The sequence below is a fragment of the Jatropha curcas genome, chromosome 2, assembly GCF_041381405.1.
Source record: "Jatropha curcas cultivar XTBG-Jc1 chromosome 2, XTBG_Jcur_1.0, whole genome shotgun sequence".
NCBI lineage: Eukaryota > Viridiplantae > Streptophyta > Magnoliopsida > Malpighiales > Euphorbiaceae > Jatropha > Jatropha curcas.
The window spans coordinates 22,605,553-22,737,097 of NC_143152.1; the positions used below are offsets into that span (position 1 = coordinate 22,605,553).

Consider the following 131,545-nt stretch of genomic DNA (forward strand, 5'->3'; position numbering starts at 1 on the left):
GAAAGGAGAATGCATTGTAATTTCTCAATAAAATGCTAAGTGATGTTGAATTAAACTATTCGCCAATTGAGAAAATGTATTTAGCACTAATTTTTGCTATAAAGAAACTGAGGCATTACTTACAGGCTCATTCAATTCAATTGATTTCACGTGCTGATCCCATCAAATATTTGATGGCCAAACTAGTCTTGTCCGGAAGACTAGCGAAGTTGGCTCTATTACTCCAAGATTTTACGATCACATACATCCTATAAAGAGCAACAAAAGGGCAAGCTCTTACTAATTTTCTTGCAAACCATCCTATTCCGAATGATTGGAAGTTCTTTAAAGATTTACCTGATGAAGAAGTTTTCCTTGTTGAAGTTCCACAACCTTAGAGAATGTTCTTTAATGGTGCATCAAGTCAAATGAGTGTAGGAGCTGGAGTTGTTTTCATCATTCGAGAAGGGGAAATCTTACCTTTCATATTCAACTTAGTCGGGAGGTGCTCAAATAATATTGCAGTATATGAAACTTTGATGCTTGGTTTAGAACTGGCGATTGAAGATTCAAAGTTGGTTATCAATCAAGTACTCTCCTGATATGAAGTAAGAAACCCAGAATTGTTGCCTTACTTCAACTATGGTGTGAAGCTTCTTTTTCAGTTGGACAGTACTTCCGTCGAGCACATATTGTGAAAAGAAAATTGCCAAGTTGATTCTTTAGCAAATTTGACGTCAACTCTACTGCTAGATGTTAAAGCAAAGTGCCAGTATGTAAGAGATGGGTAGTACCACCTATTTTGGATGTCGAACTTGAAGAGGTGGATGTTATCTCCATTTATGAAGTTGAAAAAGAAGATTGGCGACAATCACTTGTCAATTATCTGGAGCATGGAAAATTGCCAGATGATTCAAAGAATAAAGCTGAAATAAGATGATGAGCTTCTCGCTTTATAAACTTCAAAGGTACACTTTATCGTCGCTCTTTTAATGGAGTCCTCCTAGGCTGCCTTGGAGAGGAAGAAGCTATGAAAGCTTTAGAAGTGCATATTTAAGTGTTTGTGGTGAACATCAATCTGCACTAAAGTTTCATTTTTAGATTAAAGGATGGGGTACAATTGGCCTACAATGGTGACAAATTGCATGCATTACGCTGAAAGATATCAAGAGTGTCAATTACATGCAAAGTTAATTCATTAACCCCCTGAACCACTTCACCCAACAGTAGCATCATGACCTTTTGAAGCTAAGGGATTGGATGTTGTAGGACCACTTCCAAAAAGTTCAAGTGGCCACCTAAACATTCTTACTATTAATGATTACTTCTCAAAATGGGCTGAAGCCGCCTCATTTATCAAAAAGAAATCAAAAAGGAGACTGGAGTGAGCTTTATTAGAACAAAAATCATTTATCATTTTTTGATACATCATAACTGATAATAGAAAGGAGTTCTACAATAAAGTCATGGACAAATTATGTGAGCAATTCAAGTTTAAGCACTATAATTCGTCCATGTATAATGCACCAACAAAAGGTCTCGCAGAAGCATTCAACAAGACTTTGGGCATAATTCTCAAGAAGATAGTCAATCGATCAGAGAGGGATTGGCATGAAAGATTAGGTGAGGCCTTATAGGCATATCGAACTACATATAGAACACCAACTCAAGCAGCTCCATATTCACTTGATTATGGTGTAGAAGCTATTCTTCCTCTCGAACAAAAAATTCCACTATTGTGAATTGCCATCCAAGAAGGTCTTTCAAACGAAGACAATGCTCAGCTTCCCCTGTAAGAGTTAGAAGCATTGGATGAAAAACGACTTGAAGCACAATAATGTTTGGAGTGTTATCAAGCTTGAATGTGTGAAGCTTTCAATGAGAAGGTGTGAATCCACTTTTTTCAAGTTGGCGATCTGGTTCTAGTAGTAAGAAGACCAATAATCGTGCACAGCATATGGGCAATAAGTTCCTCTTAAACTGGGACGAACCATATGTAGTTCAAGAAGTCTACTCGAATGGAGCATACAAGATAATTAATCAAGATGGAGTGCGAATCGGGCCAATCAACGATAAGTTTTTGAAGAGATACTATGCTCGAAAGCTCAATAGCACTCTTGGACTGCATGACCTAAAACTGTTAATGACTAATCAAAAAAAAAAAAAAAATCTTATAGTTGAACTATATTATGACTTGATCCATCCAAAAGAAGGTACGTAGGTAGCTTAATATTATACTTCAGTCAATTGAAAAAAGAAATCTAAAAAAAAGGTTTATTTGAACTATGTTATAAATTGATCCTTTCAAAAGAAGATATATAAGCAGCTTAGCATTTTGCTAAGTACAATCGTGCAAAAAAAAAAAAAAAAAAAAATTCAAGATTAAGCAAAAAGGATAAGCGTCATAAATAATTAATGAAATCAAATTTTATTAATAATTGAAGAATTTGATTACATTAAAAAAAAGAATGATTAAGCAAAGTCTAAAAAAAAAAAAAGAGAAAGAAAAGAAGACGCTTCTATGGATTCTATTCAAGCTGCTCTAACTCATTGCGCTTATTAAAAAGCAGCTTTTGCAACATAGAAAGAGGTTGCTCATGTTCTGCACTACGAATAGGCGTAACTTCGACTTTGGATATTTCTTCACGGATTTTTGAAACCATGCTTTATTTCTCCAAGACATCACATTTCATCCTTTCTAAGGAGGATTCAAGTAATTTCTTCCTTGAAGTCAGCCTTGCGAGTTATTCCTCAATTTTGATAAGTTCATCTTGCATAAATGAAGAATTGGTAATAGCTTCTTTCTTAAGACTCAAAGAATCGCTAGTTATCCTCTTAACCTTTCTAATTTTTTAAGCTAAAATTTTGATGAAACTCTTGAAGAAAAAGATAATTCCAATTGTAAGAAATCGTTTGTGAGTTGGTGTATCAAATCCTTCAACTTTTTTACACTATAAAAATTATATGAGCTTTCTTAGCAAGAGAAGGAACTTTTTATGTGGAAGTTCGACCTATTTTAGCTCTTAGTCCCTTCCTTTTGATTACTGAAACTGTACGACGAAAGTTGATCATAAAATCATTACCGCAAAATGCAAACATTTCGGAAGTAGCATGACAACTTGCTTCCTTTATTTGTTGATCATCTTATGGCTTTTCTCATAATGACCAGCGCTAGACTATTTCAGTGGAGAATTCCCATCAAGATCCTTTGAAGTAATTAAAGAAAGGTTGTAAGAAACTAACCTAAGTATAGAACCCATGTTGTCTAAAAGCAATGGATAAGGTCCATCATCACAAACCACATCATTGAAGTCCAACTACAATGAGAAATTTGCAAAGTAAAGTTCAAAAGCATAAAGTAAGAAAAAGGGAAGAAGAAGAAAGAAGTTTAAAAAAAAAAAAAAAAGAGAAAGCAAGAGTTTACCAAGTCATCAGGATCATAAAGTTGTTGTGTTGATGATGGTATCAGAGCCATATGAAACTGTATGATGGTAGCTATTTTGTCATGTTTCAATCGTGTATCTATAATCTGTTTTGATTGTTTGATTGGTACATGGTTACAAGAGCTTCAAGATTTTTTGAAGGACAGCAGCACAAAAGTGTAGTACCTGATACAACCTTTGTTTTTGAAATTGTGGTTTTTAATGGGCATTAATATATATATATATATATATATATATATATATATATATATATATATATATATATATATATATATATATATATATATATATATATATATATATATATATATATATATATATATATATTTGGGTTTTGTTTCGATGAATAGGAGAGGGGCAAGAAAAGACGAAAAAAAAAATAAAATTTTTGTTTTTTTTTTTTTTGGTTTTTGTTTTGAAGATCAGTAGAGGGGCAAGAAAAGATAAAATTTTGTGTTTCTGTTTTGATTTTTGTTTTTCGAAACTCAAGCTCGAGCATAGGCGTTAATGGAGGTTGAAGGAAAAAGGGGCAGCGGCGGCTAGGGCTTCTTCGTGAAGAAGAAGCTGCTGCTTGCCAAAATTCCCGTCTGGTCCCTCAATTTTTTTAAAATTTTATATTTTTGACCCATGATCTTTAAGTTTTTATTTTTTTGACCCTGAATCTTTCTATTTATTACATTTTAACCCCTGGACTTTATTTTTTTAAATTTTGACCCAGAAAGTATCAGTTGTTCCGTTTTCGCCCCCTGGAGTTATTTAAATTATAAAGTGACCCTGATTGTTTCTGGTTTTATTAAATTGCCTAGACTATTTCTGGTTTTTGCAATTTTAGCCCAATAGTTTCTGTTTTATGCAAAATAGTCCAAACAAGTTCTGAAATTTGCGAAATGGCCCAGAATTTTTCTGTTTTTGCAAGATAAACCCAGAATGTTTTAATTTTTTTTTGCATAAATAGACGAGAACACTAAATTTTTAACATTTTCAACCAAAAATGTTAATTTTATTTGCAAAATTGTCTTAAAAATATATTATTTTGCAATTTTGATTATAATTAATTTATTTTAATTATATGAATTAATTTGTGAGTGGTTTTTTATTACTTTCTAGTTATAATTATTTGCATTTCTTCCCCATCGGAAGATGTCATGTTTTAATATAATTACTGAACTAGTCTAATTTGTCTGTATTGATTTAACTCTCCATCTGAGTAAATTAATTAGTGACATGAATCAGATGTAATATTTTCTCACACATTAATGTTAATTTAAGAGGCATGTTATCTCCCATCGAGTAGTATGTGCGGGTCTTATCTAATTATAATATGCAAAACATGTGATTGGTTGAATTCTCCCATCGAGGTTGCTATTCATGAATGTTGTGAATGTGTATTTTTTTTTTTTTTTGAATTGTGATATCAATGTTGTATATTTGCAATTTTGATTTATTCCATGTTTATTATTGATATGCTATTTTTGTTTAATGCATGATATAGAAATGGCATCATTCAGTCCCCTTGCAAACATCTTAACCCAAAACAAACTTGAGGGTCCAAACTATGTTGACTGGAAGAGGAATTTGGACATTTTGCTTACTGCTGAGGAGTATAAGTTTGTGTTTACTGAAGTTTGTCCTGAAAAACCCGGTGAGGGTGCCTCTGAGCAGGTCACCAGAGCTTACCAGAAATGGGTTAAAGCTGATGAGATGGCGCGATGTTACATTTTGGCTTCTGTGTCAAATGTTTTGCAACATCAGCATCAGAAGATGGACACAGCTTTTGACATGCTCGAAAATCTCAAGGAGATGTTTGGAGATCAAACTAGTGCAGCAAGGCAAAATGCACTAAGGGAGATTCTTACTTCCAAAATGGAGGAGGGAACTCCAGTTAGAACTCATGTCTTGAAGATGATGAGTCTTCTGAATGACATGGAGGTTCTTGGTGCTGAGGTTGACAATGCTACACAGATAGAAATGATCTTGAACACTTTGCCAGCCAGTTTTCAGTAGTTTCGTTTGAACTATAACATGAATAAGATGGATTTCACTCTGTCTAAGTTGCTGAATGAGCTGGTGGCTGCTGAGACTATCATTAAGCAAGGAGCTGCACCTGTTGTGCTTAATGTTGAGCGAGGTTCTTCTTCTGCCCAGAACAAGGGTAAGAAGAAGAAAAATGCTCACAAGGCTAAGCCTAAAACAAGTGGTGCATCTACTAGTGCAAGTGTTGCTGTGAAAAAGCCTAAGGGTAAGTGTTTTCACTGCAAGCAACCTGGGCACTGGAAGTCACAATGTCCAACATGGTTAGCCAAGAAGAAGCAAGGTATGTCTCTATTTTATATGCTGATAGTTGAAACTTGTTTAGCGGTGTTGACTACACTCCAATGGTGTGTAGATTCTGGAGCCACTAATCATGTCTGCAATTCATTGCAGGGGTTTCAGGTAACTCGTCAGCTAAATAAAGGAGATGTAAGCATTTTTCTGGGAGATGGCACAGAAGTTGCAGTTCTAGCTATAGGAAATGTTTCTTTGAATTTTGAGAATAATAGAACATTGTTTTTGAAGGATGTTTTATATGTACCTTCAATTAGAAGGAATTTAATTTCAGTTTCTAGTTTGAGCAAGAATGGATATTCGGTTTGTTTTAATGAATTTTATGATGATTCTGTCGTTATTAAATTTAGAAAACAAATGATATGTTCTGGCTCAATGATTGATGATCTTTTTATTCTCAAAGTTTCACCTGAACTGCAAATTCCTAATTCTGAAGTTAATAACTTTGATGTCATTGTTCCATTGAAAAGAAAACGTCCTATTGAATTTAGTCATACCTATTTGTGGCATTTAAGGCTTGGTCATATTAATTTAGATAGGATTTCTAGGTTGGTCAAGGATGGACCATTGAGTTCATTGAAAGTGGAGGCACTACCAACCTGTGAATCTTGTTTAGAAGGTAAAATGACTAAGAGGCCTTTTCCTATAAAGGGTAATAAAACTAATGATGTACTTGAATTAATTCATTCTGATTTGTGTGGTCCAATGAGTGTCCAAGCTAGGGGTGGTTTTGAGTATTTTGTGACTTTCACAGATGATTACTCAAGATATGGATACATTTACCTGTTGCGCCGTAAGTCTGAATGCTTTGAGAAATTCAAAGAGTTCAAGGCAGAAACGGAGAAACGACATGGAAAATATATCAAGTCGTTACGGTCTGACCGTGGTGGCGAATACCTCTCTAGGGAATTCATTACTTATTTATCAGAACAAGGAATTACTTCACAGTTGTCTGCACCTGGTATGCCACAACAGAATGGTGTAGCAGAAAGAAGAAATAGGACGCTTATGGAAATGGTTAGATCAATGATGAGTTATTCAGATTTGCCCATTTCGTTTTGGGGGTATGCCATAGAAACAACAGCATATATTCTGAATTTGGTTCCATCAAAGTCAGTACCTAAAACTCCTACAGAACTGTGGACTGGGCGAAAGCCAAGTCTAAGACATGTTCGGATGTGGGGTTGTCCAGCCCATGTGCTGAAAAGGAAAGCAGATAAGTTGGAATCAAAAACAGACTTATGCTTCTTTATTGGATATCCTAGAGGAACGAAAGGTGGTTTATTTTATGGTTCTCAAGATAAAACGGTCATTGTTAGCACCAATGCACATTATCTTGAGGAAGACTATATTAAAAACCATATTCCCAAAAGTCAATTAGCCTTGTATGAATTGAGAGGAGAAAATATACCAACTAGAACCTTTCCATTAGAACAACAACCTAAACCATCAATGGTTGGAGCTGACATTCCATTGCCTAGTCGTAGTGGAAGAAATGTTAGTCGACCAGTAAATCAACATCAGCCTGAATATTCAGTACCTAACATTTCACTACCACCTGAAAGTAGTGGGAGTTATGTAGAAACTGAAGTGGCAGCTGTTGATCTAAATATACAGGAGCACAATGTTGGGGCTTCTAACATTTCATTGCCTCCTGGTGATGACAGACATGTTGAAGTTCCAGAACATGATCAAGATGTAGTCCCACCAGTCATGGACTTGCCGGCTTTACAGCCACAGCAAGATGAAGGTGTGATTGCAGAACCTGTAGTACTTCGTCATAGTGGGAGAATTAGACGACCACCGGTTCGATATGCACTTTTGGGAGAAGCTTTTGATAGAATCCCTGAAGAAGTGAATATTGAACCTGTCTGTTACGATGAAGCACTACAAGATAAAGATGCTGATAAGTGGCTTGTAGCTATGAAATCTGAGATGGAGTCCATGTACTCTAATCAAGTCTGGGAACTTGTAGAACCACCTGAAGGGGTTAAACCCATCGGATGCAAGTGGATCTATAAGAAAAAGAGGGGTATAGACGGTAAAGTGCAAACTTATAAGGCAAGGCTTGTTGCGAAAGGGTTTACTCAGAAAGAAGGGATCGATTATGAGGAAACTTTTTCGCTGGTAGCCATGCTAAAGTCTATTAGAACTCTTCTATCCATTGCAGCTCATTATGATTATGAGATTTGGCAAATGGATGTCAAGACAGCTTTCCTAAATGGAAGTCTTGATGATTACATCTATATGAAGCAACCAGAAGGTTTCATAAACAATGGACAAGAAAATTTGCTTTGCAAATTGAATAGGTCCATTTATGGGCTTAAACAAGCATCTAGGTCATGGAATACTTGTTTTGACCAAGCGATTAAAAGTTTTGGCTTTGATCAGTGTCATGATGAGTCTTGTGTGTATTAGAAATGGAATGGTAGTAAGGTTGTTTTTTGGTACTATATGTGGATGATATTCTGCTTATAGGGAATTGTGTAGGTATGTTGAATTCTGTCAAAGATTGGCTGTCCCAACGTTTTGATATGAAGGATTTGGGAGAGGCTGCTCATATTCTTAGGATTAAGCTTATGCGAGATCGCAAGAAAAGGATGATTGGCTTATCTCAAGCACTTTTTATTGATACCATTCTTGCTCGTTTCAGCATGCAGGATTCCAAGAAGGGTTTTCTTCCCTTCAGACATGGAATCACTCTATCTAAGGACCAATGTCCTAAGACACCTGAGGAGATAGAGAACATGAAGGCAGTTCCATATGCTTCTGCAGTTGGAAGCCTTATGTATGCAATGTTGTGTACCAGACCTGATATCTGTTTTGCTGTTGGCATGGTTAGCATATTTCAATCTAATCCTGGGCGAGAACACTGGACTGCAGTCAAGCATATAATCAAGTACTTGAAAAGGACTAGGGATTATATGTTAGTTTATCAATCTGACGATCTTGTACCCATTGGGTATACAGATTCGGATTTTCAGACTGATAAGGACTCTCGGAAGTCAACCTCTGGTAATGTTTTTGTCTTGGGAGGTGGAGCCATAAGTTGGAGGAGTATTAAGCAAACTTGTGTTGCTGACTCCACCATGGAAGCTGAATATGTGGTAGCTTCTGAAGCTGCAAAGGAAGCTGTATGGCTTAGGAACTTCCTTATGGGTCTAGGCGTAGTTTCTTCAGTGCAATTGCCTATTACACTTTATTGTGATAATAGTGGGGCAGTTGCAAACTCGAAGGAGCCACGGAGCCATAAAAGGGCAAAACACATTGAGAGGAAGTATCATTTGATACGAGACATAGTTCAAAGGGGAGATGTGGTAGTGACAAAGATTGCATCGGAAAACAACCTGGCAGATCCTTTTACAAAAAGCTTACCAGCAAAGACTTTTGACAGTCATGTAGAAGGAATGGGAGTTAAAGTCATAGATGCATGGTTATGAGTCTAAGTGGGAGATTGATAGAGATATACTATTAACCATGCATATGTAATAGTATAGCTATGAATGATTTTCTATTGACAATTATTTCTTTGTATTTAATTGGAAATTTGCATTAAATAAATGTTATTAGCATATGAACAATAATTGTGATTAGTACATTTTGTATGTATTTAATTGGACCAAGTAGAGAATGGATGTTTAGTACTGACTGTTAAACATATTCTCTAGGACATTAGAAATAATGTTTATTGTTCTTAATCTTGATTTATTTTAATATGAGCAAACATTGATTGTCTTGTGCTTTGATTCATTAAAGGGTAAGTTTCATTATTGGAATAATATTCTCGGTGAATTGGGCAAAGATATTTTGTGTTTGTGAAATATTAATTAATGATAGAATCCATGTCTCGGTTTAGAGATTGATGATGCACTTTAAGTAAGCTTATAAGGTTTCATAGTGTAAACCCTGTAGGTGGATATTGAATCCGACATATGAAATAAGTTGAGCGACAATCTTAAAGTTATATTGTGATTTAAATAAATTGTCAGTAAGTTATTTAAATGACAGCATCTGTAATCTTAACGTGGGGAACATTATTTTATTATGTTGTGGAATTGTAAGATAAATAAGGAGTTCAGTCATGAGTTTTTAGTGGAATAATTCATGATTAATTATAATAAGAATATGTTGGTCTACATAGGTTCTTATTATAATTAGTAGCCTGATTTATTTTATTCCTGCGGTCCCTGTAGTGCCCTAATTATTTGGAAAGTTAAGGGTGTATTAAATAATAGATAAATTATTTAGTTTTAAAATAATTGATAATTATTTTAATTAAATAATTTTTATTTAATTTATTTTATATTAAAAAATATCTTCCTATCGAAGAGAGGTTTTTTAATATAAGATTGGAAAACCCTAAGAATAGGCGATACGCACGTTATTCTATTCTCTGCCACTCAGAGAGTTCCAAAAGAGAGATATTTAGGGATTACTGCAGAAGATCGTGGGTGACTCCAAGATCTCTGGAAAGAAGACCGGTGAGCGATTCTGCGCTTCAAGAGGTCAGTTTATTGATTTGTTCGATAATGTTTTTAGTTTGCCTCATATGGTTTCGGTAAGAGTTGTTTCCGCTTTATACCCGCTCCCATCAGATGAAGCCTGATTATTTCACTTTATTTTCTTCCAACAACAATCAGAATTATTCTTCTCTTCATTTGAAGATGATGAATTAAGTGCATCTCTTCTAGAATGCTTTTGACTAGAGTGAGAACTCAATGCATCTTCAACTACCTTTATTGGATTAGGAGGTATTGTAGCTTGAATTGGGATACCATTATTTGAAGGATTTGAATCATCACTAGCTTCTATAAAGGAGTCTTTCTTTATGGAAGTGATAGTTGCCTTTTCTTTGGAGGGATTAGCAGCTACTTGTGATTTTATCTTCAGTATAATTAGTGCTTCTCTCTTATCCTTCTCAACAACAGATTCTTGGGGAGGATTTAAAGGAACACATCCACCCTTTTCAACACTTGAAATCTTCAAACGAGAAGGCTTTGAAGATTTCAATAATTTTGGCATTGGTTTTAATTTGGCATCTCATCTTGAGAAAAAGCTTTAGACCATTTCATTTTTCACCAATCCTTGTACGCTTCAGTATATGAAAAGCGACCATCAAGTTTCATTGAAGTAACAGTTAGTTTAGCACCACTAGCTAGATGAACACAAGATTCCCAAGCTGTATGACTGTCTCCAAATATCCTTTTGAAAAGGATATGTCCATATTACCAGGAAGATCTTGGCAATAACCCAGCTGTCTACTAAATCTATGAGGGCTGTATGACTCAATGATATATTGGTTCTTATAGTGCAAAGTCAAGAAGCTTGAATGAAGATTGATGAAGTGTTCCACTTGATGTAAAGACAACTTACCATTATCCTCCAAAAAGAAACCTTTCTTCATAATACAAGATGGACCTAAATAAGCGTTACTTTCCATAAAAAGTTTGGTGACTTCGGTTTCATTATAATACTTGGCCATTTATTGTCCACTATAGGAAGTCATTTTAGCATCTCCATCAACATCATGCATAGAGTGCGTGTCAAAACGATTAGCTAACCAAGCATAAACATAATGGAAAGGTAATGGAACTTCAAACCTCAACAAGGTTGTAGTAGTAGAGATTGCTCAAAGGCCTCTATAAATGCTTGCTAAAATAGGAATAGCCAAAGAAAAGATTTCACCAGAAGCGATCATACTTGCAACTTTGAAGGTGCTTGGAAGAATGAGATTCACAGGATCATATGGAAGTACAAACTTACACAGTCAACAAGAAATCAAAGCAGCCATGTAAACTTCTTCCTGTATATCATCTTCTATGTTCATAATTTTAAAAGGTTGTTCCTAGTTCACATCTCGCGGTAATTTTTTGCCGATAACACTTGAAGGATTGAAATTCTTCTCAGGAGGCTTAGGATATCTAATAGTATCACGAAACCAAAAGTTCACGAAGTTGTGAACATTCATCTCGAAGTTGTTTTCAACCTGTTATGCATTTTTGTAGTATGCATAAAATAAGTATTTGCAACTTCGTGGTAAGAAAGGAGATCCACCTCCATTGACTTCACTAAGATTTGCAGCTAAGGGAATCTTCTCATCATAAAATGAGCCATTGATTAAAAGTCCTCCTAGGAACTTCAAATCCTAAAGAGAAATCGACTCTGCTCCAGCTGGGAGGAAAAGAGTATTTGTTGATACACTCCAATATTCATAGAAACGATGAATGGCATTGCGAAAGTGATCATAAGTGAAGAGTGATGTGAACAAAGCATGATACACCTCAACTTTCAAAAGCAATTGCTTATTACTTGCCAACACAACGTCAAGCCACTCCCAATAGCATTCGACAAAGGAAAATTCACCAACAAATTTGAAAAAAGGATCCCCAAGAAACTTTATTGTTGTGGATGTGACTTCTCAAAAGCGGAAGCTTATTTGATGGAGTTTGAAACGAATGAAGTGAAGATTGCAACAAATGGCATTGGACGCGCTTAGCCACTTCATGTGAAAGTTGAAATTCACATGTACGTTCGATACTCCAATCCATAACGTGAGGAGTGTCTACTTTGCTTGTTGCTTTGGCTTTGAAATTTTCATTAGCAAATTTTTGAAAAGTGAAGATTATTTCAGGATTTGAATCTTTTTTGTCGTCGCTCGTAATTTTCATGCTTGGAGTTTTGCGCGAAATCCAAAGGTCAAAAATGTCAACCATTTTGATAAAGTCTCGAAAGTAGTTGACTAGCTAAAAAAAAATCAAAACAAGACTTATCTAAAAAAAATCAATTACGATAGATCCAAGGCGAAAAATAATTCATATGAATTCAGAAAAGATCAAACCATTTATGTAACCAATCATGTTCAAGCCAAATTAAATTCGCAAATGACTAGTCAATAATTAAATATAATCATGTAGGCATCTCAGGTTATTATCCATGGTCCTCAATTAAGAATTAAAAAAAAAAAAAGAAGAGAATTCAAATAAGCTTAACGAAGATATTGTCATGCACAAGTAATTCACGTAGGCTGTATGGTTTGATGGAGTCATCAAGTTAGATAAAAAGAAAAGGAAAAAAAAAAAAAAAAGGAAAAGAGAGGGAAACATGGCGCAGTGAAAACATGCAACAATTAAAGTTAATTAGGTGTTATTGCATTAATCAATACGAAGTCAAAGCTTGGATGTGCAATCAAAGTGCCATGTGAAGAAAATAATAACAAGAAAAGGAGAAAGAAAAGAAAGTTGCTATTTGAAGTTTAATTGGTGCAGTTAAATTTTGCTTTGCCAAAATTGATTGTGTCGTCAGAGGTACCACGTAATTAATGAAAAGATACACTACATCACCTAAATAAAAAAAAAAAAATAATAATAATAAAGGAGGCATACCTGGACACTGCGACGAGAGGAGTTATGTTGATTGCGTCAATTTCTTACGTAAAAAAGATTTTTTGAAGGGATGGTTACTTTTATATAGATTTGTAAACCCTAAATTTAATAAGGATTTAAATTTTCAAACTCTAAATTGACAAAGATTTAAGTCTTCAACTCTAAATTTGATAAAGATTTCAATTCTCAACTTTAAATTTGATAAGGATTTAATCTTCAATTCCAGATTCGATAATGATTTAAAATCTCAATTCCAAAATTATCAAAGATTTAATTTTTTGAAGGACAAGAAATTAAAAAAGGGAACTTCTAATTAAAAAATTTAATTAGAGTTTACTAGTTGGGCTAAAAAAAATTAATTAGCCTATTAAATTGAAGTTGAAAAATTTTTTTTTTTGAAATTCATGCAAAAAGAAAAAAAAAGGCATGGGTTAAATTTAAATAAAAGAATTTGTCTTCTTTTAATTTTTGAGACCCTTTCAAACATATTCTTGAACAAGTCTTGAGGGGGTATCTGTAGACACCTAAAATTTATTTAAGTTAATTTAATTATTAACTTAATTATATAATTAGCCAATTAAATTATTGGTTAGTTAAATTAAATAATTTATTTTGATAACCAATCAAAATATTGAATGGTTATTATAATAAAATTATTGGACAAATATTGTTTATCGCATGAATAAATAATGTAGTAAAGTACAATAAAAATTCACTAAGTGGACCAATTAAATTAAATACTTGGCGAATACGTCAAGCGTCTATATAAGCTAAATGATGCAGCAGCAGCCGATGAGAGCTTGCTACGTGGACCAATCATGTTACATAGTTGGCAAGGAAATTTCCTCAAATCTCTATAAATAGGGGTCTCTCTTCACATATTGGGATACATAGACACATACAGAGAGAAAGACAGAAAAGAAGCCTCAAAGCTCTGTCAAACTCAAGACTACAAAAATCAAAGTTCTTTCAATTTTAACTCAAGATCAAGTCTATTCGACCCTTGAATTGTGCCCAAAGTTCATTCTACATCAAATTCAATATCAAGTCTTTTCAATCGTTGAACCATATTCAAGTTCAATTCTCATCGACCCTTGAATTTTCAAAGTTCATTCTACATCAATTTGGTAGGTGTTATTTTTATGGTATTTTTAATATAGTTTTTAATAGAAATTTTAGTATTTTTTAATTTAATTAGTTTTTATTTAGTTTTATTTTTATTTTTGTTTAAATCTTCCTTGAATTACATTTTGCTTGATTTTGAGGAATTTTGTAGCATTTTTATGGAAAACCAGCTAAAAATGCAGAAAAAAGTGTACCTAAGCAAAAAGGCTGGCACGCCCTGGATGTGTTATCCAGCACGCCCTGGGTGTGTTATCCAGCACACCCAAGCTATGTTCAAGATAAATTCAACTGTGGTTCAGAGGCTAGCACACCCCAACCGTGTCGAGAGCACTCCTGTGCTAAAAGAAGCTGTCGATCGCTAAACAAGATCATCTAAGCACGGCCCATGCTGCAACCACCTTAAGGACTTAGAGGCTAGCATGCCCCAACCGTGCTAGATAGCACGCCTGTGCTGAAGACCAGATTTTGTATTGGGCCGAGAATGTCAGTTCTAGCTCGTGCCGCTTGCATAGACCTGCACGAAACGCTTTCTGACGTGCCAATCAAGCTTAAAATCTATCAAGCCACTGGGAGAATCCTAATTTGGAAGAAATAAAAAGCCTAATCAGTCTCCTATCCCCAAATGATTTCTTCCTCATTAAAGATTATGTTTCTTAAATGAAGTTGGAGGTTCCCCAAGAAGTTTATATAAAGAGAGACGTTAGTTATGTTAAAAGGTGGTCTTTCGATCTCTGATTCTCTTGTTCTCTATTTAGTTTTCTTTTCTTAAGACTTCAAGTGCTCAAGATGTGGGTCCCGTATATGTATGGCACAACCCAAGAGGGGGGGGTAAATTGGGTTTTCTAAACACAGATATAAATTTTAGAAATTCTAAACAAAATATAGAATTCTAAGTGCAGCGGAAAAACAAAGAACTTTGTGAGAATAGAATATGGATTAGAATCACCATAGAAAGTCTGTGCAAAGTGCAGCTATTGATTAGAATAGCTTCACACTGACTTATTCAATATCAGAGCTTCTTTATGAAGAAAAGCTATCGAAATTAGAACTTCCTCATAAAGTTTAGAAAAACATATAAAGCTATGTGAAAGACAGTTATTGAATTCAGAACTTCTTCACAGAGCCTTAATCAAGTATTAGAACAACTTTATGATGGAAAGCTATTGTGATTAGAACTTCCTCATAAAGTTTAGAAAATTAATTAGAAACCCACGCAGTGAAATATACTGTGAATAGAACAACAGTTAGAACATGGTATATTCACTTATTAGAATTCCAGAGTTCTAATGTTCAGAAAAGATAAGACTTATTACAGTTTTAGAACATCTGAATCATTAACAATTTTAGCATTTCTAAAAATTAAACAGAGGTGTAATAAAAGTAATATTAAGCAAACTTCAGAAATTAAAAGATGAACATAGTGATTTATAGTGGTTCGGCACTAACTCGCCTACATCCACTTCCCAAGACGCATCTTGAGATCCTCAACTATGTTATCTCTTTTAAAGGGTAAGAGACAAACCAACAGTACAAGGCAATAGATCAACACCTAGATCTACCCTTTTGTCCCACTATATTTTCTAAAGGTTCTACTTAACCTCAACCCTTTCTATTTTTGGCAGAGTACAGAAACTCAATTCAAGACATTAAAATCTCACACAAGGAGAAGGTTGCTTGATAACCTCTATCATAATAGCTTCTAACCTAAGCTATTACACACAAAAGTTTAACAAATAAAGAGCCTGTCTACTATAGATTACAGAATCTAAATAGACAGAAAGAAACGCACATATAAGCACAGGAAAAATAGTTTATCAGATTAGAAGATCGATTAGAACACAGAATCGTTTTTCAAAAGTAATTGTAAAAAATTCTTTTCACTTTAAAGATTAAAAACGTTAAGTGTAGAGATGAAAAGAAAAATGGGGGTAGAGAGTAAGTTTTGAGAGATAGAGATTTGATTAATGAGAAAATGCTCTTAAAACGAAAACTCTTACTTCACTGTAGCTCAAGACGTGAAAGCTCCTATTTATAGAGAGCATCGTGTCCCTTGCTTTTGGAAAGTGGATATTTCATTTGAAATCAGAATATCTTCTTTCCTTATTTAGAAGATATGAAAATCTTTGTTACCAAAAATTTATTTTATCCTTTTTTGGTAAGAGAATAAAACACGATTTTGCTTTCCTTTAAATAAAAGATTTTCGGTAGCATTATTTGGAAAATATTTTTACGGAAGGATGCTCTTACTAAAAACGAAAAAGATTCTCCTTCGTTTTTAAGGTAAGAAAATAAATTTAAATGCTTTAGATCTTTCAAAATATATTTCCGAAAAGTGTATGATTTTATTACCAAAAACTTTAGAGAAGTAATCTCTTTAATTTTAGGAAATTAAATCATTTCGATTTAAAGAATATTTTTCGAAAACGAATAAAAGAATTTATTTTGAAAAAAATCTAATTTCCGAAAAATATTTTTGAGAGAAAAATTAATTTATGTGCTCATATATGGATTTTCTCTCTATCTTACAAAGTATCCTAAATACTTAGCTCCTAGGGTCTTCGGATTATCTTCACACTCAATGTAGGACTTGCCTTGTACGATTTCTTTCCATATAAATTCTGCATAAAATATTAGCACAAATAATATAATTTTAAATTTATTTGTTTTGTATTAATCATCAAAATCCGAGATTAGAAATTGACCCTTGAGCCAACACAAGATTGGTGTTAAGATTCAAAGAAGCCGTTCAAACTCATCGTTGACTTGTTTTTATTTCTAAACTCTCTTTTTATTTATTATTCTTTATGAGATTATTTACAAGTTTAATTGAGTTTTATTTAATTACTATCGATGTTTGTCGATTCCACCAAAAATTAATTACTGAATTTAACAGCAGAAGTGATGAATTCAGGTTGAAGCCTAGAGACTGAAATATTGAATTTTATGTTATTTTGTAAGAGAAAAAGGGGGGTTGGTTTGTGGAAATTCAATCAAGGTAATCAAAAGAAAAGTAACTAATAAACTTAAATTGGAATTCAATCTAACAAACATTTAATTTAAGGCGATTTGTAATCCAATGCATAAATGCTCACAGATAAATTATGAGTTAATAATTCTTTGAAATACTTAACTGAAACTTACCAACAAGCATGATAAATTCCCTGACTTCCCTATTATCGTTAATTTGAGCCCAACACCCTCATTAACTCTAATTATTAAATGAACCGGAATTAAGCAATCCTTTTCAATCTAATAAAAGTATTAAGAATAGGAAGTATTTAAACTTAACAATTTAAAAAGCATAAAATGTTTAATTCAACCCTATTGTTTCTTTAGATTATTACCGAAAACTTGGAACATAATCCGTAAAAACCTAATTGCTAATAACTGAAGATGAAATAACACTTAATCATACCAAATAATTGACTAATAGACCTTTTTAGCAAATCATTCAATAGAACTAACACCTTAAATGCAAGAAACAACAGATATTCAAAGAGAATCAATTTAAAGTAAGAACATGTCTCACAAATATACAAATGGATGTTGAATCCCTTGAATTGAACTAAGAAATTAGTCGCTCATGCCCATGGCTTACAATCACTAAAACTAAAGAATAAAGAAAGATACTCAAAATAGATGATGAACTAAGTAAAAACTTTAATATTTTACTGCTCCCAAAATCACTCCTTTTATAGCCTCAAAGACAACAGAAAATCCCCAATTAATTAGGGATTTTGAAAGCAATCAATTGAAAATCTTCTCGTTCTGATTTCTTTCCCCTTTTTTTAGCCCTTCTCTTTTCGAATCTCTCTCTAATTCTTTAACAAACTTGAAGTTCTCCTTCTCAGCTTTCCGAGCTATCATTCACCCAAAATGGATACTCAATTCAAGATATGGTAAAATATCGAAATAGGTCTTCAACATATGTTACAGAAGAACACTCAACTTGTCTGTCATTTTTAACACTCAAAACGGCGTCATTTCACTTAGTGGTCTTCATGACAATTGTGGAGCTAGCTGTTAAGGTTCAAATGGGCCTAGGCTGAGTTTATTTGGACATGTAAAACTCTAGATATGAATTAAACACTAAAACTTGTTGTGCATGCTCATTCTAAACATTTCTCCTGGATTCAGAGCTACTTTTGATCAACATTGAGACTGAACTGGATTTTGATCCTTTTAGACATTTGTAGAGTTTTGTTTCATCTTTCCAATGAATAAACGAATTCCAGTTTGGAGACCTACAACTTCAGATATTCCTGAAAAATCGAACACAGGTCAAGACGATAAAAATGCTGGAAGTTTCTTCATTTAATGATATTATTCCAAAAGTAACTAAGATCATATCTAATTGATAAAAATTGTCTAACCAACTAAGTTAAACTTAAAAAATAATTCAGAAATACCAAAAATATTGAGAATAAAAGTTATAAATTATGCACATATCAACTATGTCGAACTAAACTCTCACTCTAGGAATTTGATGTAGCTTAAATTCTATTTCAATTTATAATATTAGATTTGCTTTTATTTGTCAAAGTATAATTTATTATTGAACTTGATACTTCTGGGTAGAGTTCTTCCTTGGATTGATTTATTTTCCTAATCACTAGCGGAAAAAGAGTTTTTGATATGAAAAAGATAATAAATTACATGGGAATAATAACTTGAAGTGGAAGCTATATTGTAACACCCACCGCCCAGTCCCGAGAGACCCGACAGCAGATGCCACATTCGGTGCTGGAGACACCGTCCTAACTTAACATAAAGATCATAAAATTAGATTATGAATTAGAAGTAATTGAGTATTCATAAGTTTAGCGAGTAATATTTTTTTTATAATATCATTTCATTTCGTTTTCATCTTTTTTTTTTTTCTATATAGATTGGGAAAAATTCTACAGAAATTTTGTAAGAATTTCCCTTTAAAAACTGAGCTTGTCAAACATGTAAATACAAAACACTCTCAATTAAAGTCCAAACTCTCAACGTCTCCAAATAATCATCATAACACAACAACACTTCTATATTTTCATAACTATATAAATCCTCAATAGCATTTTAATATTCATCAATTAATTGCATTCATTATAAATATCAAGTCTTAATAAACTAATCATACCAACTATCTTAAATATTTTATATTAAATCATTTAATAAATCTTATGCTTATCTCCAAATATATACACCAACATAGTTGATAATTATATGCTTCAGTTATAATTCAAATAACATAATCTCCGTAAATGTAATAATTATACATGTCATAATTCTTAATTGCATAAATCTTAATCTACTACTACCACAATAGTCTCTTTTGCTCTGATGCTACTCTACTAGTCTTCAAGCAGCAACCACGGTCTTTGACCTGCGCGTTGATTTGGTATGAAACTCAGTGGTGCTCATAATTCACATACTTACCAAAGTTGCGATGACAACTTATTTAAAATACAAATTTCATAAAATCGTTTACAATCATAGAATTATTAAATTTCAACATACATTTACATTTATAGCAAAAGAAATATCAAATAAACTTATAATTAATAACATAAATAATTTAATTCTTCCAAATCATAAATTCATTACTTGAACATTTATTATACTAATGCACATACTAAATTCATTTGATAACATAATCATTAATTTCCAAAGTAAGGTTTACTAAAATATTGTAATCTCATTCGTTTAATTGTCATAAAAATATTTTCCAAGGGCTCACATACACTTAGGAGAAAGAGAAGCAGATAGGTTTTCATAGCTTATTCATATTGGCCTTAGGTTGCCAACTTATTCATAATGGTCTTAGGTCACCATCTTATTCATTATGGCCTTAGGTCGCCATCATCTTACATAATAAAATCAAATCATGCATCAAATTCACACCAAGTATATTGGAGCCTAAAACCCTTGTTTTAATTCTTAATTCCTAACACTTCTCATAAAACTTGTCTTATTCCTTAGTCTTCTTGAAATCATAATGGAAACTTACTTTAGAACTTAAGTAACTCATGAAAATTTCATACTTAAATATAATTATTTAACATAGGAAATTTCTCATAAATTAATTTTCTTTTAAAGCTTTCTTCAAGTCATAATGAAATTTATCATAAAGTAAATTTCTTACCATATAAAATCATACTTTCCTTATTTAAAATCAAAGCACATACACTTTAAGTACCCATTTTTCATAAACTCTAAATATATGAAGGTTATCAAAATAATCATACTTATATAATATATATAGCATATCATATAAAGAAATTAAGTAAGCCTTACCACCCTAGGGTGGTTCGGCCTCTTAATGAAAACCAAGGGGAGGAATTTCCTCCTTCAATCAAGCATGTTAACTTAACTCTTGTGCATCCAAGTATTCATTTAAACTATCATCATGCATTATCTAAACCAATTGCACACTTTTCCCCAAAATTTCCAACAATTTATTCATGGGAAGAATTAGTAAACATAACATATGTACAATATAACTTTGGTATCCATTTAAACATATCCATAACAACACTTTTCAAACTTATGTCTTATTTTAGTCAAATAAATCCTAAAACATACAAATAATCAAGAGAACTTCATCACATATCATTCATACATACATTTATCCAAATAAACCTATGATTCAAGGCATAGAAAATTTTCAGTATTAAAATAACCTTGACTTTTTCTGTGTTTCTAAGGCATAACTTGAGTTATAGGTCTCTAATGTTTATCAAATTCCTACTCATCCAAACACTCAAATTAAACAAATCTAAAACCAGAGAAGTCTTAAGATACATGGAAAAAACTTTCATGAAGAACTCAGAACATAATCTTGCCATTATAGTGGTCAAAATGGGCAATCAATTCAGAGATGCATGTGGCCTGGCATAACATAGTCAGTTTGGGTATTTCAGCCATACGTTGAGCTATATGTATCCAAATTGGACACAAGAGTATGGGTTGGAAAGTTAAGAAGTAGACCTACAACTTTCATGAAGGGCTCCGATATAGATGGAAAATCAAAAGGATAAAATAATAGTCCTTGATCACACCCAATAACACGTTTTTCCAACTTCAGCTTACTTTAATCATGAAAAAGAACATGAAAGTCAAAGATACAAGGTAGAGATTTCTACCACATACTAAATACTCATCAAACATCACCCTAGAGCATGTTTATACAACCAAAGTTCAACAATTCAATCATTTCATACAAAATCCCCAAATATACACATAATAGCATAAATGCACAAATCAAAAATTGAAGTAAGGTAAGAGTGTTTATGAATACTAACCTTAAACACAAGCTCTAACAAGCTTAAATAAACCTCTTTAAGCATTAGCTTTGCCCTTCTCTTTGGTAGAAGGTTCTCCATCCTTTGACGCCAGTAGGAAAATTTCCAAATTTCTTGAAATTAGTCACCAAAAATCACTTCTCTAGCTTCACTCTCTAAGATTAATTACTTCAATCAAGTTGGATGGGGTGAATTTGGTGGATTTAGCAAGTAGAAGTTGAAGAAAAACAAAGAGAAGAAGGAGAGGAAGTTGGCGTTGAAGAGAAGAAGAAGAGAAAGTGGTTGCTCAAATAATGGAGTTGACTTATATAAAGTAACTAAAGGGTAGTTTGGTCTTTTTCCATAATTGGATGGCTAGGATTGAGTCAATAGTAATCTAATCTAATGGCTACAAATATTCTCTAATTAAATTCCTTCAAAATATTATTTATCTCCACAAAATTCTCAAATTTACTCCATAAAAATAATTCCTCAAATTTCGTTAATTAATATAACACCATAACACCATAACTCACTATTCACTAATTATTTAAATTCTCCAAAAATATTCATTATTTACTTTCTACCCATAAAAATCATGCATACATGCTCCAAAAATATTAAAGAAAATATAAAATATATATAATAATTTTTCAGGACTAAAACAATACCGACTCCTGGACCGGTGGTACTATTCACAGATCGGTAAAACTACTATTTCAGACATAGAAAAATTAGGGCGTTACATATATGGTTTGACTCATGGGGAATTTTCATAAGTTAACGACCTTAGGTTATGAATTCATAAACAAACCATAAAACTTAATGGTTTAATTCATGTTTGATTGTGCTATTGGAAGATAGGTAATTAGACCAGGTTAAAATAACTAACAATACATCGGGAGAACTTGTTAGTGATTTTAGGGTTATTTCCCCTACTTGAACAATTAAAATTGATTATCAAACTAATAAAATAAATTGGATAAAATTAAGTGAAATCAAAATCCCTAGTAGCTTTTAATCATTGATTTCTTTTAATCAAATTGTCTTGCTTGATTTCTTTTTATTTTCTTTTATTTATTTTTTTAAAAATTTTAACTTCTTATAATAATCCTCCTTATTGTCGTTTAAATAATAGTAGGTTAACACAATTTTGGTACTTGGTATACAATTCTCGTGTGAACGATACTCTAGTCACTCTTTATTAATTACTTGTTTGTGATTTCGTGCACTTGCAAAAAAGTCTCTCACAATTCAACTTTAAGTCTTTTCGACTATTGAATAGTACAAGATCAAATTGTTCCGACCCTTGAATTGTGTTCGTAACAATAAAGAGAAGAATCAGTGGATAATTTTGTTTGTATTAGAGGATTTCACACTAGAGATTGTATCCACTTATTTATCGTAAATACGATTTCTATTTTTGTATTTTATTTTTTAATTTTCAGGAATAAATTTTACGCATACACACATATATAGCTTTCTGTGTTCATATGTTTCATATATTCATCTCTATATATATGTGTTGTTTTATAAATCATATATTTTTCTCTTTTCTTATCATGTTCTTAATGGATAGTATGGTGCTAAAACCTGATTTTCAAATTTCTCCATAGTATAAGTTTGTCATTCCATTTATTTTTCTTTTGGGTATGCTTAAAATTTTATTGTTCATTAGTTGTATTTTTTTGCTAATATTTGCTTTTTCTACACCTTTGATTTTTGGATTGTGTGTTTATCGCTGACACAAAAGGCTTAGGTTCATAATTTGGCTTTTTGAGATGGACATAAAGACCGAAAGGCAAATAATAGTAATTGTTGTTTCTAAATTTTGTTGGCTTATTTCAATTGTCCCTTTGTGTTTATTTTAAATGTAATAGGTATTTCATCTAAGATGGTTGGATTAGTTTTTCTATTAATTTTTCCTTTATGTAATTTTTTTTGCAGCTTCTGTATTTCAATTACTTTATGTTTGTTGGATCCTCCAAAAAAATTTTAAATATAGGACTATAATAATATGAATTGCATTTTAAAATAAATTACTTAGAAATATTTCAAATATATTTTATTTAAAAGCGTGAATTTTATATTTCATGTCATTTAAATCTAAACCCATATATATTTGAAAAGTTAAAAAATTAACAAACTTAATATCATCAACACAAATCACAATAATTTACCGTCACCCAAAAAAAACATAAACATCAATTATATCATAAAATATTTCTCTATCATGCATAATGATATTAGAAAATGAATTTTAATCTAATAGTTATAGAATAATTTATAAATAACAAAATCATACGTTCGTTGATTATCAAAAACTGAATACATTTCGTAATTCCTTCCAAATCATATTGATCAAGCTTACATCAATAAAATGTTACACTATTTGCAAAGAATCTATTTCTTTTTGTTGAAAGTATGATTTTTTTTATTTATAGTTATATTTATATTGAAATAGGCATCTACACAAATTCTGTAACAGCAGAGAAAAGAAAATGAAGAAAATAAATATTAATGATATTGTTAATTATTTAAAAAAAAGAAAGTGAAAAGTTTTTAAAATATTAATGATATTATTAATTTTTTTAAAACTGAAGATATTATTAATGATATTAATTAAGTTGTCTATTAATTATAATAAACTAATTGTTTAAATTATGAAAATTATTTGTAACTCAATAAATTAACATTTTGCCACATAAACATTTTAACACTCTAAAATTATGCCACATAAGTTTTTAGGCTTCTATTTTTATGTACTATCCAAACTCACTCATGAAACAGCTTAGGCTTGAGCCTGATCCATTTTGTTGATTAAGTCCAATAATCAAAGTGAAAAAAAAAAGGTAATATTATAGCTTGGTTCCATCTTGTTTAATAAATATCCTGATTATCTTTTAAAGTTTAGTTATGTTAAACCATTTAGTCCTCCTTCTAAAGGGTGTTATTTTGGTCGTAAAATAAAAAACCAAATAATAGTACCACAATATTGAATGTGAAAAAATAAATAGTTAAATATTATGATATTTATCCTCTAAAAAGATATTTATTTAGACAATATGACTAAATAGTTTAATGGGATTAAATCTTAGATATTAATTTGTAAATCTTATCTATATTTAGGGAACTATGTCATTAATAATGGAAATATCACATTTTCCACTTGATTTATATTTCCCCGTTATCACACTAAAATTTGCCTATTTTAACCTGTAAATTAAAAGCCCAATTCAAAATCCAATACAATAGAATCATTCTTGTTATTTGGGCACACATGGAACTTTTTTCCTCTTATGGAGTTCATACAAGGGAAACTAAGTACTTATTTGATATGAAATTGTGAAAGTTGATCATCATGTGAATAGAGATGTAGATAAACATGCTGGATTGAATAATCTCTCATTTTGTTTTATTAAAAAATGTAAATAAACAAAAATTCAAAATTAAATGGAGGGGAATTTCACATGCATTAATATTTTTATTTTTTATTAGAGACCTAATGAGCCAAAATATCATTAGAGATTAACATTAGAGGGTAGGCTACCCCTGTATACGATATACTTCAAAATTGAGACTTCTTACTCTCCATATCTTATATAAAACCTGAAAAGACCAATTAAGCCGTACCTAATCGACTTATTTACATTTATATTGGAATTAATCATGCTTAAAAGTATGTAAGCATGACTTTAAAAAAATTTGTAGCTAACAAATTAGGTACTTGTTGGCCCTTCCAAACGTATGTAATCATACATTACACCATGAAAAATTGCGGCAACTCTTGTCTGAGTCAAATAAATTGTATTTTTTCCATTAACAAGTACATCATTAGGCACATCAATGGTATAAAACCAGTAGATACCATGAATTCCATGTCTTGCAATTGCATTGTCCTTGCCTATTAGCCCTGTTGTGAAAAGAGGTCGCTTGGCATTTGGATCGTTGAACCTCACCTTAATTATGAATAGAGTTTGAGTTAAGTTCCCATTTAGCAAAAGTTTACAAGTAATAATAAGAGAGGATTTATAGTACCTGTATTTCAGCTTCAGTAGCAGATGCTAAGGCTAATTGCAATGTATAATTTCCAGTTTGAATCACAGTTTCGAGCTCGAAAGTTATTTGCCATGTGGTTGGCTTGTACACATCTTTCCCAGTATTTCTGAAATGCAACAACGAGTTTTCGTTCAAGTTATCTTAAGGATTGTATTGTCTTTAGTATAAAAATTTTCAATCAATGATGAGAGAAAATACCTTGGTACATGAATAAAAAACCAATCTCGACTGCAGTTACTAGTGCCAACATTGTATACAAGATCTTCTGTAGGATATAAGTTAGTGTATCGTTCCCATAATCCGTATTGCCTAAACCTACATATTAAAAAGAAGTTATATGTTAAGGAATAAAATATTGTTTACGTGCCAAGATTTGGAATTGATAATTGTTGATGAGAGCTAACTTTTCAGTTGGTTGGTTGATGAATAATTTGTTTGTAAGTGTTGACTCTGGATCCGGCACAAAGAACTCAGCAGCGGATCGGTCAGGATACCCTATTTCCCATATGGTTGGCCCATTTCTAGGAGATTCATAGTTAAGGACACCCAATTTAATATTGCTTCCTACATTTACAAATTAATTACTAATTAATTTTTAAAATTAAATTGAAGAACTAAAGAAAAAAAAAAAAAGAAGGAAAGCACAGGGTACCTGGTGTAATGGTGATGTTCTCACCATACTTGTAGTTTCCAACAAATCCAGGAACCCATGCATACAAATTATAAGTTCCAACTCGAATATTTTCAATTGTGAAACACCCCTCATTATCAGCTTGAGTCCAGAATTGATAACCCTAAAAGAAAATAAGAAAAGCGAAAATATATGAAATAGTTAATTAGTAATCAGAAGTAAGATTTTCCAATTTTTGCTTCATAGATAATTAGAAGATATAAAGGTTATGGAGGGTTAACCTTGGTTTCAAATTGCCATGAATCTACATCTCCTGGAGCTGCCAAGCCAACATAAGCACCATTTGCCAATTTGGAATTCCCTCTAATTAATATTAAAAAAGTAGAAAATGTATTATTAATTGCAATATTCAAAAATTTTTAGTATTTAATCAAAAAATAATAATAAATAAAAATCTTATGACATACTCATTTATTATTGTTATTTGGCCTGAGGCAGTTCCTCGTTTATCAGAATAAGAGAAATCTTTTGATTGAGTAAAATTGTATGGCCAACTTTCAACTTCCGTTGACATCTAGTTATTGACATGAAATGTGTATATTTGAGAAAAAAACATATAATGAGAGTTAATGAAATTAAAAAAATATATATTAAATATCGTTACATTCTGTTGGTAATAAATATTTTTATTTAGGTCAAAAAAAAAAAAAAAAACATCATGTGTTAAGAATCTACCTGTCTTTTAGCATCATTCCAAAGTGCTTGTTTATCAGCAGTTGAGTTGGAATTAAGATAAATGTAAACAGGCCCAAAAACCATTTTCCATGGCTCTTCATATTTTGTATTTTTATACTTCCCCAAATAATGAGAACTAGTAAACATCTGCATATGTGTAAATGATATTTGAAATATTAGTTATAACTTAATGGTATGTTTAGTCAACATATAAACCTGATTTTAGGTTTTATTATTTTCAATAATTTCAAAATTATGTTTTATGAATTAATGGTGAAATTGTAAAATAATGTTATTCTAATTTGTGCTTTTACTTAAAAAAAATCTTTTTTTATTAATAAGCTTATGGTATAAACTTACAGATAAAAGACATGGACCAGCATGAGATGTTAGTTCCTGTCTAAAGGGTCCACCTGTACAGAACTCATCACTAGGTCGGATCACCCAAATTCCCATTGCCGAATTTTGTGATATCCAGCCATGCACTTTGCTATCTTTTCGATCCATAGAATATTGATACTTGTCATCGACCTAATACATTCCATTATATCATAACCTTAAGGAAATTTCAACTCATAATATATGAATTCATATATGTTTAATTTTAAAAAGTAAAAGTTGAAGACCAAGGCGAAACTATATGTCTATTTACAATATATAGTTTCGTTATTTAGTTAAAAATAGCAAAATTCAAAATTAAGCATGAACATAATGATCGGTTTTGATTTTAGAATTGTAGATTTCATTTTTATTCTAATTTAAAATCAAATTAGATAATAATTTTCCAGCTTTATAAAGCTATTTTGAGAATTATAACTAGAATAAATAATAATAATAATATAATAATAAATAGTACTAATGAAAATTCTAAACCAATTTAACAAAAAGCCTTCAAATTTATTTTAGAGAATTATAATAAAATAAAAGAGCAAATTGGTAGTTTTTTTTTTTTTGAAATATTGTTTTCACTTGCAAATCCAAACTGCAGATTTTAAATCAAATTCACCAATTTTGGTTTAAAAAAATGAAAAATGGAAATCGAATTTTAAATACACAATTTCTATTGCGATTTGAAATTAAAAACCGTTTACCATTGTTTGGTACTGATTTTGACTAATTCAAATTAAGTTTAAGATCGAATCATGATCATACTATCCAAAACCTTTACCTCTCCACGCAATTTTGGATTGCTTGTTTTGGTCAAGAGAACAGCTTCAGGATATGCTAGAGCTTGACTGTTTTGACGATCTTGAAATGTAGGCATGATCCTTTGTATGTTGTCTGATACTGCCATATAGTTGAACCTAATCATTGAAGATTATAGACCTTATATATGTATCATAAACCACTTCGATAGTAAAAGTAAATTAGAATAATAACTTTTGTTACATTTTATTTTGTAGTTTGAAAACAATCCTAATTTGATCCATGTTGACAGTAGGCCACCCTTCTAAACGTTCCATTATAGTATAAGTGAAAAATCCTGAACTCCCACGCCGCAGTATATACCTACAAAAATTCAATCAGAACTAAGGCTGAATTTGATCTTCTAAACTATTCTTAGGATTATCAATTTTGGTTTCAATTAGAACCAGGAGACCCAATTCAGTCTTCTGTGATTTATTTATTTACTTTTTTTTCACAACTATTATTTCCATCAATAGTTTCAAACTGATTCGTGTTAAAACAATGGAAAATAGGGTCAGGAATTGAACTCAGGCTTTCAATTTCAGTTTGGTTAAAAATTAAAACTTTCAGACCAGTTTTTATCCAATTCTCCTCATTAGATTTTCAATTTAGTTATAATTTGAACTAAACTGGTGCTACCAATAAATCTTTTTTCTTGGAAAAAAAATTATCATGAGAAAATCATACCTTTTGTCGATGTTTAGAGGAACTATGTTATCTTTCATGGAAATATTCCATTTTTTATTAAAAGAAACTTCCACTTGGTCTTCATTTTTCGTTATAACACTAAAATTTGCTCCGTGTAACCTGTAAATTATTCATATACAATTCAAGTTTAAAAGCAACATGTATATAAGTCAATTTATATATAGTTACTTGTTCAAGAGGCAATTTACTTGTCAAAAATGCCCTCAGCCCCTGGTTTGTACCAAACAATGTCCCAATAACTGCGTAGTGAATTAAAATTTTGTTAGGACGTAATTAATATATGTATAAAATTAAAAAAAAAATGGAATCTTGTAAAATATAACTAATCTAATAAATGGAAAGTTCATTTTATTAATATTGTCAGATACTATTGAGATTTTTTTTCCTTGATATTAAAAAGACAGATTTCCATCCCACTAAGTTAGTACTAAATTTGGATCACGTCCGACTGTCAACTAATGGATAAAGCATTTTCAGCCAGTATTTTCTCTATCCATAAAATTCAAACTCTCGACCTTATTAACATATAGTAATAAAAGTTTAAAAATGCTTTAACCAAAATGAGAAGGATAAATGCTTATATATGCATACCCACGATCCTCATCATCATTTTTAGTTTCTAGTATATTCTCAACTCCATTATATTTTATTCCAGTGACAAAACCACCAGGCTTGGATAAAGTAACTCGAACAATTCCATTATCAATCACCACCTAAAAAGAGATATCCAATTGTTATTCATAGCCTTATATGAAAAATAATATATTTTTAAGAAAAGAAAAGAAAAGAAATTAAGAATTCATAATTACAAATTTAGGCTCTTCACGCAATACAACTCCAGAGGACAACCTGCTGGTCAAAATTTTCCTACAAATAAAGAAAATGTTAACTCTTAAGAAAAATGTAATTAAGATATGTAAAATAATTTTTTAATTAAAATAAGTAAATTCCTACCTGTGAGAAAAATTGAGTGGAGAACAAAGACTCACTTGCATCACATTTAGTAACCATATGCAAGCAAATATTTCCAAGTGCATGCAAATAGAATAAGATTTCTTCATAGTCATGTGTTAACTCTTTGTTTGGAAAGGAGGATTCTTTTAAGGGAAAAGGATTTTCCCTTGAAAAAAAGTGAAGAAAATATCAAAGAAAGAAAAATCTTTACTTCCTTCAATATTTTCTTTCCTCTCCTTTCCAAACTAAGTCTATGAATTTCGAAGGGAACTACAACAAAATGAGATAATCTTTACAGTATTTATAATCAACAAGTAATCAATTATACGGTAAAAGCAACGAAAATTGAGAAAATTATGGTAATAAATAATATGTGCCACAAATCTAAAATTATAAAGTTATTAATTTAGGTATTTGCTTTCACAACCAAGAGAGGATTAGCAAATGCATTATGTAGCTTTCTAATTATGGTTGGATTTATAACAAATATTTCAATAAAAAATGGCTTAGATTAGGCATGTAACTTTTAACCATAGGTACAAAAACTTGATCACTGAAATCTATTAAAAAGATTCGGCAACAATTAGCTTTTGTTAAAGTTAAATTAATTTTATGTGATAAAATTTGCTGAAAAATTATGTAATAAAATCAGGTGAAATGAATCCCATAAAGTTTTATGTAATTTCTTAATTAGAAATCATTATTCTAAAACCTGATTGGTCCGGCAAGTTCAACTAGAGACCGGACTATGGTATGATCCGGGTTGGATAATAAAATCGGTAGCTTTAAAAGCCAGTATAAACCAGATGAAAATTGGTGAAGCAAATCAGTAATTAGTGTGGTTCGATTCAAATTCTGGATTTTTCTCAAAATATAGGCCTCTTAAAAATTCAGCCTACTGATTTTTTTAGTTTTTGAGCCTTTTTATTTCTAAATCCAAAATCTTAATTTTTTAATCAAAACAACTAAATTGCCCAACTTTCAACCCCAATTTAAAAAATAATATGAATTTTATGGTTGAGAAAATCTCTTTTGAAACCATAGAATGCTAATAATATTTTAAGATTTGATTAATGCTTTTAGTTCATGAGATTAGGTTTTCCTTTGTAATCTGCTACTGTGCTTATGGTACATTAGTGTTATAAGTACTTGGTCAAAGATGTATTTTAGGAATTTTTTTTTTCCTTTTTTCCTTTTTGTATATCAGAATTAGAGTTTAGTGTTTGATGTTATATTATGATATTATCAATTGAAACTGTACGTGCCAAAAGAGTTAGTAATATATCAACAAGATGTCGAATTTTACGCTCAGCGGTGCCATTTTGCTCATGAATATATGGACAAGCTATTTGATGTTGAATACCTTGAGTTTTAAAATTTGAATGTAACTTTTGATACTCCCCACCCCAATCTGAATGAAAGGCCTGAATTTTTGCATGGAACTGTTCAATTAGTTTTTCAAAGAGCAAAAATGTAGCATAGACCGCACTTTTATTTTTCTAGAAAATATATCCATGTAAATATGATGAAATCATGAACAAAGATTACAAAGTACATATGACCTAAACTTGATTGAACTGGTGTAGACCCCAAACATTTGAAAAAAATAATATCAAAAGGTTTTTTACTAGTGTGCTCAATAGAAGCCAAAGACAAACGAGATTATTTCTCTAGACGACAACTAGTACAAAGACTAAGAGTGGAATTGAGAACTAAAATATTTTTATTCTTAACTAAAGAAGATAATTTTTGAATATTGGGATGATCCAATCGACAATGCCAGTCATCAATAGTTGGAGCAACAATGGTGTTGTAGGCACGCTTTGAAATTGGACAAAGGTGTAGACTCTATCCTCACTTTGGGCCGTGCCTCAAAATTTTCTGAGTTTGTTGGTCTTTAATTAAGAAATATTTAGGACAAAATTCAAAAAAAATAATTATTATCTGTTGTGAATTTTTGAACAGTTAAAAGATGCTTCTGAATATTTGGAACGGTTCCAAAAATATCTTTCAAGCAAAAGTTACCATTAGAAGAAACAAGAGTAATATCACCAATGTGAGAAATAGGAAAACCTTGACCATTGTCAACAAAGAGCTCATCAGCCCCTGTGTATTCATTGGCAGCACTCAAAGCATGAGAAGACGTATTGCCAATAGCATGAGAAGACGTATTTTTATATGAGGTTCAATTGCTAAAATTCTGATTATTGCCATCTCGTGAGTAACGTCTCGTACAAGTCATGGCTGTATGATTTCTATATTCACATATCTTACAAGGACCAAGTCTGCCACGATTTGAGTTATTAGAGAAATAAGTTGTTGGAATTAATGGACGGGTATGGGTGCGCCCATGACTAGCCTTTTTAATCCAGCTCCATTAATAAAATGTGATAATAATTAAATATTTCTAGTTATTATCTTGAGTATTTGAATAAGTTTAAATATCCTAATTGAATATATATTTTAGAGAATTTGTGTTTTAGTTGGATTCCTTCAATCTTCCGTGATCCAACTAAATTTTAAAAAAAAAAAGTAGAACACGTTTTTCTTAAAAAAAAAAAAAATACAAAAGCAGCCAAAAAAAAACCTCTCTAGAAAACCTGACTTCTCCCTACTATCAGCAAACTAGTAACGCAAGACTAGAGGTTGTTAGTCCGCTGTGCTACAAGAGATAAGTATTCAACCCACCGACTTTACATATCATGTATCGGTATATGATCTCTTGTTTTATTAACATTGTTATTAGAGCATTGATGCCATTGTGTTCTAGTTTGTACATATATTTGAAAGTTTGAGTTGATCTTGGGCATATTTAAGCTTAAATATGTTTAGATTAATTGTAAAGATTATTATTTTTTGAAGTGCATATTCTGTCAAAAAAAAAAAAAATCTAGATCTGTATTTTATTTATTTTGTTTCTGATTAATTCAAATGTGTTTAAATTAATTTATGAATTAAAAAAAGGAGACATGAACAAACACTGTTGAGGTGCTTTTTTGGTGACTCATGAGATTTACCTTGTATTGGATCTGTTTCACTCTCTCTCTTTTTTTTTAACCATGCCTTACTTCTTGAGTATATGAATTATTTTCAAAAAAAGGCATTTTTTTGGTTTGCTGGTACACGACCAATAACCATAAAGTCACTGTTTTTGGTGTTAGTAACCTGACAAGGCAGATTGTTACTTCTTTTTTTTTTTTTTTTTAATTAATAAAAAAAGGAAAAGGAATTAAGTAGAACTGTGTTGCTGTGTGCAATGGCTTAGTACTGGTTACCTTACTTGTTTTTTTTTTTTTTTCAAATTTTTACATCATTTATTAATCAAATTTAATAAAATAATTTATTTTTGGGTTAAGATTTACTGCAGTAGGGTATGGAAAAGGGATTTAGGTTTTGTATCTCTTATTCATATTTACGAATCTACCATTGAGGCGGCAGATTCTCTCTTTTTTTTCAGATATGTCATTAATCAATATTCATTATTTATTTCCTATTCTGCTATTGGGCAGAATTCTGAATAACTGCAATAATGCCACTTAACTCATTAATTATATAATATGTTTATATATATTGTTAAAATTATTTTTAATGGTAGTATTTAAATTTTTCTTATTATTATTTAAATATGTATGGCCATGAAAATATGTGACAGTTTTTCTTATTATTTTTTTGTTTGTTATTTCTTATATGTTTAGAAATTGAATTAATTTGTTTAATTCAAAAAAACTTGCTAACTAATCAAATTAGGACCCCAAAAACCCCAATCGAATAGTTTGGTTAAAGGAATCAAACTCTGAGGTACATCTTTATTTTTTTAGGCTTAGCAAAAGGGTTCTGCCTCATGGGAGAAACTGCTATGAGGCTGCTCTTGATTGGCTATGGCTAATAAATTTTTTTTGAAGATCTTCGAAATATTTTTTCTTTTATTTTGATCCTTATTTGGGAATTATAAAAAATAGTTAACAATTTTTTTTTGGTTAATACATAAACTTTTTTTTCTCCATTTGTTTAAGAAGATTGAGAAAAATATTTTAGACCATACATAAAAAAAAAAATTCATAGGATTTTTTTTTTTTTGGGATACGTCCAATGCCTATATCAGGAGTGTTATATATTTTTGTTAAATCAATAATTATGCATATGTGTATAATATACTTGATTTATTTGATAATTTTCTATAATGTGTTATAGAAATTTATGGTGAGAATGTATAAGACTTCAAAGGTGGCAAGGACTTCTGAGCAAAAATAGCTTCTAGCCGAAATGGAAAGGGAAGCATATGAAATTCGATTAAGCCCAGTTTCTAATCCTCATGACCTAAAAATTCTGATACCCCATATGGTACGGGTCCACAAAGTCTGTCAAGATATTATATGGAGAATCAACTTAAAGACAGAAAGAAGTCTTTATTTAATTATGCTAAGTTTCATATATGATCATCGCATTTTAGCTGGAGCGTTATCGAATCTATGGGAGCGCAGAAATGGCAAATGGTCATGTTCTGTATTTATTTGGAGCTTCATGACTAGAATCTACAAGATGGGCATACCTTGGCCTGGAGCTTAGTAGCAAGGCTGCTATAAGGTCGAGGCCATGGGCCCAACAATTAAAGAAACTGCTAAGCAACATTTCGAGGATTTTAGATGAGTCTATTCCTATTAGGAATATTTCTCTAATAATTGATTCTTTGTGAATGACTTTATCATATTTCTTTGGAAATATGAAATTAGAATTAGTCTATTTGTGATTTGCAATGGAACTTGGTTAGGATGATTGCTATTTACTCATTAATTATTATTTTTACTACATTTGCAATATTGATATTATCTCATGTTATATGATGATTGGAAACATAGACCTTTTGACTCTAAGTATGAAGTGAGTTATTATCAGTATGTGCAATTGAGTGTGAAAATAATATTCTTTCATGTATGTATCAAACATTAATAAGAGCGTGTATATATAGTCAAAACATATAGATTTTGTGTCTATTCAAATGACATCTACTACGAAGAGTATAGTTGCTGAACTTAACAAAGGAACCAAGTTGAATGGTGATAACTATGAGAGATGAGGTGTCAAAATTCAATATGTGCTGGAAGAGGAAGAGGCTCTTGAACATTTGAATGAAAATATGGAACAACCTGAAGAAGGCAACACGACCCAGGATAGGCGGAGCCATGATGCTTATGTAGCTTATTAAAACAAAGAATTCCTTAGCACATATCACAATGCTAAGTGCAATGGATGATGACATTATAATGGAATTCAAAAGTTTCCAACTCACTAGGGACCTATGAGAAGCTTTAATGAACAAGTTTGACAGTTTGTCCATCACAAAACTTCTGTCACTCACTATCAAGCTCGACACTTATAAGAACCGTCCTGAACATACAAAGAAGTGGCATTTAAGAGAAATGTCTAACATGATAAATGAGTTACATGATGCTAGTCATATACTGATTGAGAAACAAAAAATCCAAGCTGTTATCCATTCCTTGCCTGAAAGTTGGGAGCATACTAGGATGCACCTAACACATAATGAGACTATAAGCACCTGTAATGATGCTTCACGACATTTAGAACTTGAAGCTGATCGGCTTAACGCTATACAATGAAGTGCAGTGGCGCATGTGGTTGGATCTAGTCCGCATGGGACCATAGGTCAGAAGCAGCATCCTATGAAGGAAAATATTGCGAGTGTCAAATGTTTCAATTATGGCAATAAAGGTCACTATGCTAAGGATTGCACTGCGCCTAAGAAGGTGCAACCTATTTACTCATGTGTGAACGAAATTTCTATTGCTAGTTCTATTTTTCTAATAGAGTACCATCCTTTGTGGATTGTAGAATTGGGAGGAATAGACCATATGGCGAGGGATCAAGAAGCCTTCGTGAATTTTCGTCGTGTACCCGCTGGGACAAGATGGATCTATGTAGGAAACAATGCACACATTGAAGTGAAGGGAATTGGCACATGCAAATTACTCCTGCATGATGTCTTGTATGCTCTGAAAATTCGACAAAATCTTGTTTCAATTATTGTTTTGCTTAGACTAGGGTTCAGTTGACATTTCCATGATAATTCAGTATATTTGTGTTTGGCATGCTAGACTTAGCCATATTGGTCAACAAAGAATGGATCGTCTAGCCAAAGTAGGTCTTTTAGCTAATATAAATAAGGTAGATTTGTCTATCTGTGAATATTGTCTAATAGGAAAAACAATAAGAAAATCATTTGGTAAAGGAACTAAAGCCAACATACCATTGCAATTAGTTCCTTCTAACATTATGGTCCAATGAATGTGACGACACGACATGGAGCCTATTATTTCATCACTTTTATAGATGACTATAAACCTTTTGGTTATGTCTACCTGATTTCACATAAATCTAAAGCTTTACAATGCTTTAAGAATTATATCAACTTGGTTGAGAATCAATTAGATAAAAAAACCAAAACATTGAGAACTGCATGTGGTTGGGAATAGTTGTCTAATCAGTTCAGACAATTATGTGATGAAAAAGGAGTAGAACATCAATTGGCTATTCCAAGAACACCGCAACAAAATGGTGTAGCGGAAAGAAAAAATCAAACGCTTCTTGAAATGGTTAGGTCAATGATGGCTCAAGCAAATTTGCCTATCACCTTTTAGGGTGATGCTTTGCTAACAACCACCTATGTGCTCAATCGTGTACCCACAAAATCAGTCACTTCCACACCATATGAGTTATGGACAGGTAGAGTACTTGACTTAAGCATCCTAAAACATTGGGGATGCACCGCCTATGTTCATGATACTTCTCATAAGTATGGGAAATTAGGCCTGAGAGGTGGAAAGAGTATCTTCATGAAATATTCTGAACAATCAAAATGATATGTTTTCATAGTAAGCATGAAAATGGAGGTATAACTGAATTTGAATCACAAGATGCCACATTCATAGAGGACGATTTCCTAAGCAAAATGAATTATGTCATACTCTTTCTCTTTTTGAGACCTTAGATCAAGACTCTGTTGGATCACTTCCTTCAAGTGGTAGGATATTGGTGGATATCCACCAACAGATTCGAATGAGAGTGATCCTGGTCCAAGTGGGAGTACATATCTAAGTCCTACCGAAACATTAGTGGATCCTAGTTTGAGTGGGAGTCCTGTGGATCTTGATGAAAATGTTCCTCAAGAATCTCAATTAAGACGAAGTAATCGTGGAAACATTCCTTACCGACATTTTGAGGTCGAAGGCATTAATTAAGTTTTCATGATTACCCCACAAGACGATGAGGAACCAAAGAGTGTTAAGGAGGCATTCTCATGTCCAGCTAAGGACAAATGGATAAAAGCAATAGAAGAGGAAATGGAGTCTATGATCTTGAACCAGGTTTGGCAATTGGTAGATCTTCCCCAAGAGCGTAAAGCTATTGGGAATAAGTGGGTTCTCAAAATCAAGCGTAAAGCTGATGGTAGCATCGAGAGGTATAAGGCCCGTCTCGTTGCAAAGGGGTATACCAAATAGGAAGGAATTGACTATGAAGAAACTTTTGTAGGTCCCGTATATGTATGGCACAACCCAAGAGGGGAGTGAATTGGGTTTTCTAAAAACAGATATAAATTTTAGAATTTTAAAACAAAAATATAGAATTCTAAGTGCAGCGGAAGAACAAAGAACTTGTGAGAATAAAATATGGATTAGAACTACCTCACAATGTTCTATTTATAAAGAATAGAAAGACTATGCAAAGTGCAGCTATTAATTAGAACTGCTTCACAATGTCTTATTCAATATTAGAACTTCTTTATGACGGAAAGCTATTGTATTTAGAACTTCCTCATAAAGTTTAGAAAATCATATAAGACTGTGTAAGAGACAGTTATTGAAATTAGAACTACTTCACAGAGCCTTAACCAGGTTTAGAACACAAATTAGAAACCCAAGTAGTGAAATATACTGTAAATAGAATAACTGTTTAGAACTTGGTATATTCACTTATCAGAATTCCAGAGTTCTAATATTCAAAGAAGATAAGACTTATTCCAGTTTTAGAACATCAAAACATTTACAACTTTAGCATTTCTAAAATATAAACAGAAGTGTAAGTAAAGCAGTATCAAGCAAAACTTCAGAAATTAGAAAAGATCAACACAGTGATTTATAGTGGTTCGGCACTAACTCGCCTACATCCACTCCCCAAGACTCATCTTGAGATCCTCAACTATGTTATCTCTTTTCAAGGGTAAGAGACAAACCAACAGTCAAGGCAATAGATCAACACCTAGATCTACCCTTTATCTCACTAGATTTTCCAAAGGTTCTAGTTAACCTCAACCCTTTCTGTTTTTGCCAGAGTACAGAAACTCAATTCAAGACATTAGAATCTCACACGAGGAGAAGGTCGCTTGATAACCTCTTTCACAATAGCTTCTAACCTAAGCTATTACAAAATGTTTATCAAATAAAAACCTGTCTACTATAGATTACAGAATCTAAATAGACAGAAAGAAATGCACATATAAGCACAGGAAAAACAGTTTATCAGATTAGAAAATCGTTTAGAACACAGAATTGTTTTTCAAAAGTAGTTGTAAAAATTCTTTTCTCTTTAAAGATAAAAACGTGAAGTGCAAAGATGAAAAGAAAAAGTGGGGGTAGAGGGTAAGTTTTGAGAGATAAAGATGTGATCAATGAGAGAATGCTCTTAAAACGAAAACTCTTACTTCACCAACGTTCCAAGAGTGAAACACTCCTTTATATAGAGAGCTTGAGTCTCTTGCTTTTGGAAAGTGAATATTTCATTTTGAAATCAGAATATTTGCTTTCCTTATTTAGAAGATACGAAAATCTTAGTTACCAAAAATTTATCTTATCCTTTTGGTAAGAGAATAAAAAAACGATTTTACTTTCCTTTAAACAAAAGATTTTCGGCAGCATTTTATTTTAGAAAATATTTTTACGAAAAGATGCTCTTACTAAAAACGAAAAGAGTCTTCCTTCGTTTTTAAGGTAAGAGAATAAATTGAAGTACTTTTAGGTTTTCAAAGAAATTTCCGAAAAAGATAATGTATGATTTATTACCAAAATCATTTAGAGATAAAATCTCTTTAGTTTTAGGTAATTAAATCATTTCGATTTTAAAGAATATTTTTTGAAAACAAATAAAAGAATTTATTTTGAAAAATCTAATTTCCGAAAAATATTTTTGTTGAGAGAAAAATTAATTTATGTGCTCATATATGAATTTTCTCTCTATCCTACAAAGTATCCTAAATACCTAACCACTAGGGTCTTCGAATTATCTTCACACACTATGGATTTTGTAGGACTTGCCTTGTACGATTTCTTTCCATAATAATTCTGCATAAAATAATATTAGCACAAGTAACATAATTTAAATTTATTTGTTTTGTTTTAATCATCAAAATACGAGTTTAGAAATTGACCCTTGAGCCAACAACTTTTTCTCCTGTTGTGCGGTTCACTTCCTTAAGGTTAATTTTGGCAATTGACCGTGATCTAGAATTACATCAAATGGATGTAATGACTACTTTTCTCAATGGAGAATTGGATGAGGTGGTACAACCAATAATTTTCGTCAAAGAAGGCCAAGAACACAAGGTCTGTAGATTGATGAGGTCAATCTATGGTCTAAAGCAGTCTTTTAGACAATGGTATATTCATTTTTATAGAACAATCATTTCGGATGGTTTTTCCATGATTGAAGAAGATCATTGTGTTTACACAAAAAGATCAAATGGAAAATTTATCATTATGTCCTTATATATTGATGACATATTAATACCTAGAAATGACCTAAAGTATCTGACTCATGTCAAAGCTTGGTTATCATCCAACTTTGAAATGAAGGACATGGGTGAAGCTACATATATCCTTGGATTTAAGATTGTCGAAACTAACTTGAGAAACCCAGCATATAGGTATATTCACAAATTTTTGGCTAACACGATTTTTAGACATAGTGAGAGTGATGGGGTGTTAAGTCTGAATGAATTATACTTTATTTGGGCAATGGACCAGGGAATAATTCTTAATGTTGGCTTTTGGTTATGCCAACGATGAGCTAGAATTGCAAGGACAAAAATGGGAGCTATTATGATGGGCTTTGTGACTCGTATTGCTTTTCATTTGAAAGCGTGGAACCCCGTTCGATCAGTCTATGACATTGTGGGAGGTGGAAAGGGTACTAGACTTGACATAGATGTCATGGTGCATATGAGTTAGTAGAGAAGGTAGGGAATGCGTTCCATATTGTGGCATCCCAAGAAGCAAGACTTGATGTTGATGAAACTGAAGAGGCTGGTGATACTAATATGGAGGAGGATATTCCACATACCTTCCCCGGTTTTGGTACTTTTTCTGATGTAGGTACATTTGGAGCTGGTCCTTCCTTTTAGGGAACGTCCGATTTGTCCAACGAAGAGGTTCTCACACGTATGATGTCTAGAATGGACATGTTTGATGCTCGTTTTCAAGGAATGAAGACCATGATTTTTGACCGGTTCCAATCCATAGAAATTATGCATGGGAGCCTCGACTCTAGAATAGATACCATGTAAAGCCAATATCAGGGAATTGCCAGTCAACTCCAAACTGTGATACAGTTGCTGCAGCCGCATCTACCTCCACCACCTGAGGAATGATTGTTTTTCATTTTGTTTTTTATTTTATTGGTTTGCACTTCTTTTAGTTCTTAATTTATTTTCAGACCGTGTTCCTCTTCATATTAAGTATTTTGCATATAATGTGCTTTGTTTTTAATGATTCTTTTTCATAGCTTTGAGAATTCCCGACACCCGACTCTTATCGTATCTTTTTCTTCATTTTTATTGTATTTTTTTAATAAAATGGTGGTAATGGTTTCTCAACTCTCATATTCTTTTGGCACATTCTTGATAATATGATAAGTTTGGGGAATTGATTTTATGCACATTGGGGACAACGTACTAGATAAAATTGGGGGAAGGAAAATTTTATTTAATGTTTTAGTTTTATTTGTTTCATTAGCTTAATATGGTTGAAATAATTGTAAGCAAGCTTGAAAATTATCATAATTTAGTAACTTGTGATAAATTTAGTTGTTTTTCTAGTCTAGTATGTTTAAGCTTTAACTTAAATTTTTAACTTAACATGATTCTTTGATTTAACCATTTGTTTTTAAGATCATGAATACTGATTTTTTTAAAATTTTATGGTATATAGGTGTGTTTTAATCAAAATTTATTTAACATTGGCTTTCCTAGAAAAAATTAGAATTTCCTTTGAGGCAAAATTTTAAATGCGTACATTTAGAAAGAGATGATTTAGGCATTTTTTTTTTTTTTTTGTTGAACTTCATATTTAACATAGGCCACCTAAGTTAAATTATAACCTTTGTAACCAATTTGAAGCCTATATCCAAATTTTATTATTTATATTTGTTTAACCTAGCCATTAAACCAAGTTTAAATCCTTACCCTCAGTACAAGATTGTATAATTATGAGGTTTAGCTACATTAATATATATATATATAAAGAATAAAGCAATCAAAGAGACAAAAAAAAAAAAAAAAAAAAAAAAAAAAAGATCACCCCATGAAATAAAAAGTAATCAAAATTCAAGTTTAAGAAATTATAACAAGGAAATTGTTATCAAAATATTAATATTAAAAAAAATAATCCTTACAAAATGGTCTCTAATATTGTGCTAGTAAACTATTCCATAGTAATCTCTCTTTTAAAAAAATATATATTTATATATATTTGGATGTAATGAAAATCTTAAGAGATGCATTCTTTGTGCTTTTATCTATCCTTTTATCATTTCCCTTGTTTAGCTAAAGTATATCCCTAAAACCCATTACAATCTAAATAAAGACCTTTTGATCTTTCTAATTGTATGCATTTCATTTGTGAATAAGAGATTACTAATTTTGCTCTTATGGGAATGTTGGATTTACATTGTTAAACGGGTTAAATAATTTTTGTGAAAATTCATATTCTATTTGTCATAACTTGAATAATTATTGGTGTTGAAAATCTTATAAACTTATGTTTAAATTAAGGAATGTGTTTTATTGAAAATTGAGTTTATTCTCATGTTAATAATTTTTGATATTTTTGAAATTGGGACTAATTATCCCCAACCATATTAAGCAAGCTTTGTTAGTTTGTTTAGCTTGTGTCTTTTTTTTGTTTTTAGTTTTGTTGCTTGAGACAAGCAATAGTTTAAGTTTGGAGAGCTTTGATAGATGTTATTTTTATAGTATGTTTAATATAGTTTTTATTATGATTTTAATATTTTTAATTTCTTTAATTAGTTTTTATTTAGTTTTATCTATGTTTTTGTTTAAAGCTTCCTTCAATTACATTTCACTTGATCTTGGAAAATTTTGCAGCATTTCTATAGAAAACCCGCCAAAAATACAGAAAAGAATGTTCCTAACCAAAGAGGCTAGCACGCCCTAGGCGTGTTATCTAGCACCCCCATGCTGTGTTCAATTCAATAGAGGTTCAGAAGCTAGCACGCCCGCGCTACAAAAGGCTGTCGATCTTTGAGCGTGCTGACTACAGCACGGCCCGTGCTGCAACTACTTTGAAGTCCCCAGAGCCTAGCACGCGCAAGCCGTGCCAGAGAGCACCCCCTTGCCAAAAGTAACTGTTGATCTCTGAACATGTTCATCTAAGCACGGCCCATGCTGCAACCACCTTGGGGACTCATGCCCAAGCCGTGCCGGATAGCATGCCCGTGCTGAAGACTAGATTTTGCATTGGGCTGAGAACGTCAGTTCTAGCCCATGCCGTTGCATGGACCCACATGAGATACTTTTCTGACGTGCCAATCAAGTCTAAATGCTATTTAAACGCTGGAAGAGTCCTAATTTGAAAGAAATATAAAGCCTAAACAGTTTTTTATCTCAAAAAGATTTCTTACTCAATAGAGATCCACTTTCCTAAACAAACACGAAGATATTCCAGAAAGTCTATATCAAAAGAGAGACTAGCCATGATCGTTGGATGCCATTCATTGTATATTCCATCTCTTATTCTATTATTTTCTACACAGTTTTCTCTCTTCAAGACTTCAAGTCCTCAAGATTGGTGTCAAAATTCAAGGAAATCGTTCAAGCCTATCATTGACTAGTTTTTATTTCTAAACTCTCTTTTCGTTTATTATTCTTTATGGGTATTTACAAGTTTAAGTGAGTTTTATTTAATTGCTATGTCGAACTAAACTCTCATACTAGGGATTTGATGTAGCTTAATTTCGATTTCAATTTATAATATTAGATTTGCTTTTCTTTGCTCAAAGTATAATTTATTATTAAACTTAATACTTCAAAGCAAAGTTTATCTCCTTGATTGATTTATTTCATTAATCATTATTGGAAGAAGGGTTTTTTATATGAAACAGGTAATAAATTACATGAGAATAATGACTTGATGCAGAAGTTATATGGTTTGACTCATGGGGGTTTTCATAAGTTAACAACCTTATGTTACGAATTATAAACAAACCATAAAACTTAATAACTTAATTCATGTTTGATTGCGCTATTCGAAGATATGCAATTAGACTGGGTTAAATAGCTAACAATACATCGGGAGAGCTTGTTAGTGATTTTAGGGTTGTTTTCGCTACTTGAACAATTAAATTGATTATCAAACTAATAAAATAAATTGAATAGAATTAAGTGAAATCAAAATCCCTCGTAACTTTTAATCCTTGATTTCTTTTCATCAAATTGTCTTGCTTGATTTCTTTTTATTCTCTTTTATTTTAATTTAATTTCTTAAAATAATTCTCCTTATTGTCGTTTAAATAATAGTAGGTTGATACAATTTTAGTACTTGGTATACAATCTTCATGGAATGATACTCTATTCATTCTTTATTACTTGTTGCGATATCGTGCACATGTGAAAAATCCTGTCAAATAGTAATATGGTTCGTAGTCCAAATTCAAAAATTATTTAGTTTGGTGGTCCTTTTCTTGGTAAGCAATCTTTTCAAACGAGTGAGGAAAATTATGCAAACTCTATGGATTTGCAGTTAATTGATGTGGGATTATTGACTGATCTTGTGGGCCAAAAAGAAAAAGAGGTTCTTCTTAAGTTAGATGATGGGAAGAAATGACTAGGAAAACAACTTCTTCAACTAATGCATATGTTGTTTCTACTCAAGTTGATTCGACAACCTAGCAACAATCTCCAACTTCAACGGCTAACCCTGCTTTGCATGATAGCCGGGTATTATGAAAATCATGAGTTAGAACTGTCGATGGCTTGGCAACCCTCAAACAGTTCATTTACTCAAGGATTTATCCTTGTCATATAGGTTGGATGTTGTTTTCTAATGGAAATGAAGTGTGCTCAATCTAAAATTAAAAAGGCGAAGAATTTTATAGGTTTTGACAATTGCTTTACAGTAGATTGTTTAGGCGCAATGGAGGCCTTGCATTAATTTGGAATAACTCTCCAATTTCAAATTATGCGTTGTTCCAGTAACTTTATAAACTGTTATATTCGTGTGGGTGGTTCGGATATCCGAATTACAGGATTATATGGATATCCGGAGGGTTCTCGGCATTGAAGTTCAGGGGATTTGATGCAGGCTCTTGCTAATTGAGATAATAAGCCATCGTTGCTATTTGGCGATTTAAACAATATCTCGTCTCATGATGAAAAACAAGGTAACATGATAGGCCATACTTTCTTATTCATGGTTTTCAAGCAGTAGAGGATTATGGTCTTTGGATATTCCTTCTATCGGGAATGTTTTACATGGTTCCAATGGCGCGACAATGTCATTACTTGTTGAGAGCATCTGGATAAAGATCTAGTATCAGATGATTTTCTTGCTTTGTTTCCTAATTGTTTCATTAAGACTCTGGCTTCACTAGTAAGTGATTCATATGCCTGTCATTTTAGACACTTTTTAGTCACATCCTATTATTCGAAGGTCTGTTTTCATATTTGATAATGAGTGGTTAAACTGATTATGATATTTCTTATGTGGTAAGGCATGGCTGGTCTGATTCGGGGTAGTCCGACTTAATTGGTAAAAAGACAGCTGCGACTTGATTTTCTTCGTGAGTGGGTCGTCATCGTAACAAGGAATTTCAGTCTCGCAAAGTTTACTTGCAACACTGCCTTGAGAATGACCATTCGAATTACAATGACAAAGATATTCTTATTCCAAACTAAATGGAATCATATCTTAAAGTAGGAGGATTTAAGGTTTTGACAACGGTCTAAGGCTTTTTGGCTCAGGTATGGTGACCAAAATTTTAAATATTTTCATGCCTCCATCCAATATAGTCGTAGAAATAATAGAATTATTGGTTTGCGTAATGATGATGCTTGGATTACATGTAAAGATGGTATTAAGTCCATTGTTTTGAACTATTGCCAATTTATGTTTACTGGAACTGTTACAAATCCAAGACAAATTGCTAGTTTGATTAATCAGAAATTTACAAATGCTAATAATGATTGCTTACTTGCTCCTTTTAAATTTGATGAGTTTAAAGATGCTCTTTTTTTAATTGCGTCCAAACAAATCTCCTAGTATGGATGGTTTGAATGCTGCTTTTGTCAGACGTTTTGGCATTTGATTGGTCTAGATATAGTAGCTGGTTGTGTTTAATGGTTGGAGAATGGTAGTTTCCCTCATTCTTTGACTGATACTCTGATAGTTCTAGTTCCTAAAATCATTAATCCAAAAAGAATGATTGATTTTCAAATTATTTCTTTTGTTAATGTTTTCTACAAAATTGTCTTGAAGGCGCTAGCTAATAGGCTAAAAAAGATTTTGCCATATATTGTATCTGATAACCAGTCAGCATTTGTTCTAGGTAGATTGATTTCTGACAATGTACTTATTGCTTTTGAGATGATTCATGCTTTGAAGAGAAGGACTTGGGGTGGTGAGGAGATAATTACTTTAAAAATTGATATAAGTAAAACCAATCATAGAGTAGAATGGGATTTTTTGAGGGCTATTGGGTTTAAATGATCGATGGGTAAACTAATTTATGATATGTGTTACTGATGTCTATTATTTTTTATCTGTAATGGGAAAATTATTGGTCTTATTACTCAAGAACATGGGATTAGACAAAGAGACCCTTTATCCATTTATTTAATTTTTTTTTTTCTTTGAGGTCGAAAAGCGGAAAAAAGGATTGGGTTCATGGTAATAGGGCAGGTGTGAGATGTCCAAGGTTATCACATCTCTTGTTTGTTGATGATAGCCTTTTCTTTTCTAAAGCTATAGAAATGAGATTGCCCGGGTTAAAGACATTTTGAGAGAATATGAGGAAGCTAGGAGTCGAACTATTAATTTCCCTAAGTTGGAAATTATATTTAGTCCTAATGTTAACCAAAGCCTTTAGGTCCACCACTTGCGGGAATTATAGGTTCATACCTTTTTAAGTGGTGGAAGATATTTAGGATTGTCTTCTTTAATTGGTCGAAGTAAAAAGCATGTATTTTCTTTTCTTAAGGATCGACTATGGGCTCAGATTAATAGTTAGAATAATAAATTGGTCTCTAGAAAAGGTCGAAAAATTCTTTTAAAATCTATTCCTCAAGCTCTTCCAACTTATGCTATGAGTGTATTCTTTTAAGAGAGAATGACAATTACTTTTTCAACCTTGAACTACTTCAACTTAATTTTGAAATCTAATTGTAATTGTATTCATTTGGTTAAAACTGAAATGAACAATAGCCCATTAACTCATCTTTGAATTTAATTCTATCAACATGGATATACTTATGACCAAATGAATATAATTACAACTAATTTTTAAATTAGACAAATTAATCTGAGCATGATTACAATTTCAAAATTGTACGAAATAAAATTTTCAGCACATTACAATTTTACGAAAAGGTTTAGTTTCGGACATTAATATTTTATAAGGATTAAAAAGTCATTCAACTTTAAAAAATTTAAACTTCTTATGCTTATAAATAAGAATTGAAGAATAAAATTTAACATCTCTAATGAACGATCAACAATTATTTAAATACATTTGAAGATGCACACCATGATATAGCATTTAGTAAATGCATATATGACTGGACAATAGATCCATATTCGAATCTCTTCTCCCCAATACTCGAAAGATACCTTGAAAGATAAAACATATTTTTAGATATTTATAAATGCATATCACAGTCAGAATGATTGCTATTCATACCTTACACCAATATAAAATTTCAAGCTTGCTAATGAAAGCTCAAATAGCTATTCCACCTCTTAACAATTTAGATAAAAAAGGCATGTTAAAAGCACAAATCTACAGATTTAACAACAAAATACAAGCTTGATTTATTGTTTAACATGGCAGTCTTAAAGTTGCACTATTTTCTTCATCTTACAGTGACAAAGCCATCATCTTATACATAACTTTTAGTGGATCATACACAGAGCAAGGAACTCGTCAGTTACTAGATGAAGCCTACCATCTTACACAATCCTTGCCCTTGTTTGCCCCATACAAACGAAAGAGGCTGAAAGCAGAGAGACAAGACAGAACGACCGTGCTAAGACCAACGAAAAAAGCACTTGCTATTCCCTCCCCAACTTGGTTGCAGAATTTTCCATACATATCGCATATCTTCATCCATTGTAGTTCAGGTTGTCCCAACTTTGCAAATGCTGCAGATTGTGCAGCAGCTGCAACAGCTGCCACTGTCAAGTACGCCATCACCTGCACAAATGGCCTAGTGTGTAAGAATGAGATGGCCATACCAAGTTATCACTAGATAATCTGCGTTTTTTTGGCTTGGAGATTTTCATTTATGATATTTGGATGGCATCCATTACTAAGAAAGAAAAGATTTAAGGAAAATAGAAGCATATGGAGTTGTGCATACTCTTATGGCTGTACAAAATGACTCAATATTCCAAGCCTAAGATAGTAAATGCAATTTCGTAAGATTCCTTAATGTTCTGAAGTTGAAATCTAAGATGAAAAGCAAAAATAACACAGAGCAGAGGAGCACACAATCTTGGACAAGTTGTTCATCAAGTGATGCAACTAAACCAAATGCTCAAGCAAGTGTAGTTGTGTCAAGGAAGCATCTAGCCTCGCTAATTCAAAAATTTTTGGCAATTTCTTCTGCAGATGCAAAAATCTGGATTAAGCGCAATAGATTATGAAAATTTGAAATCCTTTGTCATTAACATGAGTAAGATGTAGAGGATAATGGACCTATAATTAATGTAAATCATCAATTAACAGATTGAAGAAAGTATTTAGTTCAAACTTGTTTTGATCATATCTTGATGTAACAACAACAGTACCATTTTTACTTTGTTTTCGGCTTTTATTAATCAGCATGACAAAAAATCTACGTTTCTAGATGGGGCTGGCCTTTAAGATGGCCATGCCCTACCCTAATTGACCATGGCCCCTTCCCACCTTTCTCATTGGTTGGCCCCCCTGCTCCCCCTACCAAGAGAGCTAGACTAAGAGCATATTCTTGCATTAGTTTTGTATTAGACCACGCAACCCCAGAGGGACTCATCAATATCATATTCAGATCCATGGAACAGTCATGAGATACACATGATCATTAAATGTGTTGACAAAACATATGAATTTCTATTATACAAATCCGCTCAGTATTTATGCCACATGGCACATATCTAAGTCTAGGCTGTCCATTTATGACAAAAACTCAATCCTATTAATTTCTTCTGCCTGAGTGCAAAAGTAGCTGGCATGCATGGAGAACTCAAGAACACATATTATCCATCCAGGATGAATGAAAGATGGCTAATGTATAAAGAAATGGAAAGGAGTTCTAAAAAGCAATTGTAGCAATTGAAATTAATTATTGTTTCTAACAATATGCATGAGATACCGTTATCAAATCTCTACAGTAGTGGGCCTTCATAATAAATGTTTACTATCTTATTTTGACTTCATTTAGTGACAAGTTGGCAGAGGCGTACTGACAAACTGGTGACACTGGAACATTAAATATGTAACACCTAATAAGGAAGCAATAAGAGCCAGAGCCCTCACATATGGGAATGTGTTACAGCACCAGGTTATCAGTACGCAAATATTTAAAAAAAAAAAAAAAAAAAAGACATTTTGTCAGGCTAAACTGGAATCTAATCAGAAATACAGTCCAGTTTAAAGCCTTTTGTTGACCAGCCTTTCACCTAGTCAATACCAAGAAGAACCAGCAAACCATATGAACTAGAAAAACCAATAATGCCGAGTTTAATCAAAGTTATGCAGTAATGACTTAACAGCTCAAAAAGTACAATAAGAAATTGAAAGAGCTCTACTTTCTCGCTTTACCTTTTTTTTGCTTATGATGGATGTGTTACAAATTTTCTTTTACTATTTATACAGCTTTATCCTAATCCTTTTTCTTAAATTTTAAAGATAGAATTATAATTATGACATATCATATTGTTTAAACCTCTAGTTGAACTAGGTACTAGTCATGGAACCAAGTCAAGCTCTGATCAAGGTTTTGAAAACATTGTGATATTCCTTTATCTTACAAAACACATGATTACCACTTATCACTAAATACCCTGTTTAGAAGGTGGTATTCTATTCACTGATCTTAGATCTAACTCATCAAAGTTGAGTAATTTTCTGCATCTCTTAAGGAATGCAACTTAAGGCAGTAATAATAATTCTTGAATCTACTTCAAGTTTGGCAAGAAGTAACATTTCCTTATTTGCCACTCCAACAGTAAACATTAGGAATAATACCTTAATTAGCAAATAGAAATATAGCATTTTATTATAGCATTAACTTATCAAATAGACAAAATTAATACTGATAATTTATAACCATAATAGTTAGCAGCTGGCTAGTCACTGACATAACTTGACAAAGGACTAGAACACTCAAAGGAATTGCACAGGTTTGGGACATTAATGATATTGGACAGGTCAGCACCTACCCCATCCAGAAATAACTCCAAAGTAGGGCAGGATCAAAACAAAAGAAGAGTACAATTAATTCTAACTATTTACAATAGAACTCCAGCTGCACAAATTACATGCATATCTTGAGCAAAGAAGTGCTGGAGTTAGCTGAAAATGGTAGAGTCATCTCCAATATTGCCAGATTGGAAGATCAAACCCCAGTTTGAGCCAAATTAATCAATAAAAATAATAATAATAAATAATAAATAGTTTTTTTTTCTGATTTTCAAACGTAAAGAGACAACCATAGACCAAAAAACAAACACATAGAGAGCGTGAAGTAATCAATACCTGATCTCCGGAGAAGATGGCCCATGCTAAGGGCTTGTTGAAGAGCACACTTCCTCTAATCATACCCACAACACATCTTACCCCTTGAACCAAAGAATAGGCAGCAACTATTCCATTTGCAATCACCAAAAATCTGCAAAATAAAAATAAAATAAAATAATGAAGAAATTAGAGAAACTTTAGTAAAGAAAGACTTTTGGGAACCATTAATTTGCAGTTTCAAAGATCTTACACAAGAGCTTTCATATCAGTATATCTCGCTTTCTTTTGGATTGAAAAGATTTCTTTAACTTGGGTATCAGTAGCAACAAGAACAGCAGCAAGAACTCCTAAGCCACAGGTGACACACCTCAAAACAAGCTCAGCAAGCCTAACTCTCCTGTCTATCACCTTCACATTAGTGCCATGATATACTGCAACATTTCCAGGACTAACACCAACCCCCAAATAACTCATTTTAACGAACGCAAAAAATGTGACAAAGATAAAGAAAATAAGAAGCAAGCAAAACCCAAGAAATAGACAAAAACTCTCAAAAGCTTGAACCCATAAGGCCTCACACCTATGCAAGCATAAACCTTCGGTCCCCTTAAATAGGCAGCTCATGGGAGAATTTCTTTTTCACTTTTGTTTTTGTTTTCTTGTTTTTTTGTGTTTTTTTCCCTTTTTTTTTTTTTCTTGGTCCTAAGTGATAGTGATATTACAAGCGGATTTTCATAGTTATGTGTAATTTACTTTTTCCTGTCTAATCAAGTCATATGTTTGGATTGGTGAAAAATATGAAAGAGGTGAATATTGGGGAGAAAAACAAATAAATTTACTCTATTTATTTATTGAATTATAGTTTGATCTTTATTTATTGCACTTTCATCATTCATAATTTCAACTTATAAAATCACTTTTCCTCTCTTATGTTTCTTTCACACAACCAACCATTAATAGGAAATTTTTTAACAATTTTTCCTCTTCCTTTTCCTTCAATATTTTCTTTCCTCCCTAATTTTTTATCCAAACTTAGTATTAAAGTGAGACTAAATACACTGCAATAAGAAAAATTAATAAATAACTATTGAATCCCTAAATTTGATCATAATCATAACTTTATCTCTTTTATTTGACAAGTATATTAATAGGTTTCTAAAATATTACCTCTATTCCATAATACTTGTCATATTTGAAATTTCACGTCCTTTAAAAAAACTATTAAATTTGTCAAAGCTCTAATAAATCATTAAGTAAATTGACTATATTTCCCTTAATTTAATACTAATTCTCTAAGAAAATCATGAAATTGAAGTAACAATTATTGGTCATATACAAAGGGTAAATATGGAAAAAAATATTTATTACTCCTTGAACCACAAATGTGACAAGTATTTTGGAGCAAACTATTTTCTCAAATGTGACAAGTATTATGGAACAGAGGTAATAGCAAGTTTTTAGTCGCATTAAATAAGTTGGTCTTTTACATTTAATATAATGTTACTGTTTATTACTTCCATTCCCAAATATTTGTCACATTTGAAATTTTTATCTAAGTTACAATAAATTATTGTATAAATTGACTATATTGCCCTTAATTTAATATATCCAAACACCAAATTTTTTAGGACTTGAAGAAATAATTGTTGGTCATATACAAAGGATAAAAATGGAAAAAAAAAATTTTTTTTATATGATACTTTCTCAAACATGACAAGTATTTAGAAACAGGAGTAGTAATTCCTCATATTTAATATAATGGGGGTAAATTTTGTTGTTCTGTATTTCTTAGTTATTTAGGTAGCTTTTTATAAAATGATAAAAACTAAATATTGCATGAGTTAACTTTTAATAAAATATTATTTTAATATCTAAAAATTAGTTTAATAGTTATGGTTGAAATCATTTTTATTGAAAGAATTTTATTTAAATAGTTTTAATTTTTAATTATCTGATGGTGAGTGTAATGGAGTTGGATGGTGGAAGCTGGTGAGGCTGCCAAATGGTCAAAAAGGCAGGATCAGTACATACAAAGGTCCATTTAATGAAAGCCTGACCATTGAAATTAAAACCCCATTGAAGAAGGAAAAACATGAGGCACTCTGGTTCTTGTTCTAGTAGTATTTTATTTCTAGGAAGAGGCAACTGATGCTTGCCCCAAGACAAGGATTAGATAAGGTGAGGCCATTGTTAATTCCTTTCTATACAAGTATTGAATGAAGGTTATGGAGCTTAGCTAGCTGAGATTTAATGATGGCCCATTTTGTGTCTAAATAAGTGTGAACTACAAAAACAAATTGTTTTCTTTTCTTCATAAGTAAAGTGATTAAGTTAGGACATCAAACATACGTCATGTTGATCAAATGATTGTGGTGGTGGGCCATTGTAAGGTAGGTAATGTGGTTGGTTTCCCATGTTAATTTGATGGAGTTTGAGGAGTGTCTCTTTTGCTCTTAGCCTAAGCCAGTATTTACATTTACGCGACAGTTTTTTTAAATAGATTTCAGCTGTTTAACATTTTGATGAGTTAAAATGTTAAACGTTGTTTTTAATAATATTCGATAATATAACGTTTGAATTAATTTTTAAAAGTTAAAGTAATATTTTATAAAAAGTTAATTCATATAAAGTTTAATTTTTATCATTTTATAAAAAATTATTAAAACAATTAATAGTTAAATGTTACTACAACAGCTAATAACTATCAAAATATCTAATTTTACTGAATAGACCCCTTAGTTGAGAAATGGGAAATTGAAAAGTAAATTTGGAAAAGTTTAACCATGAGATCATTTAGGGATGAAAAGGTTGGTTCATATGCAATCAAACTAGATGAATTAAAATCAAAAAAATTTTTATTTTTTTTAAATAAAATCGAATTCAATCAATTAACTTGTCTAAACAAATTAAATTGAAATAATTTTTTGTTTGATTTGATTTGATTTTTGAATTTTTATATTTTTTAATTTGGCAAAATGAAAACTAAGCTAAGTTTTAAAAAGTTTTATTATTTTTTTCTATTAAACTGAGATTCAATGAACGCATTAAAAATTAAATTAATCGATTCAGTTGGACTTTTTCAGTTGGATGGGTTTTACCCAATCTTAGATAAAATTAGGAATGACAATTTATCATGTTCAAAAAATTTAAAAAAAAAAAGAAATATTTTAATTATTAGAAAGTTCTTTTATCATATTTTAATCTTTAATTTAGCATTTAAAATTTTTTAGTCTTTTGATTACAGTCCAACATTTATTATAGTAAATGGATTTTCTACTTTTGCTAACTTAGAATTTAACAAAATATATAGAATAAATATTCACAAAAAAATATATAGAATAAATTATATTAGGATTGCAAAGATAAAAGAGATGGAAAAAACGACAATTGGTATAATCATACTATTACGTCAAGAGATTTTTTTTTTTTTTCTCTTTTTTAGGGAAAGGTTTTAAATAAAATAGAAAAATGTGATTTTTACTTATAAATTAAATTATCCAAGGTAAAGATTTTGAGATTTGATTGTATTTTTCAATTTTCAACAACCTGTTTCCTTTTTGTTTATTTATATTGTAGTTGGTAAAGGAAGAAAAAAAAAAGTTATTACAAAAATGAGTATAAGCTCACGAAAAGAATAATAGGGAAGTCTGGGAGAAGATGATGAAAACTCAACAGCATAAAAAAGCAGATTTTACAAGTCAATCGACACAAAAATTAGTTTTACAAAATAAAAGGATTATCCATATGTGTAATATCGCTTTGAGGGCTTCAATTTGATGAATTAACGAATTGTTTGGTAAATATATTGATTTTTTTTTTTTCATTCAAAGTGTCATTTTTCCCATTAAGTGCTATAAAAATAATAATAAAGAGAAACTAAATAGTAACATTATGTTGCACACCAAGACTTAGCTTAGTGGTAAGTGTATATACGACCTGACAATATATTCAAGTTCGAATGCCCTCCCCAATGCTCAAAAAAAATAGTAGCATTATGTTAAATGTGGAGAACTAAATAGAGAATATATTTAATTATAAAAATGCACCTTTTATGGAAAATTTAAATGTTTCGGGAAGAATGAAGTTATAATAATCTATATATTGAAACAACCCATAATTTTATTTTCGAAACTTTTAAATTTTTAATAAATCAAAAATCAGGATTTTTGACTGTATGGGGCGCAAGTACTATATAACCTTAATCCGCATCCAAATTCGCGAGTTGGGCCTAAGCCCAAAGTATAGTGTCGCAACTCCTAACTGAGGATTTTCTAAAATTCTAAAGAATTATATTGGACGATAAATATTAAATCAATTAAAATAAATCAATCGGACCCGTAAAACCAATTTGAATTTTCTGAAAACCAAGTGAAAAACTCGAAAACCAAACAAAAATCGAGGCAAATCATTGAATTGAGCCAAATCGGTTCGAATCGAACCGAAATGGCCCAGAAAATTCTAAAAACCATTTTCTTTTTTTTTTTCTTCTTCTTCTTCCCTCTTGAGCGAGGCAGGCGCGCCCCTCTCCTCCTCTCGTTTTTTCGATGACCAGAGACTCGCACCGCGCCTCCTCGCCGCAGCAGTTCGACCTTCCTTTTCCTTCTCTCCATTTCCATTTCTGGTGAGCGCAAAAGTCACAACGAAGCCGCGACTTCAGCCCGATCGACACAGTCGCGTCTTCGTCCTTCTCTCCAAGTAACTCCGGCGACGATCACTGAAAAGGAATTAGGAATTTTCTACGAGTTGGCCAAGGCTCTGCAATTTTCTCCGTAGAGCTATAAAAGTAAATTTCTAAATTTCTGTAGTTGATTAATTAATGTACTGTTACATAGAAAAATTTTATTACTCTTAGATATTATCAAACTCCGCAGTTGTAAGATATATGTATCCCTAGTGCATGTGTTACCGATAGCCCATATTATGACTATAGTGTATTACAAATTGGGCTGATTTATGAAGTGTTTAAAATGTTAAATTTGGAGCCGAAATATAGTGTAATTATGAGGTTTATTAGGCGTAGTAATATGGGCTAACTAAATTTAATCTCATATTATTTTTAAAAATATTAAAATAGAATCATGAGTTATACTATTAAATCTATCTTTTTGAATAAATTAAGTGTCGTGAGTTTATTTAATGAATTTATAATTCTAGTTTTTATAGGTTTTTTTTAAAGAGGTAAGCTTTTATAGGTTGTTAAGTTGTAACTAAATAACCAATAATAAACAATAAATTGAGTTATAAATTTATAACATGATATATTGTATATTTTAATATTTATGTGAATTTTATGTATTCATAGAATAAAATCGAACCTAAAATTAAAATTAAATAAAAACTTAAAATTAAATAAATATCCAATGGCAACTCAAATTACTTGTTGGCTGCAATTTTTAATTTAAAAAACGTTTAATTTCTAAATTTAAATGTTTACTTTTCTTCGATAATTTTTATAAATAAACTATTCAGATAGAAAATACGACTAGAAATGGGGAAAATAGTTTTTATAAATAAAAATGATATAGGGATGCAGAGTCGAACTCTAGTCACTGGACCAAATAAAAATGTCCAACATCAACAAATCACCAAGCAGCTCATGTGACAATAATACTGACAATTCGGTTTGATGCAATGCAATATAATGTAATCAAAGATGTAATGTAATGAAAAATATAATGGAATAGAATGTAATTGAGATTCCATTATTATGTTTAGTCATGTAATTGAGAAAACTTATAAAATGTAATAACCATTCAATTTTTATAGTTGTTTATAAATATGTAATGTGATTAGCACACCACCATTATCACTATCGCCACCGTCGCCGCCATCACAACAATTATTACTCTACCAGCATCACCACCAGCACTACAACCACATTATTATTAATAAAAAAAATATTTGAATCAAAATTTATTCATTATATCAAGCTATTAAGGACTATTTAGACTTATAAACTATTTTGACTAGAAAATTTAAAAAAAAAAAAAGCTGAAAAAAATGTAATGTAACAAAATAAAAGTTAAAATCATTGAAAATTAATTTTTTTTTACACAATTTTATATTTTTGTTGAACAAATTAAATTGCAATATAAAATTATGAAATTTTGATCTTCTTAGTGATTTTTCATTCAATTCTTCCTGTTCCTATTTATATAATAATATATAAAAGCAGAAAAGTCTATCTTAAATAACAGCCAAGTGTAAGTATCTCAAATTGCCAAGTGTAATGAGAGCATTTATTCAGCATAGTTGTAAGAAGATAAATTGTCTTATATTTTATTGGGAAACAAGAAAGGAATATAAGGGAAAAGAATTCTAATAATTTTCTCTTCAAATTAGAAGGAAAGTTAAAAAAACTATAAAAATAAATCTATAGAGAAAAATTAATTTTATTTTTCTTTTATATCAAAAAAATAAGTAACATAAGTTTTTTCAAAAAAAATTTAGTTCCTTCCTATTTTTTCTAATCATTCATTAATAAAAGATATAAAAACAAATTAAAAAAAAACACTTCATTTTTTCTTGATAATAAAAAAAACCACTAGTTGATTAGCTTGGTGTATGGAGTAGTCTCATATATCAGGAGCTAGGTTGTACAACACGGGACATAAGATACCGGAACGTTGACAGTGTTTTCGCAAGTGTACGAAATCGCTATAAGTAATATATGATGAGTAGAATATCGTTCCCACGAAGATTGTATACCAAGTACCAAAATTATGTTAACCTATTATTATTTAAACGATAAATGAAGAAATTGTTTCAAGAATTTAAATTCAACAAGTAAAATAAGAAGAGATCAAGCAAGCATTTATTGATTAAAGAAATCAAGGATTTAAAACTACTAGGGATTTTGATTTCACTTAATTCTATCCAATTTATTTTATTAGTTCATTAATTAATTTTAATTGTCCAAGCAGGGGAAACAACTCTAAAATCACTAACAAGCTCTTCCGATGTATTGTTAGCTATTTTAATTCCATTTGACTATCTATCTTCCAATAGCACAATCAAACATGAATTAAATCATTAAGTTTTGTAGTTGTTTATGAATTCATAAATTAAAATTGTTAATTCATGAAAACCCCTCATGAGTCAAACCGTATAACTTTCGCATCAAGTTGTTATTCTCATGTGATTCATTAACTTTTTCATATTAAAAATCATTCTTCCGATAGTGATTAATAAAATAAATCAATCCAGGGGATAACCTCTGCCTGGAAGCATTAAGTTTATTAATGAATCATAACTTAAACAAAGAAAAACAAATCTAACATTATAAATTGGAAAAGAAGTTAAGCTATATCAAATACCGAGTATGAGAATTTAGTTAGACATAGTACTTAAATAAAAATCAATAATACTTGATAGATATTCCATAATCAATAAGAATAATGAAAGAAATAAACAAGATTAAGAGTTTAAAAATAAGAACTAGTTAACAATTGACTTTGGATGGCTTCCTTGAATCTTGGCACAACTTTTGAATACTTGAAATCTTTGAAGAAATAAAACTATGTACAAGACTAAGAGAATGAGAGATATTTGAGATATGGCATATGAGATGGTATCCTTCCTCTCTTTATATAGACTTCTTGGGAGAGAACTTCTATATTGTTTAGGGAATAAATTCCACCTTGTTTAGGGAATAAATTCCACCTTGTTTAGGGAATAAAGTTCTCATTAGGCCTTAAATTTCTCCTAATCATGTCTCTTCCATGTGCATAGATTAGATCTTGATTTGCATGTGAAGAAAATTGTCCAAGATTAGCTCCTAAAATTGGTGGAAATTGGTTGGCAATTTTGACTCAATTTAGCTCTTGGTCTTTTAGCATGGGCGTGCGCCATAGCACGGTCAGGGCGTGCCAGGCTCTGGAAGTCCAGGGTATTTGTAGCACGGGCATGCTGATTGGCACGGGCTGGGCGTGCTAAAATATTTTGCTTCATTTTGTCCTTTTCTGTGCCAAAACTCTATAAATTTTCTTAAGATCAAGTGAGTTGTGTTTCAAAGAAGCTTTTAAATAAAAACATAACAAAATTAAATAAAAATTAATTTAAATAAATTAAAAATACTAAAAATCTTAATAAAAATTATATTGAAAATACTATAAAAATAACACTATCAAATGTACGTGATATGATAATTTTCAAAAAAGTAAGACATTCACACGCTTAGGACACACTACACTAAATAAGTATAATAGATTAATATTTCAAATAAATAAATAATCATTTATAATAAATCGTACACACAAAATAAAAAAATGCTTAATTTTTTATTTTAATATAATTAGTTAAATTCTCAAAATTAGTATCATTATTGAAAAATACATTAATAATCTATGTGCATTTTTCGATGTAGAACATACTAGGGGCGTCAAAATGGTCATGACACACGAACACGATTCCTTAACACACGAAATAAATGGGTTAGGTTTGAAGTTAAACAGGTTCGTGCCATTAACGAGCCACCCATTTATGACATGAATATAAACGTGCGGTGTCGCGGTTGACATGCGAGTTAGGCGAGTAACCCGTTTATTTAAAAGTAAAGAGGTAATTTTTGTGTTAGATATAAATACTCCAACTAAAACCTATTTAAATTTGATTGTTGTATTGCCTTTTTTATTTTATTTATGAATCTTGAAGAATTTATGGGTTATATTTGTGAAAATTTATTTTTAAATATGATTGGAGGTAAATAGGTTAAAATTTAAAAATAGTATAAGCAGGTTAAGTGGGTTATATATAAGTCAACACGACCCACTTAATCTATTTATGATATTAAGCGGGTTACATGGGTTGTTACTTAACCTGTTTATGATATTAAGTGGGTTAAACATATCGTGTTCATGTGACCTGCCTAATTTTCGTATCGATGTTATAAAAGATTAGTTCATCCTTTAATATTGCTCTACGCATCGCGCAGGTTCTAAAACTAGTAACAATAAAAGATAATTAATAATGATATGGTAGTGGTGGTGGTGATGGTTGTCATGGTGGTAGTAATGGAGTGATTGTTGCAGTGATGGCAGTACTAGTAGTGCTGGTAGTAGCAGTGGTTATGATGATGATGGTAGTAGAATGGCGATTGTGGTTACGGTGGTGATGGCGGTGATGATGGCGATTGCGATGGTGGTCTAGTGGTGGAGTGGTGGGGTAATGGTGGTTGTGGTGGTGGTGATTACGGTGGTGGCAGCGTGATAGTGATTGCAATGGTGGTGGTTAGACATGGCCATATTACAGTTCCGGGAACCGGAACCGTCGGTTCGAACCGGTCCGGAACCGGGCCGAACCGAAATCGGAACCGGAGAATTCCGGTTCGGTTCCGGTTCCAAATTTTCTGGAACCGAAACCGGTGGTTCCAGAGAACCGGTCGGAACCGGACTGGAACCACCGGTTCCCCGGCCGGTTAGAACCTCCGGTTCGAACCGACGGTTCTAGCCGTTAGAAGTCTCAACTGGTTACTCAACTGCATTTCAAGTTTCAACAGTACACTGTCCTTCACAATGAAGAATGAACTTTCTCACAGAAACGTGCTAAACTGGTCAAATACGACAAAACCGTTCTGGGGAACCCAACCAGCCAATCGATTCACTCTTTCTTCACCATCACCCAACGCTACATGCTACCCAATGCCCATTCTCTCCTCAAAAACTCCCTCTAAAAAATTTGCTTTCTTGATAAATTTTCAAATTCACTTGGCCGATGGACAACAACACATTAGATTCCATCAGTTTTGTGTTTTTTTTTTTAATTTTTTTTAAAATTATGTTCAAACTTTTTTAAACAAAAAAAATTCAGCTGAAGAATTTTTTTTTAAAAAATAATTATGTTCAAGTCTTTAAAAAAATAAATTTAATTGAAGTATTTTTTAATTTTTTAGGTGTATTTTTTTTATAAATAACTTTCACAAATTTATTAAATTTTGAAAATCGGTCTTTAAAATTTAAAATTTAAAATTATGCGATTCGCCGGAAAACCGATCGGAACCGTCGGTTTTGTCACCGTACCGGAACCGAAACTTTTCGGTTCGATTCCGGTTCCAGTTTTTCCGGAACCAGAACCGCCGGTTCCGGAACCATGGCCACCCCTAGTGGTGGTGTGGTGGTGGAGTGATGGTTATGGTGGTGGTTAAAGTGGTAGTTGAGAATAAGTATGGCCTTTGAGAATGCGTTTTACATAGATTTTTTTATGTAATGAATATCACAATCAATTTAATGCTCCGTTTGTTTCCGTAAATAACTTGCAGGAAAATAACTCGCAGGAAAATATTTCTATGAAAAATATTTTCTAAATGACTTATCTTCCGTTGTTTGGTTGTAATATTGAAAATTAGTAAAAAAATATTATAGTCTTTATCTCATAAGACCATAAAAATATTTTCCAACTACAAACATGCCCTTAAAGCCAGCCCTTCAACTAATAGGAGATCTTTATAAATATCCAAAAAACCAGATAATGCTTTAACAAAGTCACCTTATGCAGTTTCTATAACAGGCCATAGCCTACCAATAGCAAGGAATTAAAAATGGCTCCATCAGTAAAAGCTTACCACTCGCCTTCATACGAATGGCCCCATAAAGGAACTGTGTTGGGCCTGCCCTACAAAGGACATTGACACTTCATGGCCAAATGGTTAGCTTCTGACACTCATGCATGTGTTGTTGGACCTGGTGGTACACCTACACTGCAGGTTGCGACAAATACATGTGTTTCAAGCTTCCCAAATTGTTGATGCCACGAAAGCCACTGAAGCCGCAAGACAATGATCTTGTTTCATGTGAACCTACAAAAAGTATTGAGTAAAACTCATATCATTAGTGGGAACCCCTATGCCTCATCTCTCCCATATCTCTTTTACCTTTGGACATCTTAATAAGACGTGGTCAATACTTTCATTACTCAAACAAAAACAATACTGACTCTCCACTCTAACCCCCCTGTCACTTAATTTACTCTGGGTTGGAATGATTCCCCTACACACTCTACATAAAAAATCTTTTATTTTCAGTGGAACATTTAATCTCCAGATATTATTCCAAATCTCCTCCTCCAGTCTCTCCCCCCTCCCCTCTCCTGAACACTCTCAACCTTAAAGAATACCCAAACTTTACTTGATATATACCCCTTCTTTCAAAATGCCAAATCAGCTGATCTTTTACATCATGAATAGCTAGAGGAATATTTAAAATTGCCGAGTATCTCTTATACGAAAAAGCTCCACAATTTTGCTAAACTCCCACTTAGTCCCAGAGTTATCTAATAGCTCTCTTACACTCATAATAGGATCAAGAAAATTAAAATTATCCTCAGGGACAAATGAGTCGTCCTTTGGTATCCAAGGGCCCGAAGCAACTAAAATTCTCTCCCCATTCCCTACCCTCCATCTCACTCCCCGTTTCAACATATCCCTAGAAAACAAGACACTCCTCCATATAAAACTAGGATTATGCCCTAGTGTTGCAAATAAAAAATCCCCCTCTGCGAAATATTTAGCTTTGATATTTCTAAAACGGAGAGTGTTAGGCTCAGTAATTAACCTCCACCCCAGTTTACCTAGCATACCTATGTGAAAACACCTCAAATCCCGAAAGCTCATCCCACCATCTCTTTCACTCTAACACATTCTATCCCAAGAAAGCTAGTGAATTTCCTTCCCCCCTTTCGAATCCCACCAGAAACCATTCATAATTTTTTGGAGCTCATCATAGTCTAAGAGGAAGAAGAAAAACACTCATGCAATACGAAGCAAGAGCTTGTGCCACAGACTTTAAGAAGAATTTATTTTTCTGCTTTAGAGTGCATCTTATTGTTCTAAGAGTGAATCCGACTCCACAATTTGTCTTTTAAGAAATTAAAAATCTGTTTTTTATTTTGCCAAATCAAAGAGGGAAGCGCTAAATATTTTCCACCACTCATAGCACTATGAACCTCTAGAATATTAGAAATTGAGGATTGAATACCCTGTGACACATTAGGAGAAAAAAGTACACCAAACTTCTAGAAGTTCACCCCTTGCCCTGAGGATCTATCATACTCTCTCAAAATATCCTTCACTCTCCTAGCCTCCCTCTCATTAGCTTTAAAAAATAGAATAGAGTCATCAACAAATAGCAAATGTGAAACTCTAGGACACCTCACCCCCGCCCTTCTCCCATGGATCTAACCCTTACTTTCAACTTCTTTAAAGAGGATTGACAGGCCTTCATCATAAATAATATACAAATATGGAGATAAAGGATCTCCTTGACGAGGCCCTCTTCCAGGAACTATAGGATCCACTGTTTCCCCATTATATAAAACAGAGTATCTCACACTAGTGACACACAACATTATCCAATTTACCCAAGTCTCATGAATCCCCACCCCGACCATCGTCTGCCTCAAGAAATTCCAATTCACCCTGTCATAAGGTTTAATAATGTCAATTTTTAAAGAAATCGAGCCACCAAAATATTGTCCTGAATTAATCTTCCTTGGATAAAGGCAAACTAGCTAATAGAAATGATTTTTGATAGAACCCTTTTTAGCCTATTCGTCAATACTTTAGAAATAATTTTGTAAAGGACATTACACAACGCAATGGGTTTATAATTTTTTAAGGACTCGGGATTACTAATTTTAGGGATCAGAATAAATTAAAGTATTAGAGAGAGTATACAGGAAAATACTCTAGCAAGCCAAGATCTGTATCCATCAACAATATCCTTGCCCATAATGTGCCAAAATTTTTGAAAAAAGGTCGGGTTTAAGCCGTCTATGCCTGGAGCCTTATCTGGGTTCATTTCTAAATTCTTCCTCCCTAAACAATTCCTATAGTTGCAGATTATCTTCATTCGTAATTTTCCGTTGTACTAGCCTCAAAATTCGACTCGGGTCCACTTCCTCATTTTCATACAACTACCTATAAAAATTCAGAATCAGAGCACGCATGTCGTCCCAGTCCTGGACCCACCCCCCTTCATCATTGCAAAATCCTTCTATTCTATTTCTAGGCCGTCTCCCTTTTACCACACCATGGACGTATTTTGGATTTCGGTCCCCCTGTTGAAGCCAAAATACCTTCGCACACTATCTCACCCTAATCTCTTCTTGTTCCAACACCAAATTCCATTCTCGTCGGAGATTTGCTACTTCAGCATTCTCCATCCCTTCCTTATTCGAATCCAGTAAGCTAGTGAGCATATGTTCTTTTAACCCTGAAATCCGCATTACGGCAGTGCCCCTGTTATTTTAAAATCTAAATATAGTTTTCCTTTTTTTTATTATATTAAACGAGCTTCCCTGGTTCCAGCACCGTTTAACCACCTCCTCAATGTCTTCATCCAAGAACCAGGAATTATCAAATTTAAAAGATCTAGAACTCACTTGAAACACCTCTTGCTGACTATGGAAAAGAATTATCGATGATCAGAAATTGGAGAGATAAGCGTTCGATACTAATAAACCGAGAATTCCTACCACCACGCATTTTGCAAAGCATCTGTCTAATTTTTCTTGAATAGTCATTTAGGTCCCTCTCCTCTAAGTCCACGTAAAGAAAGCACCCTTGCAAAGCACCTCACTAAGGTTGGCTTTCGTCGTTGCTTCTTGGAAGCCCTATAGAAGGTACTGAGGTTGTAAGTTGCCACTAACCTTTTCTTCTAACCTGAAGATATCATTAAAATCCCCAAGAATGGACCACGCTTTATCATCCCTACATGCAAGAGCACGTAAAAGGTTCCACGATTGCCTTTGCCTTTAGCGCTCAGGAAAGCCTTAAAATCCAGTGATACGAACCAGTTTATTGAGAAGCTCCACATGACAGTCAATAAAGTGGTTTGAGAAACCACTAATTTGGACCTTAAAATTTCATTCCACATCAAAGACAGACCTCCACTATGGCCTCCGCAATCCACAGCAAAACAATTAGTCAACCCTACCATCCTAGAAACCTTTTCAACCCTTCCCTTACACATTAATGTCTCCATCAAAAACACCAAGTCAGGCTTGTAACTGAAGATGAACCCTTTAAGAGCTTGAACTGCGTGAGGGTTGCCCATCCCTCATAGTTCCAACTTAGGAGAATCATTGCGCCCGGCTATCCTGCTATATAGGATCAGCCGATAAGTTAGTATGAGAAACTACAGTTGAATCCTTCGGCAAAGAAACAAACTAAGTGTTTTTGGCTTGTGTCCTAAGCCTTTTTTCCTGTTCCTCGAGCTTGCCCAGTGCTTCTTCTTCTAATTGGCTCAAGTTATTTCCATTAAGGCCCAAGTGTTGTGGGTCTAGGTCCATTAGCTCAGGAGTTTTAACCAACGACATATCTTGCATGGCACTCCTTAGGAAGGACTCATAGGATGCATCCATTTTGGAAAGTTAACTCCTTACCACCACCCCTTCTTGATTTGTTGGCGAAAATCTCGCCAAATCCTCCTTTGTTTGATCATGCAACCAATGGCTGGAACGTTGAGCAGGGCGACACGGCGGAACCCTAATACTATCATTCCATTCCGAATGCAGCTCCTCCTTACACCGATGAAGCCTTAGTTCACAAAAACTGTTTGTGTGGCCTAGTTTACCACAAAGAAAGTAGAAAATCATGAGTCTCTCATATCGAAAAAGCACAAAAATGCCTCCCCTGAAGGAAGGATTAGTTTCTTCCGACGTCAAAGAGGTTCTCTAATGTCCAACTGAACCCTTATCCGTATAAATGAGGGATTATAGGATGTAGCCACCCTAGAATCATATTTAATGAACTTCCCCATAAAATCACCGAGCACCCTAGCCACCGGTTCTGACATAAACCCTTTATGTATATCCTGAAATTGAACCCAGTAATCAGCAGTAACTAACGGAATATGCAGGGGTTCTTCTCCATCCTTCAACCGATGCCAAACTAGTAAATGTTTATTGAAGTGCTATGGGGACCCTAACCAAAGTCTCTCAACGTCTACTTCATTATAAAACCTAAATAAATACCTCTTCACCTCTAACTCCATTATCCCCACTCTCCCTAGTGGATGCCACAGATCAACAAACGTGGATCTCATTGTTTGGAAATTAATGGTGTTTGAAGTGAGGAACATCCCCACTAAATAAAACTCATATGTGTTTTCTGGTTAAGCTGTTGTCAGTTCAACCATATACCCATCGTCCTCAGCTTCTGCCAGCGATAATGACTCCAAAGATGGATTCATCATGGCCAAACTTAGGGTTTAGGAGCCGCCAAAAAGGTTAACAAAGAAAGACAAAAAAAAACTCATGCCATAGAGAGCATATGAAAAACCATACATAAAAGGATTTGGTTGATGTGGAAATGTATTGAATTTGAGATTTTGACTAGAATTTTAAAAATTTTATTGTTAATATAAGAAAAATGAAAAAAAAATTATGAAAGCTCCGCCAATGGCCGGTGGTAAATGGTGACTAGTGGCAGTGACTACGATGATTATAAATTAAAAAATATGGATTTATAAGGTTTGTCAATGTCCGGAAAATATTTTACTCTCTCAAAAATGAGAAATTATTTTCCTTAAAAAATGACTAAATTTTCCTTTGACCAGGAAAATATTTTCCTTTGATTATTTTCCTAAATGACCCAAACAACGGAAAATTGTGAAACATATTTTCCTACAAGTTATTTTACCAAAATAAACAGAGCCTAAGTAATAAAAATTATAAATATAATCTCAATTACATTATAAGTTTTTAAAAAAAAAGGTCTAACCAAACAATGTAATCAACCATGTAATATAATTTTCATTCCGTTACATGGTTAATTACATCATACCAAACATAGTCGAAAAATATTTTAAAGAAGTCAGGGAGCAGTGGAGACCGTCACCAATGACATTGTCAATTTGCCATTTTCTATATTTTTTTCTCATATTTAATAATAAAATTTTAAAATACAAAATTTTTATTATTATAAATATTTTTATAGTTTTATAGGTTAAAAATTTTAATATTTTTTAACTAATTTTTAATTTTGCAATTAAACAACGGAAAATAAGTCTTTTGGAAAATATTTTTCAAAAATGAACGGAGACTTAATGTGTTGATTAGAGCTAGACTAAATTCAATAAAATTCACCAATTAGAGCCTTGAAAATCAATTTGGTTCGGTTTATTTTTTAATATATTCAAATTTGATTCAATTTTTATTAGACCTGAAAAATAAGTATGATTTCATTCAAAAATAATCAAAAAAATCAAACCAAATCAATGGCCAAAACATAGAAAACCCTCAAACTTTAAAGATTTATTTATTTTTAATTAAAAATAAAATGGTGTGGTTAAGTTTAACTAATTGATTAGGTTAAGCTAACTATAGAAAAGAGTGTGAATCCCACAAAAATAGAATAAAATGAATTAATTTTAAATTAGGGTGTAATTATACCTAGATATTAAATTCAAAGTATCAAAAGGACAAAGTTCCATTTGGGGCATAGTTAAAACAATCCTTTTATGGTGTGGCCCCAAACTAATCGTTTTTGGTTATTGTAGGATTGAAAATGCGTGTGGGGTAGAGAAGATAAATGGGAATGGTTGTTGGGATTCTATGGAAGTGGATGAGATGAGTCACTTTCACATTAATTACTTAATAATTTATATAAATCTCACAGCAGCTCTTTTTGCGTTTTCAACATAGCTTTCCAATTAATGTATAATAATTTAATTAATATTAAAATGCAATGCAAGCTCTTCCGTCTTTTTCTTTCACTCTTTCAGAGACTTCTGGACTGGTCCTCCATAGAAACAGCACATGCAAGCTCATCTTGTTGCCAGAACAGAAGCATAAACCTAAGGGCTTCTCATCTCAGTCACAATTTTAGATATGTGGTGGAGGTTGCAAATCCCAAACCCAATTCAAACTGCTAGGCAAACATTAAACTAAACTATTTAATGCAATTTAGTTTTCTTCAATTTAATAGTATGAATAATTATTTCCTCATATGTGAATTTTAATTGTTAATACTTTCCATTACTTCATTATTTTATAATTTCAATTAAATTTGAAAATAATGTTCATGTAAAAAATTTATTTTCGAATTTTATATAGATCTATAATATATATGTTTTTCCTTCAAAATATTATTCCTTTCACACAATATCATTAGCGACTTGACATGACATAACTTGATTTGACTCAAATAGTTATATAAACTAGATGTAGAATTTCGCTATTTTTAGTTAATAGAGTTCGTTGATTTTTAACAAAGCAAAAGAATTTATATCCTTTTGAATAATGAAACTAAAATTAAGAAATATAATATTAGATCTTTTTGCTTAGAGTTGATCTTGACGAAGGATATAAATCTTAATAGCAGCAACTAGTTCGTTAATTGATTTGAACGATAAAATAATAATTTGTCTTGATCTTTTATATATAAATTGCTTTTTTAAAAATTTACAACATATGATGAATACAGATAATTTTTTCACTATGCATTAATAGCATCAACGAAAGAACATGCTACACTACGAGACTCTATTGATTGAAGATCTACACCTGCAAATCAAGATCTAAAAAATCGCCGGCTAAATAAAATTAAATGACATATTTTTATTTAGTATTAAACTCTTACAAAGAACGGACTACCCTCACAAAGAACAGACAAAAAAACTCTAAATATGAAGACAAAGTAACAATAAAAAAAATCTGCTATAGAAAAAACGGATATGAGCTTATTAAAATGAATAAAAGATTAAAAGCAAAAGAAAACAAAATGAAAGAAAGAGTAAAATATATTGACTACCGCTGTGACAGCTCCAAACTAAAATTAGGCTTAGAAAATTAAAAAGAAAAGAGAAGAACTAGGGTTTCCTACGTACAAAAATTAAACTGGACTTGGAATTGACATACAATCCAATAAACGATATCTAAAGCAATACAACTCAAACCTACCCCAAAAAATTATGACCTAAAAAATCTCGAATTCAAAACCTAATGAAATTAATTATAATTTTTTGTATCAAATGTAAAGTACCATTTCACTTTAGCAAAACAATAGATTTTCTTCTAAACTAACATAAATCTTGTGAATTTTAAAATGTATGTCTAACTTTTATTTCAATTTTTATATGATATGGTATTTTCCCTTTTTTCATCAGTTTTATTAATTTTATTTCAAATTAAGATTATAATTAATTTACTTAATATCAATTATCTGTTTTTAATATGTTTTAGATTTCTTTATTAAGATTTTAAGTAACAATTTTTCTACTGTATAATTACGTATTTTAAACTACTTTGTCTTTTTTTTTTTTTTTTTTTGATAGAATTTGTCTAATTTTTAATTATTTTATATGTTTATTACCTAAATAAAGTTTTAGAGGAAAAGCATATTACCATTAGACTTGGTTTAATGAACAACATGAATATTAATTATATAAAATAACACCAAACTCTGGACATTTTGCAGCAGCCATCTCTGGGTATTATACATATCTTCATGATCCTCCTATGGCAGAAGCTATCACTTTGTGTGAAGCTCTTTTCATGGTTAAAGGATAGTTCATTTAGCTTGTTAAGCCAATTGGTTGACGTTTCCTTAGCTTGGATTAGATGGCAAGCTAACATTCCTCAGTAAACACAACCCAAACGGTTAGGGGGCAAAAATAATTTTACTTATTATAGAGAGTAAAAAGTTAAAATATTTTTTTTCTCAAAAATTTTTCACTCAAAAATTTTAAATTTTTTTTATCTGGGGAACCACAGTCCCTCCCGAACCCTTTGGATCCATCCCTGCCCATTCTCCTATACGAGTGGCTATTTCTTTAACTCGCTTTCAGATATGGATATAGTCCCTCATTGTATTGAAGCTATTTTGATTTATCATTTAATTCAATAAAGCTTCCCCTCTTTCTAAAAGAAAAAAAAAATGACACCAAACTAATTTTTCACCCTGTTCTCATAATAATGCAATTATATATATATATATAAAGTTCAATACAACAAATAAGTGTACCAAACTTAGCCAAACTAATTCTGAGAGCTTCTTCTCATAACTAACAAAGTGAAATTACAAAGTAGATGCAGAAACAAAAATCTTCAGTTGAACCTTTCCGCTTAGGGAAGATACTCAAATTTGCAAGAATGATGACCTGTTAACAACATTTGAGATATTAAAGTTAAAAACAGCAGCAATTAGTGATTAATTTGGATGATAATTTTTTATGATCATCAAATAAATCTTACTTGGATCAAGGTCAGTGATGATAGCAGCAGAACTGAAGTAACAAGTAGCACCTTTATGCTTGAACTTCTGATAATAGCTATTGAAGGCAAAAGAGGCATGATCTTTCACTGTGTTTGGGAAGTAACATGGTTGGTTTTCTTGAATCATTCTGCAATCTGCACCTCCCTTTCCACATGCCCAATCAAGTGCTATTTGCAACTCTGCCTCTGGGGTTTGCTCATCTGCTATGCACCATTCCTCAAATTGTCCATCTATAAAATTACAACCATAAATAACATCTATAAAAAATAGACTTTGTCTATTTATAAATATCAAATTGTAAATGAGTCAAACTGCTGGTTAAGCTTATCCAACCAAACTCCAGTCCAATATAGCCTGGTTTAGCTTGGTTCTTTTACAACCCTACATATATGTACACTCATATGTAAATCCGATTGTAAATGAGTCAAACTGTTTGTTAAGCTTCGAACAAAACTTGAGCTTAACATAGCTCGGTTAGCTTGGCTCTTTTACAATTCTATACGTAAATTCAAATTAGCAATCTCTTCATCTGAAATAATTAAAAAAAGAAATACGCTAATTAAAAGTGTATATATCTATATTCTCAATTTTGGAAATGACTCTGGCATTACTGAATCAAAATTAATAGTTACCTGATTTTTGTGGGGCTAAAGCAACAAAAATGAGAGCTAGCAAAAAAATGTGAATAGAAGATGACATTGTGATAGAAGAACTTGTACTTCCAGTCTTCAAGTTCAAATTCATTTTATTTTGAGCAGTTACTATACTTGTGAAGGGATGTGTTTGGGAACACAAAGAAGATATCTACTTTTTGGAAAGTTGAAATTGAGATCCTAATTCTATGCATTTTCCTTTGATTTCACGACAAGTATTTTGATATCTTTTAGGTTGACCAAATTACCCCCATTTAGTTCTTTTCCATTTTTAATGTTTAAAAGAATTTGTTTCCAAAAAAAAATTTTAAAAGAATTTTGGTTAATATTTGAACCTAATATTAAAATAAAAAAATCTTATCTTAAGATTAAAATTAAAAAACGAACAAATATTACTCAATTAAAAATCATAATAAGGATTGAATTTAATTAGGAATCATGTTAAGATCTAGGAGAAAAATAACAAATATTTTAATAATAACTTATCTACTATGTAAAATTATTATGGACATTAATTTTAAAATGACTAATATTTTATTATGATAATAAAGAAATTACATTTTAATTAGAAACTTTAAATAAAAAATTAATAGAAATTTATATTTAAAAAATTTAATTATTAATATATATGATGAGTATAGCCAACGTGCAAAACATATTTTTCAAAAGTAAGTATATAATTTGGTTTGAAATTTTCATTGTGTCAAACCATTTCTAAAAGATTATAATTAGGCATGACTATTGATTTCTTCGGTTTGGAATCTGTTGTATTTTGATTAATCAAAATCGGCCCAAACTCGCTAGTTTCAAGAGTCGAACTAGAAATGGTGGTTCACGGGCTAGTTCGAGGGGGGGATAAATTCACTGATACAAATAAATAGGTAAAAGTGTATAATTGGGCTTGAACTTGTAATTACGTCCAACTATTTCCAAAATGACTTTAATTAGATAGGTATGAATTGAAATTAGCTGGTATTTTGGTCAAACAATGGACCTAAAGGCTAGAGGGACTATACAATGGCTTCACTCTGTGAATTGAGTTTCAAAGAATGGCTCATCTTATATTTGGAAGGGAGTTGTGAGTGGTATGAAGGTTGTGAATGTCGGATGTAGTAAGCTAGTTCATAATGGGTATACAACGTCCTTCTAGAAGGAAAACTAGCTTCTGAGTGAGCCACTTTCTGTTCATCCTATCCAACCCCTAGTGAGAGTGAGCTGAATCAATGCGTTCCAGATTACTGGATTCTGGATGGATCATGGCATTGGGATAGTTTGGCTTTGAAGCTGCCTCACCATATTCTTAATATTTTGGATTTTGTTACCCTTTCGAATGATGCGATTATGATGGATGGAATAGCTTGGGATAAGACCACTTTCGGTCTTTATTTTGTTAAGTCAGCGTATGGCATGTTAATGGGGAGGACGAATCAGTTCTCTCTAGGCTATAGAAAATGATTTGGAATTCCAAGGTGCCGCAACGATGTCGTTTCTTTCTTTAGACTATGACCCATGATAGTTTGATGTGTAATTGGAACAGGAGACGTCTGGTTTTACATTAAATGGCTCGTGCTCCCTTTGCCTGGAATATGTGGACTAGTTGCATGTTCTAAGGGATTGTCAGAGTGCGAAAAGTATTTGGAACGAGCTTCAAGCTCTTGACTATTGTCCTGGCTTTTGCACTCAAGCCTTCATCCTTGGCTTCTTGAGAATTTGAGTAATGGCTCGATAGGCGCTACAAACAACAAATGAAGCACAATTTTTTACTATGACTATCTAGTGGATATGGAAGAAAAGGAACAAGAGTGTTTGGAGCAACTCAGATGGCTGACTCTATCTCCTCGGATTTCATAATTTGTTGAAGAGTGGTTAGAATTAGTCAGTTTGGAGCTGTTTCTTTAGGAGCCATAAGCCCCATAAGTAACCTCGTACCATTCTGGTTAACTGGATCCCTTTTTCTTCTGATTCAATTGCGATTAACACGGATGGGTGTGTTAAAGGTAACTCAGGCACTGCGGGATGCAGGGGAGGTTCTCAGAAATTCTAATGGCCATTGGGTGGGGGGGTTTTATGATGAATATTGGTATACGCTCAGCTCTTGAAGGTGAATTATGGGGTGTGTTTCAAGGGTTAAGCTTGGCATGGAATAAGGGGTTTCGGTCCATCATACTCCAAGTAGACTCTAAGGTTCTAGTGGTGCTTCTACAAGGGTCTAATGGCATGAGGGGAAAATATGGAAATCTGGTTTCTGCATGTCATGAGCTTCTGAACAAGGATTGGAGAGTGAATATTCAGCATGTATTTCGTGACGGGAATTCAGTGGCGGATGGCCTTGCGAATAGGGCCCCAACTAGTCCTCGTGGTCTGCAGCTATTGGAGAGGCCCTCCTTATTGTGACTAATTTGCTTGCTGCTGATATAGTTAGGGTCTTGATGTGTGCATTTCATGCATATAAATTTATACCTTTTACCTTTTAGTTTAGTCTAATTTTAAGAACTTTTAATAAATTAAAGTTAGTTTTTACATGCATTGTACATATTTTGCATTTATCTTGTCTTATAGTACAAGTCCCACCTTTTTGAGGAAGAAAACACTAAAGCAAGGGGCATTTTAGTCATTTTGAACCATTTTATAAGAGGAAGATCTTGCAGTAAAATGCACAGACAGTCCACTAGTCATGCTTTATCCACTTGAGAGTCAGAAGCATTCTGGTAAAATACATGGAAATTCAACCAGTAGTATAGTCCAAATTACGGTAGGGCACCGGGCGTCTAATTCAGCTGAGTTTCAACTGTAGAACTCCTCTCTTCTATCCGCCCATATGACGGACTGTGTATTTGCCACCTCATAATGCTAGAACTGGAGGCATGACCGTGGCACCGACAGTGTAACATCCCTTCCCGGTCCACCCGTTAACCCGAATGAACCGAACCGAGACGCTACAAACTGGTTGACTTTATGACTTGTCATGCTGATATCATAATGGATACAGACTCTTATATCATGCTGATGCTGTTTATATTAATAATGTACTTAATATTTACAAGACATGATACTAGTTTTCAAAATGGAATGGGCCCAACTATGTGCCCTGTACATGCCATGAAAAGGATAGACAAAAGATACACATCAAAATGAGTAGCTACCCTGAAGACTGAGTCTTCTACAGATGAACTGCAGCAGTTGTAAGCCGACTCTCTACGGTCCAGTCTCAAAACCTGCGAGTTAAACAGGTAACTCGCTGAGCAAATAAAGCTCAGTGGATATCTCAACTTATAAAGAAACAAGTAAGCACATACATATATAGAAAGAACCATCTAAACACATATGGCACATATAAGCACACATATCATGATACTTTAATTTTACCTTGATGATCTTTCTTACTGTTTATTATACTGTATGATTCATGAAATGTTAAGTCAAGATATCTGTATGGCTCCATAAGGTTATAGTGAAACCGAAGTGATAAGAAAAACTGTATGAAACTGGATGAAACTGTATGCTTGGCTGCTATGGCCCATATATAATCATATCCACTCAACGGCCTGTAGCCGGAATACCAAACTGTATGGGGTGTAGATCTGCTATCCTATGTCGCGACATAGCCTTATCTACATGGTTTCTACCTAACCTCAATGGAGCATAATGTTGGTATGTCAATAGCATAACACAACAGCATATTAATGGTTTCATAACTTCATAAATCATAATGTTTACTTGGTTTCACATCATTTGCATGCTTGCATGTTGTTTTGATACATGTTCTAATGTTGTCTTTTTGTTTTAAAATGATTGGAGGCATACAAGTTGAGCAAAGGAATACAATTGCATAGAAAATGAAGTCCAAAAGAGCATAAAAACACAAGTCGCGAGCGCGCCTTGAGAAGTCACGAGCGCGAGAAGCACACATGAGAGTCAGTGAGTTTACAGGCCAAATTCGCGAGCGCGCAATGAAATTCGCGAGCGCGCGACATGTTTTCCAGCCTGCGTAGTCTGTACTCTTTTGGTCATATCTCTCAATATATAACTTCGATTTGGGTGATTCAAAAACCCATGTAAAGCTAACACATAGAGGAACAAATAACTCTTCTATGACACTTCCTAATTCCATCATTAAATAGGGTCAAAATCAAGGTGAAGTTACTGGTTCTATTTCCAGCAAAACCTGTGTCAGCATAAACTCACTATTTCCTTCATTTATTCATTTCATCCCATGCTTTCTCACCATTTTCAGTCCTCTCACTCAACATTAAGCAACATAGTGTCTCATTAGCAACACACCACACAAGTTCTCACGCAAAGAAAATGGTAAATGACAAGAGATATCAAACCTTTACTCCCAAAAGCTTGAGCTCTTCTTTAGCTTCCTTTTTCTACAATCTTTGAACTCACTTCTCCTATACACATCAGAATTCTTATAACTTATCTACAATATAACTCAATTAGAGGTTGAATAACATAAAGCTTCAAGAAATTCTACTTACTTGGAGAAAATAGAGGTTGCCTTAATGCTTAACTACCATGAAAATGGATGGAGAAAGGAAGGGAAAGGAAGGAGATGAAGAAGATGAAGATAAAGATGAAAATGGGAAAGTGAAATGATTATCACGGGTAGGCCATCAAAATATCAATGAATTTTTATGTGAAACTTACCAAATGGTACCTCAATTGTCAACAGGTTACAACTTAATACCCAAGCTTGATCTTTTAGTGCAAGTAAATCCTAACCCTTATACTTTGATCTTTTTCTCTCATTCAAGTAAGTCCACTTATAATCTCATTCTACCCCAACCGGGTTTGGTTCAGCCTGACTCAACTCGACTCTATGCAAAGACTCGACTCAGTAGGATGTCACAGACCGTATTATTCCTTCGTGGTACTAAAAGCAAGAGATTCGATCAGAGAATATCTCGAATGCCCTCACATTATCATCTGCACTATAAAAGGAAAGAGATGAGATTTAGACATCATCAAGAAGGCTAAGGAGCAGCTTAGATTAAGAGAAGTACAAATTTGAAAATCCTAGAAAAGAAAGCCACTTTGAACTCTTTCATCTTTGGTTTTGCTCAAAGAACTCACTCCATAGTTAGTAGGAGAAATAAGAGTTTATTCTCTGTTTTCTATTGTGGATAAGGATGGTTCTAAGGCTATCTATTCTTCTTAATCTTGTGTTTTGTAATTTTGAATATGATTAGTGAGTAGTCTCCTTAGCTAGTATTGGGTGAAAACCCATTTGGACAACATTTATGTAATCATCTTTCCTATTTTAATCTAAGTGGATGTTTTCTTGATTCTTATGTGTGTGTGCTTAATGCTTATGAATATAATAAAACTTCATATTTATATGAAAAGAAATGAGAGGATGAAGAATTGGAAGGTGAAGTCCCTTGTTGGACTGACTCACACACGAACCTAGGATATAAACTTAGGAATAAGCTATTTCTTTGAGGATCTAGGGAGAGTCATAAAGAGTAATGGGCTGAAATCATCATTATATCACGAAAGTTCGATGTTCTAATGATTTCAGAACTTTTATGTCACTTGGAAGAGGGCATAGATATTAATGGACTCCTTCCCCTTCAAGATGCATCCTTTAATAGGTTGAAAACGGAATTTGAGTTTCATAATGTTGTTCAATGGAGTTGATCCCAATGCTAGTGCCTTCCTTTATTAATTACATCAAATCTAGCTTGCTTTCTTTTAATTTAGTCATTTACTTATTTGCTTTATATTCAGTTAGTTTAGATTCAAGAGATTCTTCAACTAATTTCTAGACAATACATTTTGAGTTTAAAGCTAATTCTCAGTCCCCCCTATCCCCGATGACAATATCTTTTATATACTACTTGCACGATTCGTACACTTGCGAAATCACTAACAGGTCTCTTAGCCCAGAACGGTTATTGTGTAATCTGGGTTTACAACTCTCCTCTTGATAAAAAAATTAGCTTGATACTTTATGAACCAAATTTAGTTCGAAGCTGCTAGTTACAGAATTAAATCAAAACTACTATTTCTTGGATTAATTTAGGTTATCAAAACAGACACCAAAATTGCATTGAGGTTCTTTTGAGAAAAATAGACACTAAAATTATGGTAAAATAATCAGTTATTGCAATAGTGCCAAAATTGGAAGCCATGAACTAGCGTTTATGTTTACTTTTTCAAAAAAAAAAAAATACAATTTCACTGAACTAGGTATACCTAACTATAATTAGCTATTTGAATGGTTGGTTCTAATTGGATTTTTTTTATTTATACTGCAAGTGTCTATATTCTGCTGGGCTAAGTCTAATCCTGCTCATCCCGCGTTAGGCCCATAAGGGGGAAGCACTCCCAATGAGGATTAAGTGTCTTTTGCACATGTGGCTAGCCGGATTTCCAAATAGGAAAATTTGGGCCACCCAAACAATTAAAATATAATGACTCAGTGCCAATTCAGATCACAAGATTACATTACATTATTCTTTTCCCAAATTACAAAATTATTATACTTTAACCATACTTCAACACCACTACCAAGAAAATAAAAAAAAAATTAAGAAAAAAAAGTTTTAGATGATGATACCCAGCATAGTCTTGTCCATCATCATCTTCCCACCATACATCTCTTGAACACAACCATTAAACCCTCCACCTCCAGCTACTCCTCCACTATAGAACCAACTCCTCCACTAGATCCATCGTTGCTTGCACCATCACCACCTAACTCACCAATACCATCTTTCTCTCGCTGCCTTTTCATAGAGCTCTTACTACACCAATTCACTTGTAAGCAATTCTAACCACTAAAGAAAGTATATCTAAGACAAAAACACAACATGTTACTCTTTTATCCAAATGAACTCTCAAACAAACCAACATCAATAGCAAAATTATACACAACACCATCTTCTCACCCCATATTGAAGCCCCACTACCTCCCTCTCATCTATCGACGAAGATTGTTAACCCATATACAAAAATTTGAGGTTAGTAGCATCAAGATTTGAAAGGTCTGCCTCTATATTGGAGCAGGGAAATAAATTTAAGGTTAGGAAGTCGAAGAAAGGAGCATCAAAATCTGGATCCAAATTTGGAATCGAAATGTGCATATCATCGATGGCTTTAAATTAAGAAGCCCATATCAAGTGGTTTGAAAGTGGAGTTTGGGTGATTTTGTATTGAAGTTGCAGGTTTCATGGCAGCGTCACTATTTTTTATTGGGATAATGGGTGACTGTGATCGGCGAGTGTAGGCACACTCCAGGGCCTATGATTGGAGTAAGAGTTATTGGAGTTGTGAGAAAGCTCTCTAAATAGATTTTAATTTGTCCTCTCTCATTTTTTTAATTAACATATTTAGAGTTTAAAGGGTTAAAAGTTTGAATTTCAATTTTAATGAAGTGACGTGATTCTCACATGCTTGTTTCCATTAAATATTTGACAGATGGGTTGGCGCTTAGTCAGCATGTTTTAAGTGGTTGGGTGGATTTATAGTGTCCTATTTGGAAATCCGGCTAGCCACGTAGGCAAGAGATACTTCATTGATTAATTTTTTGCGGTTCAAACATTTAATTGCAAAAGTTTCACGCTTAGATGCCAAAATAGAAAATTTCTAAAAATTTAGACACCAAATTTATAACTAACCCAATCAATTTTAATGAATAAATTTGTACATTCAATAGTGAACCGTCCATGTGTAATAAGCCTATTTCAATTACAAAAATGAAAAATAGGAATGGCTAGATTGGTCTTTGTTCAAAAAGCAAAAGGCGTGTATTGTATTCCTATAACTAACATGTTAGTCATGAGCTGGCCAAAGATGATCTTATTGTTGAAGCAAACGGAAAGTGAAAATATGACCTAATTGATGAAGAATCTCTCTCTTTTTTCCTTTCCTTCTTTTGGTAAAATTTAGAAATATTCTTTGGGAATTCCTAGCAAATTCTTTTTGTTGCCAATGAAGGTTTTTTAATTATCTTTTTTTAGTGGAAAATAAGTTGCATTAGAATTAAGTATCAACATAATTCGGATTATAGAAAATTTAATTTTTTTTAATTCAGTTTGATTTTTAATTATATAATTTCAAAAAACCTTAAAAATTTTATTCAATTCAACTTGGTTGGATGCTATAAAAAATTTAATTTGATTTGATGTTTTTTATATAAAAATTCAGATTTATTCAATTTAATATTAATTTAGTTTGTTTTAAATTAAAACGATTGGATATTCATTCCTAATTAAAAAACTTATGAACGGGTATCAAAGAAACAAGAGAGCACCTAGATTTGGTGATGTACAATCTTTACCATTTTAACTAACCAATGAAGAATTTTGTTGGCTAAGTGCTAATGAAAGAAAATACTTGCCAGGGCATCCATACCAAGTTACTAATTATGGCCGTTAGCGGATCAGTTTGGTTTGGTTTGAGCATAATAATTGATTTAAACTTAAAGTGATGGTTTGAAAAATTTTAAAATCAAATCAAATTATCAAAAATTTAAAATCAACCCAAATCTTTAGTGGCAGTTTGATTTGATTTGGTTCAATTTGGCGATTTGAGCGATTTGAAATAAGAGAAATTAAACTTCATCTTTCGTCTAGTTAATTAATAAAGAAAAAAAAAAAGATTAGCGTTATACTAAATAGGAAAAAAAATTAATAAAACTATGCCTACAATACACATAATTTAGAATAGCTATTAAAAATTTTTAAATTAATTTTTTTATATATTTATTCTTAGTATAGTAAAAAAATGTTATATATTTAGTAAGACATTAATTAAGCAATTTATAAATACAAAATTTAAATATTGATTTAATCTTACATTTATTACTAAAAATTACAAAAAACTATAATTTTACTCGCATATAACTTGTACATATATATATTAACCTAATTTTACATTAATCTTTAACATTTGAATTTTTGTAAAATACTAGTTCTTTTATGATGTGAGTTGCACATTGACTTTACTCATTATATATTCGTTTAATTTTATTATTTATATAATATTAAATTATAAATTTTAATTTAGATTAAAATAAATATAATGATTAATTAACATTGCACTTTACATATACAATGAAATTTTGTAACATGTCTTGTACTGTAATATGTAATTGAAAAGAAAATGATGTTTTTATTTCTCCCTTTAATGAAAAAATATATAATTAATTAATTATATAAAATCGCTAAAAATTTACATTTACCATAATACAAAATATTCTATAATTCGGCGATGCTATAATATTAATCTAATAAATCAAGACTTGCTCTGTAGCCACAATATAAGATATGACTTTGATCTTCACATCAATTATTTTCCTCGAATAAAATTAAGCTGAAATTTTATTAATAGCATGTAATATTTTGGACCATGTCTTTACACAAAATCCAAAAATAAATTGCTTAAAGTTCTCAACTCCACATGGGAATCAATATGTAAAGTTGTAAACAATAATATTGGTAATGAAATATATTCTATTAAGTTTAAAGAAGATATAAATGAGATTAAATTTAAAAATTACAAATTCATACATAAAATATTTTTTAAAAAATTAAAATTTTAAAGGTCTAATTATCTTTATATATATTTAAAAAAAACATATCCAATTGGAAAATAAATAAAATTCTATAAATTTCAAAAATAAAAGAATAAAATATTGAATAAAAATAGAGCCTTTGAATTTTCTATTTATTTCATTTTTACTGTAGAAACATTGAAAATAAAAATGATAGCAAATTCAAACATTTATAGCCTATTTTTTCAAAAAGATTTCATTAGACTAAAAAGGGTAAAACTCTCTTTTTTATATATATATTAGTCAAATAATATAATTTCATTTGGTCTGAAAATACTATAATTTTATAATTTCATTGTTTTTGTTAAAAAATACAATAATATGGAAATGATTCAAATGAGTGTACACAATCCTCTCCAAAACAATCAAAGAGAAATAATATATTTAAAAAGTTTTATTTTAATTTCATTATAATTAACTAATATAGTCTAAATAAAAAAGCGTTTAATCATATTTAAAAAAAAATTCAGAACATAATAAATTAATAGAATTTAAGTTCCATTTTCAATAGTTGAATTAAAGTTTTCAATTTACCTCTTAAAAAATAATATAACATGAAAACATATGATTATATATACATTGAAAACTATTAATTATAAAAATCATTGGACAATAATATTACAAGATCAAATAATGAATTTATATACATACATATACATATTTTCTTGAATTAAAATCCATAAAAAATCTAACTAAAATGATATTCAAAAGTATAAATGGAATCTATTTTTGACGATTAAAAGGTATTAAAAATAGAACTAAAAAGGATCTTCAAAAGGATAAATAGACTTATTTTCTCCGATTAAAATGCATAAGAAATTAAACGGGTATATTAGAAATTCTAAATTAAACTAAGACTAATTTAAGAAATCTCATAATTCCCTCCTATATTTCCACATGTATGTAGGTTATAGATTATAAATTTATTATCTATTAAGTTAAAGAGAGCAAAATAATGTATATGATAAATACATGAAGTATGTAATATGTATTTAGCTCTAACATTTAATTTAAATCCTAAATTGAGTAAAATTAAAAACATATAGAGTAAATAAAAAAATTTTTAATTTTCATGTATAACCTTATTATATAATATTAAAATAATTAAAATAGAGTATATTTGTTAATATATAGTTAACGTTAATTATCTATTAAGTATAATATTTAAAATAAAATTTAATTGGTCATTAATAAAGTTATTTTAGAACATTTTAAATTTTATTAGAGGCATTATCAGAAATCTCATTATTCCCCTTTTCATTCCCACTTTTATATATAGTATAGATAAATAAATTATATAATTTATCTAATTAATAAAAAATTGTTGTTCTATTATTGTCCAATATGAACAAATCTCATAATTTATTGAACAATATAAATTAATTAATACAAAAGAAATTTTCAATCAAAACATAATTGAATTTTAAAAGTTCATATATATATACAAGTGTATACATATAACAGTTTGGCTCGATTTTGGCGGTTTTGACTCTAAAATTGTAAATCAAATTAAAAATTTGGTGTTTAAATTTTACAAAATTAAACCAAACAATCAATCTTTTAAAACCGCAATTTTAGATCGTTTTGAATTGATTTGGATCAGTTCAGGTGGTTTAGACAGTTTGATAAACACCCCTATTACTAACAGTGCTACATATGCTGGAAATAAAAATAAAAAGTAGAATATGGAGAAGTAAGAAAATAAAAAAAAAATATATATAGGTAAAAAAAATAAATTTTGAAATTAAAATAAAGAATCCCCTGTATGATTCAAATTTTTATAAAATAGACACTTTGGACCTACACTGTGATGGTCACAAGAGGGTGGTGAAATATATTTCTTGAACCATTCAGTTTAATGTAAATCATAAATAATTAAATATTCTATACACATGTTATTCCTTTTTTAACAATACCTATGATTTTGGACCTTTTTACAAAAATGGTGTTTTCAAAAAAAAAAAATATTTACACAAACAGTGTATTTATCATACCAATCCGTGAATATTTGAAAGTGTATATAAATGCTACGTACATTACACTACTCCTTCTACTTACAGTCTTTGTGCTTTTTTCTCGTTTCTCCTTCTTCCTTTATATTTTTAACCATCTTTAGTAAACTATAACCATACATATTTAAAGTTAACATCCTAAATTAGTTCATATTGTTTAACATGTTTGAAGATTTGTGGCATTTGGTAAGGTTTAAATTTCTTTTTTTTTTTATTAATATATAATGTTAGATATTTGTTAATCGAGTAGATATCTTATTATGTTTAGATATGATTTTTTTTCTTATTATATTATGTATTTGTTTTGTTTTAGACTCTACACTAAAAATATTGGGCAATTCTAAAAGTCTTTGTTTCTGTACCATCTTTTAACTTTTTAAGTTGTTACACTGTAATATATTGTTTGGGTACTTTATTAGAGAACAGAGATAATAGTAAACATAAACATGGATTTTGGTTGATCATTTATGGACAATTATGGATTTTTATTACAAAATTCTCATTTAACAATAAATGTAAACAAGAGAGTATTATAAATTCAAAATTGTCAATCTAAATATTCGTACTCCTAGACAAATAAACACAAACCCTCCAAGTTCAAATACACAAAACATCAAATCACTCCACTCCAGAGAGAAGTTTGCATGAAACGCCAAAGGAACAGTAGCTTTGTCTAGAACTTTGGTGGTGGACCACCAAACTTTTAGGTGGGTCCCTAATTAGGATACGGAAGGGTCCCATCTGGATTAGCGCGTGACGTAGAACGTCTCAGGTGCAATCTTTTATTGCGCATCAAATTGAAAACTAAGTGAGTAAGTTTGTACTCCATCGTGCTTTGGGTGAATCAGAAACACGTCTCGCTTACCCGCCACCAATGAGTCAGTGACTCTCACTTTGTACCGCCCTTTTTTGACTTTTCCTATTACTTATTTGTAGTATATATTTTTTTAAGACGCTATTGGTACGATTGCGATGCCCTTCTTTCCAATGGCTTTCGCTCCTCTTATTTTAGGTCGGCTTGAGCAGACCCTTTCACGCGCTATCCTGAGGCGAGTAAACACTACACTCTGTCAGGTCGTAGTAAGTTCAAACTATCAACCTCTGTAATTGATCGCTGAGGAGGCTGGGCCCATGGCTTGTTGATAATTTCCCAAGGGCGTGAACGTCACGTGCTATTACATGTCATGAGTTGGCATCCACTTGGTCGTCTTTTTGTCCAACTAATTTATATCAAGCGCCTACTTTATTTCCGCTAAGTAAATTAATATTTTCTTTTTTTTTTTTTTTTGAAGTTAAGTTAATATTTTCTCTTTTGTTTTAAATTAATTAATTTGTCACTAATATTAGTTTTTATTAAAAACACAAGAATTTAATAAAAATCATTTATTTCATTTTTTTTATTATTTTTATTTTCATATTAAAATCCAATGAGGCTATTATTATCAAGAAGAAACATATAATATCGTTATGGACGGACGAGTAACATATAAATATAATATGACTCAGTCCGTTTAATCTCCTCTAGATTTTCAAGTCCTTTTTTTATTAATTTAAAATCCTATATATATATATAGATAAAAACTAAAACCCTGTGAATCCCTGATTAATATATATATATATAGATAAAATTTCAGTTTAATTTTTTTTTCAGAACACAATTTGTAAAAAGCCCTATGATTTTGCCAGTTTAACCCTTTGCCCATTAGGATTGTACAAAACCACCCACCGAACCAAATCAATCCATTTTTATTCTATCAATATGTTTAAGGAATTTTCAATTTGTTGGATTAATCAATTTGAATTGAAATTACTTTGACTCAGTCAAAATTTTCAAAAATGAATCAAGTTAGATTTAAAACCAAACTGATACGTTAAAAACCGATCAAAAGATACCAACTTCAGTTGGGTCGGAAGTCTGAAATTTCAATTTGCATTTTTTTCATCTTGTTTCAGTAGGATCTGGATCGAACCCATCGTTTGCTTACCCTTAATGCGCATTACCAGATATTCATGGGCATTTTAGCAAATATAAGAAATTCCCATTTAGAAGAAAACCCATTTTCAACGTGAGAGTTAACTTTATTCTCGGAATGGGCAATGGGCCTTCCTCATCGCATCTTGCTGATTTAGTCACAATATAGAGTCCTGCCTAAAGGCCGAAAGCCCGAACCCATTTTTCTAGTTCATAATTTATCATAATAATTAAATAAATATTTTAAATTTATATAATTATATATATCTCCTTCACCAAAATTAAAAGCAGGTTGAAATTTTTAATACATACGTACATGGTTTTATATTTTTTTAAAGTAGCACTAAATTGTATAAATAGATATCATAATATATTGAATTTTAAATTAAATAAAGTAAACATTCGAATAATTAATTTTACAATAATATTCTTTTAGAAAGTGATTAACATAATTAGTCGTATGTTGTTAGTCACACACATATAAATATGCACCCACTTATAACTACATGCTTAAACAAAGGGTAAAAATAATAAAATTAAAAAAAAAATTTCTAATTATAAACAATATTTATAGAGCACGCATTAATTTCTCTCATAATTTATTTTATTAGTAAAAAAAAAATTAATTTTATTTCAAAATTCCCTTTTCATCCTTCCTTTCTTATTTTCAAATATATTATATTTCATTTCATGCATTTTGTTTTCTCTTTCATATAATATTTAGAAATCAACTTAAAGATATAAGTCTACTTAGGTTATGAAAAACATATTAAACTACTTTCTTTTTTTTTTTAAATAAGATTAAAATAATTGATCGAAAAATAAAAATATTATCTTAATTAGATCGTTAAAAAAAAAAAAAAAAAAATTGGGCTGTAACATTTCTGTCTTCCTCCCAAATTAAACCCAACTCCAAAGCCCACTTGAGTCAAACCCAAAAGCTAATAGTGACAAAATAGCTGCAAATGAAGAAAGGGCAAAAAAAAAAAAAAAAAAAAAAAAAAAAAAAAAAAAAAAAAAAAAAAAACCCAAGAAGCACTGAGAAAGTGAGAGTAATAGAGTAACGAAAAAGATGAATACAGATATTACCGCATCGGCAAAACCAGAGTACCCAGTTATTGATCGCAATCCTCCATTTAATAATGTCGTCGGCAACTTCAACTTCCTTGACTACTGCTGTCTCACCACCATCACTGGCGTCTCCGTCACTTTTGGCTACCTCTCTGGTTTTCTTTCCCCCTATCTCTCTCTTTTTGTATATAGATATGAAATGCATGAGGAAATGTTTCTAATCTTAAAATTGTGAAATGGATAGGGATAAAGCCAGGTATTAAGGGACCATCAATGGTGACCGGAGGGTTGATTGGGTTGATGGGAGGTTTCATGTACGCGTATCAAAACTCGGCAGGTCGACTCATGGGGTTTTTCCCTAACGAGGGTGAGGTTGCTCAGTATCAAAAACGCGGGTAGAAAACAATTAGCTGTTATCTTGGTTTGAAATTAAATGGTTTTTCTAAACGAAAAAAGAAATACAATATCCTTTCTGTTCGCGTCCTTTTTGAAGATACGTGGGCAATAATCGGATTGTTTTTTGGACTTGTTCCTATTTTGGTACCAATTTTGCTCAATTTGGAGGTCAAATTTGATTGTCGACCTATGTTTAGTGTTTTATTTCTTTGTTGGATTCTGTTTGATCCATGTTTTTGGAGCTTTCTTTTAAGCTATTACATCATTTAGATTTTGGGAAGTTTTATGATGGGTTTTTGCATGATTTTGCTGATAAATTCATGCAAACATGATTTTGTTAATGTGGTAGGAACCAAAAATGTTTAATTTAAATTATGTATTTGAAATGATTGGTTTAATTTTTATGCTATTGATTGCAAATTCTCAGGAAGCTTGAACACATATATGTGGTAGGAGTTAAAGAATAAAGGAGGTAGGTCTAAGTGGCATGGAGGAATGTAGCGAATAAGGACATAGAGGCCCTAGAATTTCATGAAACCATCGCTCTAAATTGAGTGGAATGGAGAAAATTGATAGATATAGCCTACCCCAACTAGCTTGCAAGTAATTAGCTTTTTGTTGAATTCGGTATTGATCGTATTAGGAATGAAGCATTATAGGTTGTGATAGCTCTGGGTGTGAATGGCACCTGGAGATAGAAGCAGTCATTAGATATATTGGGGTGATTAAAGTATGTTTGTAATTGGACTTGTTGCTCAGTCAGGGAGGAAAAATTGATGCAAGTAGTGAAAATGGCTAAACTTCCAAATGTTTTATGAAGCAAGATCTTACTAATCTCTTTTTGTTGATTTGAAGGAATGGCATAATTATCTTCTGAGTTATCTTTTCATATTAGCCACTTAGTTTTTTGGGATATGCTTTTGTAATGTATTTTGTCCATTTAATTTCTTCTCTAAATAATTTAAGCTCATTTACTTTTAGGATAAATTACTATTTGTTTCCTAAGGTTTGACCTAATACACTAGTTAGTCCTTCTAGTTCAAAAATGTATTGTGTAGTTCCTAAGGTTTGAAAAGTGAGCTATTTAGTCGTCCAATTTAAATTGAAGTGGTCTAAACTGTTAATTACATGGAAAAAGTAAAAAATGTCTTCATTTATCAACATACATTAAATTCTCTTAAATCTACGCTACCAAGAACCTTAAAAACCTCTCAAGTGAAAAAGAGAAGGAGATTCAAGTTATGTGAGAAAATTCAGGAGATTGTGAAGGTTTTGAGAGGGTGGATTTGATAAAATTAAGAGTTTTGTCGAGGATATTTTGCCTCGTCAACCCCAAAAAAAATGTTAAAATCACATTAATCTACGGGAAAGGACTATATAGTTCATGTTGTAAAAACTTGGGGACTAAGTAACGCCTTTTTAAAACAATAGTGATTGAGTAGTATATTAGGTTAAATCTCAACGGAATGCAATAATAAAAGCCTTGCCTATATCGCATCTTTTTTTTTTTTTTTTTGGGTCTGTTTTGGTATCTCTTCTTTGCATGAACTATAATGTTAGCTGTCTAATAAGGCATTACAGGATTTAGTTAGTACTATGTTCAGTTAGTTTTAGGACATACTTTTGCATTTTCAATACGTGAATAAATAGATATTGAAAACTTGCCAGGCATAGTTAATTGAATTCTTCTATTTACCCAAGAACTCCTGTCAAATGAGAATTCTCAGACATGATCACAGCATGTTGATGCCTTAAATTACCAAAAAAATCTAAGCAACTCTTACAAATAGACAAGTTAGGTGTCATCTGTGCAGCCATATATCTTATGTGCTTGTTGTCAAGTAACATTGATACAAGGTTTGCCTGCTCTCTCTCCTGAACAGCCTATATTCTGTTGAATAGTAAAATTTTTGTGTTTCTTTATACTTTTTTTTAGCTGTTTTATACCCAAGTAAAGTAACATAGATGCAGGGTAGCTGCCACTTTGAACCGTTTTTAAGACATCATACAAAAATCTTTTTGATCAACTTCCAACTGGGCTCTTGAGAAATCAAGCTTGTTGTGGTAATGAGTGGTTGTTGAAGCGTTGATATGGGTGTTGCAAATTTGAGTTTTATTTTATCTTTAGGAGTTAAATGCTATAAGCATCATTGGATAGTTTTGGACCGATTGTGTGTGTGTGTATATGTAGTTGGTTGTCCAGTGTTCATTATCTATTTTATCATTCAGGACTCACGAGCACCCTTAAGAACAGGATCGAGCAAATAGAGGCTGGCCCCAGCAGAGCAGATGCAAAGGGAGAGGTAAAAATAGGAATCCAGATAGCTTTTTCACATCCTCAAAGCAAAGGTGGCTGTCCTGAAAATCCTTTCCTAACCCACCAATGCATTATCATCACAAGGTCTCTCTAGTGCGTGCAAATCTGAGTGTTTGGTAGAATAGAAATTAAGAGAATGCAAGAAACAGATTAAACAAGAGCAGACGAGAGAGAGAGCAGCAAAAGTTCAACAACTCTAATTTCGACATATCATTATCACATCTTGCCTCCATGCCAAGCAAGAGGTCTTTGTCACTAGGTGTTCTTTTTAAGCGTGCACGTTTGTTTGTTTATATTAGGGATTTTTTTTTTTTTTTTTTTTTTTTGAGAAGAATTTAATTTTTTTTAATATAAATTTTTTTAAAATTTTTTGTTTATGGGATTTTAAATTAAGTTCAGATATTAGTCTCAATTAGATTAACATATAGTCAGCATTAGAAAAAGAGTTCAAATATTAGTCATTATCATGATAATCACTTTATTTAGAGCTAAAAAATCCAAATTTTGTGCACTTTTAAGTCAAATATTTCCAGAAAGGACTCTTAAATTGAAAATTGTGTTTTACAAGATCTTGTGTTTCAACATCTTCAATGGCAACCAAACACCATTGCATGACATCTCCATAAAAGCGAAACAAAAAATTTTACAAGTTACAAAACATAGATCACCATTTCACAATGAATTAGAGATGAAGTTCAAATATTCTGACACGATTAAATTAATTCTTTAAATTGCATATTGGTTGGATAGATATCCGCCAGCTGCCATCCCTAAACAACTATATTTGTGGCTTTGTGCAAATAGTTCTCTATGTGTTGCCTCTAATATGTATATAGAGGCAGAATGAGCCTTGTTGCAACTTTAAATATATATATATATATATATATATATATATATAATAAATAATGGGATTTTTTTATAATAATTCAAATCTTGGGGTGACTTGGTTTTATAAAATAATATATGTATTTGTTATTGTTTTATAATATTTCTTAATAATTTATAAAATGTGATTTTTTTTTTTAATTGTTGAACTACAAAATATTAACTCCACTTACCAATTTTTTTTTTTAATAATTTATAAAAGTTGATTTTTTTTTTTTTTTTATAAAGTTGCTGGATTAAAAATAATAATTATGGTTGCTAGTATTTCGTACTATTTTCTAATATTTTGTAAAAAAACATTTTTCTCTTAAATATTGTGGTTTATAAAATAATAATCATGATTGTCAATATTCTATAATACTTTCTAATTTTGTAAAAAATAGTTATTTTTTTAAAAAATTAGTGGTAGAAAATAATAATTTCAGTTTTCAATATTGTATAATATTTTTAATTATTTTGTAGCTTTTTTTGGTAAAAGTTGCAAATTATAAAAATAATAACTCTAATTACTAATTTTTTATAATACTTTCTAAAATTTTTTAAAAGCTAATTTTTATAAAAATTAGTGATTTATAAAATAGTGGCACAGTTGCTAATATTTTGCAATATCTTTCAATATTTTGTAAAAGATGTATTTTTTTTTTAAAGGATTATATACTAAATAATAGGTCATAATATTAATATTTTGTAAAAATTGCATATATTTTATAAACAAATCCTATATTTTATAAACTCTAAGTTGGTGTATTTTGGATTAAGACTTTCTTAGATTTTAAAAGATTTTAAAATTCCAATAGTATTTAATTTAGATTTTTTTGGAGTTTATTAAAATCTTATAGTATTTAATTCAAAATCTTATAAAATCTGATTGCATTCAATTATGACTTTTTAAATATCCATAAAAATTTGATGGTATTCAAAAAAATTACTGATTTGAAAAGATTTTATAAAATTATTGATTTCGTTAGATTTTAAAGTGCTAGATATGAATAAAATAATCATTCACAAATTCATTTTTCAACCCAAAGATTTCAAAAATCTTTTAAAATCTAACAGAGTCTTAATTCAATACATCCCTTAATAAGAATAGAAGCGAAGCGGATACCTGTGAATTTTAAATCAATTAGTTCTAAATCCATTTAAATACTCTTTTAAGTACTCGTATTCAAATCCATTTAAATTTTAAGTACCTCTTAAACTATTCAAATTTGAATTTATTTGAAATACATTTTTTACTCATGATGGATAGGGTACCTGTGAATAGGGTACCCGTGAGTACTCACTATCGAACCTGTTTAATAGCGGTTAAAGGGTAGCGGATGTCCAAATATCTGCACACGTACTTATATCCATTACGGGTAGTACACGTATCCTACCTGTAATAATTTCACTATTCATATCCGTTACGGATAGTAATTTCACTATCTATATCCGTTCCAAATCCTTTTATAACTATCAATATCCTCTTTAAATGGATTGAAGCGGAGCAGGTACCTTAAAATGCTTGTATTACTTCCATCCCTACCCTTAAGATGTAAAATAATGTACTAATTATTGGATTAGTTTCAAATTAATTTATGTGCTGAGAATTTGATATTTTGAAAAAAAAAATAATATTAATGGTACTACAAATTTTTAAAATTAATTTGATTATTTTTTTGAAATCTTTCTGCGTTGATTTCTAATAATGATTTAATCACAAGTAAAAAAATTGAAAAAACTTTGAAATAGTCAAAGAATTGAAGAATACAATCTGCCATCGTTGTGGCCACACCACTTGAGCCGCAAGCGATAGGCCCTGCATCAGTTTTAAATTAATATAAAACTACCTCCTTGCACGAGCTCTGGCAATTATCGCAGGTCTAGCTAGCGGTGGTTGTTGGCTTTTGGTTTTAAATTTATAAATATATAATTGACTAAACGATGACTGTCTTGTTGAAAAATCGCTAGTTTATATGCACTTGCGATTTTTCAACGAGACAGTCGTCGTTCAGTCAAGGGACAAGAAGTTTGTGGTCTTCTAACCACATCCTGATTGTTCAGGGAGCACAATATGATTTCCGGTGATGCGACCCATTGCAAGCTTACCGTCAGCGGCGGTAAGGTTTTAATCAAAAAAAAAAAAAAAGATTTTGGAGAAGATAATGCATGTTCTTTTTAACTTTTTAATTTCTCATTGTTTTTAATTTTTCAATTGGACTCTAAAATATTTTAATTTATTTAATTAGGTTCTAAAATTAATTTTAATTAAATATATAAAAATAACTGTAATTTTATCAAAGACAATTAAAATCAATAAAAAAATCCCATCAATTTCACGACTCTATATAGAATTAAAGTGTTAGAAAATCCACAAATCATAAATTTAACAAATCTTTTAAAATCTTACACAGTTATAACTGAAAACACCAGAACTTGAATTTATGATAGCAAGCACCGTAGTGGTTTACTCGCTTAACGCAGAGAGACAGACAGTGCTACACGCCTAAACCCAAGAGAGAAAGCGCTCCCTTTGCGAAGACGGACATGGCTACCGAAGAAGAGAGCGCAGTCAAAGAGCCATTGGATCTCATTCGATTGAGCCTGGATGAGCGCATTTACGTGAAGCTCCGGTCAGATCGTGAGCTACGAGGCAAGCTACATGTATGAGTCACTATATCTTTTTAGGGTTTTGTTTTTTTAATTTCTATCTAAATTGGGGCGACTTGTTTCACTGATCGGTGCTGTTAGTTTAGGGTTTTTGTTCCTGGTTTTAGGTCTAATTTGGTTTTGGGTATCGTCACGAATCAGGTGCTCCAAATTGTTCGACTTTCAGGATGGAGTTTCTATTGCTTGTGTAGATTTTGATACTGGATAGACTATATAGTACTTATAATTCTTCTGATAAGGCACACAATGTCATTGGGTTTCTTCCCTCCTAAATATAGTGAGGCGGAAACAAGTTCTGTTACATGTTTTAATATCCAATTGGAGATGAGGGCAAAGCTGAAACATTTTTTTCGTTGTGGTAAATGTGTTTAATAAATTTGTGACTTCGGGACATAACATGATAAGGATGTCTAGATTTGATTGCTTAATTGATTGTCTTTGTAGATGTTACCCGTACACATAGTATTATGCTAGACATTATCAGTCCTTTCGAGAAAATGATGCACACAGGCTACCGTGTCTATCATACAAATGCATATTCTAGTCGTTGATTTTCATGCGTGCAAGCTTGTATTATTATTGTGATCTGAATTTCACCGGCTTGGATGCTTTGTTATTTGTAATCTTCTGCAAGCATTGCACATTGCTGAATAATGATTAAGAAAAACACCAAAGGAGAAGTTTTTCTTTTCCCTATAAATTTAACACGTTTAGATAGCTACAACGTGTTTAACAATTCTTGTTTCTCTATTTAAATCCTGAGGCTTCATTTGTGGTAACAAATTTGGTTGGCAGGCTTATGATCAGCATCTAAATATGATTCTTGGGGATGTTGAAGAAATTGTTACAACAGTTGAAATTGATGATGAAACTTACGAAGAGATTGTACGGGTATGTTACTATTTCACATTCTTTTCTTTCTCCTCATTATAATTCTTTGTTTTGTCTATATTCTTGTTGAATGCATATCTAGTATTAATAAGGGAGTAATATTAATCATTGCTTTCTCTGATAAGTATTGAAGCTTGGAAGTTGAAATTGCCAATAATTTTAGAATTTTTCAAGGAAGCATCGGCTTTGTTACCTGAAAATGATGGCAGTCACCTAGACACAACTAATGGTATCATACTACTGGATTGCGATAGGAGATTATCTGGGCTTGCTAAGTTATTTATTCAATGAGAGATGCTGTTATGGATATTGTTATCATGGAATTGCAATAATTACTGTAGACTTTTTTGCATGTAGGATAGGCTCCAGCTGTTGTGAACTTTAATTTCAGTGTTCATAAAACATGTGAAGGTGCTTTGGGAAGTTATTACCTCAAAGCATTGTCCCATTTCTTGCATTTTAATGCTTGCATTGTTTGGATCCTAAATTACGGCAGACTTATCAATCCATAGGATGCGCTAGAAATCAAATTAACTTTGGATAGTATAGAAAAAATTATACTCTGTAGTCTGTATAAGTAGGATTAGGTAATGAAAAACCCACTTTGTTCTTGTTTTGCTAGTATATACTTTAGCTGAAATTAGGTCGCTTTTGATATTTTGTGTTTTCTTCTGCTTCAGACTACAAGGCGCACTGTTCCTTTTCTCTTTGTTAGAGGAGATGGTGTCATATTGGTTTCTCCACCGCTGAGAACTGCTTGATTTGGAGGATTCATTTGAAGATGCAGTCATGAATCAAATTAATGGCATTGTGTGGGTGAAATTTAGAGCAGCCCACTTTTTCTATAGCATCTTGTAACTGGTGTAACTGATGAATTTACAAAATTTGTGTGCATTGCCGTGTTGTATCTTTGTTGTTTAGGAACCATATATAATGAAGAAAAATTTGAGTGCACATACACACTTGGACAATTTCGCATCGGGAAAATTACGAAACAAAACTGGAAAATACTAAATCAACGATTGCCTTTGTTGGGTGAAACTTGGGGGATCCTATTGCTTGTGCACACCAGTAGTTTTTGGCCGGAAGAATCCATTGATCTGAGGAAACCATAAGCAGCTTTTGCTGATTTTGGCACCTGAGTCTAAGGGAATTGACTCAACAAAGCACATTGTATTAATTTGCTTCTCTCAAGTTCTGCTTGAAGCAAATCAGAGCTACACTGCTGAGCAAGAGCCTGAAATGCGCACAACATTAAAAAGGATAGGTGAAAACACAGTTTTGAATTTTATATTTGTACAGTTGCTGCTATTAACTAATAAGAAAATTACTGGTACTATTAACTCTAAGCGAATATACTGGGCATATTATCCGAACGACGAGGAATTTGGTTGTTACAATTAGGTCATCTGGAGACAGACATTCTCATGCCCACGAGTCATGACCTGGATTTTCTGCAGCTTCAGCGACATTTCCAGTTGCTTTCTCTAACAGCACACCTTGTAAGGACTTAAGGGACTCCCTTGCATCATGTGTAAAATATGGAATTTAATAAGGTCTCAACATTCAAGCTGCATAAAACACGTGTTAAGGAAATCAAATTATTATGCAATTACGAAGTTAAATGATTAAACTAGTTATACAAGTCAAAAATCTCCTTGTGAACCTGCTTGTGAAGCAAATTAATCTAATCTGTTCTCTTGAAAAGAATCCACTGAATGTCAACTGCAAAGTTTTTGATTTTGGGTATTTTCATATGTTTTCCCTCTTTGGACACCCATTAAAAATGTTTTTATAAACCAATATACATGTAGAAGACAGTCAAATAAATGAACCATTGACTTAAGTTAATCTAAAATAACCATTAAAAGAAAGCAACATATTTAATTTAGGCTAAATCATCAAAAAAATTATGAACTTTGTCGTTTTTGGCAAATTTAACTAATATTTTTAATTTTGTTAATTGCTATCTCAGGTTATTTATGTTATCCGTTTAGAATTTATTAGTTTGTTGCTTATTAATTGGTCCCTCAACACGTGAGCTCATTCATGTGATCATTCTTTGATAGTTCATCCTTGCTTTTAGATTCTGTAAATTAAAGATTGCATTGTTGAGATAATCTTCTCATCTCATTACAAGATTGAAGGAATTGGGTACGGTTTTACAATCAACGGACTCTTGATGGACCCTGGACGAGCAATTCACACCGTCAGTGATCCCAAGGTCCGCCGAGTAAGTTTCTTTACTCCTAGAGCTATGTCACTTGACTATATCCAATTGGACTCTGGACGGAAGCTATAATTAACAGTAAAAAATAAGTATAATGTATTTATTGATAAAATTAAAAGTATTTAAAAGTTGAAGCTTTTTTTTATGATCAAGCCTTTAATTTAAGTAGCTTTAATTAAAGATATGTTCTTTTCATTTCCATTCATATTTATCTGCATCACATTTTACTATACTTCTTTTTATATCCTTCTCTTTTCTTTTTTTTTTTTTTTTGCTATTTCTAATTATTTATACATGTATGCATAAAATATATAATGTTATTATATTTCTAATAATTCAAACATAAGAATATAAATAAATTATTTATGTCAATCAGTTGTGGCCTAATTGGTCTTTTCATTTATGTGATGAATAGACAGTATTATTTTGGCCTTTCAAATCTCTCGATAAATTAAAAAAAAAAAAATTGTCTTTTTAGCTGTACAATCAACAAATATCTAGTAAAAGCTAAGCCAATATGTTGTTATTTTATCCTTTTTCTTGAAATTGAATATATAACTTTTATAAATATATTAATATAATAAAATTCCATATATCTTTTTTAAATATATTAATATAAACATTTCAGATTTTCGTACGGAGTAAAAAAATATTTTTGAGTGAAATTAGTTTAAAAAATTTAATTAAAATTATTACAAAGAAACTAATGATGGCCACTTCAAATTCAAAGATTATCACTAGTTGAAAAATGATCAATGCCAATTTATTTTGGCACATAAAAATCATGAATCATGAGGAAAGAGTAAATGATTTATTTATTTATTTATTTTAGACTCACTATTTATTTACTTTAGCATAGTAAATTAAAGTAGTGCACCACTACACATTAGTCTTATTCAAGACTACACTTATATTTCTTTTCTTTTCTTTCTTTTTTTCCTATTGGGTAAAAAGAAGCAAAAACGATGTCATCCCACCAGGTTTTGTTTTAAAGCTTTTAAAATATTCTTGCCAAAAGCTTACATTAATCAACAACTGTCCTGAGAAGAAGGCCACTAAACATCAAAGGTTAAACTTGAAAGTGATGCTTCATAGATTGCAGACAATATCACCATTTTTGTGTATTAGCATTCTTAATGTTTATATTATTATAAAATATTAATAGATTAAAATGTTTTGAGTAATATAAAAAATATATATATATATAATTTAAAATACACATTATATTGGATCAATCTTCTAATTATATCAAAGATAAATCATTTATTGAGTGGTTAAATATTATTGATTGTCATTTCTATTTTTAAAGTCGAATTAAAGGTCCCAACATTTTTTATTTCAAATATGTTAATCATTTCTACTAAATTTTCTGTTAATTTTTATTATAATTTCAATTTTTTTCATACTTTTTTTAAGCAACAATAACCAATTCATTAAACTGAAAATAGTATTATATATATTGTCTTTAATTAAAGTTTTTTATATTTATCAAAAATATATAAGATATGATACTTGTATTTTGGATATTTGTACTCATCTCAATCCCTTTAGTAATTATTTGACCCAGTCAAATTGAAATTCAATTAAGAGAATAAATGTTAATTAGTGGATTTTATAAAGTATGCATTGATCAACTACTTAAAATTTAATCAAGAGGTTAGAAAGTCTCTTATCAAACTATTTTAAGTTAAGAAAATCACTACAAAAATACTATTTAAAGAATAAAAAATAACAAATAACAATATAATATCATAAAGAAAATATAAAAGAAGAGAACAATTAAATCCTTCTAGAAAATTTATTTATTTCACATGGACCCATTAAATGTCTCTTTATTTATTTATTTATCGATGAAGACAAAAAGAAAAAAGATAAAGAAAAGGTAAAGGTTAGAACCAGCGGTGGTAATCTCTATATATATCGAAGTTGATTTCCATTTTCCAGCAAAGGCCTGTGATCTGGTCTTCCCTACGTAGTGCATGACTCACTGAGGTCTCATGTTATGACGTGTATTTTGTTCTATAATGGGGTCCATTTCTTTAATTAAGTACATAACATGAGATCAAAAGATTTCAGGTTTGATTTGAGTTATTCTGGTTAGTTTTATACCTATGATTTCTGTCTTAGTAGATTTAGTTCATTATTATGAGCAGTTAGATCTCTTCGATTCGATAAAATTAACTGCTTTAGCAGTGGTTTAACTGGTTGCGTAGTTTTTCATAAACGCTAAAAAGTGAAATATTAATTTTTTATAAAATGCTACTTTGCTTTAACTTCTAAAAGTTAGTTCAAACGCTATATTACTGAGAACAAGTCAATATCATACATAATATAATTAAATCTAATTAGTTTTATTGAATTTTAATATAATTTTTTATTTGGAGGTTCGTTGGTGTCTCCAGGCATGGCCGGTTCATTGAACCGCCCAAAATCGGCGGTTCAAAATTTTTAAAATGTTAAACCTGAATAGGCCTTTGAACCGCCGGCTACGGTTCCGGCACAGTTTCAATGAACCGAGGATTTTGATTATGGTTTCCGGTGATATGTATTTTTTTCTAAAAAAATAATAACTTTGTTCTAAGGTTATACTACTGTTAGAACCTGCCCGATACACTGAGCAATATTAAAAGATGAAATAATCTTTTATAACATCGTTCAAAAATAGTAAAATTATATAATAAAATAATAAATTGTATCTCATTAAGATATGCTGAAAAGTTGCAATGCTAAAATATGTCTTCTTAAGTATTATGTGAAAACTCTCATAAGGTATGCAATAGCCAAAGCCATGTATAGTATGATCTACATAAAAAATGCATACATACTATTAATGTATTTTTCAATAGTGATAATAATTTTGAGAATTTAATTAATTATATTGAAATAAGAGATTAAGTATTTTTTTTATTTTATGTTTGAGATTTATTATAAATGATTGTTTATTTATTTGAATATTAATATATTACTTATTTAGTGTAGTGTATTTAAGCGTGTGGATGTCTTACTTTTTAAGAAATTACTGCATCTTGTACATTTTCGTATCTCTTGTACCGTATCCGTACAACCTAACTATTGGTATATGAGACTGCTCCATACACTAAACTAATCAACCAAGGTTTTTCTTTATTACCAATAAAAAAAAGAATTATTTTCTTTTAAAATTTATTTTTGTATCATTGAAATGAGAAACTAATTTTTTTAATTTTATGTTTATAATTTATTATAAATGACCGTTTATTTATTTAAAATATTAATACATTACTTATTTAGTGTAGCGTGTCATAAGCATGTGGATGTTCTACCTTTTTTAAAAATTATTATATCTTGTATATTATCATATCTCGTGTCCCATATTCGTGCAGCTTAGCCCGTAGTATATGAGACTACTTCATACATCAAGCTAATTAACTAAGATTTTTTCTTATTACCAATAAAAAAATGAAGTGTTTTTTTTTAATTTATTTTTGTGTCATTGAAATAAGAAATTAAGTATTTTTTATGTTAATGATTTATTATAAATAATAGAATTTCACCCCCTTTCTATTTGGTGTAGCAAATATATAGCAAATGTATTTCCTTTTAGAAGCACTTCCCAGGAAGACTTTGTTGTAGAATTAAGAACTCCACAGGGAACTAAGCGAGGAAGCAAAAATAAAAGTATACAGAATTAAATTAGATAAACGTTAAGGGGAGTTACGTTTTGTAATTTACTCCCTTAATATGTAAATACTAATATAAATGCTTCACTGACAAACAATATAAATAATATTAAATATTACTTTAAAAGTTGTTGTTAAATAGAGTCTAAAGATTTTCTTCAAATTTAAATTTATATTTAAAATTATGTTGTGTCGAGTTGAACATTCTAGAAGTTAGGGTGTGTTCACTTGTAGAAAACTGGTAGTTTTTTAGAAAAGTTTTCTAAAAAAATTGAAAAACAGAATTTTGTATTCAAATTAATCAATTTTTTATTTGAAAAACTAGAAAATAGTTTTTCAATTTTTCGAAAATTAACTAAGGTTTAGAATATAGCTTTAAGTTGTTTGCAAAATTTTCCTTTATAATAAAAAACATGCATAATTAAAATTATAATATCTAAATTATTTTTTCTATGAAATATTTGCATTGAAAAAATGAAAATTATTTAAATAACATAAAAAATTTATATTATGCTTTAATATATAATTAATTTTATTATTATAAATATATTATATCCTTCATTTTTTTAAATTACAAAATGATAAAAATTGATGTTATTATTATAAATAATAAATCATAAAAACTTTAAACAAAAAATTCTAAATTTATTTTATAATATTGTATTTCTTTTAATTATGAAAGTTATAAATAATGTTTGTGAATTTTTTAAATTAAAATATAATTTTTTATTGTTAGCAAATGAACGCATTTTCTATTTTTTTTATTCTCTAATTTTTATTTTATAAAAAAACGGTTTTCTTAGAAAATAGAAAATAGAAAACTGTTTTCTGTAAGTAAACACACCGTAAATTTATATATATAAAAAAAAGTCTATGACGCAGAGGATTTAAGAAAATGGAAATACCACACCTGATATTGTATAAAGGTTATTTCAGCTCCAACATTATCAAAAACAAAAATAATTCTATTCCCATCTACAGAAATTCGATTCCCACATTTTAAGTCACAAAACAACTCTTTCTTTTTCAACATTAACTATTTATATATTATATGTACTTAATTAGAATAATTTCAATTTGTTCTATTTTGCAGCCAAATTAGTACACATAAACTTGCCTGTATGTGATTGAGATCCTACACTATTGATATGATGAGATTGCTATATTAATTTCATCTTAAATAACATAATTAAAAGTTTTATGATGAAATGTTAACAATATTTCTAAAAGTGTTCTGTTGCATTAACATACAATAATAAAATATATTAAAATAATAATACTAAATTCCTAAATAAACTCTAATTAATAGATAAATATATGATTTGTAATTTTAATTCTAATACAATTATCTTATATCTAGTATATATATTTCAAATTTACTCCAAAGAGGAGCGAATTCATAATTTAATAGACTTCAATTTCTGAGAGCTTAACATGTTGATTTGGAAAATGTATTCTTAAAGTCACTTGAAACATATATGTAATATAGTGCAGAAAAGCTGATTGCAACTACTTTTATCCGTTATTCTGATTATAAAGTAAATAAATAAAATGAAATAAAAATAAAACAAAGTCTAAAGCATGAGATGTACAAGCAACATGAAGCGATTTTGTTGGGTCGGCAATCTTTATATATATAAAATATTACTATTATTTATTTATGTTTAAAGTCCTTTTCACAGAAAATTCTTGATTTGGTGAAACAAATACAAACTAGAACCTTCTGTTAACAAAAAGACAAAGAAACAAGTAGTAAAAATTAAAAAAATAAAAAATAAAAAGACAATGAGAAATCATTGCTTTACCTTTTCTCCTAGAGATGGAATTGAGCCTGATATTCTGAATTGAGACGAATATTTTAGAGTATATATTCCGCTTTGATTCGTTTACTGAGGGTATAAATAGTTATAAATAAATTTTAAATAGATATGGATAGTGAATTATTATCCATAATGGATACGAATAGGGTACGAATATTAGACTCTGGGTATCGAGGGAATATATCCATTTATTACTAAAAACATTTTAAATAAGTTTGGATTTGAATAGTTTAAAATGAATGGATACTAATAGGTAATAAAATTTTAAACGGATTCGAATATAAGTACTTAAATAGATATTTAAACGAATTTAGAATGAATAAAAATAATAAACGGATACGGTTATGGATAGCTTAAAATTTGTGGGTACTTGCTCGCTTCCATCTCTAATCTTTCCAATTGATTCTCTAGAAGAAATCATTGTACTACTAGTTTTTTTTTTTTTTTTTTTTTCTTAAAAAAATGTTTCTTTTAGCTGCGCTTCAAAGAAAGTTCTCAAAATTAATTAACAATAAAAGGCAGTAATGTTCAAAGGCATCATTTCAATAACAGCACCAATTTATAAGCAGGAGTTCGAACTTTTTAAAGGCATTTGTTACATTTTAAATGTAAAAAATGTATTGTTACATGGTAACAAAAGTAATATATTTAAATTTTTTAATGTTGACCAACAGTTTTTACCGGATAAATATTTTGTCTTCCTCTTTCCTTATTAAATGTTGCGGTTATAATGTAATTACAATGTCAGAACATTAAGTTGATGATATTGGTAGGTGAGATTCAGAGGCAACTATATCTCAGCTATTATTACATTTATAGTGTCACATACTGTATGATTGAGATTTCCATAAAAAATATGTGCTAGAAGCTATTATTACACTTACATTACATATGAAGACAACTAAGGGGTCAACTTAAAATTAGAAATGTGATTAAACTTTTCTTGTAGAGCAAGAAAAGTTAAGATGCTGAATTATATAAAATAGATTCTGCGATAAAATTAAGGAATGAGTCGTCTATATATATATTTTTAAAAGAAATTAAACTGAAAATTTCATTAAAAGAAGGTCACATACGAATATGAGTATCACCTTTTTTTGTTTAAATAGAATATTCAAATCATAATAAAAAGTTTTGAGAAGTTAAAATTATATTACAGCCCAATTATTATTATTATTATTATTTAACACAGTCCACTTAATCAAATTCATGGAAACTTGTTAATCAAATTCGTGGGCCATAAGTTTCCATGAATTTGATTAAAGAAAAAAAAAGACTAAGATTCGATTATTCTCAAATCTAACTTTTGCATCGCATTAACCACTAGGAATCTTCCTAGGACTAGGGCGTCATCTTTGTCCTTCCTCAATCTCTTCTTTGTTTGTTCCTCTTGTTGCTTTTCAAGCTTAACTTTTAGTCATTATTTATTAACATGGTTTTAAAATTCTATCCGTGAATCTTTGTATAGATATTTATTAAAAATATAATTGGTATCGAACTGTATAATTTATTAAAAATTAATTAAATATGAAAAATAGAAAAATGATACATGAATTATATACTTTAAAATAATGATTTTTGAGTTCTATAAATATATATATACTGATTTCAACATTTTAAAATTGACCTCTGTTATTGAGTTATTGCATATTAAATCTCATGCATTTCTCATGTTGACCTATTGGATGATGCTATATTGCACAGATTGAAGGAAATGGAGAACTAAATGATTCTGAATCAGAATTTGAAGAATAATACAGAAATAACGTGGGATACTAAGTAATGGAAATTTGCGACGAATATCATGGTCCATATAATGAATCTATTTATAATTGTAGTGTTGCAACTGATGAGTTCTAGGAAAATGCAAACCTTGATTTCAATTCCAATTCCCAATATGATTTTAAACCCACAGATGAAAATGATGATATGATTTTTAGTGAACCAATAAATGATGAAGGGGTCCCAAGATCAATAGGTTGTCCTCTATTTTAGATGGAAAAATTTTACCTAGACCGCGTCCATGCCCGACCTATGGATCAAACCAATGAGAATAAAATTTTTTATTGAAATAAGAGTATTTTTAACCATACATTAAGAAAAAAAAAAAGGATAAAGTTAGAACAATTTTTAAAGAATTATTACTGTCATTGGTTTAGTCCATAAGCATAGCTATGGACCCGGTTTAAGCACGTATTTTTCAATTTAGATAGTCTTTTCAAATTTTATCTAAGGCATGGAAAGAGAGAGGATTTGGTGTGGCTTGAAAGTCTGGACCAAAAAAGACATGAATGATATTAAAAGAAATTATATAATTTTGTATGACAAGCACAGAAAAACCCTACTAAGGTGAGTGCAGTTTTGAGAAAACATAGATTTTGGGAAGTCAAAAAGATGAACAGAGACCATAATCATGAATTGGGACCTTCCATGTCCAGGTTCACAAGTAGGCATAGAAATTTAGATTCAACGATGAAAAGGAAGTTGGAAGAAAATGATATTGCTAGAATTAGACCATGAAAAAGTATTAAGATGATGACAGCAGAAGCAGGAGGCCCTTAGCAGATGACTTGTTCTATTAAAGATTGTAGGAATTAAGAGGGAAGGAGGCTGAGGCTAAGTGATGGCGATGCAGAATCAATTAGAAGGATGTTTAGTCGTATGCAACTGAAAGACCGAAAATTTTTCCATTTGATTGATATAGACAATAATTGTCTTTATGCGGAGATTAACTCTTACTAATATACTACACATTTCAATTGTTGCACCTTTATGAAAACATCGTTTTGTCGATATTACACATTGTTAATTTGGGGACAAATTTAAAAGCTATTGAATAAACTGAATTGAAATTCTTTCATGTATATTTCTACGTGGTTTCATAGAAGTGTACTCAATTTTACACGTGTGAGAACGAATATGACTATTTTACTTGGAAAGTTTTTATAATATAGTCACAGATTTGTACTATTGTGTTGTACTTTTTAAAAATTATCTTTAAGTCGAGAGTACACATTTCTAATATAGCACAACCTTTTTGTTTTAGCGAACCAATTGAGTGCCCTTCTTTGTGGACTGAGCACATGAATAAGGTGGATTCATGATGTTTGATGCCAAGTTTCTTTGTTACAAGTGACTTTTTTTTTTTTTTTCTTTTTTAGGGGAACTAGTGCCCTATTTTTGAAAATGATATAATGTACTGAAATATTCCAATTTGAACTTGATAAGACTCTCTTATAATCCTCAAAAAATTTTGCCAATAAATACGTCATTGGAAGACTTCCTCACCATTACTTGTATATTTAAGGCTAATTAGGGGTATTGTAGGCAAAAATGGACAAAAGTTTCTGTTTAACCACCTCTTTAATCACTGTGCTTTTTCTGTTTTCTCTAGAGCAACAGAAAATATGGAGTAACTTTAATCTTGTCAACAATTTCTATATCATTTCATTTTCATAAAATTTTAACTTTTATATTCAATTAAAAAAATCTATTATATAAAAGAATTCAATTCAACATTTAAATGCAATAATACGATTGTTGCCAGAAAAATATCATAAAAAGTTAATTAACATCTTGAATTTCCTCTCCAGCAACTTAAAAAAAAAAAGTTTAAATTTTGAATATTTATTTTAAATAATTAAATTATTTATGTAAATCCTGAAATTACTTAGTATTAAAAAAGAATAGAGCAGTGTTCAATGGCACATGTTGTGCCAAGTACAACCTCTTTAAATTGTTTACAATACCTTTAATATACATTAAAGGTTTTTTTTTTTCTTTTAACCAACAAGGTGTTAGTTGGGGCTGTAAGTGACCTCAATTCCTGTAAATATGAGAATATAAGTTTGAATTATGGGAAGTGCACTGTGATATCCCCACTGCAGGACATGGGAATGAATCGAATCATTTAACGAAAAGGAGAAAACTAATCAATAGAGGCGTCTTTTGGTGAAATGACTTAGAGAGTTGAAAGAACTTCAAGGTTAAGCGTGCTTACTTAGCGAAAATCCTAAGATGGGTGACCACCTGAGAAGTTCTCCATTTCACCTGCAGGACAAAACCGTGCGGATTCTGCCAATCTAGAATGGGATAGATTCGGCTTGATTCAAAGCAGACAATTCCTCTGGTGGTTGAAGTGGGCATGACAATTGATATCAGAGCCGGACCCCCTCCAGTAGATGTATGGTTCGAGGACAAACCATACGGAAGCTAGTGGGCCTATGATATCCCAACTGCGGGACACAGAAATAAATCGAATCATATATCGAAAAGAGGGAAACTAATCAATAGAGACGTTTTTTAGTGAAATGGCTTGGAGATAGGAATGGCCGGTTCATTGAACCGCCAGTTCGAGATGTTTAAAATTTTAAACTGAAACCGACCCTTGAACCTCCGGTTCCGGTTCCAGCGCGGTTCCGATGAACCGACGATTCGAATTACAGTTCCGATTCGATTCTAGTATTACACAAAGTTTTAAAAAAATAATAAAATTTTGATTCCGAATTCATAAGTAAATAATAATTTTAAAATGTTTAGATTTTATTAACTAAATAAATTATTACAAAAATTTAAAGGAAAAACTTCTATTAACTTAGCACTATTATTACATTAAATTTACAAATTTTGCGAATTCACTAATATAGAAAATTATAATTTTTTTTTTATTTTGGGCTTGAATTAAATTAAAATTAAAAATTTTTAATTTAATTGCTTACATATCCTCTTGGGAATTAGAGGAAATCAAAGCGTAGTTCTTTTTTTTTTTTATTACAATGGAAAATAACCTCTCAATTATTACAATTAATTTTAGTCATCAGTGCCACTAGCCCCGGTTAATGAGCCGGAATCATCATAATCACTTGAATTTTATTGGTTTTGAGTTCTCAACGCCGCTCTAGTCCAATCGTCAACACATTCTTGCATTTCCACATTATTTGGCGGTAATCTTGACCGTGTTAGATCTAAAATTTGACAACCCACACTAAAAGCTTGTTCCACTGCAATAGTAGAAATTAGACAATTAAGAATATCTTTTGCAATTGAAGCTAAGAACTGGAAAGCGATTTGTATGCTTTTTCCACCAGCCCAAAATGTCAAATTTTGTCGGCTCTTCATCCGCATCATCACCTAAAAACTCAAAATCTGTGCTAATAAATGTCTCAATTTCTGTGTATGAATGTGGACCCTCCCTTGATTTTTTTTGAAACATTTTGCATGAAAGTAAATTGTGTAGAATGAAATTTAGTGGATTGTGTAATTTGTGGATGTGATACTTGAGGAAGGGGAGATACTAATTTAGAATATTCATCATATAATTAACGGACATACCTTAAAACATTATTAGTAAAAGAAAAATAATTTACTTCAATATTAAAAGATCCATGATAAAGACGAAAAAATTCTTGTAATGCAACTAACTTATGTCTAGGACAAAGAAAAAATGCAACTAAATTTAAATCAGGAATTTCAGTATAATATTTTAACCATTTAGTTATCATCATGAATATGCATTTTTGTAAATCATCATCATTTTTATTTTCAATTATGGCACTACTTATGGCCAAATAATGAAATGGAAATAAATGGAAAGTAGGATAATAAACACCACTAAAAATTCTTGTACAATTTTTAAAAACTTGCAAAATATCTAATAATTTTTTTACAAATAGTCCAATTGGTTGGATAAAGTTGAAAATGTGATACATACAATTGCATAAATGAAGAAAGAATATCTTTATATTCATAAGACTCATTTAACATTTTATAAGTTGAATTCCACCTTGTAGGAATATCTCTTGAAAATTTTTTATATTTTTTTCCATAGAGTGACAAAAATTTTTAAATTCTTTTCTAACATATCCATGTGTCCATAAATAATTTAAAGCATTTTTATTGGACGTAAAAATACATTTAATATTGTGAATGCATCTTGCACATATGACACACACATTTAATGTGAAAAAATTGTCCACCAAATTTGGGTTGACGAAGAGTTTTTAATGCATTTATTGATGCCGTATTTGCACTAGCATTATCAAAACCAATTGTAAAAATTTTTTTAGTCAAACCATATTCTTATAAAATAATATTTAACATGGTAAAAATATTATGGGCGGTGTGAGAGTCATCAAAACTCTAAGTGCAATAATTCTTTTTTGAATTTTCCATTCATTGTCAATCCAATAGGAAGTAACACTCATATAAGAATGAGTTTGCCATGCATCACATCAAATATCACAACAAATAGCAATTTTACCATCAAAATTTGCAAATAAATTTTTTAAAATTTCTATTTCTTTCAAATAAATAGATAAGATAGTCTTTTTAAGTGTATTCCTAGTTATCTTTTTTGCTAAAAGATTTAATGCTTTTTTACAATAATTATTAAATCCAATTTTTTCACCAAATGAAAAAGATAATTGTTCCATACAAACCATTTTAGCCATTTCAATTTTATTAGTTTCATCACTATATTTAAATAAAGGAGTGTTAGGATCACCATACCTTGATGACGATAATTCAGTTTGAGTTACATCCATTTCTACCTCACTTGGATGACGTGATTTTAAATGCCTATGGAGAGTACCATAGCCTCCTCCAAGCTTGAATGCATATTCTTTTTTGCAATAATTATATCGAATCGCATTGATTTCTCCGTTATCTTGAACAATTTTTGCAAACTGTTTCTTGAAAATATCTGATTTTAGTGGTTTATCTATTGAAATATTAGGAGATGTTGCTTCTTGTGGTGGATGACGACGAATATAACGTTCCTCAATTAGAGTTTGATGTTGAATTTCATCATTTAATTGTGGTGAAAAATTAACTAATGGATCGTTTAAATCAATTTCTTCCACGCTTTGAGCAACTCGCTTTCCCTTGGAACTTTGTGAATTGTGTGCCATATTTTTAAATGGAATTATGGAAAAAAATGAATAAATGGAATGAGTTGGAAATTATTATTTCCAAATACTAAGAAAATTATTTAAAATATCAAATGAAGTAAATTTATGAATGGAAAAATTGAGATTAGAAGGACTTTAGAATTGGATATATGAAAATAAGAAATAAACAATAGATAATTCCAATATTAAGGAAAATAAAGTAATAGAAAAAATAATGAACTATGAAAATTCGAGAGAATTTTGATTGAGAATAAGAGTAGAGTTAGAATATAATTGGTTGTGAAAAAAAATCATAAACTCATCATATTTATACATATTTTTCATTTATTAGTTTTCCAAATTGTCCCTTATAACAGAAAAATAACAACTATATTTTTGGATAATTTAGTAAATTATAATAAATAAATAAATAAATAATTGATTAAAAATGAATAAAATTTATTTTCCAAAAAATAAAAAAAAAATTAAAAGTCACCTATCAAGTATCAACTAGCCGTTTGTACCATTCTTTTGTACACATGAAAGTATTTTTTTTTTTTTTTACAAATCAACTATTCATGTACGATTTTTTATACAAATTAAGTCAAATCATATGCACTTTTCTTTTCATTACTTTTTATAAATTATGTACCATTGTACTTCTCTTCACCATAAATCAAATCAAAAATAATTAAATCAAGTGATATAAATTTTTTTATATAAAATTTTAAGCTACAAATAATTTTGTTTATACATCCGATTCGAACTGAACTAGAACCGCTGGTTAAGTTCTGGGCCGATTCAAGTTCATTTTTTTAACATTCACATGAACCTTAATCGGCCCTTGAACCACCGGTTCTAGTTCGTTTACAATACAATTCGGTTCCGATTAGAACTGAACCAGTGGCCATGCCTACTTGGAGAGTTGGAAGAACTCCAAGGTTCAGCGTGCTTGTTTAACGGAAATCTTAAGATGGGTGACCACCTAGGAAGTTCTCCATTTCACCTATGGGACAAAACCGTACAGATCCTGTCAATCCAGTATGGAATGGATTCGGCTTGAGCTAAAACGGACAATTCCTCTGGTGGTTGGAGTCAAGCGTGACACGCATTTTGCTAAGAGGATAAAAAACATTTACACTCTATGGTCTCAACGATATTAACTTACCAGATTTTGGGAGAACGAACGCCACCCATCGTGCATGGTGACTGAAAAATCAAACCAACAAATATAAATTTTATTGAATTGGATTTTCCTTCAATTCACAAAATCCTTTCTCCAAATCTTTAAGTCAACACAAAATCAAGTTTAGTCAATAAAAAACTATAAATTCAAACTTATCTTAATAAGAATTGTGATCAGAATCGTAAGACCCAACTAGAAAACTCAAAAACAACAAAAATTGAAGTTCCTAATCCACAAAATAGACTTCCATAACCAAAGGAGTATTTTGCCAATGAACCAGCAAACTCATTTTCTTCTTCCTTTCAAACTATTTATAGTTTGGTTCAGTCTAAATCACAAAAGTCTTAGTTTTTTTGGTTTTCTAGCAGTTTAACTTGTAATATAATAATTAGATTAGACTAAAAAAAAATACATGCATTAATTGATTTTACATACTTTTCCTTAATCGTTAGAAGACTTTCAATATCCATTAAAATGATAATAATCTAAACATCAGGCATGATTCTAATACTTGATATTCAATATCTTAATTAATTAGAATATGTAATTAATTAATGTCAAGATATTTCAAATAATGAAATATGCTTATAGCCATTTTAATTACTTGACAGTATTATTCTATAATAATAATAATAAATTTACAATCAAAACAATGTAGTTTTGATGCAGGAAGTTTAAATCAATCCTCAAGTAAAACTACATCATATTACTATACTAATTATCATTCTCATTCTAATTGTATCATAAGTATAGACATTCTAATTATAACTAGCATTATTCAAACTTAATATTAACTTCTATGATATAATTATAACTATTACAATTACCATTATCATTTTAATAGTAATATAATTAATTTCTAATTATTACTAATTTATAATCAAACTTATTCATATTCTTACAATATTTTATACTCGTATAATTATAATTATTATAATTATACCATTATAATCAAACTTAATACTAACTTTTATTATCCTTTCAAAAAAAAAAATACTAACTTTTATTATATTATTATAACTATCATAATTACCATTATCATTCTAATAGTACTATAATTATAGAATTTCTAATTATTACTAATTTATAATCAAACCTATTCATATTCTAACAATATTGCATACTGGTATAATTATTAATTATAATTATAATTATAGTCAAAGAAACCATGTTAAAATGGTTCTCTTTGATAATACCAGTTTCACGACCCAAAACCGTGGACCGGACCGGTATTAAGGCTCAGGTAAGCTTAAGGCCCCAAAGCCTGTAAGCCTAATTTACGAAACCCATTTCTTTTAAAAAAACTGACTCTAGGCACTATAAGCTCATATTTCAACGTTATTTATTCTGGCAAATTACATCTCTGGCCCAGCTTCAATATTTCAGATCACTCATAGCTCAGGCCTATATATGTATATACTTTGTACAATCCACGTCATTCATAGTATGGGCAAACTGGTTCGTTCACAACATTTAAAGAGGCAAATAGAAAATAATCCATAGGTTCACTGACCAGCACACTATTAATTTTTACATAATAAGATGTAAGGCAAAACATCCTAACTGCGAAGCCCAATAAATGGACATTGATTGTTCATACGCACACTATTATATATTTTAACATTATCAAAAGCTACAAATTACTACTGAGTCTCTGCGATGAAGGATGCATAGCTTATCTAGATCAGCAAAATGTCTACCTCCTGGGAAAAATTTAAAGGAAAAGGGTGAGTTTCATAAACTCAGTGAATAATAATAAATAATGCATAACCTAAACAGTCACACAATTGCTTTCCAAATTTGTATAATGCACACACAATTAATCAAGCATATGTTACAGTATCAGCTTTAGATTATTTAATAATCTATATGTGGCCCATGTGATTAAAGGGCTGGTTCTAATTAAGGTGGACCAAGATGATGGTTATTGGGATTAATGGATCAGAGCCAGTTAGGGTTTTAATACCCTTCCTCTTTCTTATAAAAGTAAAAGGAATCAACAGCTTAGGGTGAACATAGAAAAGAAAACAAAATAGAGAGTGTGACGGCTGCCTCAAACACATACGGTGATAGCTTGTTTGAGAGAGCTCATAAAAGAAACTCCCGTAGCTGTCGATTATTCTCTGACCATTGAGAGAAAACATACGGACAAAAGGCCCGAGGAAGAAACATAGATCTGCTGTTACGGTGAGAATCGAATTGCTCAATGAGGTAACCCATAACATAGATCTGCTGTTATGGATCAAGGTACGCTTCTACTTATTATCTATTTCTATCAAACAAATTCTATGAACAATATATCTGGGCTATATTAAAGATTACTTAACATGTGGTATCAGAGCCTGTACCTGTTCTAGATTTGTTTGATAGTGTTTTGTTTGGCTTAATTAATGAAAATTAATTTCGTATTGTGAAGTTGATTTTTCTGGTATAAGTGAAGCCAAAAATTATAGAAATTGAAAACTGTTTGTGTTCTTTATGCCCTATAAATTATTATGCTGTTATTTATAGAGAATGGTTATGACATACTATTGGGTTATGTCGTTAAAGTTTTGAGATCTTAATTCAATCTCATAAAAGTTTTGCATGTATCAATGTTTAATGAATGGAAAACTTGTTAGTCACCAAAGTGGCCTTGTTTGGATTATTGTAGACATTGATTATGCAATTTTCAATTGTTCATGTTTGTGGATGTTGTCAAATGACACGAAAGTTAAAACTAAACAATTGAGATCATTGATTATAATTTGTTAGGTTACCCAAAAGTAGACCATTAATTATAATCAATGGCACTAAAGAGACACTGATATATGTGGCCCTTTTGATTTTCCCTCTTGGGGTGGTGAAAAATATTTTATTACCTTTATCGATGATTTCTCACGGTACGGTTATGTATATTTACTGCATGAAAAGACTTAATCAGTGGATATCCTTGAGATATTCATTAATGAGGTAGAAAGGCATTTAAATAGAAAAGTTAAAGTGGTGAGATCTAATAGAGGTGGTGAATATTATGGTAAATTTAATGAAAATGGACAATGTCCAGGTCCATTTGCAAAGTTCCTTGAAAGTCGTGGCATTTGTGCGCAATACACAGTGTCATGTACACCTCAATAGAATGGTGTAGCTGAAAGGCGAAATCGTACTCTTATGGAAATGGTTAGGAGTATGCTAAATAATTGTACTGTACCTTTATCATTATGGATGCATGCATTAAAGACTGCTGCATATTTACTTAATAGGGTTCCTAGTAAGGAAGTTCCTAAGACCCCTTATGAACTATGGATGGGAAGGAAACCTACTCTGAGGCATCTTCATGTTTGGGGTTGCCCAGCGGAAGTAAGGATATATAATCCATATGAAAAGAAGGTTGATACTAGAACGGTGAGTGGATTTTTTATAGGATATCCTGAAAAGTCAAAAGGGTACAGATTTTATTGTCCTAACCATAGTACGAGAATTGTTGAGTCTGATAATGCTCGGTTTATTGAAAATGGCCAAATTAATGGGAGTAGTGAACCACGTAAGGTGAATGTGCAAGAGATTCAGATTGAAAATCCAACTCAGATGGATTTTCCTAATGTCTCTTCTTCGGTTGTTGTTCCACTTATTGTACCACGGTTTAACATCATGGTTGAACAACAAAACAACATTCTAAACCCACAAAATGACCATATAAATGATGAACTAGCAAATAATGAACAATTCACGAATGATCAAGTGGTTTCACAAGAAATAGTATTATGGAGGTCACAAAGGCAAAGAAAGCTAGCTATTTCTAGTGATTATGTGGTTTACTCACTTGAGCATGAATGTGAATTGAGCATTGATAAGGATCAAGTCTCTTTCCAGAAAGCCATGGAATGTGATAATTCTGACAAGTGGTTTAATGCCATGAAGGAAGAAATGAAATCAATGAGTGATAATCAAGTCTGAGATTTAGTCGAGTTGCTTGAGGGGTCAAAACAAGTTGGTTGTAAATGGGTTTTTAAGACCAAACGGGACTCTAAGGACAACATTGAAAGATATAAGGCCAAAGTTGTTGCTAAAAGTTACACTCAGAAGGATGGCATTGATTATAAAGAGACCTTTTCTCCAGTTTCCAAAAAGGACACTTTAAGAATTATTTTGGCTTTGGTGGCTCATTATGATCTAGAGCTTCACCAAATGGATGTAAAGACAGCCTTTCTTAATGGTGACTTAGAGGAGAAAGTATATATGGACCAACCAGAGGGGTTTATGGTCACAGGAAAGGAAAACTTGGTGTGTAAGTTAAAGAAGTCAATATATGGACTGAAGCAAGCTTCTCGTCAATGGTATCTTAAGTTCAATAATACCATCACTTCATATGGTTTTATAGAAAACACTGTTGATCGGTGTATTTATATGAAGGTCAGTGGGAGCAAGCTCATTATGTTAGTCCTATATGTTGATGACATTCTTCTTGCTGCGAATGATGTTAGGTTGTTGCATGATTGATGTAAAGGGTTTTCTGTCTAAGAACTTTGAAATGAAAGATATGGAAGAGGCATCCTTTGTGATTGGAATAGAAATATTCCGTGATAGATCACAAGGACTATTATGATTGTCTCAAAGAGCTTACATTGATAAGGTATTAGAGAGATTCAAAATGAAAAAATGCTCCGCAGGAATAGTTCCAATTCAGAAAGGAGATAGGTTCAGTGAAATGCAATGTCCTAAAAATGATTTGGAACGTAAAGAGATGGAGTCTATTCCATATGCATCAGTGGTTGAGAGCTTAATGTATGTTCAGACATGTACCCGACCGGATATTAGTTTCACCGTAGGAATGTTAGGGCGATATCAAAGTAATCCTGAGATGGACCATTGGAAAGCTGCAAAGAAAGTACTTAGGTATTTACAAGGCACTAAGGATCATATACTCACTTATAGAAAGTCTAGCCATCTAGAAGTGGTGGGATACTCGGATTTAGACTATGCCGGTTGTGTAGATTTGAGAAAGTCTATATTTGACTACTTGTTTCTTCTAGCTGGAGGAGCAGTATCATGGAAAAGTGGAAAGCAGTCTGTCATTGCTACTTCCACTATGGAGGCTGAATTTGTGGCATGTTTTGAGGCCACTATTCATGCATTGTGGTTGCGGAACTTTGTCTTAGGTCTAGGCATTGTCAACAGTATAGCTAGACCGTTGAGAATTTACTGTGATAATTTCGCAGCTGTCTTCTTCTCTAAGAATGATAGGTACTCTAAGGGTGCAAAACACATGGATTTAAAGTACCTATCTGTGAAAGAAGAAGTGCAAAAACACAAAGTGTCAATTAAGCATATCGGTACTGATCTGATGATAGCGGATCCGCTAACTAAAGGCTTACCGCCCAAAATCTTCACTGGCCATGTAGATAGAATGGGCATTATAGATAAGTCCTTGTTAGCATGATGTTCAGACTTGTACATATATATACATATGGTTATTTTGCTCATATTATTGTGACACTTGGGAATTCAATTAAAGATGTGTTTTTACTTATTTATGTGTTATCCACATTATAGATGTATACAATAATGGTTTGAGTGAGACAACAATAATATTTGATTGTGACAATATATTGTTTGTTGAATAGTTTCTCCATTAAAGTTTATGAATTGAAGTGGTCTGTGATATATGGAAGGAATCATGTCGATTAATGACTTGTGACCGCCATAATCCGATCATCTTAATTCTAATTAAGGTAAACATGATAGACTCAAGAAATGCACACGGGCCAAGTGGGAGATTGTTAGATTATTTAATAATCTATATGTGGCCCATGTGATTAAAGGGCTGGTTCTAATTAAGATGGTCCAAGATGATGGTTATTGGGCTTAATGGATAAGAGCCAGTTATGGTTTTAATACCCTTCATCTGCCTTATAAAAGTAAAAGGAATCGACAGCTTAGGGTGAACACAGAAAAGAAAACAAAATAAAGAGTGTGACGGCTGCCTCAAACACATATAGTGATAGCTTGTTTGAGAGAGCTCATAAAAGAAATTCCCGTAGCTGTCGATTATTTTCTGACCATTGAGAGAAAACTTACGGACAAAAGGCCAGAGGAAGGAATATAGATCTGTTGTTACGGTGAGAATCGAATTGCCGCAACGAGGTAACCCATAACATAGATCTGCTGTTATGGATCAAGGTACGCTTCTGCTTATTGTCTATTTCTATCAAACAAATTCTATGAACAATAGATCTGGGCTATATTAAATATTATTTAACATCAGCATCTTCAAAGATATGATCTTCAAGTAATCACATCAAATGAAGATTGGTCAGTGGCATCACAAAACCCCCGACAAGAAGGAAGAAGACTGATTGGTAAGCACTAATCATAGTATTGCAAATTTTTGAAGTGGCCAGTTGAAAATAACTTTTCTTGGTTCAATTTTTCTTTGATTTTGAATGAAGCAGGATTTATAAATTTAAATTGAATCGGCTTATTTTATTATATTTCCTCTTTTCTTTTTTATGGTATGCGTTGAAAGAGAACTGTTGGATTTTACTGCCCAATTACAAATAGATTTCTTTTAAACTCTCGGTTTTGTATGGTAATCGGCGACGTCTTGGCTTTCTTTTTTTCTATAAGTTAATTATTTTAATTGTGTAAAGTAGAATGCACAACAACAATTTGATTGTATAAATTTCATGTAGCATTCTTTCTCCTTTTGCCCATGTCATTTTTAGACCTCCAAAAATAAGATTAGATATGCATTTTATTAACAAATAATAATTATCTATAAAAGACATGTACATGCTAGCTAGCTTAATCATCCAAGAAATTAACAGTGAATATATCAATCTAATCACATGAAAATAATGTATCTTGCACTCTTCAGTTTGTAAAGTGTCATAAAAAGCAACATTTTTTTTTTTTTTACCATGTAGTGAAAGAAGATGATCAAAGACAATTGAGAGAAAAACATTGAGTGCAGTTTTATATTCAAAACTCTGTATTTAGGGATTTTAAAATCCTTGGATTAAAAGTTAACCCCAAATGGTTAGCGACTTACAAAGTTATTTTTTTTGTTGCAAATTCTCATCCTAATCTTATTTTAAGATGCCAATAAATCTAAGTTTTAAAATGAGAGTAGTAAGAGGATAAAGTTTATTTTAGGCTAATTTATATATTGAAAAGTTTAGGGTATTTTTATATATATTAAGCCTTTTGTGTATAAAATGATAAGTTATATGTTAGTTGAATTTTTTTTTTTATAATTAAGGATGTTTAATTTTTATGATATTAATAATAAAAATTTTCAAATGAATAGAAGATTTTTTTTTTCAATAGATTTTTAGATTTCTTTTATTTACTTTAATAATATTTTTAATTTATAATTGGGCGCTCTTTAATCAATCTTCTTGATACGTCCCTTCCTACAATTTTTACCTGTCTTTAAACAACCTCCTTAACTTTTTTTCAGAGGTATTACAATCTTTTTACCACAATACAACGTGGCCAGTGTCTCTGGCACAAATTGTTCCAAAAGGATTTACGGAAAAGAATAATTGCATGGATAAGGTTAACTTTTTAGTCAAAAAATCCATTAACACGCACCGTCAAGCAAATGAGGAATCTAACTAGAAAGCGCTCTACTCGTACTACTACTACTACTACCATTAACGATGTAAGACTGCTAATTGTAGGGCCCAAACCAACAATAAGATTAAGAAGACGCGATTTGATAGAGCGTATGGGTCCCTCGCTGTCAGACTTTGATTAGTTCAGTGCAGTTCAAAATTGGATTTTTTTTTTCTAAAAAAAAATTAAACTAAATTATTTATAAATTAAATTCAACTATACCAAACAGATTTAGTTCAATTTAATTATATAAATTTGACATGATAATTGGCTTCACCCACATATCAAAGCTAATTATATTTATCTACGTCAAAAAATAGTGCCATAATTAGATACCATTTTATTTTTTTTCCTAGAAATTGCCATAAATCACCAAAATTTAAAAATTAATTAAATTAATGTGACATATAAATAGATTCATTTAAAATGAAAGAGCGGATTGTTTTTATCAATCATTTCAATTTTAAAATTCTAAATTTTTATAAATAAAATTATTTTTTATAAAAATAAATTTATAAAACTTATAAAAATTGAATTTATATTTTTATTCTTACTAAAATTGAATTAATATTTTAATAGTTAAAAATTAAAATAAATTATTTGCTTCGATTGATTCTATTGTTTTTTATTAGCCTTAGAATAAATCACTTTATCGATGACCGTTGAATGATATTCCTGACGTGGATCGTTTGCTGGGAAGGAGAAATATATGTTGCTTTGGGTGATAAAATTTACGCGAAAGTGGATGCATGCTATCGCCATGGAACTAAGCGTAGCTGATGCTAACTCAACAGTAGAGATATCAGCAGTGCACTGGAAGTTGCTTAATGCCACGTCATCATTACGAACGTTTTTTTTTTTTTTCCAAAATAAAAGTTAAGTGTCAGTTGCTTCGAAGAATGTGAGGCCAAGCAAGACAACCTTCGAGGTAGTCGGACAGTTTAATAGATCACCCTCATACATCATATATTTAACGAAAATGCCATTTGACCCTCAACCAACTGGTCAACACCCCGCGCAAACTGTCCTAACTTCTAAGCGCGCCCCTAGTTTCGCTTTTGCTTCTACCCATCCTCTCTCTATATAATATATCTGTCTAACGACGAAAGAATTTATGATTGTATTTTGTCAAAATGTATAATTTAATTTTTATTTTTTTTGCCTCTGTTGTTAATTTTAATATTGCTTTAACTATTACGAATATATATTTTTTTGAATATTTAATATAATTAAAAAATTAAAACTATATAATATAATATATGTCCATTAAATTTATTAAATAAATTATTTATTTCTCTAAAAATTAAATAAATTATTTATTTCTCTAAATTATATATTTTAGGATGAATGACTATATTTTTTAGTTTTTAAGATTATGTCCTTTAGAATAAAGGATTATATTCTTAAATGTGTAAGGTTATGTCTTTTGGATCATTTCTGTACCCTCTAAATAGTTCCTTAATCCTTTGGATTATATAACTAAGATTTTAATACAATAAATCAATTTCTTTCTACTTTCTCTTATTCTATTTATTTCATTTCTATATATATTATCTATTTCTTATATTTCATAACACTAATTATCTTTTCCTTTTTTCACTCGTTTCAAATTATAGCGTTACTTCTATTTAGAAAAAAAATAATATTTACAGTTTCTTATTTTATCTCTATTTAAATATGTATCTTTATCAATAAATATATTACTATTAATCAAATATGAAATATACAACTAATTAAAATGTCAACTGTCCATATTCCTAGATGTAAAAAAAGATTGTAAGTGTGTATTAAGAAAAAAAATTAAGTGAAAATATAATTTAACTATATCATCTTAATTTGTATAAAAGTTAAATTTGGAAAAACTAAGTAAAAACTATACTTTAACCATATTAACTATAGTTTTGTTATTGTGTAAAAGTTAAATTTAGCCTACTTAGCCTACATAATTTTAAATTATAAGTTAGATTTATTTATGAAGCAAGCTTCAACTTTAATCAAGTCAGTTTCGTAAAGAAAACTCTCTATTTAAACTCGTGAATAATAATTTTTTCTACACTGTTTAAAAAAATTAGCAAAATAAGAATGAATTAATAACATTATTAAGAAAAGAGAATGTAATCTAATAGCATACAAGAAAATTCATGAGTTTGCTCATAATTAATTTCCTGTTAGCTAGGTTTTGGGTTGACTCTTGCTTTGCTTCAACTTCTAGAGGAAGGGTTAAACTAATCCTATTAATTCTGTAATTAGATGTCTTTCTTTGACTAAGCATTTTGCACCATCTCATGCTACAATTTTATATGTATTCATTTAGGGACCAATCAAATGACGCAATATGGCAATTAGCAAATCTAAAAAGTAAACTATGATATTCAAGTTATGTTGTCTTGCTAATTACCAATTGCTTACCACAAGTATTCGTCACTCTTTCTTACCAATTCTAGAATTAAAAACATATTTAACTCAAGTGGGTCCGTCTTTTTTTTTTTTTACTATTAAACATAGGGCTATCATTCAATTTCACTTCAAATTTTTCGAGTATTTGAAAATCGACCTTTGTACTAGGGGTATACAAATGGGCAATTTGAAATCGAATGCCAAAAATAGATTTTCTTTGAAACCGAATCAAGCCGAAATAATTTTGAAAACCGAACCAAAATAGTTGGTACGATTCGGTAGCATTGGTTTGGCAAACGGTTTGGTCTTACTCATAAAATAAATATTTTAGAATAATTGATCAAAAGACTGAAAATTGAAAATTTGAAAATTTTTAACTGAATCCGAATACAAAGACCGAATATGCAACCAAATTAATTGGTTTTGTTTTGTTTTTGGTTTTTTTTTTTTTTCAAAGTTTGCTCACCCTAACTTTGTACCCTGGACACCATGAACTTATCAACGTAGTTGCAATTACACCCTAATTTGAATTAATATCCAACTCATTAAATTACATCTTAAAATTGGTTTAATTTTAAAATCAAATACTCAATCTTGATTTTTTTATTTATTATAAGAATACTTGGATTTGATTTTGTTATTTATTGTTTAAATACTTGGGTATAGAGTCTAATTCTTTACATTATTTTAATCAAATTTTCAACTTTAGTTTACTTCTAGGTTGCAATGGCAACAAATCGATAAGTTTGTTGAAATTTACTTTTAGGATGCAATTGCACCCTAAAAGCAAATTAGAGTGTAATTATAACTAGATTGATTAGTTCAGGGTACCCTGGGTATAAAGATTGATTTAGAGTGAAATTGCAACTACTTGAAAAGTTCAAAATGAAATTGAAGGTTACGCCATTTAACATATGTAATTTTATCAATATTTCTTTTTTAGAATCAATTTTATAAATATTTTTAATATTTCATTCAGGGTGATTTTTTTTTTTCATAGATACCAAAGTACAAATATATTAAGTTGCAATTAAAGAAAATTACAAATTCATTCAACTTAATACATATATAAAATTCATATATGGTAGCTCATTAAAATGGGTAGAATATTACAATATATATAGAAAAAGAGAATTTAAATTCAAAACCTTTTGATCTCATGTCCTTATTTTGGAGTCAAGGATAAGCGTCATCTGCTATTTAACATGATTTTGGGACTTGATTGATTAAAATAAGATTTTGGGTCTATTCAACAATTTTAGCTGTTCTGGGAGTTGTTAACTATTTTAATAGCTGTCAATTATTTTACCAGTGGTTAGCTGTTAAATATTAGTTGTTAGTAGTTAATTGATTATATAGCGGTTTAGAATAAAAGTGTTCGGTAGAAATAGCTGTTTGATTAGTTTTTAATATAAAACGACTAAAAAATATATGAAAGCGAGGAACAAGGTAAAGACAAGTGATGGTTATAAGTGTCATAAAAAAATATAAAATGCAAAAATTTAATGAAGATAGTGTAAATATTGTATTATTGAAGACTATAATTAATTAAAATAGTGTTTTAACTCTATCAAAATATTAAACACTATTTCAAATGCTACTACCGAACATGGCCTTTGAGAGTATAGTAATTAACTTAATTTAAAGTCACTATTTATTAAAGTACAAACTTTAGTAAAAAAAAAAAGAAAAAGTATAAAGTTCAAACGATGAAATGAGATTCACTCTTCATGATTCTCAATTACCAATTTTTAATTCTTGGTGTGTTAAAAGAAAAATGGTTTCAATTACATAAATTTAATTATATAGTAGAATTGAATTCAACTAATCAATTTTTATTAAAATTGATATTCAAATAAATAACTCAAAATTTATATAACTACAATCTTAGATCAAAATGGTCGTCTGCTTATCTTTTCTTTTTCTTTTTTTTTTTCTCTCTCTCTCCTTTTTTTATTCCCTTTTCACTCTCTTTTTTCTTCTTCACTTTATTCTATTTTCTCCTATTTTCTTGAAGAACATTTTGGAGGTCTATCATATATTATATTAAACTCTAAATTTATTATAAATAAAAATGTTTGAATTTCTCATTTGAAACATACTATAATAAACAAGAAAATGTAATTGCAAAAATAAATTCCACATTCTTAATGAATGCATATCAACAATCCCTTAGAAAATTAAACAAAAATAAGATTTCTGTTTTGCTTTAATACAACCTATACAAGCTCGGCCTTAAACTTGAAAAAAAAAAAAGTTTATATTGTATTATATTTGAACAATAATTTACTGATCCAATTTTAGGGATTGTTCAGCGATATTAGTTATTTTAGGTAATGTTTAGCAACAATTTTAAACTAGCTTTTAACGTTTTGACTAATTCAAAACTTTCTATCTTTATTAATTGTAGCATTCGGTAATATAACTTTTATAATTATTTTTAAAGGTTGAGAGAGCTTTTTATGAAACATTAAATACTCTAACGTTTAGCGTTTGTCTTTTAATTAATTTTTTTCATAATTATACTCATTTTTTTCCCCAGAATGCAATTAATTACACAATTAATATCATTTTTATCATTTAAGTTAAATAATTATTTTCACCGAATAGTTCTAATTTAAACCGCTATATAAATAGCTACCAACTAAAAGCTAATAGATGACAACTAACATTTGAAATAGGGGAAGAAATTTTTAATAGAAGAGCATAGAAAAGAAGAAAAAGGAAAGAAAGAGACAACAAGTTGGAAAGACAAAAATAGTAAATTTGAAGGAATGAAGAGGTGGATTTTCCTCTGTTCTTTTTCTTTTTTCTGATTAGTATCAACAATAGGTATCTCAGTCCACTGATCAAGAACTAAATCATTTAATGCAACTACTCAGTCGAGCTCCAGTTATCCTGTAAGCTCCTTTACAACTGAGTTTTTATTTCTAAGCTATTTTGGATCCTTATCGCTTTTCATTTTTTGGTGGCAGTGATTTTGATGTGTATTTGAAGCTAGTGATGGGTAGTGAAGATGATAAAAGGAGAGAGAGAGAGAGTATGATGCACAAGAGAGAAAGTTAAGAGAGAGCGGAGTTTATATATATATATATATATATATATATATATATAAGATGGAGGCTATAATTATAACGATAAACTAAGTTTACAACATCAATAGTAAAATTAAAAGAATTGGTTAAAATTGCAAAATTTATATATATATAAATAAGGAAACTTTATTTTATTTATTTTATTGTAAAGGACAAAAATAAGGTTTCAGAAGTGGAGATGCATACTCCTGACTCCTGAGCATGTCAAACCGACAACTATGGCAGACAAAATAAGCTTTGCTAATTCTTCTCCAAGTCTCATGCTACACAATCCACTTATTATCTCTTTTTCTTTTATTTTAATTGTCAGATAATTATTCTTTTTTCTTACATGTTGTTATAGTTATTTTACAAGTAAATTATTCATATATAAATAATAAAATAAATTTGAAAGAAAATTTTCCTTAATGGTTTTATTCAAAAATCCAACTTACAACCTTGAAATAATTAAGTTAATTGTTGAGGTTTATTTATTATTCTCTCTTTCTTTTTTGCTTTCAAGAAAAAAAAAATATGCTGATCTCAATATATTATCATATGAATTCTATAATATGATTTTTTTTTTTTTTTTTTTGGTAATAACATAAGTGTGCACTGAAAACACTAATATGATTAAGGTTTTGTTTGGAAAGTAAAAGAAAGAAAATACATAAGAAAATAATGAGGAATTATTATTTTTTTTTCGTAGTTATTTTCCACGTTCGAATTTGGATTATCTATATTCTTAACTTAAAGCACTCCTTAGAAAAATTTATTTAAAAATAGACATTTAAGGCATGTTTGCCAACAACTTTAAAATAACATTTAATGTTTTAGCTAAGATTAAAATACTATCTTTATTATTTATAACATCAACAACGTGACCTTTATACTAGTTTTTAGAAGTTGGAAGAATAAATTATGAAATATAAAAAAGAAGGAAGATCTCACCAAAAGCTAGTAACACGACAACTACTGGCTACTGATAGAATATAAATATTATCATGGATCTAATTGTGATTTGTATCTAAGATATAATTATAATTTATGGACCAAATATTATATTTTGCATATAATATGGTTAGGATTAGGATCTTATTACAAATCCTTGGTGAATACTCATTACTCATAGCTAATCACTCTAAAATACCTATTCAACTGGTATTAAAAAACGTATCCAATAAGTATTACAGTTATAGTTGTAATCAAAATCTTTCTACCTCTATACAAAAAGAATCAAACTCCCTACTTAGATGTTATACTGTATGTAACACAATATCTATGCAATGTAATATTGATCTTTCTATCTTATTCAATTGTAATTATTTATTAATTTCATACTGACTTAAACACTAAGAGTGATTGCAGGCCTAAGGGCCCTTTTTTCTCTCCCTTCTTTGTTTATGTCTTGTAGATTTACACGTGTATGCTGTGGATAGATTTTTCTTAATCTATCGATTATTAAAGCAACTAAGCTTACCAAATAGGCTAATTAGAAATATTTTCATAATTAAATATACCCTTATAATGAATTTATTTGAGAAAAGTCTAAATTATTCTCCAAGTTAGGTATTATTCATTTAGTCTCAAAAATTTCAAAATGAAAATATTAAAATACTACATCTGTTCCTAAATACTTATCACATTTATTTCATATAAATACTTGTCACATTTATTTCATGTCTTTTAAGCAAATCATTTAATTTGTATAAGTTATAATAAAGTATTGAGTGAATTGATTGTAAGATCCTTAATTTATTATTTGAGTCATCCAATTACTACTCTACTCCATTAAATTTAATAATTTTCTTAAGAAAATTATTAAATTTGTCTAAGTTACAATAAATTATTGAGTAAATTGACTATATTACCCTTAACCTAATACTAATACTCTAAGAAATCATAAAATTGAAATAATAATTATTGGTCATATATAAAGGGTAAACATAAAAAAAATGAATTTATTACTCTTTGAAACCACAAACATGACAAATATTTTGAAACAAACTATTTTCTCAGATGTGACAAATATCATAGAACGGAAGCAATATTATTAATTACATATAAGGGATAAAAATGAAACAAATAATTTATTATTTTTTAAATCCGTAAATGCCATAAGTATTTAAAAACATACTACTTGGAAATGGAAGGAATATATGAAATGAAAAGTTTGATTTTACTGCCAAAATAAGATTTATCATTAAAGGTTCCAATAAATATTCAACTATTTAGCCACCAAAGTTAATTTAAAGAAATTGAAGTTCCATATTCATAAAAATGAATAATTTTTAAATATTAAAGTCACACATGGGCATATTTTCACAAGTACCAAAGTTGCCTCTTTAATATGATTCCTTAGGAAAATGTAGTTGAACCATATCAAAATTGAAATATTTACTATCAAAATATTTTTAAATTATATTTCTTCCGTGTCATTTTATTTACTCGTTATTCTTTTTTTGAATGTCTCAAAATATTTACAAGATTTCTAAATCTATATATTTAAACAATTATTTTTCTCCTTAATAACCTTTTGATTGTTCATTAAATGAAATACTTTTATTAATATTAAGGGTAAAAAAGAATAAAATGATTTTTGTTGCCTAACTTTTTAATATATGTGTTTTGTTAAACCATGCAAACAAAACGTGACAGAAGAAATATTAAAAATCAATACTATTTTTGTTTAAACCATGAAATAAACTCCAATCCTTTACTTGCCCAACCAACTACATCTTTCATTAATTTGACTTTCAACTATCCTACTTAGGTGTGTGATGGTTCATTCAAACAATGATTCTAGATTAAATGGAATTTGAAATTAGGAATGAAATTTGAACTTTTTGATTTGAATTTGTTATTTGACATAATTTCAGTATTTTTTTTCCCTCAGTAACAAAACTGATTAACTATTTTTTATTTTGTAAAAAAATAAGAACCGACACTAAATTTAATACTTGTAATTTTAGTTCTACTTCAAGAAAAACTTACAAATCGATTCTAACAATTTTTTGAAAATCTATTTCGATTCAATTTCGGTCTGAATCCGATTGATAGGAAGCCTTATCCTACGTATACTTTAACTTGGGAGATTCCTAATTTCTTTGCGATGTCCCCTCACTAACTTTCCAATATTAATTTTCTTGGCAAGCATCTTTTAAAGTTTTGACACTCTTAATTTTTACTTTGACTTATTAAATATTTTAATTTATAAAATTCTACATATTAAACGCTACAATTTATAAAATTATTTTATTAAGCACTTCAATTTGTAAAATTAGATGAATTAAACACATGTTAAATAGTTAAAAAGTGAAAATTATCATTCCAAAAATTATACACTATACATCAAATCAATATTTTATATATAAAAGTAAAAAATTCTCAAAATTATTGCTATTAGTCTGAAAATATATATAATGTTACTAAAATTTGTAAGATCGATGAGTTATTTATAAAGTTCAGAATCACATAAAATTAAAGTTATAAAATTGAGGGGATTTATATATTTGCGGTTGTTAGATTCCTAATAATTTCCTTGCAATGTTTGTTGACTAACTTTCCTATATTTATTTGTTTATCAAGAGTTATTTTTTCCCTCATGCTTGACTAAGTACAACATGGCCAATTGCCATAAATATTTAGTCTCCAAAGTACGGTAAACACTGTTACCCAGAAATATGAAAAATAAAATTTTAATATTCCACGAAATATGTATTTCTCGTTCGTGGAGTGTTAAGACTCTTGGTAGTTCACGACATGCCAAAAAACTAATACACGTTTGTTTGGTCCATTTGTAAATAAGTAAAAAGTTAGGGGCATTTGTTATTCAGATCTAATCGTAAATGGACATACAAAAGCCAACCGGTACATCATTTTTTAGAAGAAACCATAGCAAGTTAGCAACGCTTCCTCTCTGGTTATTCAAGGAGAAGAATTATAAAAACTGCTTGGACCTTCAAGAGCTTGTCGTCGAGGTACGAAAGTAGTAAAAAATCGCTTAATCATAATTATATCTGATTAATTGATATGGTTTTTGTCTAACTAAGCTTGTTATGGCTGCCCTTTAAGAGAAAATTGTTTCTTTTTTTGGGTTGATTTGACTTTCTGTTCTTCTTGGATTAAATTTTTGAGTCCTGGCTGATTAATTATGAGAATTAGTGAATATAGGAATATGGGTTGGTAGTAGAATTGGTAGAACTGGGTTTTATTGTCTTATTTCAATTGTGGCTTAGGTAGAAAGCTTAATTTATTTATCTGTTAATAAAATTGTGGTTTACTTCTTGGAATATAATTAGTTCATGAATTTAATTTTTTAACCAAAAAGATATGTTTTTTTTTTTAGTTTATTTTTGCTCGTGATTGTCTTCAGAAACTAAAAATATTATCTAAATTAGGAGATTAATTCGATTTGTTCTAGATGGAGCTGAAAGCTGTTTTCTATCACAGAAAGTTTTTTAGGCGTATGCTGTTATATATATATATATATTTTTTTTTTCCAAAAAATTAGTATGTATGCATGTGTTAAAGGTAGGATTTTATGCTTTGGCATCTGGGATAAGTTTCTCTTTCTTGTTCTTTTTTTTTTTTTTTTTTTTTTTTTGAATCTTAATTTTTCCTGTTTCGATTGTGGGTTTGCCCACTACAAGTGCTTTTTAGCCTTTAAAGTGCCTTTTTTCTCATTTTTACTCGGTAGCTTTCTGTACTTCTATTCAGTGAATAGTTGAATCAGTGTCTACAGTGCTTTTGAAATTTCAGGATCCATCATGGAATATATTTGTGTTGGTGATATAATTTTGATTCTAAGAATTGTTTTTTTGGATGGTTGATGATAAGGGGTTAAGTTTTTCCCATTTCTTCACTTGTTTTTGGACCATGGGTCAGTACCCTATAATAAATTAGTGGACTATTGGTTTTGCGGTGCATTTGTGTTTGAAAGTCTCAAACTACTGCTTAATATGGATTAATGTAAAGACTTGCAAGTCATAACTTCTGTGTTGCATATTGTTCTTAGAAATTTTTTTATGAAGCACATAGATAAAGCCCTTTTAAATATTCTCCAACAATTTCTGCTCATTAGTCTCTCTCTCTAGCATTTCTTGATGACTGTATGCGAAGTCTTTCTTTCTGGTACTTATCTCACTTTCTATGTGAATTGACCATTTTTTTTTTTTTTTTTTTGTTAATTATGTTGCTCATTTTAGTTGCATCTTCTTTTTTCTGGTCAATTTATTTGGTATTTGTTTGGCTTCAACAAGTCAAAAAGAAGAGTTAAGGATGGACTGTAATTTTTTTCCTTTCCTGATTCAGCCTCGGTGATCAGTTGCAATTATCTGCATTAAAAGCCTGATCAAATGGCCAGGGTTGGGTAATAATAGTCTAATCAGGGGATTAGAGACTTCGTTTATTTTGGTCTTTGTGCAAGTCCATCTGGAGCAATATTATACACTCTTTTTTTGCTAAATGTTCTGGTTCCTTTTCTTATTTTCTTGCATTTTCTGTCCATGTTAGAGTTTGCTCTTTCTTTCTTTCTTTTGTTTTTTCAGTTTCTCTTCATTTATTTATTTAGTTTTAACTAAGGTGAAGTTTGTGTTGACCCTCTGCAATTTCACATTTTTGTTCCTTTTGTTTGCAGATTCGGTTGATCTTTTTATTCATTGCTGCAAATTATAGTAGCAAAGCCTCCTATACTGGTGAGCACAAAAGAATCATATCACAGTCAACTGCTTAGCAATGTTGGTTGAATGATAGTGGGTAACTTTTTGAAATTAGTAACTTCATAAAGTAAAGGAAAAAATTCTCGTTGAAAAGGTTATTATTATTATTATTATTATCTCTTCTGTATTGAGAGGGTCAAGTCAATCAGGGGCTGGTTTTAGATGCAAACGTCTCAGAAACACCGAAATTCAGCTAGTATTCACGGGTTTTACCACCAGCCAAAAGAGATTGATCCATATGGTTTGTCTCATATACAAGTTTTAGACAACAATGCACTCTCTGATGGTGGCAGTCAAGGAACCAGCCTGTCCTTCCAGTCTTACAAGGAAGAATACTTCACCTTGGAGTCATCCTCAGCAACTACAGGATTTGCTGTCTATGATTCACCTGCTGCCAGCGTCTCATCTAAAAGTCCCTTTTCACCCCAGGGTTCACATTCATGTCTATCAGATCCTCATCATTCTCCTGACAATACATATGGGTCTCCAATGAGTGGATCTTCGTCTGCATCAGATGATAATATACTGATGAAGCAGAAACTGAGGGAACTGGAATTTATGTTACTGGGGTCTGAATCAGACATTACAAGCAACTATAATTTCTGCTTCCACCAATCTGATCAGTTACCAAAGTGGGACTGGACCCAAATGGTAGAAATGATCCCTAGATTGGATATGAAACAGATACTCTTTGCCTGTGCTCAAACAATAGCTGATGGTGACATACCAAGGGCTGCTGGTTTAATGCATGTGCTGGAGCAAATGGTGTCGGTATCTGGAGATCCAATACAACGGTTGGGCGCTTACATGTTGGAAGGGCTTAGAGCGAGAGTGGAACTCTCAGGAAGTAAAATCTACAGAGCCTTGAAGTGTGATGCCCCAGTGAGCTCAGATTTGATGACTTACATGGGTATTCTTTTTAAGATATGCCCATACTGGAGGTTTGCATACACATCTGCTAATGCTGTCATTCGGGAAGCTGTAGAATATGAGTGCAGAATTCACATAATTGATTTCCAGATTGCACAGGGCACCCAGTGGATGTACTTGATCCAGTCACTTGCAGATCGACCAGGTGGCCCCCCAGCAATTTGCATAACTGGTGTTGATGATCCCCAATCAGCTCATGCTCGTGGTGGGGGGCTTCATATTGTAGGCCAGAAGCTAGCAAGTTTTGCTGATTCATGCAACGTGCCATTTGAGTTCCATGATGCTGCCATGTCTGGTTGTGAGCTTCAACGAGAACATCTTCGGGTGCAACCTGGGGAAGCTGTAGTAGTGAATTTTCCTTACATATTACATCACATGCCAGATGAGAGTGTAAACACTTGGAATCACAGAGACAGATTGTTGAGGCTGGTGAAGACCTTGTCGCCAAAGGTTGTGACCCTTATTGAACAAGAATCCAACACTAACACTAAGCCATTCCTTCCAAGATTCAAGGAAACACTAGAATATTATACTGCTATGTTTGAATCAATTGATGCTGGTTCCTCTAGGGATGATAAGCAGAGGATAAATGCAGAGCAACATTGTGTCGCACGGGACATTGTCAATATGATTGCTTGTGAGGGTGCTGATAGGGTTGAAAGACATGAGCTCTTTGGGAAGTGGAAGTTGCGATTTAATATGGCTGGATTTACTCAGTACCCATTAAGTTCCTTGGTGACGGGTGCCGTCAGAGATTTACTGAGAGAATATAGCAGGAACTATGGACTTCAAGAGAAGGATGGGGCCCTCTACCTATGCTGGATGAACACTGCAATGGCAACTTCTTCAGCTTGGAGGTGAGACCATAATAACAGTATTAGTTCCATAACATCTGTAAATTTTTGTTTCTTACAGGCTTTGCTACTGAATTTAAATTATCATATGTAGTGACATTTTGTATTTGTAGAAGTAAGATTAGTTCTGTTTCTGATAATAGTGTCAAGACAAATACTCAGAACTCTTTAGATTTGGCTGTACATTTCATTTTCGCCTGCGGAAAGAAACAAATAACGGTTCAGCACTAAGCTTCAGTTTATCCTATGCATCAGTATTTGTGTCAGATGCTCCATATCGACCAAGCAGTGAAGCATCCTCTTTGGGGAAATTTTGTTTTTACTTTTCTGGTTAATTTGATGGATTAAAAATCTCCAAAATCTCATCAATTGCGGGGTTAGGGGAGGTTAAAATTTTTGTTTTTTGTATTGCCATATTTATCTTTTACTAGTGTTCAAAAATATGCGATGCACATTGATACTCGATGAAAATATCCGTTAAAATTATTATTTATAATTTATATATTATTTATTAATTTTTATAAAAATAATATAAAAATTCAATATTTTTAGTTATAATTATTACATGTATTAAAATAGATGCAAACTACTATCATATGTGTCTTGTATTTGATGAAAAATTTTAATAATTTTTTACAATAGATTTTTTTGACAAAATGGAATAATTATAAAGTTGAAAATAAATAACCATTTGATTTAAAATCGTACTATATAAAAATAAATTTAGCAAAGAATGTTTATACATGTAAAAAAATTATGATTTATTGTGTTATAATTCAAATATTGAATTTCTCATGACTATTTTATTTCCAAAGAAATACTTAAAAATAAAAAAATAAAATTTAAATTTTATTAATAAAATATAAAATAAAAAGGAGGAAAAAAGGAGAAAAGAAAGTGGAAGTATACCAAATGATGTGGCGGAGAAGAGATATCTGAATTTGGTTATAAATTTAGAAACGGATAAAAATTCCATTGCTAACCCATTTGTAGAACCAGCTCTTAGCAACTAAAAAAATGAATTTAGGTTATAACTTTAGAAACAGAAAAATTTCCGTTGCTAATACGTTTGTAGAGCCCTTTTGTCAACTCTTAGCCACGGAAAAATAATGAAATAAGATTTATTAATTAATAAAAATAACATGATTAATGAAACTAATATAATCAATCTAATTAAAAATTATTATATAATTTTAATCAATAAATAAATAAAACTTTTCTAATTAGAGGGTCCATCTCTTTAAGATATTTTATGATAATGCTATTTAAGAGAGAAAGTTTGTAATTATTCATGATTACTAAATAATTATAAATAATCTATAAATTTATAGATCTAAATTATAAAAACTATAAGTAAAAACTATTCTATAAATTTATAAAGAGAGAGAGTTAAAGTTATACTTACCGCAAGAAGAAAATATGATTGCGAACTCAATAATTCAAATTAGTAAAAGTTTGATGAAACAATTCTTGATAGTAAAAAATAACAAATTTTTGATAGTCAAAAGCAATAAATTCTTTATAGCCAAAAGCAATTAAAACTAAACATCTATATAATGGTATGATAGGATAAATTCCTAAATAGAATGAATTAAATTTATAATATTAATAAAATAAAAATAATAAATTGATATCATAATTAGAATATGATTAGTAATGGTATTTTTGTAAATTCATAGATTTAGCAAGAGCATTTTAAGAATCCAATGTCCCCCTCATTCGTACTTTTGTATATACTAGTATTCAAGAACGTGCGATGCATGTTGTTACTCATTGAACATGGCCGTTAGGATGACTATTTATAATTTATTTATTTTATATATTTTTTATTACTTTTTATAAAGACAATATAAAAATTCAACATTTTTAGTTATAATTATTACATGTATAAAAATAGGTGCAAACCCCTATCATAAATATCTAGTATTTGATGTAAAATTTTAATAAGTTTTTACAATTGATTTTTTGACAAAATGGAATAGTTACAAAGTTGAAAATTAAATAACCATTTGATCTAATATCTCACCATATATAAAACTAAATACATATACAAATTATTGGTAATCAAATTCGAATTTTTTTGTGACAGTATACCAAAAAAAAAAAAAATCAAATGTTAAAATTAGTACCTCAGCCATTAATGATAATAAAGTGAGAAATTTCCGATATAGCAATCACAAAGAAATTATTGGTAGTAAAGAGTTTTCAATGAATTATTGATAATAAAAGTAAAAAAATCTTTAATAGTAGCCAAAGAAATATAGTTAATTGATAGATCAATTTTTCAATTGAGTTATAATTTAAATATTTGTCCTTTATTATCATAATAATAGATGTAATATTAAATCAAAATATAATAAAATTTTAAACTAAAAATATGCAACAGCTTAAAAAAAAAGATGCGCTAAATGTTAAAAATAATTACAATCATGATTTAAATAATTTTTTTTTAAAATTAAAAAATTTATAGTAATTGAAAATTAATCAAGAAATTTACTTAGCAAATTAAGGATAAAATAATTAATACCTTTAAGAGAACGATAAGGTAAAAAGTAGCTAACAATATTAACAAAACAAACAAAAGGAAATATAAGGAAAAGAAAAGAATTTCAATTTATAATTTCTAAATTTAATTATTTTTAGATTTTTAATATAAAATAGTTAAGTATTTTTAGAATAAAATTATAAATATAATTGATTTAATATTGCGTTCAATTAAAACTTTTATAATAGGATTTTCATTCCTAATTAAGATTGAATAGAATTTTTCGGTTACGATTTATAATATATATTTGATTTAATATTAATAGTATATATGTAGTTTATTTAATTAATTAGGAATCTTATATATTTAATTAGTTTATTTCATTTTGTATTACTTTAAATATTATTTAATATTAACTAACATTTTGCATGTATTAATTGTCAAGGGAACACAAATTTCAATTAACTATTAAAAATAATATTCACAAAAGTCAATGATGTTTATTCTCTAATTTTTTTCGAACTAATAAATTTATTTATTTAAAAATAAATTCCTTTTATTTTTTCAACCAATAAAATTAAAATTCTTAAAAATTTTATATTTTTACTGTCACGACCCATTTTCATGGGCCGGACCGGTACTAGGGCCTAGGTAATCTTAAGGCACCTGAGGCCCGTAGTAAGCCTAAATCACTAAAATTTCACTTTCTCAATATAAATTTTAAACATTCAGCCCATATAACTATGCAAAACAAATCTCGTAATTATATTATATCTCGGCCTAAATTTAACATCTTAAACATTTCACAGATCGAGCCCAATTTACAATACATCTCTTTAATAATATGGGCTCACATAATTATTTCATTTATATTAATACACGACTAAAAGTTTATAAATTCTACAACTGCGGAGTTCACTAAAAGATATATACAGATAAGTTTTCGTACATTTATCTATTTAATGAATTAATACTAAAATTAGAGAATTCTTTTCTAACAATGAAAGAAGCAGAGCTTTAGCTGGGATTTAGGAAAAGTTACTTCCTG

At 30.7% G+C, this 131,545-nt stretch overlaps 6 protein-coding genes across 9 annotated transcripts; 3 read left to right on the top strand and 3 right to left on the bottom strand.

Moving 5' to 3' along the window:
* Positions 1–24,993: 24,993 nt before the first annotated feature.
* On the bottom strand, positions 24,994–30,057 carry LOC105642105 (uncharacterized). The gene is made up of 16 exons (XM_089717438.1): positions 29,798–30,057; positions 29,653–29,710; positions 29,435–29,556; positions 29,032–29,082; positions 28,823–28,942; positions 28,337–28,456; positions 28,116–28,251; positions 27,308–27,478; positions 26,948–27,094; positions 26,680–26,786; positions 26,494–26,575; positions 26,234–26,375; positions 25,986–26,145; positions 25,780–25,896; positions 25,561–25,687; positions 24,994–25,481 (listed from the first exon to the last, which is right to left on the bottom strand). The coding sequence occupies exons 1-16, from the start codon at positions 29,908–29,910 to the stop codon at positions 25,242–25,244; spliced, it is 2,013 nt and encodes a 670-aa protein (XP_089573564.1). The 5' UTR covers positions 29,911–30,057; the 3' UTR covers positions 24,994–25,241.
* A 16,870-nt stretch (positions 30,058–46,927) lies between these two features.
* On the bottom strand, positions 46,928–50,636 carry LOC105642106 (CASP-like protein 2B1). Its single transcript, XM_012226797.4, has 3 exons — positions 50,286–50,636; positions 50,054–50,186; positions 46,928–47,509 (listed from the first exon to the last, which is right to left on the bottom strand). Exons 1-3 carry the CDS (start codon positions 50,507–50,509, stop codon positions 47,258–47,260), a joined length of 609 nt encoding a protein of 202 aa, XP_012082187.1. The 5' UTR covers positions 50,510–50,636; the 3' UTR covers positions 46,928–47,257.
* An 18,297-nt stretch (positions 50,637–68,933) lies between these two features.
* Positions 68,934–70,045, bottom strand: LOC105631794 (PLASMODESMATA CALLOSE-BINDING PROTEIN 5). Its single transcript, XM_012213972.4, has 3 exons — positions 69,878–70,045; positions 69,224–69,475; positions 68,934–69,129 (listed from the first exon to the last, which is right to left on the bottom strand). Exons 1-3 carry the CDS (start codon positions 69,987–69,989, stop codon positions 69,095–69,097), a joined length of 399 nt encoding a protein of 132 aa, XP_012069362.3. The 5' UTR covers positions 69,990–70,045; the 3' UTR covers positions 68,934–69,094.
* A 14,406-nt stretch (positions 70,046–84,451) lies between these two features.
* On the top strand, positions 84,452–87,473 carry LOC149498411 (NADH-ubiquinone oxidoreductase). Of its 3 annotated transcripts, none has more exons than XM_089718556.1 (3): positions 84,452–84,673; positions 84,763–84,885; positions 87,144–87,473. In XM_089718556.1, the coding sequence occupies exons 1-3, from the start codon at positions 84,520–84,522 to the stop codon at positions 87,323–87,325; spliced, it is 459 nt and encodes a 152-aa protein (XP_089574682.1). In that variant the 5' UTR covers positions 84,452–84,519; the 3' UTR covers positions 87,326–87,473. The 3 variants fall into 3 exon arrangements, with proteins under 3 accessions (XP_089574682.1, XP_089574684.1, XP_089574683.1); XM_089718558.1 differs by lacking the exon at positions 87,144–87,473 and adding an exon at positions 85,342–87,137 and having other exon boundaries at positions 84,455–84,673; XM_089718557.1 differs by lacking the exon at positions 87,144–87,473 and having other exon boundaries at positions 84,458–84,673; positions 84,763–85,194.
* A 3,034-nt stretch (positions 87,474–90,507) lies between these two features.
* On the top strand, positions 90,508–92,610 carry LOC149498412 (sm-like protein LSM3A). Its single transcript, XM_089717388.1, has 3 exons — positions 90,508–90,759; positions 91,561–91,656; positions 92,337–92,610. Exons 1-3 carry the CDS (start codon positions 90,643–90,645, stop codon positions 92,415–92,417), a joined length of 294 nt encoding a protein of 97 aa, XP_089573514.1. The 5' UTR covers positions 90,508–90,642; the 3' UTR covers positions 92,418–92,610.
* Positions 92,611–124,339: 31,729 nt separating this feature from the next.
* Positions 124,340–128,243, top strand: SCL13 (SCARECROW-like 13). 2 transcript variants are annotated; one of them, XM_089717075.1, is made up of 2 exons: positions 124,340–124,488; positions 126,147–128,243. In XM_089717075.1, the coding sequence occupies exon 2, from the start codon at positions 126,391–126,393 to the stop codon at positions 128,017–128,019; it is 1,629 nt and encodes a 542-aa protein (XP_089573201.1). In that variant the 5' UTR covers positions 124,340–124,488; positions 126,147–126,390; the 3' UTR covers positions 128,020–128,243. The 2 variants fall into 2 exon arrangements, with proteins under 2 accessions (XP_089573201.1, NP_001295632.1); NM_001308703.1 differs by lacking the exon at positions 124,340–124,488 and having other exon boundaries at positions 126,391–128,019.
* The last annotated feature ends 3,302 nt before the right edge of the window (positions 128,244–131,545 follow it).

Bases quoted from the DNA above. Each gene is read 5' to 3' on its own strand.
- LOC149498411 (XM_089718556.1), top strand. From the start codon at position 84,520: ATGAATACAGATATTACCGCATCGGCAAAACCAGAGTACCCAGTTATT. The intron at 84,674-84,762 runs GTTTTCTTTCCC...TGAAATGGATAG, and splicing joins CACTTTTGGCTACCTCTCTG to GGATAAAGCCAGGTATTAAG. The intron at 84,886-87,143 runs GTGAGGTTGCTC...TTTATCATTCAG, and splicing joins GGGGTTTTTCCCTAACGAGG to GACTCACGAGCACCCTTAAG.
- LOC105631794 (XM_012213972.4), bottom strand. From the start codon at position 69,989: ATGAATTTGAACTTGAAGACTGGAAGTACAAGTTCTTCTATCACAATG. The intron at 69,476-69,877 runs GTAACTATTAAT...GTAATTTTATAG, and splicing joins TTTAGCCCCACAAAAATCAG to ATGGACAATTTGAGGAATGG. The intron at 69,130-69,223 runs GTAAGATTTATT...TGTTGTTAACAG, and splicing joins CATCACTGACCTTGATCCAA to GTCATCATTCTTGCAAATTT.
- LOC105642105 (XM_089717438.1), bottom strand. From the start codon at position 29,910: ATGACTATGAAGAAATCTTATTCTATTTGCATGCACTTGGAAATATTT. The intron at 29,557-29,652 runs GTAATTATGAAT...ATCTCTTTTTAG, and splicing joins TGCGTGAAGAGCCTAAATTT to GTGGTGATTGATAATGGAAT. The intron at 28,943-29,031 runs GTAAATTGCCTC...AATAATTTACAG, and splicing joins GCTGAGGGCATTTTTGACAA to GTTACACGGAGCAAATTTTA.
- LOC149498412 (XM_089717388.1), top strand. From the start codon at position 90,643: ATGGCTACCGAAGAAGAGAGCGCAGTCAAAGAGCCATTGGATCTCATT. The intron at 90,760-91,560 runs GTATGAGTCACT...TTTGGTTGGCAG, and splicing joins AGCTACGAGGCAAGCTACAT to GCTTATGATCAGCATCTAAA. The intron at 91,657-92,336 runs GTATGTTACTAT...CTTCTGCTTCAG, and splicing joins CTTACGAAGAGATTGTACGG to ACTACAAGGCGCACTGTTCC.
- LOC105642106 (XM_012226797.4), bottom strand. From the start codon at position 50,509: ATGAGTTATTTGGGGGTTGGTGTTAGTCCTGGAAATGTTGCAGTATAT. The intron at 50,187-50,285 runs GTAAGATCTTTG...TTTATTTTGCAG, and splicing joins ACTGATATGAAAGCTCTTGT to ATTTTTGGTGATTGCAAATG. The intron at 47,510-50,053 runs GTATTGATTACT...CCATTTGTGCAG, and splicing joins CCATCTTCTCCGGAGATCAG to GTGATGGCGTACTTGACAGT.
- SCL13 (XM_089717075.1), top strand. From the start codon at position 126,391: ATGCAAACGTCTCAGAAACACCGAAATTCAGCTAGTATTCACGGGTTT.